General features: G+C 39.6%; 2 protein-coding genes across 5 annotated transcripts; one reads left to right on the forward strand and one right to left on the reverse strand.

The window, feature by feature from the left end:
- Positions 1–955: 955 nt before the first annotated feature.
- On the forward strand, positions 956–77155 carry adss2 (adenylosuccinate synthase 2). The gene is made up of 13 exons (XM_060831294.1): positions 956–1270; positions 32815–32917; positions 35528–35596; positions 45706–45756; positions 47099–47165; positions 50208–50315; positions 60673–60754; positions 63252–63378; positions 66835–66989; positions 67813–67937; positions 68111–68208; positions 71576–71725; positions 74676–77155. Exons 1-13 carry the CDS (start codon positions 1043–1045, stop codon positions 74726–74728), a joined length of 1416 nt encoding a protein of 471 aa, XP_060687277.1. The 5' UTR covers positions 956–1042; the 3' UTR covers positions 74729–77155.
- Positions 77156–132273: 55118 nt separating this feature from the next.
- Positions 132274–137133, reverse strand: zbtb18 (zinc finger and BTB domain containing 18). 4 transcript variants are annotated; one of them, XM_060830816.1, is made up of 3 exons: positions 137050–137133; positions 136094–136182; positions 132274–135280 (listed from the first exon to the last, which is right to left on the reverse strand). In XM_060830816.1, exons 2-3 carry the CDS (start codon positions 136119–136121, stop codon positions 133692–133694), a joined length of 1617 nt encoding a protein of 538 aa, XP_060686799.1. In that variant the 5' UTR covers positions 136122–136182; positions 137050–137133; the 3' UTR covers positions 132274–133691. The 4 variants fall into 4 exon arrangements, with proteins under 4 accessions (XP_060686799.1, XP_060686800.1, XP_060686802.1 ...); XM_060830817.1 differs by lacking the exon at positions 136094–136182; XM_060830819.1 differs by lacking the exons at positions 136094–136182; positions 137050–137133 and adding an exon at positions 136787–136838.
- Positions 137134–144179: the final 7046 nt, after the last annotated feature.

Raw genomic sequence — 144179 nt, forward strand, 5'->3', positions numbered from 1 at the left:
CTGAAAATGTGTTGCTGGAAAAGCGCAGCAGGTCAGGCAGCATCCAAGAAACAGGAGATTCGACGTTTCGGGCATAAGCCCTTCTTCATTCCTGAAGAAGAGCTTATGCCCGAAACGTCGAATTTCCTGTTCCTTGGATGCTGCCTGACCTGCTGCGCTTTTCCAGCAACACGTTTTCAGCTCTGATCTCCAGCATCTGCAGACCTCACTTTCTCTTCAAATAACTTACATCTGAGTACTAATATCCGTTGTTCTTCTGCTGACTCACAAACATTGGACTCACAGTTTCCTGACATGAAAATTCTCACCCTTGTTTTGAAATTTTCCACGGTCTTTCTCTTATCTGTAACCTTCTCCAGCCTTACAGTCATCTGGTATCTCTGATTGCAGGAGTTGAAGAGGCAGCTGACTACCACCTTCTCAAAGGCAATTCAAAAGGAGGAACAAATGCTGACTTTGCTAGCAATGCTCACATCCCATGAACAAACTGGGGGAAAAAAAATAATCTTCTTCAAATGAGTGTCAGATCTCATTCCATTAAGTCCCTGTGAAGGAGGGTGGAATTTCAAGGGTGCTAAACGGACGAGAGTTATGTTTCAGGGAAGAGCAGCAGAACATTGAACAGGAAAATAAGCAGTTATACCACTTTTTCTATGTGCAAGCAGAGTGGGAGCCAGACTGGGACAACATAAAGTAAAAAGGAACAGTTGTTGAAAATGTAAACTTGTGTGGATATAGGGAGGTGTGAATGGATTGCAATAACCAAGCTGACGAGGGAAAAGGCAGATAACATTTTGGTTTTTTTCGCGCACAGTAAGATCCCACAGGCGAATTCCTTATCTCTGCAAACAGGCTGTTCTGTGGTGATGGAAGACACGGTTCAGAGACGGCGGCATCCTTCAGTGAGAGGGAGTGGGGGGGGGGGAAGAAGGAGGGCGGGAAAGGCGGACGGACAGAGAGAGAGAGGGAGGGGCGGAGGAGCCAGGCCGCCTCCCACTGACAGTGACTCGGACACCGGGAGGGACGGTAACCGGAGGAGACCATGACAGAGAACGGAGCCGGCGGAGGAGGGGGCCTGGGTCAGGGCCACGGCCACAACGGGGAGCTGAGCTGCGGCCCGGAGCCGGGCGAGAGGCCGAGGCCCCGGCTCAAGAAGCCCGAGCTGGGCAACAGAGTGACGGTGGTGCTGGGCGCGCAGTGGGGGGACGAAGGCAAGGGCAAAGTGGTGGATCTGTTGGCGCAGGACGCCGACATCGTGTGCCGCTGCCAGGTGAGAGGGGGGGGTGTGGATGGAGCGGAGACTCCCGGGGTTTCCCCATCTCTAACCCGCGGGCTGGGCCCAGGCCCGGGGCCTGTGTGTTGCCAGAGGAGACAGTCAGCAAACTCCCTCTCTCTGTCCTTGCTCACTCCTCCTTTTCTTCCCTTTCTCTCGTTCTCTTTTTCTCCCCGTTCCCTCTCACTTTCTCTTTCTCTCTCCCTCTCCCCTCTCCTCTCCTTTTTTCCCTCTCCCTCCTTCTCTCTCTCTCTCCCCTTCCCCCTTTTCTGTCCTCCCTTACTCTTTTTCTCCCTCCCTTCCTTTCTCTTTTTTCTCTCTCTCTCTCTCTCTCTCTTTCCCCCTTTTCTGTCCTCCCTCCCTCCGGTTTATCTCTGTATTTTGGCGGATTCTGTCCTGACTGCGATGTTTATACCTCGACACCCAGCACGCTGCTTCCTCTCTTTAATTGTCTCCGAGCTTTTGGCAAAGAGGAAACCACAGAGACCTTTATTGTTTGTATTTTAACTGAGGGAATTCTTGCTTTATTGTATTGTTTGGATTAAATTATAAGTGGATAAAGATGTTTATTCGAACCTCGCCCTTGATTCACTAGTTTCTAATGCCCTTGGCGGGAGAAGTATATCTGAGTCAGCCGCGTGTTCCTGTCTCACTGTGAGTGTGACAGAGGAATGGGACTAGTTCCTCTCACCTTTAACCCTCTGGCCTCATTTCTAAATTTCCAACACACCAAACGTACAGTAATTAAAGTATTTGATAATGAAACCACCAACAGTCACAACTTTCCATTTTAAAATTAAAGGCCATTCACTACAGAGGATACAGATGTGCAAATAATTTGACGTTTGATCACTGTTTCTTAAGATAAGCATTAAAGTGGCCAAGGACATATCCCCCTCAGTTGGAAAATAAGATTGCTTTGCCTATTTTGAAACTATACTGAGACAAAGTTTGCCATTTTTAAAAATAAAACTCAAAATTGGAAGGGTATTGTATTCAATGATATTTTAATGACACACTTAAAGAATAACTTGTACACTAAACTTTGTCTTCCTGAATATAATGCAGTGAGGCATTGTAATATTTCATTAGGAACAAGCAACATGGAAACATCACATTGTCACTAATGTTTTCTGTTAAAAGTTGCAGAATTTTCTTTGAGGATTGTGTCTGACCCATCAAAGACGAAAGTGAGGACTGCAGATGCTGGAGATTAGATTCGAGAGTGTGGTGCTGGAAAAGCACAGCAGGTCAGGCAGCATCTGAGGAGCAGAAAAATTGATGTTTTGGGCAAAAGCACTTCATTTTCCTGCTCCTCGGATGCTGCCTGACCTGTGCTTTTCCAGCACCACACTCTCGACTGACTCATTAAATTCTGTCCTTCTAAAGCACTTGCATCCAGCCTGCACTAGAATAGCAAAACTTGCACTTGTGTAGTCTTTTTTTATGCATATTCCAATACAGTGCTTAAAAGTGTCCAATTTGTAATATGAAATATTAAGTGCATATCAAATAAAAGAAAACCCAATATACTGTTCATTGTAGAGAAGTGAACCCTTGTGTCTCGGCAAAAGTTTGACGTTCCACCAGTGTCAGCAAAATTACATTATTTAGCCATTCATCTTCATCTTTGAATTTAATTATCAAATTCTTTTGTAGAACAATGTGCACCATTGTAATTAATAAAATTTTGAAGTGCTTTCAAATACTTGGCAGGGACGTGATTAGATGCTGCATAAATGAAAGGCTTTCTTGCATGTGACTTCTTATTCGTTTGTGGGTACAGCATTTATTGTCTCTCCCTAATTGACTTTGATATGGTGGTATTGAACTCTTGAGTCCTTGTAGTGTATGTATACACGTGATGCTTTTCCGGAATTTAGAAATGTGTGATGTTAAAATATTTGTAGTATCCTTATATCACCCTTGAAAGGATGAATTAGTTCTTTGGTATTAAAGCTTACTTATGAACTGTTGTTGTGGAACTCTAGATCTTCCATTATCAGAAGTAACAATGCTGTGATAAAGCAGTTGCTGGTGGGTCAATTCTGTGTCCATAAATATTTCTGGCTTTGTTGCAACAGTTTATAGCATCTTTTCTGTTAATGCACACCACCTTGACTTCATTTGGCGAGCCTGCTGAACACGATGAAATGTGTTGCTATGTTAATTTATAATTAGTTTTTGATGCCTGTTTGAATGGATCAAGGACTGAACTTCATTGACTGTTGCTTTGGAATGACTCTGTCGACAGTAAGCAAATTATGCTTCCAAAAAAGGTGCTAATTTTCTTGACTGGGTTGATGTAGTAACTATAGAGAGCTCAACATTAAATGATGTATTATGTTCTGTTCCTTTGAGATATGTCAAATTACAGAACATGCAAACCAAACACACAGACTAATTTGGTAATGTAACTTTAATAGAGAGTTTGTGAAAGAAGTAGGAACATAAGCAGATATTACTTCTCTTTCCCCACAACAGTTAGGCAAAACTGTCAACAAAACAAGTGACTCTTGTGAAGTTTAAATTCCCTCATGGTCACTTAGCAACCCTAGAACAGTAACTAATACTGTTTTCTTCTGTATGCTTTCTGCTGCAAAATAAAGCCACATCCAACCTCCTCCAAACTTTGCCCTTATGGACAACATAATTAAAACTGGAGTAGTGGTACACTGCATCAGTCCTCACCTACTCAGAAATGGTAATTGAAAGCAAGGCTGACAATCTTCTGTCTTTACAAGGTAACCTTCATCATGCAATGTTCTTTGGCTCGGAGAACAGATGGCAGACCAAGTCACTTGTCAGTACATTCTGACTTATGATGCTACATTTATATTACTAGAACTGCTACATGAAGCAGTTTTGTAATGGTCATAGCTGCTGTGCTGCAGAAACCACCCAGTTACATTGCTCAGACTCAATTCATTGGCAACAACATCTGCACATTTGTTTAAAGTGTGCAAATGGGAATTTATTGCTTCTTTTACCTGTTGGGTATAGTTGGTGATTGTGGACAAGATATGAACAAAGTAATTTTACATCATGCTTAAATGCATTGCTATTTTAGAACCTAATATTTCAAATTGTATTGGACTTGTGTTGTAGCTCACTGTGATCGTTCTGATACAGAATTGGTCACCCTCCCATTCACCTATAACCCCTCAGTGCCCTGAGAATTCTGGAATGTATGGATTTGGTGTCTGTTTATACACAATAGGGTGTCTGAGTTAAATATTATATATTTTTGGTTACATTTTTTTCTACTTATAAATTCCACATTGCATTTTACAGAAATTAGAATGTCTAAAACTGAATATCTGATTATTTCATGCACATAATGCTTTATTTAAACAACTTTCTCAGTCTGCCCTGCCACCTTAAGTGATTGTATAGCATTGAGCTGATCAGACATACACCATGGAATTATGTAGGTAAGGTCATGTCTCACTAATGTAACAAATATTTTTGAAGAGCATAATAACTCGGTGGACAGATACGTCTATGGATGTTGTTCCTCTGAACTTTCAGAAGATAATTAATAAAATTCCACTTGAGATTATGAACAAAGAAAATGACCTATGGAATTAGAAATAGTGGGTATGGGTTGATGATTGTTTGTCTAATTGATGAAGTCAGATTAAAGTAAAGTACTCAGATTGATTTACCGAAACCATGGTGTTCCCAAGGATCTGGACTGGGCCTCTGCTTGTCACCATGTGCACGTACCATGACATTGATGAGGGAATAGAAAGTTCTACGTCAAAGTTTGCAATGTCACTCTGATGGACCAGTCAGTTGTGAAGATGGGAACTGGAAGTTACTACAGTTATACACAGATTAGATGAGTGGAAAGAAATTCCAGATGGAGTTCAGTGGAGTATAGTATGAAGTAATGAACTGTAAATCTAAAAAAGGCAAATCGAAACATTTTCTTACTGGTGAGAGACTGCAGTCTGTGGAAAATGTGAGGGGATCCTGGTTGTCCAGGAACTTGAGTCATGAGAAGCTTGTGGTTCAGATACAAAAAGTAAACCAAGATCGACGAAGTAAGGATGCCAAGACAAAGGATTCAAAGATAGATAAATAGAGAAAGTTGAGGAGCACTTCACCTATAGTACAGATGTCTAGCCTGCTCCACCCTATAATCTTTGGCTTTATTACATAGATGTTCAAAGCGAGAACCTACTCTCATACATAATACCGAGTTAAATTGCCCAAATTTTGTTCTGTTCTCTGTTGCTTTGCCCATATTGTCTAATATGTCTTGAATATCACTGATTGCCTCACAGTAACTGCTGTTCTGTTGACAGGGAGACCAAGTATTCTAACTTTACATTTAATTATCATTTAAGGGTTTATGCATTGAAGTGGTGAAAAACACACTGGGGGGGAGGAGATGAAGTATTAATTTGGGAGTGAGGGGGGTGGAGGGAAAATATGCTTTCTATTTTTGTCTCACCTTTTTCACAACTACAGGTCATTCTAAGATGGTATGTAGCCAAGAAGGTACTTTTTGAATATAGTCATAGTTGTAAGAAACAGGGCAGCTAATTTACGCTCAGCAAGTTCCCAAAAAGAGCTATGTGGTAATGACCAGGTAATCAGTTTTGTGATGTTGCTTGAGGGCTGAATAAATACTGGCTAAGACTTTTCCTGTTCTTCTTAAAATCACACCATGGATTCATTTTTGCATTTACCAAAGAGGAGCATCTTGGTTAACATGTCCAAAAATGCAACATTTCCAGTGGTGGTTCAGTGATGGCTGCAGAGATTAACAATGGCTACAATTGTTTATCCTCTATGGTACAAGACCTTGGAGTGCAGGTTCATAGTGCCTTGAAAGTAGAGTCACTGGTAGATAGGATAATGAAGGCTTTCCTTTATTGGTCAGAGCATTGAGTATCGCAGTTGGGAGATCATGTTGTGGTTGTACAGAGCGTTGGTTTTCTGTGCAGTTCTGGTCTCCTTCCTATCGGAAGGATGTTGTGAAACTTGAAAGGGTTCAGAAAAGATTTACAAGGATATTGCCAGGATTGGAGGATTTGAGTTATATGGAGAGGCTGAATAGGCTGGAGCTGTTTTCCCTGGAGCGTCGGAGGCTGCAGGGTGACATCATAGAGGTTTACAAAATCATGAGGGGCATGGATAGGGTAAGTAGACAAGGTCTTTCCCTGGGGTGGGGGAGTCCAGAACTAGAGGGCATAGGTTTAGGCAGAGAGGGGAAAGTTATAAAAGAGACCTAAGGGACAACCTTTTCACACACAGGTTGGTACACGTGTGGAATGAGCTGCTAGAAGAAGTGGTGGAGGCTGCTACAATTGCAGCATTTAGAAGGCATCTGGATAGATGTAGGAATAGGAAGGATTTAGAGGGATATGAGCCAAGTGTTGGCAAATGAGACTAAATTAGCTTAGGATATCTGGTTGGCATGGACGAGTTGGACTGTAGCATCTGTTTCCGTGCTGTACATCTCTAAGTTGTAAATCCTATGTGCTCGTGAGGTATTCTTGATATGCATGCACCTGAATAGAAATAAGATACTGCTCTGCAGAGAGAAATCTGGGAACAGCTGGGATTTATTCCCTTTTTTAAAGCACTTGTTCTCTGCTTGTGTCCTCCTCGATAGGGAGATAGTAACAATCAGGAACCATGTGATGGAGAGGATTGTCAATGTCACAAAAAAAACTACATTCACATGTGAATTGTTAATCATTGCATATCTCTTTACTTCCCTGAGGAGTTATAGGAATGCTGATCAGCTAAGAGTGCAAATTCTTTAAGTTTGGTTTGAGGTTCTTCTATCTTGTTTTCATATTTTGAAAACATTTCAGTGTTTGATAATGAATATTTCCCTAACAATGACTGACATTTAGTCAAAGAGAAGACTAACCAGTTAAACTTATCCCTTCTATATCTTGTTTTGTTGACTTTTTTTTAACATATGCTCATAGTTGAAACAATTCTTGCTTTCAAATTGAAACATTTAAGATCATGGCCTTTTCCTCTTACCTTTTTACCACTCCAACAAAATTATGTTGGCTACTTTGTTTGCCTTGATGTAGATCATTAAACCAATGACTGCTCTCTACAACCAGGGTGAGCAGCAAAACTAGGGAAGAGAACGGTGTAGTGGTAATGTCACTGGCCTAGTAATCCAGAACCCCAAGTTAATGTTCTGAGAACATGAAATTGAATGCCACCATGGCAAATGGTGAAATGTGTATTCAATTTCTTTTTTTGAAAAAACATCTGATATAAAAAGTTAGTCTTTTGGCCATCATATAGCCATTGTCTTAAAAATACATCTGGTTCACTCAAGTCCTTCCTGGTCAAGCCATCATGTTTCCAGATACATCGCATTACCCCTCTGGGCAATTAGGGATGGGTAATAAAGCCTGGCATAGCTAGCAACTTCCATATCCCATGATCAACCTTTTTTAAAAAAAAGGTTTAGTTCTGGAACATGTAAACAAAAGTTATGATTTTCTTGGGATTCTTGATTAAACTGAACTTGGACAAACTCTAAAGTGATATCACTGGACTATTTATTTAGTCTTATTGCCAAGCTTTTCTCTAGTAACTGCTGGTATTCAGTGTGTCACTTTATGGCTTGACCTTCAGTGTGATCCACAAGTGAGCTGCTATTTCCTGCACTATTTTTGGTAACAGTGAAGTTTCCATATCTGATTGGCTGCACAGAACCTGAGGCATTTGCTAAGTGACACCCAAAGGTTGAATGTTAATTTGCAAACTAAAATATTAATTGCTATGCACAGCGAAGGATCCATTTGCCAAGATATTGTTAAATAATGGGCAAAGTCTGTTTGATAAACTATAAATCTATCTTTTTAATGTTAATTTATATTAAAATAATGTTAATTATAAATAATTCTACTTACATTAACACTTGAAACACCATGGCATAAAAGGCTATGGCCACGTGCTGGAAAATGGGATTAAAGTAGATATGCAGTTGATGATAAGTGTTGACATGTGAGCCAAATGATGTCTTTGTGCTGTAAGATTCTGTGACTGTATAATTCTTGAGACTTGCTGTTTGTCATATCTATATCTTGTTATATTTACAAATACTTAAGTGATGCTGGTTATGCAGCATAGTATTTTATCAATGCTTACTGTTGTAGCCTGTATCATCTTGTAAAAACAGCACTTGCATAATGTTTTTTCATTTTTTCATCAACCTGTTCAGATATGTTATACACACCTCTGGAACAAATTGGTCTTGAATCTGGCCCTCAACCATAAACACAATATATTACTTTTTTTGCTCATCAATGTGTTGTATTCTCCTCAGTGTAACTTTAATCCAGGCCTCTGGCTCAGAGGTAACAACACTAGCACCACAAGAACTATAACATTAATTTCTTTCTTTATTAACCTGTTTTTCTAATCAAGCTGTTCAAGACATTTAGAGATGGAGCAGGTAGAACTTGAATCTGGACCCCTCAGTCATGAGGGAAGGACAGTACCACTGTGTCACAAGCGGGTCCAAATACAATGTATTATCGGTGATCCAGTGGTTTAAACCACCTGTCTTTGCTTGCCATGTTCTTTCTATGAGAATAAATGCAAGTATTCCCAAAGATTAATTGGGAGTAAGACCATAGAGTATTCACTGATATGTATTATTGCTGTGAGCAATATTTTAAGAAGTCAGCAAATTATTGTAGAACGCAAACCTAACTTCCAGCATTGCTGAATAAGCACGTGACTGCAGGTCCCAGTTATTGGAAAAGTGTTTATTTTCTTTTCGAATCCCTACAGAGTGGAAAAAGGTCTTTTGGCCCAACAAGTCCACACTGATTCTCTGAAGAGTAATCCACCCAGACTCATTCCTACCCTATATTATTCCTGACTAATGCACCTGGCCTACACATCTCTGAACACTGTGGCCAATTCACTTAACCTGCACATCTTTGGATTGTGGCAGGAAACCCACACAGACATTGGGAGAATGCGCAAATTCCACACAGACAGTCACCCGAGGCTGGAATCGTACTTGGGTCCCTGACACTGTGTGGGGCAGCAATGATAACCACTGAGCCACTGTGCCACCCTTGTGTATGGTGTGAAAGGCTGTAAAAACACTTGCCATTAGCTTCGTTATCAGTTCAATTCAAAGCAAGCTTTTCTGTTCGGTTCAGAAAACACCAGAGTTGAATTCAGAAGCAAGTGTTAGACCATATGATTTGGAGCCATATTAGGCCATTTGCCCCACTGAGTGTTCTCTGCCATTCAATCATGGCTGATGTGTTTCTCAAATCCTCTCTCCTGCCTTCTGTAACAGAGACAGACATAGACGTCATATGGGAATCCACAAGGCGATTGGAGGAATAAAAAATTTGCAAGTAGAAAAGGTAAAGGTTTAGAGAACAAACAAGGGGACGCCACATTATTAATGGAGAAAAGTTTAAACCTAAAGATGATAGAAAAATAATAACATGCTTTCATTAAACAAGACGGGCCATTCCAAAGCTATTTGCTGTAAGTTAAATGGCAAACTGATTGTAGTCGTATAACTGCTAAAAGAATGCTCAGAAAAATGTGCTTCAGAAAACAAGATGGTATTTAATCTGTGATTATAATATAAAGAGAATAGTTTTCCTTAGAATCCACTAAGAAGGGTGAGATGACTTTGAAGGGTCAAGGGAATGCTTTCTTAGTAATTGCTACATAGAGTCAGACCACTATAAATTCTGAATATTTGTATTGCAATGGAGAGATATTTCCTTATTCTTCTGATCAAAGAGGAAAGCCAATAGAGATATTGAGACACACTTGAATAGGTCAGTCACTGATACTGGCTGATCATATTTTTTTGTCTTTCAGGCAGAATAATGCAAAAGAAAATGTGAACTGGAGATAAAAAAAAAGGTTACAAACCAGTCCCTTATAGCAAGTTGGATTAGAGAGTGTCTTAGTAAATGAAGAATTTCTAATTGGACTAGGGAAACAAATCCTGACAGAAGGAAATTATTTTATCTTGGGAAATGACTTAGCTGGTTCAAAAATATTAGAAAACCAGTGGAGGTAAAATTAATTGGATTGTTGACTGTCGTGACTTGTGCCCACAGAAGACAGGATGAGTCGTCTAAGGAAAATATTTGAAAATCCACTTATCCAAACCGAGTTTTGAAAATGGACCAGGTATATCTAACCCACAAAATGGAGAACAAATACAAGCCAACCAGTTACCAGCCCATCAGACTTCTAAAAAAAACTGGTGTGCTGTACTTTGTGATCAACATTTGTGAATTAAATGAGCCTTTGTAGTCTGTTTTGACATAAACGATGATCCAAGTGTGAAAAATATTTCAACTAAAAATCAGACTTGTCTCTGAATGGCTTGAAAATTTTTCCATTGCATTTGTTGGAAGCTTGGTTAATTATAGATTTTAAGAAATAAAAATACAATATATACAAGACCTTTCATGTCTATCTAAGTTTATAAAAAATACAGGTCACAGAGTATGTTTAGTGAATACAAATGTCAGCCTAACTAATACTGAATTTTCTCATTACTAGCCCAAAGGTTGAACCTTCAAGTCTGACTTCACATTTTGAGCATATAACTTGGGTGAATGCTTCAGGGCAGAATCAAGAGAATATGATGTCAGTATTTCAGATGACCATTGAAGATCAAAGAGGAACAGTATGTTCTGGCCAGCATTTCCCTCTCAATCTAAACCGATAAAAATCAGAATAACTCCTCATTCACCCTGTTGCTGTTATTTGGAGTCTTGCTGTGTGCAAAATGGCTGCTGCAAATTTCACTTTCTTTCAAAATAACTTGCTGTATGTGAAAAAGTTTTAAATATCATGACATCTTAAGATATTACATAAATGCAAATCTCTTCTTGCATTACTGTGACGTGATCTAGTTAGTACTTCACTGGTTGACAGCCTCCATTTCTAACATGCAGTGAGGCACAACTAACTGAGGTGCTACCATGCAATAGACTGGAGTGCTATCTTTACCTGAAGGCATGGAGTTTGGGTCCAGTTCAGGATCACAACACACAAGTCTGTACTGACCATACAGGTCACTAATGAAACAAAGTTGAACCTTACCAATCCAAGCACGCAATTCAGTGCTAAATTAATCTCCTGTAAAAGGTCTGATGGAGGCTGGTGTGAAAAATAGAAATGTCAAGTTGATCATGTGGCATGGAGTTCTGATCTAAGGTTATGGTTAAACCTGGTGTAACAGTGAAAAGAGCTTTACTCTGCTTCTGACTGTAAGTTTGGTGTACGCTAGACATCTCAATTTTTAAACCTTTTTCCTTCAATATACAGAGATATATTGCAATAGATCTATAGCTGGAATTACATTCCCAGAAGTGGTATCTGTTTTTAAAGTGATATGGTTTCGCAATATAAATCATGCAGCTGAGTGGGGGTGGGTGGATTTGGAAAGGTATGTAAAACATTCTTGAATACTGGCGTTGCCCACCCTGTGAGGTAGAGATACTTAAAGCAAGCAATGGTCCAAAACAACAGCTCGTCTGGGGAGTAAAATTGAATAAGTCTATGGAAATATTTATCAAATCCACACTTTTGGTGACAGAGCTAAGTTTGGTTTGGCGAAGGACCATGTTATTCTTTATAATTTTAATTTAATTAATTCTATGCTGTTTTTTCAACGTAAACAGGGTTTGTGAGGCCATTTTAATTTTTCCAATTGATTTGTACTTATGCTGAACAAGTGTTCAGGTGGAACATTACCCATATGATAAATTGTTGATACCATTGATGTTTCTATAAGTTGAATTATCATCCATCTTTTAAAGATGTTCACAAGCCAATCGTTCTATACATGCTGCACATTCTCTTGCATTCATTTTTACAGTTTGGCTAATTTTGTTTTGAAGAACAGTGTTTATTCTCATTATTAAACATTCTGCATTGAATCTTAAAATATCAGGTGTGAAATATTTTTCAGTTGTATGAAGGTGAACTTGTTCACTGTTATCCTGAATTGTACTTAAAATTGAAATGGGAATCTTGGGAGAAGGAATAATTGAACAGGGTCAAGAAGTTTACTTCCTCTGGTGATTAGGTAGGAAAATGGGGGGTGGGGAACCTTAAGTTGTAGGAAATCCCAGAATCTAGTTTAACTTAAGTTTTACTAATTTTTCTTGAGGGGTCGAGCCTGTTATTTGGTAACTCTAAACCACCCCCACCCAGAAAATAATTCACTCAGTTGCTCACCATTTAAATCATGAAGAGCTGAATGGTGACTGAGGTCGAGTATCTCGCTCTATCACAGGCCTCAACATTGGCCACCTTGGTTGGCAGAAGCTGTCAGCCAACTGGAGACCAGCAATGTCCAGAAACTAAATTCTGCCATTTGAAACATACCCCTCAGGCAATCAAGCAACAAGTATGTAAGTTTTTCTTTCCCTCCTTAGGTAGGGCAGGGTTGAAGGTGAGAACTGGAGTGGCTTTCCGAGGCCACCTCCTTTCTTGCCATCTGTGCCTCCTATTTCCCCCAGATTGGAGCAACTGGTGGCCGTCTTGCAACTTGGCAAGCAGTTTGCTATGATTTCAGTTAGAAAGCTAGCCTCAAAACAGAAAATGCTGGAGATATCCAACAGGTCTAGTGGTATCTATGGAGAGAGAAACAGAGTTCATGATTCTAGTTTAATATGATTTCTTCAGCACGGAAAAGGACTGGAAATGCTGTTCACGTAGGAGGAGGAGTGAATGGAACAGATTGTGCATCCTCACCGATTTAAAAAAAATACAAAGTGCTAATAGTAGTAAAGGAATGATTGAGATTGTAAAATAGGCGTAAATGATAGGTGTAAAGAAATAATGTGTCAGCTATCTTGTGAGCAAAACGAATGACCCATAAATAAGTGCTGGGAAGGGGTTTAATCAAAATAAAGAATAGAAGTCATGTTGAAACCAGAGTTGAACCCTTGAGGTCCTTAAGTGATAATTAATGGTCTCTTAATTGTCAGTGAATCAATAAAGCCTCCATCAACATGTCTTTTCAGCAATTAATTGGAGAGATGGTGAGATGGGATGAGGTAATCTCCAACTCACCAATTATCTCGTCATCACCCCCAAAGATGGGAAGCTATCACATAGTGAGTGTTGACTATGATGGCTGTCTTAGAGCAAGCGAAGATGGAGCTGCGTGTTAGTGAGCCTGAAGTATGTTTGCATAGAATGAACCTACACCTGTTCCAGGATGCTGCTTGTCGTCTTGCTTTATATGACGAGTGACACATTTTTAGCCCAAACTGCATACACATACTTACTGCTTGTCTTCTGGGAGATCTGTTTTGCAGTTAGCATCCCCACTAAATTTACAAGCCAGTGACAATCTTTCAGTTTTGCATGAATATATGAATTGTGCTAAGTGACTGGAGGAGCCATTGAGACTTAATCAAGCAGAACTTGCTCTTGATTCTTTTGGTCAACCACTTTTTATTTTAGCAGAATGTTACTGTTGTTGGTGAGGTCTCTACTGAAGTTACAACACTAGTTTGAGACAATGAGGAAATTCCCAGTGCTCCTCTTTTAAATGTATATTCTGATCCAATTTGGGTAAGTTTAAGATTTAAGCTTTAATTTTTACTTCTTACAACATCAATCTGGATAAAGGGAACTGGAAGAGATATTTATTAACACACCTTTCACCTGAGGCGATAGCACCAATACTAATTGCCAATTTTCAGTTGTTTGCGATTTGACTACCTCCATGTCAAAGAAATGACCAGGTCCTTTAAACTGTTGGCCTGTGGTGGTTTTGATCTGAAAATCATGCAAGTGCCAAAAAGTTGCCAAGCTTTGATATAACTAATCAAAACTTTAGTTAGGCCATGTTTGGAATATTGCCACACTACCAGAAGGAAATGGATGCTTTGAAGAAGGTGCAAAGAAGATTTATCAAGATGTTGCCTGGTCTGGAATGTTTTAGTTATGAGAGGGAGGTTGGATAAACTCTGATTGCTTTCACTGGAAAGACAGAGGCTGAGGGGTGATCTACAAAATTGTGGGGCATGGATAGAATGGGTAGTCGGAGGCTTTTTCCCGGGTTGGAAATGTTAATTGGAAATGTTAACTACAAATGAGCACAGGATCAAGGTGAGAGGGAGAAAGTTTAGGAGAGAAGTGAGGACAAAAACTTTCTCTTGAGTGTGGTAGGTGCCTGGAATGCATTGCCAGTGGAGGTGGTGGAATTAGGCATGTTAGCAACATTTAAGGTGTAGCTTGATAGACGTGAATGTGAGGCGAACAGAGTGATAGATGCTGAGCATGAGCACGGTGGCTCAGTGGTTAGCACTGCTGCCTCACAGCACCAGGGACCTGGGTTCAATTCCCGCTTTGGGCAACTGCCTGTGTGGAGTTTGCACATTCTCCCCGTGTCTGTTTGGGTTTCCTCCGGGTGCTCCAGTTTCCTCCCACAGTCCAAAGATGTGCAGGTTAGGTAAATTGGCCATGCTAAATTGCCCATAGTGTTAGGTGGATTAATCAGAGATAAATATAGGAGGGTTGGTTTCTATTCAGAGGGTCGGTGTGAACTTGTTGGGCCGAAGGGCCTGTTTCCACATTGTAGGTAATCTAATCTAATAGGCAGCGGGTCAAATTGAGGATTAGGGATTGGCACAATCTTGGTTTGAAGGCTGTTCCTATGCAGTATTGTACAATAAGATTATGCCTTATCAAAGTATTATTAAATGATGCAAGGAATGAGTCATTATTCAAAGTTGAAGATACTTCATTTATGTATTTGAAAGTCAAAGATCTTAAATTTATCACAGCTGAAGAAGACATTAGTGATCACTTCTTTAAATTCTGACTGATCTACTGTAGAGCTGGATCAAGACTGACCTCTGTGAGGAATACAGTCTTTCAAAGATTGTGTCAAATGGCCCAGTTTTTGAAGAGACTGCAACGTATCTAAAACTTAAATGACTTGTCATGTTGGGGACAGTTTAATCTGCCTGTGAAAGTTACTGTATTGCTTTAAAAAAGAAAGGAACAATTTGCTTCTAAATTGATGGTTTATAGGTTATGCTCTAAATGCAATCTGCCTGTTCTGTGCTAAATCCACCAAACCCTGTGATGTCAAGTTAAGTTGTTGACTCGAGGCACATTGCGTCCATTCATTATATACAAGGATAGACTTCAGTTTTCAATTGCCACAACCCTGCATGCAAATGTTGCCTTTTTCAGTGAACACAAGGTGAAAAACTACTAACTTGTCAAACTTGGATCCACGTCAGTCTAGGCTAAATTGTTAGTTGCTGCTGGTTCTTGCTTCCTGGCCCCCTTTTTAAGGATCATGCCCTTAATCACACAAAAAAAATGTAAAACTCAAGGTGATTGAGAGAAAGTTGAAATAACATAAGAAAAAACTTTTTTACGAGTGAATGATAAAGATGTGAATTGCCCTGGTTATAGTACGGTTGAAATGGCTTCAGAAGTAGCTTTCGAATGGAAATTAGCTAAAAACTTCGAAAACATTTTGCTTGAATACAGGCAAGAGTAAGGGGAAGTGGAACTGGCTGAATTGCTCTTTTAAAGAGCTGTCATTGAATCAGTGGCACTAGGCCTCTTTCAGTGCAGTACTGTTTCATGTTGTGGAATTGGAGTCACCCTCCACCTACTTAAACAAGTCGTGCTGCACTTTCGTGTTGGGTTTGTAGCAATTTGAAACAAGAGCTCAATTGGTGCCAATCTGCTGGTATTCTAAATGTAGTATGAGATGGATCAGTAAAGAACTGGGACTGTGGAGGCCACGTTTCACCTGTTACTGATGCTCTTATGAGTGCGTAATACAGGTTAAATTGAGCTGGGTTCTGATATAAAAGACATATAGAAATCTCAAGTTATCAGACTAAATTATGATTTTATGTTTCTTAAAGTGTATCTCCATTTGAAACGAGCTGAACCTATTAACATCTCATACATGATTTTGCATGAGTAAAGATATCTCAAAGTGGTTCCACCCGTAATAAATGCCCAATGCTCTTCACAAAGGAGCTGCTTTTAGGATTTATTTACAAGAGGATGGTTTTAATTTCCTTTGCAATACATTCTATTATTAATAAATGCAATAAGAACAATCTTGTACAGCAGTTCGGATTGTTCTCTCTTCCCAGCCAAAACATTTTGAGATGTGATTTGAATTCATCCAATCCAACTTGGCTTCTCCCTGCAACCAAATAATGTTGTTGCCATTGGTGAGATTGCTGCTGTGCAGTGACAGGGACTGAATTTCTTTCATTAGCTGAAAAGGGTATGCACGTTTTTACTATTCCATGCTGCATGGAAATGAGTTAATCTCAATCAACAGCAACTTCATCTGTACTAAGTGTAAATGACAGGCTTTACAGAATATGTATCATAGAACTTTCTCTTCTCTCCATACCACAAACCCAAAAGAGCTTTATTGTTGAACGCTACTGACATTTATTTTTCATCAGGCCATGTTTTACAAGTGTGTGTTTTGTTTTATTCTAAAAATAGTTTGCCTTGTCTCTTTGCATTATACTCCTGATCTAATTAAAAATCACTTTGATGTCTTTTTGCAGTTATGACCAGCATGCATTGTTCTTGCTTTGCTATCACTGCAGCAATGACACTGATATCCTCAAACACCTCTGTTTGTAGTATGTCTTCAAGAATGATTTCTCTTTCCACTCCTGATCTATTTCCCCATGAACTATTCAACAATTTAACCTGGGTGACTTCTTCTAGCTCATCTACTTATTGCTTTTTAGTGACAATGTCTGCAGTCTTGCAATCTACCACATGTGCACTGACCATCATCCAGCACTATTTCTCTCCTCCTACCCCCACCATCCCAGTATCGTTAGGTAACAGGACCTGCTCAGCATTCAGTACTCGATGAGCTACCATTTCTTTTAAGTTGTACATTGGATGATGGAAGCCATTGTCTTTGCCTTCTGTCATAAATTTCATTTGCTTGTTATTGATTCCATCCCCTTACCATTCTATCTCTAGTGAAATCCGATTGTTGCCATCTCCAAGAGTTTCATTCAACTTTTAAACCCAAGGTTTGATAATATGCCTGTAGTTGTAACATCACCTTACATCTCCTTCAGCCATCTGAAGCTGAACCACTCCATCCATACCTTTGTCACCTTCCACTTTTAATCCAGAGCTTTTTCGGCCTGTCTACAATTCTCTGAAAACTTCGGCTTATCCGAAATATTGCTGTCTGAGTTTATCCTGTGCCAAGTCCTACTTGCTCAACATCTCTTTCCTTGCTATTTATTGTCTGTCTCTGATGACCTTGTCATTAAATCCTTCTTGTAATCCTGCTCCTCCCTATCTCAGTAACCTAATCCAACTATACATTCCTCCATCCCTTTGACGCTAACCATGAATGCAAAATACCTTCTTTCACCTCACCATAAGCTGCCATGCCTTGAATGCTGTGGAATTCCTTCTGCAACATTATTTGTTTCTCAATCTCTGAAAGCATGTGATCACCCCATACTTAATGTGTCGTCCTTCAGTTGAATTTTGTTTTGGGAACCATATTGGGAGCTTTTGTTTAACAGTACGTGCTGGAAAATTCATCTTGCACATTCATTGGTTGCTCAATTACCCAGTAATTTGAACAAACGGATCTTGGACTTCTATCAAATTTTAGCGACATAAAAGATGCATTCTGATTTCAGTTTGTTTTGGCAAGGGAGCAATTGTCAAATTGAATTAATAGTTTACATATTTTAAATCCTCTTTGCAAAGCACAGGGGCGGTATTGTTTTCATTTCTTTTTGCAGTCATCCAGTGGGTGTGCTGTCTTGGAGCTGGATTGACATTGACCAAACACACAGTTTTAAGCATCGGATTTGACAGTCTGGTGTTTGGTCTGTGCTGTTCTTGACACGTCTTTGGGTAAGGGTTCAAGAAATTAGATGGTACAGTAATAGGTTTCCCTAAAGTCCAGGATTTCCGCTCAGTGAAAATTTTAGTTGCTCGAGTAAGCAACAAATAATTGGTTCGCAGTTGTCACTTCTGGGGAAAAAAAAACCTGAGGTGCATTTGAAAATATGAACCATCCTAAGAATAGATTAATTCCCTGATTTAATAAAAGATGCTACAGGACTGCAAGTTATTGTAATTTCAGGTGTCTACCAAGTGGGCTAATTGAACAAGCTGTTCATTGAAGGTGTAACTCATCAGTAAGCTGACTGAAGGTGCTTCTCCGTGGCTGAATATCAGTCTTTATTTGGACTTTAGTGTATGCAACAGAAAAATAGAGAAATAAACATTTGAAGGAGGATTGTGGCTCGACAGGAGCTCTTTGTCAAGGGTTTCCATTCAGCTGTGTTTGTTTAGTTGGTTTGCTGCTTCAAATGTCCTGAATATTTGTGGATTAGCAAACAGGATCTGATTTACTGCTATGACAGTTTGTGTTATTTTAGGCATCATTTATATCCCAATACTTCTGCGTGTATAATGTGATGCTTCCTATGACTTCCAAGAGTAAATGCCATTACCCTTATCTGTCTATTTTCTCTCTTTAAATACCCACCACCATCACCATTCCACTCTCTCCACACCCCCCAACCCCTTCGTATATTTAGCCAGAGAAATGCTCAATTGAAAGTCATCAAAGGCATACAAAAGCAAAATACTGTGGACGCATGAAACCTGTAAAGCAGAAGATGTCTGAAATATTCAAGTCTGAGATAGAAACGGTTACTGTATCATGTTTGTGACTTTATATCAGAGCTGGCGACATTAGCAATATAGTCTGTTTTGAGTAATAAGTTAGGGTAGGATGGGAAGAAGAACAAATGTAGATACGCAATATGGTGGACAACTGGAAATATTCAACTAAGAATTCCTGGTGCAAGACTAGATAGAGTGGTTAGAGGGATAGTACAGATGCGAAAGATGTGTAGAGGTGATGTTAATAGCAATGGCTGCCATCTGAAAGCAAAGAAAAAGGAAACAAAATAGGGCAGAGGTAATGATCTAAAATTCATGAATTCACTTATTGAGTCCAGAAGACTATAAAGTGCTAGTTGAAAGACAAGGTGCTGCTGCTTGGGTTTGCATTGAGCTTCATTAGAACATGAAGGCGTACCAGAACAAAAAGGTCAGAGTGGGAGGCAGTTGGGGAATTAAACTGAAAGATGACTGGAAGCTCAGGTTTAAGAACTGTCCAGAGGTGTTCTCCAAAGCAATCACCCAGTTTGCATTTGGTCATCTGAACATAAAGTAGTTCACACCCTGAGCACAATATATTCAAGTTGAAGAAGTGATATTTAACTTGAAGTTTTGAGACCTGCTACAGAGTGTAGAGAGGAGGTAAATGGGCTTGTGCTGCATCTTGTACTTGAGGAAAGGTGCCATGGGAAAAGAGGGTGATCTAACTAAGAAATGGAACAGGGTATCTGGTTGAATGATCCCATTGAAAAGCTGACAAGGAAGGGAAAGGTGTGTTTGGTGGTAGCAGCATGTGAAAATGGAGGAAGATGAATTGTTGAATATGGAGGCTGGTGGGTTGGACTGAAGGGTCTGTTTCCATGCTATACATCTCTATGACTCTATAAGAGGAACCCAATGATGGTTCGGGGAAATGGAGAGAGCAAAAGAGGGTGAAATGGAACATGTGGCTGAGGGCCTTGTCAATCCTGGTGGGGGAAATTCTCATGAAAAGCTCTTGAATGGAAAGTTGTGTCATCAGACAGATGTAATAGAGTCTGAGAAACTGGGAGAATGGAATAATGTCCTTAGTGGAAAGATGCTGCAGGGCATTACCACTGAAGTAGTACTTTTGAGCAGCAAGTTGTTATATGGAGTGCACTCCTTGAAATGGTGATGCAAGTACTTGAAGGAAAATTAATATAGGCCAATGGGAAAAGAGAACTAATTGGATAACTCTGAAAGATCAAATGCCCTCCTATGCTGTCATCTACTTCATCTTCTGTACTTAAGGAAAATTGGTGCTATCTTTATATCTTCTGCTTTACTGTCTCTCTTCAAATGATTTGATTTGCCTTAAACACAGCAGTCTTTAGGAGAGTGGATGACAGGAGAAAGCATAAAAATAGCCTTAATCTCTGAGAACTTTGACTTAATAAGGAAGTGCAAGCTCTGAATTTGCTTCTCTTTCTGCCCATGTAAGCTATTCGTGCTGTTTCTGCTGTTGCTCAATGCACTTTTGTGTCTATTCATACATTTGGCATCTACTTTGAATCAGATATTAGCCATTGTGCTTGTGCATTCTTTCCAAGTTACTATCGTCACAAGCTGAGCTTCTATTGAAACTGATGTAATTTTTGGTCTGGGTAGAGATGTTTGGAGTTTCCCCTCCCTTTATTTCCTTCTGTGTTCCATTTGACACCCAAACAGTTCAGATGGTCAAAATAGTTTGTACACTTCATACAACAACATGGCTATCATGCCCTGGGTTGCTCTCAAAAACAGCTACAACGGAAGAGGTTAGGGCAATTGCATAGTGACAGACACGACGAGCCAGCAAAACTGATTGTTACAATGTGGCCTGATTATATTCCAATCTTATGAAGTTCTGTTGTGTGATACATTAAACTTGTGGCATCATAACATTGTTTTGTTTCTCTTTAAAGATTAGAATTGTTAAATAGTTCAACGGTCATGGGATTGTATATGTATTTGCTGATCCTTTAAATACCTGCAGTTCATCAGACAAGATGGTGCCACAAGTCTTTAATAACCTTTTAGAACAGAAGCACAAAACATGTTTATTGCCAAACTGCAGTAACATGACTGCTTTGTTCTTAACATCAAACAGCTACTGTGGACTAGTATCTCAAGTTGTCCATGCCATTGCATAATCCTTAATTTTTCCCTTCCCCATTTTTTTGTTTGACTTATTCTGTACAAAGATCACAGAAATGTTTCTACAAAAGAACTAATTAGATTAAATTTGGGCTGCACAAATTGCAGAAGCAAATGGTTCCACATATGAGAGGCTTCCTTTATGAAGATAAATTGAAAATGTTGGGACTGTCCACCTTGGACAGAAGACTGAGAAGAGATCTCTGAATTTTTCAAAATCATATGTAGGCTTGACAAAATTGACAGGGTGAAGCTGTTTGTAAAAGAAACAGTAATGAGAAGGCATAGATTTAAGGTGAGGTAATCGTGATGAGAGGAAAAAATGTTTTCACACAGTTGTTAGGGTATGGTGTCACTTGGTTAGCTCAGTTGGCTTGATAGTTGTTTTGCAATGTATAGTGATACCAATAGCATAGGTTCAATTTCTGCACTTGCTGAGGTTGCCATGGAGGATTCTACTTCTCTCAGTCTCCCCTTGCCTGAGGCACAGTGAGCCTCAGTTTAAACTACTACCAGTTGTATCTCTGAGAAAGCAGCCCTGTGATCTTCTGGGGCTATGGTGACCTTGTCAGAGTATGACTGGAAATTTGGTGGAGCCAGCTTTAATTGTGACGTTCAAGAGAGCTTTGGATGGTTACTTCGATAGTAACAATGAGCAGGGATATGGAGAAAATACAGGAAATTGGTACTAATAGAGCTCGCAAGATAATGGGTTGGTACAGATATGATTGGCTGAATGGCCTCCTGAACTGTAATAATTCTGAGATTCTGGGTCTAACTTAAGGCTTAGTAATGAGACCACTTATGGCGTACTGTGACCAGTTTTGGTTCCCTGAGTTAAAGAAAGATCATTTCATTGGAGGCAGATCAGAGAAGGTGCACTAGGATTACCCCTGGTATGGAGGGATTCTCTTATGAACAAAGGCTAAATAGATTGGACTCTACTCACTGGTGTTTAGAAAAATGTTCAATGACACCTGATTCTTCAGAGCCTTCACAGGATAGATGCTGAGAGTATGTTTCTCTTCATGGGAGAGTCTAGGACCAGAGAACATCATCTCAAAATAAAGGGGTGCTAATTTAAACTTGAGATGAGGAGGAATTTCTTTTGTGGATTGAGTTTTTGGAACTCATTGCCACAGAAAGCAGTAGAGATAGAGTCCTTGTGTATATTTAAGGATGTTAGATTTTTGATCAGCACAGCAAGTCAGACAGCATCTGAGGAGCAGGAGAATTGATGCTTCAGGCATAAACACTCCATCAGGAATGAGGCTTGTGGGTCAGGGCTGAAGAGATAAATGGGAAGGGGTGGAATTTAGGGAAAGGTAGCTGAGAAAGCCAGAGGTGGATGAAGGTGAGGGAGAAGGTGACAGGTTGGGGGTGGGGTGATGGACAGGTCCGGAGGGCGGTGCTGAGTTGGAGGCTTGTGACTGGTATAATGTGGGGGGTGGGGAAATGAGGAAGCTGTTCAAATCCACATTTATCCCATGTGGTTGCAGGATCCCAAGGCGGAATAGAAGGTGTTCTTCCTTCAGGCGTCGGTTGGTAACAGGCTTGGTGGTGGAGGAGGCCCAAGACCTGCATGTCCTTGATGGAGTGGAAGGGGGGAGTTTAAGTGTTCAGCCACTGGGCGGTGTATCCCAGAGATGTTCTCTAAAATGATCCACAAGAAGGCATCCTGTCTCCACGATGTAGAGGAGACCACACTGGGTGCAACAGATGCAGTAGATGACATTGGTAGAGGTACAGGTAAATTTCTCATGGATGTGGAAGGATCCCTGGACAGTGGAGAGGGGAGTGGTTTTGCATTTCCTGCAGTGTCAGGGAAAGGTGCCAGGAGTGGGGTGTGGGCTGGGGAGGGGGTGTGGACCTGACCAGGGAGTCACGGAGGGAATGGTCTTTTCGGGGTGAGGAGGGAAATATATCTCTGGTAGTGCTCCTCCCTCTGACTTATCACCTTTTCCCTCACCTTCATCCACCTATTGCTTCTCAGCTACCTTTCCCCAAACCCCACCCCGTCCCATTTATCTCAGCCCCGACCCACAAACCTCATTCCTATGAAGGGCTTATGCCTGAAACATCGATTCTCCTGCTCCTCAGATGTTGCCTGACCTGCTGTGCTTTTCCAGCGCACACCCTTGACTCTGATTTCCAGCATCAGCAGTCCTCACTTTCTCCTTAGATTCTTGATCAGTAGGGGAATCGAGGGGAAAATGCAGGGAAATGGATTTGAGGGATGTTGGATTAGCCCTGATCCCATTGAATGGCAGAATGAGCTTGAGGGGCTGAATAACCTGCTCTTTTTTTTATGGTCTTAACATGTGTATAGAAAGAGACAAAGATGCACTGATACGTTTTAAATGTGTATCAGTTGTGCGTTTTCCTCTAAGGTTAATATTGGCAAAGTAACAAAAATGGAGCGATGTCCATACATATCTAAACTTAGTAACAACTTAAGAGGATCCTTAGCTTGTGTAAGATTAGATGTCTGTGACAAATAGTTTAAAAGACTTGCTATTGCTAAAATTGACTTTGACAGCCTCACAATTTAGTGTTTAATGGCTTCAACACCACGCTATGCTTTGGTTTCAAGATATTTCTGCAAACTGTCATTAAATATGATTGTTCCCTTAAAATCTCTAGCCTCTGTAAAAGAGAAACTGTAGCAATGACAGAATGCCTCACTTTATATATAATGTGATTGCATTGTTATCTTTATGTCCATGACTTCAAGTTAACTGAATGTAGAATTAACGTGTATTAACGAGTTAATACACCATTAACCAAATTATTCAAAAACCTGTTAACCTTCAACAAAATAAAGTAGTTATCTGCCAAAGGGTGAAAGAATGTGTTCTTTCCATTAGTACTTCTGCACATGCATAATCCAAAATATCCTAGATATCTCGTTTACTATTAAAGCACATTGGTAATGTTTAAGGTGCATTTTCCAAGGTTTGAATCTTTGTACCACCAGCCAAGCCTCAGTCATTTTGATACATAACTATGTATTTCATTTTAAAAGCTTGTGAATATATTTACAATATTTTAATAACTGATCAACATATGCCTTGATGTATTGCTGCTCATCTTTTGTTGACTTTGATATGAGCAATACTGTTGAGTATTTGTTCTCTGGTCCAAAAATGATGGTTAAACCACTCCATGTGTATGTTTTCTACGTGAATGAGTCTTGTATTCTATATATTACATTCGGCATGTAAAATATTAATGCATTAATATGCTTGCATTTTTCTGCCAGGAATATTAGTGGCTATTTATTTTCTGCCAGGATATTAATAGCCACTATTAATCTTAACAACCTGCTTAAATTATAAGTTTCAGTTTTCAAAGTGGTGGCAGTGCACTTGAGACAGACTAGATCTTCTAACTGAAGGAATCTAGCTGAGAAAATCTGATACAAAAGCAAAATACTGATGACACTAGAATTTTGAAACAATCAGCGTGCACATGAACACAGGATATGCAGTGCTTAATCTTTTCCCTCTCCCTTTTCCCAATCCAAGGCCCTATGCACTTCTTCCAGGTGAAAGAGGGATTTACTTTCACTTGTTTGCACTTGCAATATTTGACGCTTCTGATGTAGTCTCCATGTTGAGGAGACCAAATGCGGATGGAAGGCCACTTTTTGAAACCTTTCTATCGTGCTTCCAAATGTCCAGCTACTGTCAATTTAGTTCTCCGTCTCCCTCCCACTTTAACTGTTCTGTCCTTGGTCTCCTGCAGTGTTCCAGTGAAGCTCAATGCAGACTTGACAAACTGCACCTTCTTTTTCATCTTGACACTTTTTAAACTTCTGAAATCAATAAAATTGAAAGGTGGTATTAAGTTCAACAGTTTTAAGGCATAATGTCTTGCCCATATTTTATTTCATGTCTTTTGCTAGATGTTTTCTTCCCCCTCCCCTTGTTGCATTCCTACCACCTTTTTGCGTTTGGACCACAGCTTTCCTGCTATTTGCAGTTTCTCTGGAAGTATCATGTTTCTTCATTTGTCCAATACCGCTTTCTTTGGCTGTGCACAATTAAACTTTTTGCCATTTAAACTCTCCTGCCTATTAGCTATCACAAATCTTCCTCCTCTTGCTTTTCTATCACCAACTTCCATCTCTTCTCCTTTCAATTACCTTTCACAGGTTATTCATTTACTCACAGCATATTACATTTCTAACCTCTCTGTTTTCGTGAAACCTAAAACACTAATGTTGATCTTTTCTACACAGATGCTGCCCTTACCTGCTGAGTATTTTAACATTTGATTTCTTACAATTGTTGAAATCTAAGCTTTTGCAGGAACACATTTAAGTTTTGTATTAGTTATCCTTGATACTTAAGAATGAATTACTTTCATTCTGAATATTTTTAACTGCCACTTGGCATACCAACGTTGGAACTCTGAAACAGAAAGTGATGAAGAAACTCGGCAGGTCTGGCAGCATCATTGGAGAATAAAAGTTGATGTTTTGAGTCCAGTGAGTTTCTCCAACACTTTGTTTCAGATTTCTGGCATCCATAGTTCTTTATACATTTTTAAACTCAGTTCTGCAACTTTTGTGTCTCTCAACCTTTCCAGTCTTCCTCCATTTTAAGACCCACCTTTTTCACCAAGCTTTTGCATAAACTCATAATATCTCTCCTCATTTGACTTGGTGACCATTTTTTCCATATGCATCTTGGGGCGTTTTCTATGTTGCTATAATCTTAACCCTATGCACAAATGCAAGTTGTTGGTACAAAACACTTTGGAAAATAAACAGATAGAAATTTCAATCAAATAAATGTCATCAATGGTAAGTTTATTTTGTTAGTAGATTTCAAGTCAGTTGGAGAGATTGAAATTTAAGGTGCACGCACCCTTTTCAGGAATGTTTATTGACTTGCTCAGTCTTACCCCTCTAATTCCATATTTTGGAATGAGAATCATGCTAATTTGCTTCAGGTGTGCTGCCCTTCGAGCATATATTCCCATGTTTGTGACTTCTCATCCCTCATCATTTACAAGTGAAGATAATCTAAAACATTTGTGCCCCAGCTTTTTGTGATTATCTCTATTTGACATAATTAAGGTGCTTTACAACAATCAATAAGAAAACTGCTCCTCTCAGGAAGATTTTGCGGTTCCAATGTTGTCATTGGACATCCTTACTGTATTGACACCAAGCTGTCGCAATACAAACCTGGTTTGAGCTGCTGTGCTTACTGTTGAGAAATGTATCAGCCATGATCAAATGGCAGAGCAGGCTGCATATGGTCTTATGGTTGTACCTTATGCCTCTAGTGTTTTTAAAAATCTATTCACACCACACACACTGCACTGCCAGCAGCCAGTTTTCTTAGAAGACATAAATAATCAGTCTTTCTGGCATATTGATTGGACGATGATTACATTTCCTCCTTCCAGCCTAGGACCTAAAATAGCATGGGTTTAATCTCTTAACCAACTATACCCCTCTGCACTTTGCAGTTCAAGTGGACATAATGCAGATATTTCACATAATGACCATTTGAGCTTTATGCAATTCTGGTCACATCTCTTCATCCTTTGACTCTAGGCAGCAAATGATTTCCCAGGGCACTGTGAATTCAAATTGGTAACTAGCTAGGATGAATCGGTAATGATGCCTCCACTGCCTTCACACCACACCACACCCCTTCATCTACAAAATCTCCCATTTCTTTCTGATCCTATCTTGGTTGGTTGAGAAACTTAGGCCATTTTTTGTCACCTCTTGCTGACAGCTTGTCTGATGTCATGAGCTGATACTTGAGCCTAATCAGTGCGTGCAAGAGTTAGTTTTGTGATACCAGAGCTGTCCACAAATGATGAAAACAATTGTTGTAATATTTGAAGTCCCATTCCCATATGATCAAGTGCAGTTGGTCTTGATTCATATGATCCACAATCGACAGATTTGTCTTTTTAATGGAGTGTTATTATTACATGCTCTGAAATATCCTTCATCCAAGTAGAGAAAGGGAAATTGGCATTTATAATATTGTGATTGCTGGCAGCATACAGGGCCATTAGATGCCAGTTCATACACTGACCTTGTCTGGACAAAAAGTGTTGAGCGGTGGATTTGTTGCTTATCTGTATTGCACATTACTGAACGAGTGTTAATCTGTAGTTGACTTATTCTTATCTGTATCACCACGGTGCTGGAGTAGTCCCTGTTTTTCAGTGCCAGATAATTCTGACTCGGAGCACGACTTTGTAAAATGTTCAGTGGTGTTGTGACTAGCCTTATCCAGTATATTGGGGAGGTCAGGGGGAGGAGAGAGGGCGAGAACCTCAGCAGCCAATGCTGTGTGCAATACATTTCATGCTCTGAATTCATCACCTCAAATTGATCCTAGCACTGCTAACAGACTGTAAATGTCAGCATTGCCTCCAGTTTAAAATAGTTATAGTTCAAAATGTTCTCTCGCTGTTAGAAGTAGTTTTGAAGGACACTCTGTATGATTGTACTGATGGATATTTTCCACTAGTCCAATGCAAATGAAGAGAATCCACTTTTCACTTTTACTGAAGTACTGGGGAGATAAGATAATATACACTACATTGTATACATTACACACCAGTATTTCTTTCTTTCATGGAATGTGGGCATTAATGGCAAGGCCAGCATTTATTTTCCATCCCTAATTGAACTGAAAGGCAAGTTAAGTTAAGTGTTGCATGAAGCCAAATCTGTTAAGAATGCTGGATTTAGTATGTAATGAACCAAATGTGATCTTTAATTCTATTTTATTAATTGAAATATTATTTCAATTTAAATTCCATCTCGTGCAGTGGCAGGATTTGAGCCCAAATCCCCAGGGCATGAACCTGGTGGATTACTAGTCCACTGACAATGCCAGCGCTCCACCATCTGCCTAGATGGTTCAGTAATGTTCTGGTGACTCTAAAAGTAACTAATAACACAACATACTGATTTTTAAAAACTTTAAACTCAACTGCTGAAATTAGAATTTGGTGTTCAACCAGGTTTTGTCCCCTTTATTCTGCAATTTTACTAAATGCTATTTAGTACTGAGGGTACTAACTCATTAACTTTTCAAGTCAATGAGTTACTGGAGCTGAAACATTAACACTGCTTTCTCTGCACAGATGCTGCTAGACCTGCTGGGTTTCACCAGCAATTTTTGTTTTCATTTCAGATTTTCAGCGTACACAGTTTTTAATATCTGGATCAGTGGTGCTGGAAGAGCACAGCAGTTCAGGCAGCATTCAATGAGCAGCGAACTCGCTGCTCGTTGGATGCTGCCTGAACTGCTGTGCTCTTCCAGCACCACTGATCCAGAATCTGGTTTCCAGCTTCTGCAGTCATTGTTTTTACACAGTTTTTAATATGATGTTTAGAACTGAAGGTGAATCTACAGTTGCTGAATTGCTTCCTGTGTGAGCTGAAACATTAATGTTTGCAGACTTTGTTGACTGTGGCTATGTAGTGAGCCCAAGACTTATCCAGCAGACCCTCACCTATGTGTCCATTTTCACAGAGATTCAGTGGCAGGAACCCCATATATTTACTTAATCCTCGGGAATACCCTCGAGTCACTTCAGAATGCTGAGATTATTTGTGGTGGTGTTTTTCACCAAGTCCCTTTCACCTGTTTTCCCCCACCATATGTTCTGTGACTTTAATTAGTTCTGGTCCAACAGCATCTCCGTTTCAAAGTTGTCAGCCTTGTTTTTAAATTCCCCCTAAGGCCTCACCCTTTCCCTACAACTTACAGCCTTAGGGTTCACTAGATATTTTTAATCAGTCGGGCCAGACATGTCAGACACACCTCTCGAACAGACGGGACTTAAACATGGGCCTTCCGGCTCAAAGGTAGCGACCAGAGGTCACTGTACACTTACAATCATGACATCATGTACCTTGTATATTTTAATTAATCTACCTGTCTAGCTCTTGAACTCTGAATAACCTTCTTTAAGTATCTGTAACCCTTTCTGTTTTAAGATACTGCTTAAAGCTAGCGTCTTTAAGAGACTTTTGGTCATCTGCCTGAATGTCTTTAAAGTGTGGTGCCAAGTTTTATTTTGCAGTGCTGTTAAGACTGACCTTGGGACATTATACAAAGTAGAGATGTTAAATCAATGCATATTGTTTTGAATCATGTAACTGAGCTGTATGTTCTCTATGGGTGACCTACATCTTTCACTTACCAATTGGAGGTCTGAGTGAGTTTGAGTTCATATCTGAAACAACTCCATAAAGGCCAGTATCCTGTCACCAAACCCCCCTTTACGTACATGTGGAGAGTCCTTGACACTGATCCCGCTTCCTCAGACGTAGCTCTGAATGAACAGAACCTCTGACACTGTAGTTTATGTGTCAGCCAGGGCTCTCTGATTGGACCAGATCAACAACTCCAATCACTACATCCTTACCCCTCTGAGTCCAAGACATAGACCATTGTTTATTTTGTAGTCCTCCTGGAGCATTTTAGCACAATGTCCTGTTCCTTCAACTCCGACTCTGATACAGGTGGATGCACAGGAGCTCGCATCTTGTGCCTGGAGTATCTCGAAAGAAATTCATTCTCCTCTTCAGGTGGCAGAGATGACACTATCTGCAGTGTCCTCCTCCGATTCAGTGTTCCCTTCTATGGTTGACAGAGGGAGAACCCACTAGTTCCAGAACAGTTGGAAAGGCAGTCAAGGAGCCAGGCATGTTGTGCTCCCACACTCTTTGCAGCTTTCGTATGGTCCATGTGCTTGTTCAGGACTGTCGCACCTAGCCCAACTTCATATATAACTGGACCTGACCTTGTGTCAACCATGCCTCTCATCCATGCAGGACTGTTCCTGTGGTACCTACACCAAACTTTGTTACGTGAAGTAAACTCTCTCTCTTGCTCAGTGGAGTCTTGTGTCTGGAGTTGGTGCACCTGGTGCCATTTCACCACAACACTATGACAAATTATATCTGTAAGGGTGTTGGTGGAATTTCCTGACTCCAAATATGACAAAAACTTTCCTTCTCTGTCTGCTTGTATATACACTCTGCATTAGCCAAAGTCCTGAACGCACATGCTATTTTGCATTCCTCTCCCCGGGCCACCGATGAGCTAAAATTTCTGTGATGTTGTACGGGGAGGCATCGCGTGTTAATACCAGATGCTGCTTGGGATCATAAGACCACCAACACCTTAGCTGTTTCTTCACTTCCCTGAAAGCTATGGCATGGCTATGCAACTATTTTCGAAGCTGACCTTTTAAGAGTTGATGCAGAGGTGTCAGGATGGAGTCCAGGTTATTCATGAACTTTCCGTAATAATTCACCGGCCCAAGAAAAGACCTAAGCTCTGTTACAGATGTGGGAGCTGAGACACTTTGATTGCTCTCACTTTATCTTTCAATTGGTATAATCAAGTCTTGCCATTTCTTTAGCTCAAGTAGGTCATTTGGGGTGCCTGGAACACATTTTTCCCTTCTAAGGTTTAAGCCTGCCTGGGAGAAATGTTGAAGGACTATGTCCAAGTTCTTTAAGTGCTCCGTATTGGTGTTCCCTATTATTAGCACATTATTTTGATAAATAGCGAATTGGGGTAGACCTTGTAAAATGTTCTCCATCGTTCACTGGAGAATTGCACAGGCTGACAATACCTCAAATGATGCTCTTGTATATTGGTAACCCTTATGGCTATTAATTAGAGAATGCTTCTGGACATCCTCATGTAACTACAATTGCAAAATGCTCAGTTGATGTGTAGCTTTGTGAAAGACAGCCCCCCTGCCAGCTTTGCGTGTAAATCCTCTATGTGAGGGATTGGGTATTTATCCAACTGCTAAAAGCAGTTTACTGTTTGTTTAAAATCCCCACAAAGGCATACCAACCCTTCAGGCTTCACAAAAATTGGTAAGATCAATGCGACCAGTACTGCCGATCCTGTAAACTATTCTGGTTTGATGATTCTTTCGCTTTCCAGTCTTCTGATTTCTGCCTCTATCTTTGCATGTAAGGTGAAAGCAGAGGGCAGGACTTGGAGAATTTTATAATTTCTCCCTGGTCAGCATGCATTGTGGCCTTGGCTCCTTTGATAGTCCCTAGAACTTCCAGAGAAACCCCTATGTAGTTAGTTCGGACTTCACTTGTGCAGCCATTTTCTAATCACACATCCTATGTGAATCTTTCTCAACCAATTTTGTCCCAACAAGCGTAGGCCCGAGCCTTTTACTATAGTCAGAGGTAATTGAACCAGCTACTTCTCAGAAGAGACCATAATTGAAATTGTACTCTTATGCCAGGGAACCTTTACAGAGTAAGTTCTCAGTCTAGCCGAGGTCTTGTGCAAACTTAAGCATTGACTGAAATTTGTTAAGACTAGTTCAGTGATCATTGAAATGGCACACTAGTATTGAGCTGCATTCGAAATGGATGACCGTTTAACTTAGTCATTTATTTTGATTGGTTCAGATTTGGATTTTGCTAAGCAATTTAACTGTTTCAAAACCGATGCAACTGGGATTTCCAGGGTGTGCACTCTCCTGGAAATTGGCCTATGAGTTCTCTTACTCCGTTCAGGTCTCGTGGCACTCTGTTGCTGTTTTGAGTCCGTATACTGGCAGCAACTACAATGGCTTGTTGAAGTGCTGTTCTCAAAGCTCATTTGGGACGTCCATTTCCATTTATCGTATTTTTCGATGATAAACCAGTTTTAGTGCCTGTTTGAAATCTAGTTGGGGTTCAGCTATTAGGTGTTTTTGCATGGTTGCATCATTAATCCCTCATACCAAACAGTGTCTCAGCATCTCATTAAGGGTTAAACCAATGTCACATGGCTCTGCCAGTTATGTTAACCAAGTCAAAAATCCCAATTATGGATTCCTGGGTTCTGATATTTTGGAGTAAAAACACCAGTGTCTCAGAATTCGAGGAGGCCTGGAATAGTAATGTTCCTTAACTAAATGCATCAACTCTTGAAAGGTTTTAGTATCTGGTGCCTCAGGGAAAGTTAGGCTCCTAATAATGGAAAATGCTCCGGGTCCACAAGCTGTCAGGGGAATTACTCATTGCTTTTCATCTGCCCCAATGTCATTTTCCTGGGGAGAGAAAAAACATTCTTTCCATTAACTAGACCTCGTCTTCGACAGCAAGGTCGAACAAGTCAATACTGCATGATGCCAGAAATGACTAACCCAACTCAAAGGCCACTGCAAGTGAATTTCTTCAAGCGTATGCTTTTCTCTCATCGCTACTGAAATCACTGCACAGAGGCTGGTATCCTGTCATCAAGTCACCCTTCATTTATATCTGAAAAGTCCTTGACACTGATGCAGCTTCATCAGAGTGAACAAAACCTCTGACACTCCAGTTTATTTTATTCAGTACACTTCTGTTAATGTCTGTCAGCCAGGGCTCCCTAATTGGGGCTGTTAATCTGGTCCCATTAGGGAACATGTATTCTTTGAGGTCCACCTGGCTGACCTTGTTCCAATCACTCCTATCCTGTGGTTGCGCAGAATAGAATTTCATTACCTCAAATAAATATCTCACATCGTAGCAGTCTGCTAGGCTGCTCTATTTCATGAAGGAAACTTTGTGATTCAAGAAGAGAATTGAGACGTTAAATTTTTGAACTGTGCCTCTTTTATCCAGAAAAACACATGCATTTGAACAAATAGACATGTTCCATTAAATCTTTTTCTGTCACACATAGGGAGGAAACAATGCTGGCCACACTGTCGTCGTCGATTCAGTTGAATATGACTTTCACCTTTTACCCAGTGGAATCATCAACCCCAATGTGATTGCCTTCATTGGTAAGTTGTCAGATGTACTTTGTCAAGACAATAAATGTAAACTGCTTAATTACTCTGGATCAGTTAATAAGCGCCTGTTAGCTTCGAGGCACGATTGAACAATTGGGTGTGCAAATACTAGTGTCAAATATAGATCACACTTTGTTGTTGTGACCTGCTGCAGAACTGCTCTGTCACTAAAAGCCTCAGTTCTGTTGGTTACATTTTCCACTGCTTTTATAATGTTAACTCATTGGTTCTTTGGTCAGCAGTTGAAACTCCTCACCCTTCCATTCCCTGATATGTATTGCTGTGTTGCTTCATAACTATCTACCAGAAATCTAGTTGAGTCACACTTCCTCCCCCCCCCCACCTTAGTGTAAAACACCAGTATAATGTACTTAAATTGCGAGTGTACTCCATGAATGCAAAATCATGGTGTAGTATGAGGGAATGTTAACGCTGTATAACTAATTGCCTGAAATGAAGGTGGAAAATGTTTGTAGAACTGAGGCAGTCAGGGGACATTGGGCATGGACATTGCAAAGCTGCAATATAGAATGTGGAGCTATACAGACCTACCTAAAATTACCAATGTATTCTCCATTGGACACTGGGTTGGAATGGAGTCAGCAAAACTGGCAGCAGTTTAAGATCTACAAATGAGAAAGAAAAGGTCTTCAACATTTCCGACCAGAACAGGATATATCAGAACAATTAATTAGAGTTGTTTGTTTTTCCAGAGACTCCTTACAGGCACAATGAACTAAATGGCTACCTCCTGCCCTATAGAATTCTGTAAAGCCCACATGATTTATTCCTAACTTGTTTAAAAAAATGATATTGTTAAAACTATAGAAGTTAATATTTCAGAAAATCAGATTATATGGCTGCTTATTTCAACTCAAATAAATATCTGCAGACAGATCCTTTGACCAGCATTTTCTAAGTTTTTTGTAAACAAACTTCTGTGATACCACTGGGTTTAAGTATACACTGTAGGATTAGTGGCATTTGGGCCAATCTACATATGTCACACTCAATAATTGATCATTGAAAATTGTTTCCGACATACTGTGTCTGCAATGACAAATGTCCAGCCGATAATGCTTTGCTCACCATAAACTCTCCATAGATTGGAAGGATAAAGCGTTTAATTGTACCATAAATGGTTTTAATAACAATTAATTGATTGCTATGCTAACCAACAGAATTTGTTTTCCTTAAATCCAAGTGAAAATGCATACTGTCCTTCATGTTAAAGGACTGTGTATTGAAGCTGTACATATAGTCTATAATCTATATTGTGTATGTTGATAGTCTCATTAAGCTGATAGTGCGTTAGCTACATGTGTTTGAGTTCAGTGAACTGTCTTGTGCTACTGCAAGATAGCAATTCCTTTGTTAAAGATCTTCAGTCAATATTTTATTGCAAAGAAAGGCTGTTTATGTATTTAGTGTGGTTCCTAATTTCAGGCGAGAGAGAGATTTTTAACCAACATATTAAGACATATCACAACATACCTTTAGAGCAAGTGGTAGTTGAAGTTAGGTCTCCTGGCCAAGAGGTAGTGCACCACAAAAGCCTAACAAAAAAGGTCTTTGTTTGTGAATGATCTAGAACCACCAACATTTGGTTACCAGCGGAATGTGCTAACCAATTCGGTCAGAGACCGAAACATTACATGTGATATATGTTGGAGGTAAATAATTACTTGATTGATTATGTGATCAACTACTTGATTATGACAATGTAATTTGACGCATGGCCATCTGTATCTTAGTACTTTTTAAATCAATTTAGAATTCTAATGGCAATGGTGCTTGGACTGCAGTTTTAACATCTGAAGTGAAGGCTGTAGAGCAAAATAATGGAAATGGGAAAATAACTCGTTGCTTGTCAATGGATTGTTGTGATGGCTAGGCCAGCATTTATTGCTCACCCCTCATTGTCCTGGAGAAAGTAATAGTGAGCTGCCTTCTTGAACCACTGCAGTTCTTGGAGTGTAGGGATATCCCTGGTGCTGTTAGTTCCAGGATTTTGACCCAGTGAATGTGAAGACAGTGAACAGCATAGTTCCTTACTGCAGTTTGTGTATGTTTGTATTTTATTACTGCATTTTTCCACTATTTAAAGGCCAACACCAGAAAAATAGGTTAAACAAGCCACTATTAATTTGAGCTTGGTAGTGAAGAACCATTTGAGTTTCATTATTACTGCTACCTGAAAATTCAAGTTTAAGTTCCAAGTTCTTCTTTAATTTACAATAAATGGAACAATTCCACTGATGATAGGCAAATAGAATCAAAATATTGGGAGAGCAATTGTATCAAATTTCATTGTCAACCATGGGCTGCTTCTAGAAAACCCAATTAAGAAATCTGACTAGTGGGTTATTCTAAGAAATTATGGTGACTTGCTGTCTATGATAAATATTTTCTGCTTCTCCAGAATTAATAAAGCTCACCCTCAATTGCCATTCGAATTGAACATAGGTTTCTACATTCAGCAGCATTATTCACACCACATTTTTCGTTCCTTTTCATTTTGTCCATATCTTTTGTCACATACCTTTTCATTTTTCAGATGGTTGTTGTTTTCTTTATTAGCTAACTATTTGTATTCTGTAGGTAATGGAGTGGTCATTCATCTACCGGGTCTCTTTGAAGAAGCTGCAAAAAATGAGAAGAAGGGAAATGGTTAGTATAGTAGGTTTCAGACTGATCTGGGAGTTGAAGTATATTGGTACTGCTGGTTATGAGATAACAGCAGCATGGTTACTGTCAGTTCAGTGTTTGCAAAAGCTGTTCATCTCTTAAACAGTACTATTCCATATTTTTGCAGGAAAGTCGTCTTTTGAAATTTGAGATTGTTTGCTATTTTTCTTTTTCTGTCAATTTGCTTTGACTGTGTAACATATCAATGTTCTCTGACATTTTGTTCACATTATGGCTGTTTATTACATTAATCATGACCCTGTAACCTTTCTTTTCCTATATCCCTTATAAAACTCTTATTTCCTGAGTAAGTGCAATGTCAGACTCCCTTTCGGTTACCCAGTTGATTGATTTTGGCTTTCTAGTGTCATGATTTCGATAATCTCAAAGCTTGTCGTGCAAAATAATTAATTATGGACTTTTTTTTTCATTTTGAATCAAATTTTGTTTGACTGGTCTTGAGTCATTAATATACAGACTGAAGACTTATTATGATGGGGAAAACTCATTTCATGTTCACAAAAAGAGGATAATTTGCACTTGTAATCCAGATAGTTTCACAATAACTAGACTTAAGATAGATGTTGTTTTTCCATGCCAGAAATCAGTGAGAACGACAGTGGAATATGATGTCTGGGGGGAAAGCTGACCCATTGAAGACCAGTTCAAGTGTTTGTAATCAGTTTGAAGTCAGACTGAAGTGGTGGTTTAATTTCATGTAAAAAATGAAGTAGATTGTTTAAAATGTTGACATGTTGAATAAAGCACCATGGAAAATTTAATGTTTCCCATGACTGAACCGTTAAAGGTACAATTTGTAGGAAGATTTTAAATGAGCCAACTTAACACCTTATCTGTGAAAAGAATGGCTGTGGCATAAAATAATTCTTGTGTTTTTGTGCCTCTAATACAGATGAAATTTAAATTGAGAATGTTATTTATGCTCCGTATCATGAGTTTTGTTGATTGAATGCCACGTCCAAAAGGCCTATTGTTTTCAAATATTATTTTTATTGATTCCAAGAATGCTGGTTTCATAAGTAATCTTCAATACACAATGTACAATATTAAGAGGCAATTGTTAATTCTGGGCATGTTGTTCCATGTACGGTCAGTATGAAGGCCTGTGTTTCATAAATTGGGAATCGTGTTCCAGCTATGAAGGAGACTAGGGATTGGGGTGAAAGACCTAACAAAAAAAATCTCCGTATTCCAAGTTCCCTCTCTAGAATGAAGAGACATTCTCCTTGTCAATTCCCTTCACTATTTTAAACACCCTAAAACAGATGGCCTCTTCACCACTTTACTTCAAGGCAAATTACCCTGTTTATCATTGTACCTTTGTCCCTGTATCCAAGGTATTGTTGAATTGGATCATTGTTAGAATCCTATAAACACACAATAGGAACCAAAGTAGGCCATTTGCTGTTCAAGCCAGCTTTGTTATTCAATAAAATGAGGGCTGATCAGTTTGTATTACAATCCCATCTCCACCATAATCTTTAATTTCCTTACCTGACCAGAATAAAGAATATGCAGCTGACTTGAATTGTCGTATATCTTGCTGCTGACATCCTGGAAAAATCTAGACATAAAGTTGAAACCTGATTAGGTTGTTCCTCAAATAGTAGTCAGAATAAGTAAATAAAACTTGTTAATTTTTTTGCTATTGCTTTAATTGTAATAGTCCTTTTAGGGTAACTCTGGAAACTGGGTTGTCATATTCATGATGGTAAGGGTATACTGATGTCCTTTTGTTTATTAATAATATTCCTATAAAATCCACTAACAGCTTACTAAGAAATAGATGGTGACATCTTGAAAAATGTCCATATTACAGCTGGATGTCGTTAAAGGCATAAAAGTGGTTAAATCCCCAGCACCTAATTGGGTATACCCTAGAACTCTGTCAGAATCTAGGGAAGTCATTGCTGGGCCCCTTGCTGAGATACTTGTATTATCGATAGTCTCAGATGAGGTGCGGGAAGACTGGAGGTTGGCTAACGTGGTGCCACTATTTAAGAAGGGCGGTAAGAACAAGCCAGGGAACTAAACACCGGTGAGCCTGACATCCGTGGTGGGCAAGTAGTTGGACAGAATCCTGAGGGACAGGATGTATGTGTATTTGAAAGGCAAGGACTGATTAGGAATAGTCAACATGGCTTTGTGCATGGGAAATCATGTCTCACAAACTTGATTGAGTTTTTTTGAGGAAGTAACAAAGAGGATTGATGAGGGTAGAGCGGTAAACATGATTGATATGGACTTCAGTAAGGTGTTCAACAATGCTCCCCGTGGGAGACCGATTAGCAAGGTTAGATCTCGTGGAAAATAGGGAGAACTATCCATTTGGATACACCACTGGCTTGAAGGAAGATGACAGAGGATGGTGGTGGAGGGTTGTTTTTCATTTATATAAATGATTTGGATGTGAACATAACAGGTATAGTTAGTAAGTTTGCTGATGACACCAAAATTGGAGGTGTAGTGGACAGCGAAGTAGGTTAGCTGAAAATGTGTTGCTGGTTAAAGCACAGCAGGTCAGGCAGCATCTCAGGGATAGGGAATTCGACGTTTCGAGCATAAGCCCTTCATCAGGAATCTCAGATTACATCAGAATCATGATCAGATAGGCCAATGGGCTGAGAAGTGGCAGATGGGGTTTAGTTTAGATAAATGTGAGGTGCTGCATTTTGGGAAAGCAAATCTTAGCAGGACTTGTACACTGAATGTTAAGGTCCTAGGAAGTGTCGCTGAACAAAGAGACCTTGGAGTGCAGGTTCATAGTTCCTTGAAAGTCGAATCTCAAGTAGATACGATAGTGAAGAAGGCGTTTGGTATGCTTTCCTTTATTGGTCAGAGTACTGAGTACAGGAGTTGGGAGGTCATGTTGCAGCTGTACAAGACATTGTTTAGGCCACTTTTGGAATATTGTGTGCAATTCTGGTCACCTTCCTATTGGAAGGATGTTGTGAAACTTGAATGGGTTCAGAAAAGATTTACAGTGATGTTGACAGGGTTGGAGGATTTGAGCTATGGGGAAGAGTTTGAATAAGCTGCGTATATTTTCCCTGGAGTGTCAGAGGCTGAGGGGGTGACCTTATAGTGGTTATTAAATCATGAGGGGCATTGATAGGAGAAATAGACAAAGTATTTTCCCTGGGATGGGTGAGTCCAGAACGAGAGGGCATAGGTTTCGGGTGAGAGGGTGTCGTTCCGTTTACCCCTTAGTCGAAGCAAAATGCTCAAAGACACCGTATAGTTTTACCACTTCCATCTTTATTCTGGGCTCTGGAGGAAGAGAGAACGATCTCAGATGTGTACAAAGACATGAGTTCTCTGTCTTCTCTGGAATAGCAGTTTCTTGCTGAATTATACAGTCATTTTACAGGGAGGAGCATCCATATAAGGCAATATGCATATTGATTGGGTGACCATTACAATCAGCAAGTGTCAATAGCAACAATTAAGCCATCTGCTGTTACACAGTGAAGGTTTTTAACCTTAATTGGTTTCACATAATGAATACTTTTTAACCTTGTTACGCTAACATTACATACTGAATGTTTCAATATTGTTAAATGGCTCTACATAATGAATGCTTTTCCACCTTGTTAACCCATTACTCTTGCCTCCAGTACTCATTGTTTTTATCTGATCTGAATCATGCTCGGCTGAACTTCTTGTTTCACAAAACTCAGTACTTTACTCTTTCCCTACCTGTTTATACCCAATACACATTCTGAAGGGGCAAGATATGAAAGAGACCTAAGGGACAACCTTTTCACGCAGAGGGTAGTAAGTGTATGGAACGAGCTGCCAGAGCAAGTGGTGGAGGCTAGTACAGTTGTAACATTTAAGAGGCATTTGGATGGGTATATAAATAGGAAGGGTTTGGAGGGATATGGCAGATGCTGGCAGATGGGATGGGATTGGGTTGGGATATCTGGCCGGCATGGACAAGTTGGACGAAAAGGTCTGTTTCTGCGCTGGACAACTCTGTGACTAAGAAAGTGGTTCAAAAATAAAGTCTCAGTATCTAGATGTTGATTATATGTTGAGGTCTTCCTATGACCTGACAATGTATAATACATTGTACAGAATTGAACCACATGTTTATGAAATCTTGTCCTTAAAGTACCTCTGTCAGTGCTTGCCTTTCACCACTTCCGCCATGTCTTGACACAGGAAATTCATATGCTACTTATAATATCTGTATGATATTGAGGCAATACCACAATTTGATGAACGACTGTTCGTCCTGCAGCTGCAGGTCTATGAGAATGTCTCTGTTTCCTCATCAGGGCTCTATATTTAATAGCACTATGGAAGTTCTTCAGCTTCAATTTCAGTGTGAACTGTCTGTGCCAAATTATTTAACCCTGGATCTGCTTCTTGAGCCTCAATTAATGAAGAAATTGTAATAGTTCTTTTGCATTGTCCTCGATCCTCATCCCCAAATAGATTTTTGATTACCCTGACATTGGTGTGCGATATTACTATCACTACTGATGGTGGACTTTGTTTAGCCATTTCTTTAGTCACTGCACACAATGGAAAAATACTCAACCTATTCTTGAACTGTTCAAATGACGTGAAAAAAATGGAACTTTTCTTGATTATATACGAAGCTATAATTTTCACTCCAGCCAGATCATTCCCCAGTAGTAAATCCACACAATCCATGGGTATTACCTTAACTGCACCAACTACCTCTGGTTCGGATAATAAGTTACACTGTCTAATTGGATTTTGTATTATACAATACAAAAGATATAGTCTCTATCTGTTCTGTTTACTGACACTTCAACTTTTATTGAACTTTATGGAGGGAAAACCAAATTATTCTCCAAGAAGAGAGTTTGAATGTCACTTGCATCTCTTCGTACAGAGAGGGATAGATAAATAGTCATACAGATGTACAGCACGGAAACAGACCTTTCAGTCCAACTCATCCATACCGACCGGATATCAAAATCCACCTGCCAGCACCCGTTTCATATCCCTCCAAACCCTTCCTATTCATATACCCATCCTGATGCCTTTTAAATGTTGCAATTATACTAGTCTCCACCACTTCCTCTGGCAGCTCATTCCATACACGCACATGCATGAAAAAGTTGCCCCTTACGTCTCTTCTATATTTTTCCCCTCTCACCCTAAGCCTGTGCCTTCTAGTTGTGGACTCCCCACCCCAGGGAAAAGACCTTGTCTATTTACCCTATCCATGCCCCTCATGATTTTATAAACCTCTATAAGGTTACCCCTCCCTCAGCCTCCGACACGCCAGGGAAACAGTCCTCGCCTACTCAATCTCTCCCTATAGCTCAAATCCTCCAACCCTGGCAACGTTCTTGTAAATCTTTTCTGAACCCTTTCAAATTTCACACCATCCTTCCGATAGGAAGGAGACCATTGCATACAATATTCCAACAATGGCCTAACCAATGTCCTGTACAGCCGCAACATGACCTCCCAACTCCTTTACTCAATACTCTGGCCAATAAAGGAAAGCATACCAAACACCACCTTCACTATCCTATCTACCTGCCACTCTACTTTCAAGGAACTGTGAACCTGCACTCCAAGGTCTCTCTGTTCAGCAACATTCCCTAGGATCTTGCCATTACATTTTTAAGTCCTGCTAAGATTTGTTTTTCCAAAATTCTAAATTAAACTTCATCTGCCACTCCTCAGCCCATTTGCTCATCTGATCAAGATCCTGATGTAACCAGAGGTAACCTTCTTTGCTGTCCACTACAGCTTCAATTTTGGTGTCATCTACAAACTTACTAACTGTATCTGTTAAGCTCACGTCCAAATCATTAATATAAATGACGAAAAGTAGTGGACCCATCACTGATCCTTGTGGCACTGCATTGGTCACAGGCCTCCAATTTGAAAAACAACCCTCCACCACCACCCTCTGTCTTCTACCTTTGAGCCAGTTTTGTATCTAAATGGCTATTTCTCCATGCATTCCATGAGATCTAACCTTGCTAACCAGTCTCCCATGGGGAACTTTGTCGAATGCCTTACTGAAGTCCATATAGATCACATGTACCGCTCTGCCTTCATCAATTCTCTGTTATGTCTTCAAAAAACTCAATCAAGTTTGTGAGACGTGATCTTCCACGCACAAAGCCATATTGACTATCCCCAATCAGTCCTTGTCTTTCCAGATACATGTACATCCTGTCCCTCAAGATTCCTTCCAACAATCTGTCCATCACCGATGTCAGGCTCACTGTTGTATAGTTCCCTGGCTTGTCCTTACCACTTTTCTTAAATAGTGGCACCACATTAGCCAACCTCCAGTCTTCCCGCACTTCACCTGTGACTATCGATGATCTAAATATCTGAGCAAGGGGCCTCGCTATCACTTCCCTAGCTTCCCATCAAGTTCTAAGGTACACCTGATCAGGTCCTGAGGATTTATCTTTGAGAGTTTCTGCCTCTGCCACCTTTTGTAGGCAGAGAGCTCCAGATTCCCACCACGACCTGTGAGAAAAGGTTTTCCTCACATCTCCCCTAAACATTCTGCCCTTTACCTTAAATATATGCCACCTAGTCATTGATCTTCACATCAAAGAGAAAGGTTTCTTCCAATCTGCCCTGCATGATGTGCATAAGAACATTTTTTTTTCTGTTTGGATCAATGCATTTCATATCTTATCTACACAATGTACCTCTTCTGCACCCTCAGCAGTGTTTATCTCCAATGATGTACTTGTAGGTACAGCTACAATTTGATCTGTGGCATTTTCTCTGTGTTCTCTTTTCTGATTAATTCTTAAATATGCCAATAAGTCCCATAGGTTTCCCCCTCAAATTCAAGCATTCTGATAGTGTGATACCAAATTTGTTATAGTGGAAACATTTCAATTGTTGATTTTCACCTCCAGTCTACTTTTTCTTCTGACCCGTGGAGGAATTCTTGGGGCATTCCTAGCGATCTATTCTTTATCCCTTCCTTTCACCTTCCTGTTTTTGATCCCTTTCACATTTTTTAAGGTGATACAGAAATCATTTAGTTTTCTGGATCAGCTCGTAACTATGGACCATTATTGCTGACTGTCCAGCATTTGCAACCCTTTGGTCCTCAACATGAGTTCTTATAGAAGGTAGTGAGTCTTTAAAATCTTCAGAGAATAATCTCCTTAAGGACTTCACACATGGTTTCAGCTTGCAAAGCTCATATCCATCTACCAAAATTATTTGGTTTCACTCTTTCAAATTCAATATTGGTTTGCTTGAGCTGTTCCTTAAATTCCAGAACTTTAGCCTGTAAGCCTCAGGAACTAAAATAAAGCAAAGACCTGTGAATGCTGGTGATCTAAAGCAAAAACAGAAATTGCTGGAGAAACTCAGCAGGTCTGGCAGCATTTGTAGGAAGAAAATAGAGTTAACGTTTCAACTTTAATCTGCGGAGTTTCTTCAGCAATTTTTGTTTTTACCTCAGGAAATAATTCCTATGCAACCTATATAGCTTTTTTATAATGCTATAATCCCTAAAAACGACCTCTGACAATGAAATGTAAATTTCCTGTGCTTTCTGTTAATGCACTCTGCATGGCAAAGTCCAGGCTCCATTTGTCAAATTCACTTGTCTCGCTGTTTTCTCAATGGGCATACAGAATGCCTCCCCATCCTCTTCCTCACATTTTGACAGGACTTGTACAAATTCAAAGATTTTGTTTCTGGATTTTAGATTATGATTTGGATTCACTACATCTGCTGTCTTTATGTCCACATAAGACATTTTACCAAGAGTAATTTGTATGTTCTCTCTCATCTTTCCTTTGTTTTGGAATTCTAATTCTAGTTTTCTCATTTCCATTTCCTGTCTTTTTTAATTCTCTCTCTTTCTTTGAATGTCAAAAATGAAGCAAATTACAATCTCCAGCTTCTTCTTTGGTTCTTTATGATCAAGCTGGTCAGTTAGCTGAGCTGGCTGGACGGCTGGTTTGTGATGCAGTGTGGTGCCAACAGCATCAATTCAGCACCGGCTGAGATATATTGAAGGACTTTCCTTCTCAACCTCTCCCCTCACCTGAAACATGGTAACCTTAGGTTAAACCACCACCAGTTGTCTCTCTCCAATGAAGAGCAGCCCTATGAGCTGGTAGACTATGGCAATTTTACTTTACTGCTTCGACCATAACTAAATATCATCTGATCCTGGTGATTCGCTACCTAGAGTTACCTGATCTGTCTTGTATTCCTCCTAAACCAAAATGCTGTATTAGAACTTCAATTATATCTGCTCTTTTAGCTTTATCAGGCAAAGTCACTGCCAACTTACATGCCAATTCAAGTAACCTGCTTTTTGGAAATCCACTTAATATTGTTGAGGACAATTCTGCAGGAAATCCTTTGCAACTTTCAATGGTATTTCTTAACTGATACCACAGGCAAAATGATGCTGCATGAGCCCCAATTTCTTGTTACAACTCACTTTGAAAAGCCCTGATTGTCAAGCTGTACTACTCCCAGAGTTATTAAACAAAGCATGCAAAGTCCCAGTTTCCCTGTCTGTTGGAATCTAGTTCACAGAAAATACTAACTAGGTTTCTATACTCTTTATTAGAAATAAGTTTATTCTATTCACGAGTAAACAGCTAGGAACTGTCAACATATAGCTCAACTTGTTAAAACTCTAAACACCACCACCACCACCCCCCCCCCCCATCTATTGATGTACAGACAGATATAATGCAAACAAAAAAACATTGGTTTCTTAGTGGATTGAAACTAAAACCAGGGAGTCAAAACTCAATACACTAACTCACAAAGTTTGTTGGGGCGATCCTTTTGCTTGCCAGAGTTGTGTTCTTCAGCTTCCTTTCTTAGGATTCTTTTCACTTTGTGTAGGAGGCATTTGGTGATTGTTGGTTAAAGGCAATAGATTACAGCACATAACGAGAAAGAATATAGCTTTCTTCAGGTTTCATGTTTTGTTTTACAGCCAAGAGCAATAAGACACCTGCAATTCCAACAATCTGAAGGTTTCTCACTTTTGTTCACACCACAAGCTGATCAGCTGGCCCAGGAACCAATCAGTGTTGTTATCAGGCTGTTATTGAACAACAATAACTGATCACAATTTGCACAAACCAAACAGCTACTTGTAACTGCCTAATGCTACCTGCGAACAGTTTCCCCCACTGCTTGGATAAAGCAGTGTAAGTATCATGTGTGGAGCTTCAGTAAATATTTCTTAGTGCAGCAATTCTTCCACAGACTTTTGGTTTTAAACAGTCCTTTTTTCCATAAATAAAAATGCAGAAAATAAAACGATATGTTCTTGGCTATCCAACGCATCAGACATTTCAATAGAGCTTTCTGATCAGTTCCATAACATTGCTGTTTCTTCCTCATCTTGTATTTATTTCACCTTTCAACTGTTTATCTAAAATGTTCAGCTGATGCACCTCATTAAAGACTCACTGTGGATAAGTTAGTAACCAGGGCATATAAATATAAGATGATGTGAATGGAGGAAGAGGATAAGAACTCTATGTTCATTAACAGTACTGGAGGCAGAACCCTTACATTTTAAAACGGGAAATGGATAAAGATGTGAAAACTAAAGATTTAAGGGGGAATGGGGCTAAGTGGTTGCTCTTTAAAGGCATAGACAAGTGGACTGAATGGGCCTCTTTTGCTGTGGAATTCTATCAAAACCAGAACACCTCTTGAGTTTAAGTCTGAAATTGGCTGAGTTAATCTTGGTTTGGTCAGCAAGTCAAAGACTAACCCAGTCTAGCATGTGAATATTCTACTGCAGTGCTGAGGGAGTGCAGGGTATTCTAAAGTGCTGACTTCAAATTTTGTTCCTTTTAAAAGCTAGCTATTACCTGGGTGTTGAGATGACTTTCAAAGCAAGGAGTCTGTGTTTTTAAAAACATTTCATTGTCATGGTGTTTGGGGCTTCAGCAAACCAGGATTGTCACCAGGTTTTGATTCATAGTCACTGTTTCCAAAAGGAATTTACCATGTGCAGCACTTTTGGGTGTTGTGCCACATGAATAAACATCTTCCTCCTTTGTCATTTTTATGAAGTATAACAACTTTTTGTTTATCTTCAGGCCTTCAAGATTGGGAGAGTAGACTAATCATTTCAGATAGAGCCCACATTGGTAAGTTGAATTATTACTATTAAAATGCTCTCTGATGATAACTGAACTCCTCTTGCTTTTTACGTAGGCTGCATTACCTTGCTGCTCCTTTCATGAAATGCTGTGCTGTTGTCACAGATTATGATCATATGCAGTACTTTCTGCGCCCAGTGAAAACATTTAATTCCCAACCATGATGGTAGACTTTGTTGTCTCTATTCACTATTTTGATCTATTGGTTTTTATTTCCTTGAAAAAAAACCCACTGCTTATTACCCCACTTGATGTGTTTGTATCACCTCCAGTAAAAGATTGTTCTTGGGTGCTATATAACAGCACCTGCATTTGAGCCTTCATAAAATACCTTTGCTCTTATATTAGAAATTTGGCAGTAATAACAAAATACTGGAAATCAAAACATACTGGAAATATTAATTCAGGAAGTCTGGCAACATGTATGGAGAGAAAAGAAAAGGTTGACATTTCGACTCTATGAACTTTGATCCGAACAGGAGGCAGAGTATTCAGCAGACATATTGAGAAAGCAAAGTCATAGTTGTCCACTGGAAAGTAAGATGTTATTTACTTTTTGTCAGCTGTATTATTACAGGATTTTCATGCCATTACATATTAGATACATATCACAATCTGGTTAATGCGTTATACACTTAATTTGACATAGTGATTGCATAAAGTCTGCCAATAGCCTGGGTTGTTGTCATTCAGGATCTGACATGCTTTTATCAAAGTTAGTACCTCACCCAAAAAAATACCTTGCAGAGATTGGACAGGATTGTTTTGACAGAAATGCAAAAGATGATAATAAAAATGGTTGAGAATCCCAGCAGGTCTGGCAGCATCGAACACCAGACTTGTGCTATAGTGGATTTGAAGCATTAACAGTATTTCTCTCTGCACAAATGCTGCAGTTTCTCCAGCACTTTTTAATTTTACTTTATTTTCAAGTACCTGCAGTGTTCTGCTTTTATGCAACAGACAGTATTGGTTGAAATGAATTACTGTATATGATTCTAAATGCCAAATGAAGAGCCACAAACACATTGTTCTTTGAGACCTCAAACACACATCATGCAACGGATATGCTGACGATTTTGGTGGGAAGTTAACTATAAGTAATTCTATCTCTTTGAACATCTGATAGGTGTGTGTAGTGATTATGCTGAAAGGGTGTTTGCAAGTGAAGATTGTAACCTCCGAGATCACTGTATTTGGGCACAGTACGGATATTAACATGTTGAATTAGATTGTCGATAACAGTAAAGGCAAGAAGACTTGGAACAATTTGTGCATTATTGTCCATCAGTTAACAAGTGCATCAAGTCTTTATCTGTTTGTTTTTAAGTGTTTGATTTCCACCAAGCTGCTGATGGTGCTCAGGAGCAGCAGAGGCAACAACAAGCAGGAAAAACGTAAGGATTTATATGTTTCCATGGAAATGTTTTTAGCATCTCTAAAGTAAAATTTGACAAATCATAGCTTTCATAATAAATAGTATCTTTCACCACTAAAATAAGCCATTCGGTCTTTTCTTGCTGAAGCTGTCTTTTGCAATAGCATTACTTGTGTATTAGGGTTAAACCTAGTGATTAGTGACCTGACCTTTTTTTCACTTTTTTCAAATAATGATTCTACCTTTTCTCAATTGACATGATTAAGCTATGTTGATTAAGGAATGACTCCCCTGAATTTAGGAATGCATTAACAATCATGGTGTTGTGAACCTTAGAAGACAGAAGGAGACTATTTTGACCATCTTCTGACACAGCAAACAAAAACAGTCATCAAATTCTCACCCTATCCAACACCATGCCCACTCACCTCACAGGTTGGGAGCCTGCTATTTAGGTTTCTTAAAATTATAAAGGAAGAATAGGGGCAAGGGCTATTTTCTAAATGGGGGGAAAAATTCAGAAATCTGAAGTGCAAAAAAAACTTGGGAGTCCAACTCCGAATTCTCTTAAGGTAAACTTGTAGGTTGAGTGAGTAGTTAGGAACGCAAATACTGTTGGCATTTATTTCGAGAGGATGAGAATATAAAAGCAGGGATGCACATCTGAGCCTTGATAAGGCTCTGGTCAGACCACATTTAGAGTAATGTTAGCAATTTTGGGTTACATACCTCAGGACACAAATATTGGCCCTAGAGCGGGTCCAAAGGAGGTTCATGAGAATTATCCCAATAATAAAAGGGATTTGGGGATATATGAGGAGCATTTGGGGATTCTGGGTCTATATTTGATGGAGTTCAGAAGGATATAGGGGATCTAATTGAAACTATAGAATATTGACTGTCTGGACAGAGAGGACATTGGGAAGATTGAAGAGTAGGGACTTAGCAGGAGAGACTAGGACCTGAGGGCATAGCCTTAGAATAAAGGGAACACCCTTCAGAACAGAGATGAGGAGAAAAGTCTTCTGCCAGCGAGTGGTAGGTCAATGGAATTCGTTGCCACTGAAGGCAGATGAATAGATCCTTGATTGTAAAGGGGATCAAGGATTACAGGGAGAATGAGGTTGAAAAACTTACCAGCCATGATTAAATGATGGAGCAGAGTTGATGGGTCGAATGGCCTAATTTCTGCTCCTATGTCTTATGGTCTTAGATTAGATTACTTACAGTGTGGAAACAGGCCCTTCGGCCCAACAAGTCCACACCGACCCGCCGAAGCGCCACCCACCCATACCCCTACATATACCCCTTACTAACACTACGGGCAATTTAGCATGGCCAATTCACCTGACCCACACATCTTTGTGACTGCGGGAGGAAACCGGAGCACCCGGAGGAAACCCACGCAGACACGGGGAGAACGTGCAAACTCCACACAGTCAGTCGCCTGAGGCAGGAATTGAACCCAGGTCCCTGGCGCTGTGAGGCAGCAGCGCTAACCACTGTGCCACCGTGCCGCCCACCAACTGTGCCACCGTGCCGCCCACTGTTAAATTAGTATTTAAGCACTTCAGGTGCCACATAGATATAGTCAGCTACATTTATTTTTAATACATTAAAGAACCTCCTATGGTATTGGTAATTCACATTATATGATGTGCCATGCAATCATGATATACCATTTAGTTGTTATTATATAACTGTGTTCCTGTGTAATCCCAAGGTCCGTGTTGAGTAAGCATGGTCTCTGGTAACTGGGAATTTAATTGTCTTTGGTCAGGAATTTAGATTAGAAAATACGTGAAAATTTCAAATTCCAAGTCTGAGACTGCTTTTTAGGGTTAAATAAAAATAGTCTTACATTAAAAGATTATGCGTAATGGAGGTGGAGGCTAATTAGAGCAGCAGACACGCTGTGGTATTGCATAGTAAGTTGAGGTCATATTTAGTCTTGGATATTAGAGGTCAGGGAACAATTAGCCTGGATGTAAACTAATTTCCATTTTAAAGTTCCATCTTGTTATCTTTGTGTAACTCAGAAAATAAACAAACAAAGTTGAGAAGAAATTCATGCAAAACCTTTTGCACCTTTTATGTTAAGTCATGCTGACCATTTTAAACAAAATACTAAACTAGAACCTTTGAAATCTGTGTACTTCTAAATTGTCACTTTCAGTGACAATTCGTTGTTTGTTTCTGATTCTACAGATGCATATGGACATGTACACGGATGCAGGTGCTAGTGTTGGACTGGGGTGGACAAAAGTCAGATGTCACGTGATGCTAGATTATAGTCCAACAGATAGTCACCTAATAAAGGAGCAGCTTTCTGAAAGCTTGAGATTTCAAGTAAACCTGTTGGACTATAACCTGGTGTCATGTGACTTCTGGCTTTGTAGGCATTTGAAATAGAGCCATACATTTGTTGTTTTGGAACTCCAATACTGAAGGGATTTATTTGTAATGAGCTCAATTTCTTTTGTATTTAGCTAAATTGAGATTCTGTTTCCAGGTTGGCCTGACAATAATGTTCATGGCGTTAAGCTAGAAACTATTCTTGGCTCTTGTGCCTTTCCTTAAACTATTTTTTTCCTTATCAATCTATTCAGAGAGGTTATTACACACCTCAGGAACACATAGGACTTGAATCCAGGCCTCCTGATCCTGGAGTTTGGACACTATCACTATGCCACAAGAGAGTCCCAGCTCCTTTCTTTAAAATTCAGACAATTTTAATAAGGACCATTATTTATTGTTTCATTCAAATTACAATATAAGATGCCGTTATGTTTTCCACGGTGTTTAAAATCATGATTTTTTTCTACATATTAACACCACACCATGGCCGATTTGATTTTTGACTAGCACTTGTCCATTATTACTTTTTTAATGTCTTAATTTCAATGCATGTTTAAGTGGTAAATGGGTTTACATACAGAAACCATTTTGTTCCCAGTGATCATCTACTTAATTAGAGATATTGATTAAACACACATTATTGATTGCTTAATCAAACAAAATACACGTTTTAAATTTATTCATCTGTTATTTATTTTTGTAGTTTGGGCACCACAAAGAAGGGGATCGGACCGGTTTATTCTTCAAAAGCATCTCGAAGTGGGCTTAGGATATGTGATCTTCTGACTGATTTTGATTCCTTTTCAGAAAGGTATTTGAATGCACTCATGTTCCGTGTTCTTGTTCACCCAACCAGCTAGGTGTCTGTCTGGTTCATCCATTTTTAAGCTGCTGATTACTGGTTGAACTTTTCTTCTGCTGGGCCAGTCTGGTTATTTCAGTTACTCACGCTCACAAATGACAGCTTCCACTTCTCATTCATTATTACTGGTATTTCTTGTGTGCTGAGGTCTGATATTTTTAGATTAGATTAGACTTACAGTGTGGAAACAGGCCCTTCGGCCCAACAAGTCCACACCGACCCGCCGAAGCGCAACCCACCCATACCCCTACATTTACCCCTTACCTAACACTATGGGCAATTTAGCTTGGCCAATTCACCTGACCCGCACATCTTTGTGACTGTGGGAGGAAACCGGAGCACCCGGAGGAAACCCACGCAGACACGGGGAGAACGTGCAAACTCCACACAGTCAGTCGCCTGAGTCGGGAATTGAACCCGGGTCTACAGGCGCTGTGAGGCAGCAGTGCTAACCACTGTGCCACCGTGCCGCCCACAATTCTGCAGACTATTTCAGCAGGTAACTCCTAAGTAGTAACCAAGGATTTAAAACATCTAATAGTTGAGAAAAAAAACCTTGTACGTTCTGATTTTGCTGTTGTTATTTTACAAACTTATGCACTGATACGTTAAAGTGCATATGCTTCTACCGTGTGAATAAAGGGCTGTTGTGGTATCATGGTACTGGCCCTACGTCAAGGCAGTAAGCCTGGGTTCAAAACCCTTCTGTTCCAGGGATGTATAATAATATCCCAGAACAGATTGATTAGAAACTAATATACCATGTGAATATAACCACTGAGATCACATTATCAATGCAGTGTCTATTACTCATTTCTTCATTTACTAATCAGAAATGCAATAAGACTGCATATTGTTTTGTGGCTGATGGTTAACTCAGCGGGCTGCATTGCTGTAGAAGTTGCCAGTGAGGAAAGCAAGTAAACCTTTTTGTGAAGATAAAAGCCCATTAGATTAGAGTTAAAATCGGTTGGGTTGAAAATGGACTGAATTCGGGAGAAGTTGATGACTAACATGTTGGAGGGAATGGCTAATGTAATTTGTCCAGCGATTTCTTTTTTACAATTTTGTTTTCAAGGTGACTATTGTAAGCGAGCCTGATGGCATCAACCACAACATATTCTCAAAATTGACTGAGTAGTAAGGAGATGGCAGATTTCGATGTGAATTTTATACACACAAACACTAAATTTGAACCATATACAAGGAACCTATAAGAAAGCGATGAAGGCATTTAAATGATTACTGATCACGAAGCATAATGTTGGCCCTGTTGACAAATAAGCTAACGTATATATTCATTAAGCAGTTTGCTTATTGATCAAAACAAATCCGTGTATAGTTGTATCATTTTGATAAGGGCATTCTCAGAAATTCAGAGAAGACTGAAGGTACATTTAGTTCACAGGTATAAACAAGCATTCCTAAAACTGATTATGTTTTCACATGAAGGAGTCTTAAGATGTTTAAACCTTTGTGATTTGTGAAAAATGTATAGTCTTTCAAAGACTGTTTTATGATAATCTGCCACTTTTCATTTACCTAACATTGGGCCTGCATGATGGCTCAGTGGTAACCATGCTGCCTCACAGCACCAGGATCCCAGGTTCGATTCTAGCCTCGGGCAACTGTCTGTGTGGAGTTTGCACATTCTCCCCGTGTCTGTGTGGGTTTCCTCCTGGTGCTCCGGTTTTCTCCCACAGTCCAAAGATGTGCCGGTCAGGTGAATTGGCTATGCTAAATTGCCCATAGTGTTAGGTGCATTAGTGAGAAGGGAAATGGGTTACTCTTTGGAGGGTCAGCGTGGACTGTTTGAACTGAAGGGTCTGTTTCCACACTGTAGGGAATCTAATCTAATCTAACATTGTAAAGTCCTGAGCAATAGATAAATTCTTGCTCAGTAGGCTAAGGAAGAGTTATGGAGAAAAGGCAGGAAAGTGCACTGTGAGGAGTGTCAGAGCAACCATAATACTCTTGAATGATGGAGCAGGGTAGAGGGACCAAATGGCCTATTCCTGATCCTACTACTTATGGTCTTATTTATTTTGTGAGAGCTCCCTCTATTGGGCATTAATCACTTTATCTGTGTGTGTGGATGACTGCTGCCTTCAAGGTGTTCTCTTGCTCCTTGCTCTTTAAATGTGTTTTCTGCCAGTTTAAGTGTTTTGGTCATTGAACAGTATAAATTGATCACAAAGGTGCCCAGGAATCAAGCTTCAGTTTTCCTGTGACTGAATCTTGGGTTTTTTTTTGGTATTTGGATAATGAATGTCCTTGAATTAGATGTTTGGTTTCTGGTGAAATGAATCTTTAAACAGGACTCAATCATGTAATGTAGTGAAATGTATTTTGAAGTGTTGCCCATTCCACTCCACATATATGCAGCCATATCTGAAACTGCAATATGACTGAAACATCAAATCGTGAACCAGATTATTCATCTCAGTAGAGCAGTAATATCAGCATTATGTTGTTGCCCCATTTATATGCATAACCTTCAAAAATCCATGAATGTGAGATCCTGTGAGACATTTTCATGTGACAAGATGCGACACTAGCATATACATTTCATTTGTTCTCGCCATTCCCTGCCACATACGTACACAAGTACATTTTAAAAAATACAGATATTGTTTTTCTATTTGACAGATTAAATGATTAAACAGTTGTTGTTACTTAAATTAATATATTGAACTATTTGGAAATATCAGATGTCAAAGATAGCCATTTAAATTTCACCTAGAAATGAATCCCTGTGATACAATTGTGACATTCGTTTAAAAAGGATATCACAGTTTTTAATTATTTTAGTCTACATTACCCTTCTAATCATAGCCAGATCATCTCCAGTGATGTTTGTTTTCACACTCTTGCAACGCAACCTCCAAGTGCCACCTGGAACCAACCTCCCTTTCCTTGCTTAAGTGACATATTTTTATTTTAGAATCTCTACAGTGTGGAAGCAGGCCCTTCAGCCCAACAAATCCACACAAACCCTCTGAAGAGTAACCCACCCAGATCCATTCCCCCATCCTATATTTACCTCTGACTAATGCACTGAACCTACACATCCCTGAACACTATGGACAATTTAGCCAATTCACCTAACCTGCACGTCTTTTGGACTGTGGGAGGAAACTGGAGCACCCGGAGTTTGCACTGGGAGAATGTGCAAACTCCGCACACAGGCTGGAATTGTACCCGGGTCCCTGGCGCTGTGAGGCATTAGTGCTAACCACTGAGTCACCATGCCACCCATCCTAGCAGAGCAGTGATATCGGCCATTTGTAACATTATGGCTTAAATCTTGTTCATCCATCCTTACCCATGTTGCTGTAAATTGCAGTGTATACATTAGCTCAGCAAGCATTCTGCAGGTTGCTCACACTTTATAAGATCATAAGACCATAAGACATAGGAATGGAAGTAAGGCCATTCGGCCCATCGTGTCCACTCTGCCATTCAATCATGGTTGATGGGCATTTCAACTCCACTTACCCGCATTCTCCCCGTAGCCCTTAATTCCTTGAGACAACAAGAATCTATCAATCTCTGCCTTAATCTTTGTCCTTTTTAAAATACCAGGTGTAACATTAAAAATGAAGTTACTGTGCAGTGAACTGGATAGACCCCACATAATAAAAATTGAGGAGGAGGTGGCAAATGTTTAGAATGGACCTTGCTCCATTACCATGCTCCTCCACTGATGATGCAGAAAAGCTGAAATAAAAAAAACAGAAAACACTGATATTCATTCAGCCAGGTGGGGCTGGAAGTACAGTGAACATATTTTCTGATGGAAGATCATTGACTTGAAATCTTAATCTTGCCTTCCACTTTTCAGAAAATACTGTTTCGAATGTTTACTGCTCTTTGTAATCAGTGACATTTGCAAAGTGATTATGCATGATTATCCTCATTTACTTAACACTAATTTTTAAATGTTTTTAATTGCAAATGAGATGGAATATAAAAGTAGGGGTGTTTTGCAGTTGTATCGGGCATTGGTGAGACCACATCTGGAGTATTATGCACAGTTTTGGTCTCCTTATTTGAGAAATGACATAAATGTATCAGGTGTAGTTCAAAGGAAGTTTGCTTGACTGATACTTGAGATGTGGACACAGTAATCTGAGCAAAGGTTAGATAGAGCTTGTGTTCATTGAAGTTTAGAAGTATTAACAGGCAATCTCATTGGCATGCACAAGATTCTGACAGGGTGGATGCTGATAAGGATGCTATCCTTGTGGGAGAGACTAGAGCTAGGAGGCACGGTTTAAAAATAACAGGTATCTCATTTAATTTGGAGATGAGCTTGTTTTTGAGGGGTATGAGTCTACAGAATTTTCTTCCCCAGAATGTGATGAAAGCAGGGCCGTTGAATGTTTTTAAGGTAAATTTAGATTTTTAGCAAGGGAGTCACATGGTATTGGGGTTCAGCGGCAATATGAAACTGAGGCCACAATCAGATCAGTCATAATTTTATTGAATGGTAAGGAGCTAGTTGGTCAACTGCTGTTCCTAATTCATGTGTGTGTGTGTGTGTGTGTGATCTTCCATCCATTTAAGGTCCAGTTCTGAACAAATTACTGAAGTAGAAACCAACTTTGAATTCTGTGTCAGAACATTGAATTCTGTCCTTTTCCTCTTTCAGCAGTTTGCTGTTTACGTTCATGTGTGTAAATGCAAACTGAGGAGGCTGAAGCATTCACAGCAATCTGCAGCTAAAAGTGCCGAGTGGATCATCCATCTCTAGCATCACGGATGCTAGTGTGCAGCTATTTCAATTTGCACAGTGTGTTATCATTTGGAGGTGCTGGTTACTGCAATGACTCTGGGCCCTGACAACATTCCTGCAGTAATACTCGGGACTGTGCTGCAGAACTTAACATGCTCCAAGCCAAACTGTTCCAGTACAGCCATAACACTCTGATCTACCTAACAATGTGATAAATTGCCCAGATATGTCCAGTACATAAAAGGCCAAGTACCACCCCATCAGTCTACTCCTGATCATCAGTAAAATGATGGAAGGTGTCATCAACAATGATATCAAGCAGCTCTTAGCAATAACCTGTTCAACACCATTCACATCTCCTCACATATGAAAACAGTCCATGTTCAAATGCAGCAAGATCTGGACAATATCCAGGTTTGGGCTGAACACTGACAAGGAACACTCAGACCACACAAATGTCAGGCAATGACTATCCCCAGTAAAAGAGAATCTAACCATCACCCTGTGACATTTGATGGTTTCATCATCCTGGAATCCTTCACTGTCAACATCCTGGGGTTACCATTGACTAGAAACTGCACTGGGTTCACCATAAAAGAACTGTGATTATAAGAGCTGATCAGAGGCTAGGAATTGTTCTGTGATTAATTCACCTTCTGACTCCCCAAAGCTTGTTCACCCTCTGTATACCACATGTCAGAAGTGTTATGGGGTACTCTCTACTTGTCTGAATAGGTGCAACTCCAACAACACTCAAACTGGACACCATCCAGGATAAAACTGTCCTGTTAATTGGCACAATATCCACAAACATGCACTCCCTTCACTACTGATGGTCAGTAGCAGCAGCTTATATCATGCACTGCAGCAATTCATTAAGGCTCTTTGATAATCTCTTCCACACTCTCAACCTGTTCCATTTAGAAGGATAAGAACAGGAGATACATGGGAGTGCCCCTGCCTGCAAGTTCCTCTCAAAGCCACTCAGTCTTGGAAATGTGTCGCAGTTCCTTCAGTGTCACTGGGTTAAAATCCTGGAACTCACTTCCTAATGCACTGTGGGTCTACCTACAGCAAATGGACTGCAACAATTCAAGAAGACTGCTCCTCAAAGGCAACTAGGGATAGATAATAAATGATAGCCAAGGCAGTGATGCCAACATCCCATGAATTTTTAAAAAATAAATCTGAAATATATAATGGAGCTTATAAAATATCTCCACAGAAACTGCAGTTGCCTGTAGTGTCTCAGATCCACTGTTTTCTGATAGGGAACGGCACCAATTTAATTGGTCCTGTCAACCGACAGTTTCAATAAACACAGAATTCCTCAGTAATGATTTTTGGTTTCCTTTTCTGTCCTAACAATGTCATTTGCAAAGTAGCCAGCAAAATCTGCAGTTTGATGACTGCCATTGGTTTGGTATGCAGCCAGCATTTTAAAATATGATGTATCCTGGCAATTTTATACTTAATTAACTGTTTTCTGGTGTAGGCCCAATTTTTATTTTCCTAGTCAGCTTTTATTCCTCACCTCTATAAAAGACAGTGACAGAATCTGGGATCTGATCCCATTGGTGGCTGGCACACTGCCATCCATCCATGTGCTCACTCTTAACCCGAGGTTCTACAGGTTCTCAATGGACTATTCCAATTCGAATGCCATGCAATTGAGTAGCAGTTGGAAATGAGGAATGTTGCTGAAGCAGACAGTATTCCCAACATTGCTAAATAGCAACAACCTAAGTAATGTTAATGGTAAAATAAAAAATCTAGAAAAGATGACAATGAAAATTAGATGGTCATTGTATTGTAGTAGGACAGACAGAGGAGATTAGTGAGATACTAATAGTGATTGAGTTGATAATCATTCGCATGATCTGAATAATTCAAAAGGAAAACTGGCCAGATCTTGCCAATTCTGGTCACCATGACAAGGGAGACATTCAAAGAAGTGGCAAAAAGCTTTTGACTATCGTCTGAATTTTGAGCAAATATTTAAAATACTTCAGCAATGTTAGAGATGTGCAACGTAGTAAATGTTCTGGAAAAGATAAATCTGTAAAATTACTTTAAACTAAATAACAGGAAAGTGTGACACTGGTTCAAACTAATCCAAGCTGAAGTTAGGGCCACTGTCCAGAAGATCTCCACATAAAGAGTGATCAATGAGTCAATATGTATACTTATAGAATAGCAGAAAGATTGCCCTGACATCACTTTGGAAGAAAATAGATGCCGTGACAAGGGAGGACCATGTAGAGTGTCTCTCAATGTTGAGCTACATTGGGCTAATAATGTCTTTATTTAGTTACTTTGGCATAGGCCAGTGATCAAACCGGGTACTTCCCTTGTCCGTTTAGCCTTTTTCACAACCTAAAGTGCATTTAATGACTGGGACAGCAGGTCAACAATAGCTGTCCTTTCTTAACTTTTGTATTTTCTTGCTTCATGGTACTGTTGGTACTAGTCACCATTGCCTGTGTGAAAGGTCTTGATTTCTGCCAGACACCACTGCCTAAGCTGTTGCTAACATGTATGCTTCAGAGCTTTACAGAGTCTATGGGGAATACTGCTTGCAGCTATCTCTGATATTTCGCTAACTCAGCATTTACCCTTATTACTTTGTCACTATCTTGTCAGCTGTTCCGTGGTTGGAGATGTGCAGAATCTCTGGTTAAGTGAGCTTACTTGCTCCGAGTGGTCACAGGTTTTTCTTTTTACCCTATTTGTCCAGACAAATAGCATTTGTTATAATTGTGACTGTATAGTGCTTGAAGTTGCTAGTTTATTAATTTCAGCATAGCATTTATTTGATGTGTTACTGCTAAATATCTGATATCAGAAGGTGTAAATTGGAATTTGAAGTACTCATTTGCAAAATTATACAAATTGCATTTTTCTGCATGTGTGGAAATCCACTGTTTACACTATTTAGTTGACTTCTCATTTCACAGTTTGTTGAGAGTTATTTTATTAGCTAGTCAGCTGATGTGTTGTTTGTTTTTTTTTCCCTAATTCTCAGGGAAATGAACCATGAAGCGAGTGTAAAGGCTGAATCAGAAATTTGTGTAATGCACAGGAAAATTGCAGGAAAATTAGTGGTGTTTTGTTTTTTAATATTTGGTATTGTTTCTTAAAATGGAATTTCTAAAACTGGCCTCAAGTCAGTGCTTTTGACAAGTAAAGCACCATTCATAAGATGATCTTGATCAGAAAGGCCAGTGGGCTGAGGAGTGGCAGATGGAGTTTGATGTAGATAAATATGGGGTACTGCATTTTGGAAAGGCAAATCAGGGCAGGACTAATACACTTAATGGTAAGGTCCTGGGAGTGTTGCTGAACAAAGAGACCTTGGACTGCAAGTTCATAGTACCTTAAAGGTAGAGTGGCAGGTAGGTAGGGTAGTGAAGAAGGCGTTTGGTACACTTTCCTTTATTGATCAGAATATTGAGTATAAGCGCTGGGCAGTCATGGGTTGTAAAGGACATTGGTTCAGGCGCGTTTGGATTATTGTGTGCAATTCTGGTCTCTGTCCTATCTGAAGGATGTTGTGAAACTTGAAAGGGGTCAGAAAAAATTGACAAGGATTTTGCCAGGGTTGGAACATTTAAGCAATAGGAGAGAGGCTGAATAGCTGGGGCGGTTTTCCCTGGAGTGTCAGTGACTGAGGGTGACCTTACAGACGTTTATGAAGGAGAAGGTAATACAGACAAGGGCTTTTACCTGGGGTTGGGAAGTCCAGAACTAGAGGCGTAGGTTTAAGCTGAGAGGGAAAAGATATAAAAGGGACCCAAGGGGCAACTTTGTCACGTAGAGGGTGGTGCTTGTATGGAATGAGCTGCCGGAGGAGGTGGTGGAGGCTGGTACAATTAGAGCATTTAAAAGGCATCTGGTTCGCTATACGAATAGGAAGGGTTTAGAGGGATATGGGCCAACTGCTGGCCAATGGGACTAGATTAATTTAGAATATCAGTTCAACTTGGACTGAAGAGTCTGTTTCTGCGCTGTACATCTTTATGGCTCTGGGCCCATTACTGTTTATCTATATCAATTATGCGAATGTGCAAGGCATGATTAGTAAGTTTGCGATATCATTTTCAGTGAGGGATGTTCTCAGAAACTGCAGCAGGACTTCGATCAGCTGGGGAAATGGGCGAAGAAATGGCAAATGGAGTTTGACATAGATAAGTGTGAGGTCTTAGATTTTGGAAAGTCAAATCAAGGTAGAAGTTTCATGGTGAATGGTAGGGCCTTAAGAAGTGTAGTGGAACAGAGGGACCTTGGAGTTCAAGTTCACAGTTCTCTGAAAGTGGAATCATGGGCAGTGAAGAAGGCTTTTGGCACACTGGCCTTCATCATGCAGTGCATTGAGTAGAAGTTGTGAAGTTATGTTGCACTTGTGCAGCACGTTGGTGAGGCCACATTTGTGTTCAGTTTTGGTCTCCTTGCTGTTGGAAGGATATTATTAAATGGGAAGACTGCAGAAGGAATTTGCAAGGATGTTGCCAAGACTCAATGGTCTGAGTTATAGGGAGAGGTTGGACAAACTAAGACTTTCTCCTTCAGAGCATAGGAGACTGTGGGGGGCCCCCTATAGAAGTGTGTAATATCACAAGGGGGATGGATAGAGAGAATGCACTCAATCTTTTTCCTAGGGTTGGGGAATAGAGGGCTAGAGGGCATTAGTTTCCTGAAGAAGAGCTTATGTTCGAAATGTCAATTCCTCTCCTCAGATGCTACCTGACCAGCTGTGCTTTTTCAGCATCGCACTGTTGGCATTATTATAAGGTTTGAGTAGAAAGAATAAAAGGGGAACCTGAGGGACAACGTTTTTACACAGAGGGTGATATGTACTGTATATGGAATGAGCTGCTAGCAGAAGTGTTGAGACGGGTACATTAACAACATTTAAAAGGCATTTGGACAAATATATGGATAGGAAAGGGTTAGAAGGATATGGGCCAAGTGCAGGCAAATGGGATTGGCTTGGATGGACATTTTGGACGGCATGGACCAGTTTGGGCCAAAGGGCCTGTAGGACTCTGAATTTTATTTTCAATGATTTCAGTATAAAATGAAAGTTTCCTGTTGCTTATTGGCTTTGTTGTCATAGAGCAGTCCATTCTTTTGAATTGCCTCTATCAGTTTAAACAATTGTCCACAAATTCAGAGGGCCTCCACATCACACTCTGAAGAATCTTGCCACCTCTTTCATTGCATGACAGAGTCATTGAGAACATGCAGCACATGAACAAGCCATTTAGCCCAACCAATTCTTAAAAGTGTTTGTACTCCACCCATGTCCATCTCCTTTTGGTTCTCACCAGCATGTGTTTCGGCTCACTTGACCAGTGCAGATTAACTGTATCAAAAAAATGTACATTTCTCCAGAATGAATGTGATTCTCATGGAACTTGGTCCTTTTCACAGTTAATTCCTACATCAATTGAAAGTAAGAATGATCTTAAGTTCTCCTCTTGCAAATTTGCTTCCATGATGTTTCATGCAGTTCATTAATTGAGTTTTGTCACCTTTTGATTTCAAAAATGTACTTATTTTCCTCAGGTTTAAAGTCTTGGCAAATCAGCACATGTCAATGTATCCAAATCTGGAAGTTGATGTGGAAGGGGAGCTGCAAAAGCTTCAGGTAAGCTGATCAGAACTTGGCTTCATTGTACACTGTTCTTATAGTTACACCAGTTGCAATGGCTAATTATTGATCATAATCTAAGAAGATTTTTAGAACAAAATGAAAGAGACCAAATAGTTATCTTGACCTGGTCTAAAAGTTCAGCATAGCTGAAGAATAATTATAAAGATGCCCAGTTGTCTTCCTCAATCCATGTCCAAAACTTTCTGAGCAGATCTTCATCCACAAGGTTGTTGGGTTGAGCGTGTGATGCATGTCTCAGTTAATGAATGGCAGCTGTGTATGGCCAAGTGGCATGTAAACAGACTCTCTCTCTACTTAAACAATGCACTTGTGTCGAGTTGCTGAAGATACTGGGAAACTAACAAATTGGATTGAAGTTAGATCTACTCGAGCTGGTTTTCCCTAGTTGCAGGGAGATGCAAAATTAAAATTTTTCAGAAGATGGCTTAGGTTTAACGTGCCTTTCAAATGTAAAGTCAGGAATTCTGTAAACAAAACAATGGGGTTCAAATTAGAGGAGATAAGCAGATTATCTTCTAAACTGACATTTAAATTATTGTCGATGCAGTTCCATAGTATTTGATGTTTGCCATAACTGAATAAAGCAAGGGGATTAACGGAAAGAAAACTGTCACTCAGCTATTCACACTTTTACCCCACCAATTTTCATTCCTGTCTTCGAGAATGACAGTTCCAGGTTTTGTATTCAAATTGATAGAATCGAGTTTTTGTTGAAGTCTGAATTGAATGTTTTATTTCTGAAATGTCTTGCTTGAAGACGATTTCAAAGTCACTTCTGATTTCACTGAGATTTTGGGCTGGCAGGAAAGCTTTATTTTCTGATGAGGTGTGCATTCAGAGGCTGGAAAATGTGGGATAGGAGAAAAAAACCATTGATCCCACAGAGTCTAAGCTTCCACAGGCTAGGTACAGCAAGCTCAGGAAGTCTAGTAGCATCTGTGGAGAGAGAAACAGGTTTAATATTTTGAATCCAATATGACTCTTCCTCAAAACAGTACTAAAATGGACTGGCTATTGACCTGATATGTGGTTTCAATTGTTCCTTATCTGTTGCACCCAAAGTCAGACCTCATCTGACAAAAACCTAAACTTAGGACAGTAAAAATCTTAATGAATAAATGTAACATCTGATATTAGATTTCAGGCGCGATTAAAGGCTCACCCTGCTGACATAGACGAACAGGAAGGTTTCTGTATTTTAGTTTCAAATAGATTGATTCCAGTTTGAGGTGAAGAAATCAAGCTTCATGCTTGTTGAACTGAGCATACAGCAATTAACTTGAGTATATTAAATAATTGGTGTTGCTGCTCCTAACACACAGGAACATAGGTTTAGGAACACTACACCATTTGAACATTTGAGTCTCCCCCCCCCATTCATTAAGGTTGTGGTCTCTTTACACTGTGCATCCCATAATCTTTGGTACCCTTGGCTATCAAAAATTCCTCTCACTCGGCCTTAAATTTAAAGACTCAGGACCCAATATCTTCTGGAGAAGAGAATTTCGTTCTCTTCATTAGCTTCTGAGGGGAAACAAAACTCTTCATCTCTGCCTTAACCTGGAGACCTCTTATTTTTAAACTGTGCACTAGTGGTTGTTTTCCCACACAAGTGGAAATACACTCTCAGTCCCATCAAGATCTTCTGTTCGAGTAAGATGATCTCTGATTCTTCTCTGATCTCTGATTCTCCTCTGATCTCTGTGCTATTTGTGAGTGGTCCACAGTCTATTTCCAGAATAGGAGTGCAGTTGTGTGCATGTCTTGCTGCAGACTGGAAAACAGCTTCCAGTCCTTCAAAGCTCCTACTATGTTCTCTCCACTTCACAGCTTTTTTAAATATTTCAAATAATTCAGACCCAGTTCCTAGAGTGACAGATGTGACCTAGTGCAGGTCGTTCTGCTATAAGACAACCATTACATTCTTCTGTGACCTCCTGCTATAGAAAATTGTGTTGTACAAGATCATAATAGAAAATCGTGAGACCTGTTCAGTAGAAAGGTCGCATGAATGAAACTGTGTCCACGATTCATCAATTGCTTTATAGCCAATTCATGTTAATGTAACTTAGACCAAAATGACCTGTAGTATAATATTTCTGGGTCCATAGGAGTGGACAGTGGTGGGAAAAGGTGATAGTACTTGAAATGGAGTGAGGATGTGCAGCAAGTGGGAGTTTGAAAACAGGAGGAAGGAAAAGTAAATAGCATCAGAGCAGGAACGCTAACTGGAAGGAAGGGCTGAGATGCACGAATTATTCAGCAGGTCCCAGACAGGTGATACTGCGCACTAGAGTTACTTTTGAGAAGAATGAGTTGCTCCAAGTTGAGTATAACAATTAGGTTTAGAATTATAACCTTTGTTCTTTCTGTCTGTGATCTCAATAATTCACAAAGAACTGAGTAAGAGTACTGAATAGCAGTACTAGTTCGTTTCTCAGCATTCACTGGAAATTGATGTTATCTTCAGGGATACGTGGAGAGAATCAAACCTATGGTAAGAGATGGTGTTTACTTCATGTATGAAGCTTTACATGGTCCAGAAAAGAAGATCCTAGTTGAAGGAGCCAATGCAGCATTGTTGGATATCGATTTTGGTAAGATACCGTCAAATACCTGTAAAATATACGAGGTGGGTAAAAGTGTTACACAACTGCAAGTACTGCTTTTTGGTATGGGATTTCATTTCCAAGCTATGCTGCTGTGTGACGCATCCCTACACCATTACTGAAATAACACCAATACCTCCAACTGTCTGTCTTTCCTTTGCCCTCAGAAGGAGATAAATTCCACTGCAGTGATATCACAAGGCAGAGTATTGCAGAAAAGCTTGTTTAAAAAGTTTGTGAAAAGACCAAGATGTGGGTGTAGTAATGCACAAGTATGTTTAGTAGGTTTTAGACCATTGCATTATGATCTTTGGGTAATTTTGTTACATACTTCATGATTTATTCTCTCCTCTTCATGCTTATCTTCTGATTATTGCTATCCTCTTAAAATGACACTGGTTCCCAGGTATTGTAACAACAAGTCGGCCGGTGTATTCTGAATCCAGCCTGGTACCTCCAGAACTGTACTTCAATTGTAGAGTCATACAGGATGGAAACAGACTCTTCGGTCCAATCAGTCTGTGCTCACCATAATCCCAAACTAATTTAGTTCCCTCCTATCAGCACTTGGCCCACATCCTTCCAAACATTTCTCATTTATGTAGTTATCTAAATGTTTTTAAAAGTTGTGACTGTATCTGCATCCTCTACTTCCTCTGGAAGTTCATTCCACACGTGAACCACTCTGTTTTAAAAAAAATTGCCTCTCATGTCTTTATTAAATCTTTCTCCCCTCTGGTCTTGAAATAACCTACTCTAGGGAAAGGTCACCTGCCATTCAGCTTATCTGTACCCCTCATTATTTTATATACATCTATAAAGTTGCCTGTCAACCTTCTATGCTCCAGTGAACAAAGTCTGAGCCTCTCTTTATAACCTAACCTCTCCATTCCTGGCAACATCCTAATAAATCTCTTCTGAACCCTCTCCAGCTTAATAGCATCCTTCCTGTAACAGGGCAGCTAGGACTGGACACAGTACTCCAGAAGAGCCTCACAATGTCCTGTACATTCTCAACATAACGTCCCAACTCCTCTATTCAAAAGTCTGAGCAATAAAGGCAAGCATACTAAATGCCGCCTTATCCAATTTATCTACAAAGTTAAAAATCGCACAACACCAGGTGATAGTCCAACAGGTTTTATTCGAAGTGCCGCTCCTTCCTCAGGTGGTTGTGGTCACTCGGTCACATCCACCTGATGAAGGACCAGAACTCCGAAAGCTAGTGCTTCCAAATAAACCTGTTGGACTATAACCTGGTGTTGTGTGATTTTCAACTTTGTACAACCCAGTTCAACACCAGCATCTCCAATTCACAAGTTATCTACATGTGATGCAAACTTCAAAGAATTATGTTCCTGAACCCCAAGATCTCTATTCTACAAACTGCCCAAGGCCCTACTTTTAATTATAGAAGTCTTTGTTTTTTCCAAAATGTAATAGCACACGTTTATCCAAATTAAACTCTGTCTGCCACTCTTCAGCCAATTGATCAAGATCTCTTTGTAATCTTAGACAATTTTCCTCACTTTCCACCATATCAGCAAACTAATTGACTATGCTTTCTATGTTATTGTCTAAATAATTTCCAGAAATGATGAGCAAAAGTGGACCTAGTGGTGGTCCCTGTGGAACACTGCTGGTCACAGGTCTCCAGTCCAAAAAACAATCCTCCACCATCACTCTATCTCCTATTGTTAAGCCAATTTTGTATCCAATTGGCAAGCTTACCCTGAAATCCATGTGATCTATCTTTACTAATTAATCTACTATGTGGAACCTTGTCAAAGGCTTTACTAAAGTCAAGTAAACAATGTCTACCACTCATCAATCTTCTTGGTTACTTCCTCACGTGAAACCATGATTTGCCTCACATGAAACCATGCTGACTATCTCTAATCATTTGTTGCCTCTCCAAATGCACATAAATGCTATCTTTCAGAATCCCTTCCATCAACTTACCCACCACTGAATCACAGGTCTTTGGTTTCTAGGCTTCTCCTTTCATCCTTTCTTAAACAAAGGCACAACATTAGCCACTCTCCAGTCATCTGGTACCTTTCCCAAAGTTATAGATGATGCAAACATTTCTACAAGGTGCTCCACAATTTCCTCCCTAGCCTCCCACGAAATCCTGGGACAGAGTAGAACAGGTCCTGGAGATTGATCCAAGTTGCTAAATCCTCTCGCACTTCCTCTTCTGTGATGTGGGCGGTTTTCAAAACATCAGCAGTTATTTCCCCAATTTCTCGAGCCTCCATTTCTTTCTCCAGTTACCTCAATTCAGTTTAGGATTGCATTTAAACTGTTGCTCCTGTAGCTAACAGTCAATGAAACTTGTTATTCCATATACATGCTTTGCACTAACCATAACCTTTCTTGGTATGGGTCCTTTGTACTAAAATTATGCTTGGTACCTGTGTATTTTGACTTTTAATTGGTAGACAGTCATCTAACCACTGGGCAGAATAGCAGCAGGAATGCATAGGCAGCAATATATTCACAAACTTTACCCTCCAGATCCAAGAGAAGCTGATGAAGGATTCCTCTGACTATGGGTTGCAAAGGTTCCTGGGTGAAGCAGGTTTTGGGCAAAGTCAAATCATTTGAGTTGAGATAATCGCATACAAAGAAACTGCCTTTAACTTGGGGGTGATGGAATTGCTGATTCGCAGGAAGAAAAATACAGCACAGGGATAAGGCTAAAGAATGATTGGTGGAGGTTGAGCTTGTAGAGTTTGATTCTGGTATTGCGTTCCTCAAGTGAAAATGATTCCATCCGTTAGGACTAACATCTTTCTACTTCAGAGCATAGGTGACCCACAAAAAAAAATGCTGAAGGTACCTTCCAGATTGGGGTAACAGTGGTGTCGTGGTAATGTTACTGAACCTGGTAATTCAGGGGCTAGTTCCAATCACAGTATGGCAGCTATTGAGATCAAAATTCCATTAATTGTGAAATCTGGAATTGAAAGCTAAATTCCATTAAGGATAGCCATAAAAATCAACAATTATTGTAAAAAAAACATGTTTGCTTGACCAAAGTCCTTGGGAAGGAAATCTGTCTTTGCCTGATCGGGCCTACTTGTGATTGACTCTGAACTGCTGTCAGAGCTGGCCGCAAGCCCCACAGTTGAAGGGGAATTAGGAATGGGAAACAAATGGTCGCCAATATCTCAACTGTATGAAAGATATAGTTATCCAGTCGATGGATTGTGGAAAATAGAGCTGTAATTATCAAATTATCGTTTACTGGAAAATACTTGTGTTTGTATAGTGTCTTTCACATCTTCAGGCTGTCTGAGAGCTTTTCACAGCCTGTGAATTATATTGAGGTGTGAAGAAAGTACATATCCTCATTTATATTTAGCAGTCATATCCATGCTTGTATGCATTCCTGAATTGAATACTGTATACAGCAATGTTCTTTCTGTTCTTTCAAAGGTACTTATCCTTTTGTGACTTCATCAAATTGCACAGTGGGTGGTGTGTGCACAGGTCTGGGAATCCCTCCTCAGAATGTTGGAGAAGTATACGGAGTGGTGAAAGCCTATACAACAAGGGTTGGAATTGGTGCATTTCCGACAGAACAAGATAACGTAAGCCTTTAAGTCATTTGGGGGACTCTAACTCACTTCTCCCCAAAACTTTCCTGTAATTTTATTATCTCCCTATTCAGATTCCTTTGAGTTGACAGTCACACAGCTTACTCTTATGACTTTGGCATATTTATGCAAACCATAAGATATTTGACAGCTGGCAATTAACTCCTTATGCTTTATCTCCCCACTCTTGAATTTTGTTCACCTTCTCCTCTCACTGAGGAATGTTTAGAAAGTGGGTGGTGATTCTGTAGTACCCCAGCCAAATTCCCACTCTTGGAGCATTCTTGTGAGGATCTGGGACTGGCTGAGTGTGCTCTGGTCTTTGCCTAACATCTACCATAACAAGTGGCATTTATGTTTTTATGCGTTGATAGTACAGGAGAACAGACTTAATTTCTGAAATTTGAGGGTGGTGGGTTGTTCACAAAAATGGGATCTCCTTAAATTCAGGCAGTACTAGCAAATTTAGTCCCAGATGCGCACACAGTAGACTTTTAAATATTGCTATCATAAGTGATGTCTTCATTACTAAGGCAAGCTGTCCACAACTCAATTTCCCCTCTTTATGGTGATTCTGCTGGAAAGCAAGCATGTTGTGAGACTTCATTTCATATTTTGTATCCTCCATAATCTAATAAAATATCAGATTTAGCTTTGTGTTTTCTATTTAGTTTGCTCGATTGAAGAACTTTGTTGGGGTCAATGAGAAATAGCTGAGAGAGTCAGAATTGCATTTCGTTGCTGCTAGCTCAAACATTCATTGTGCCTCACTGATATCTGCTCTGGGATTGTGAAATATTCTATCATAATTTTATAGGATATTGGTGAATTGCTACAGTCTCGAGGATCAGAAATAGGGGTCACCACAGGTCGACGGAGGAGGTGTGGCTGGCTGGATCTTGTCTTGCTCAAGTATGCTCACATGATCAATGGATTTACTGCGTAAGTAATTTCAAGGATTTATTTCCTCCTTCGGAAACAGAAACTTTTGTGAGCAATTTAAGATTGAAATAAATATTATTTTGAGTTGAGATGCAGCTGGTTATGAATGGTTTTGGATGTGAGGAGTGTTTGATAAGATTTTAATATTGCTTTCTGATTCATTCCTCGTGTAGTTTAGCACTAACCAAATTGGACATCCTGGACGTATTCGCAGAGATTAAAGTCGGAGTTGCCTACAAGGTTGATGAGAAAGTAATACCTCATTTTCCAGGTAAGTATTTTAATTCAGGGAATTTGGGTTCTGCTGGCTGAGTTATTGCTGTTAAGGTGGATGTGAGCTCCCTTCCTGAACCGTTGTTGCTCGTTTAGTGTAGGTAGCCCCACAATACTGCGAGGATGAGAGTTCTAGGATTTGACTAGCAACACTGAGGGAATGGTGATGTATTTCCAAGTCTAGATGGTGAGCAATTGGAGTGGCACTTGTAGCGGGTGGTGTTCCTAACTGGTTCCCCTACTGTTCCAGATGGAAGTGGTCATAGGTTTTGGATGGTGCTATCTGGGGAGTATTGATGTTTGGGTGTTGTGCGAATGAAGTGGGCTACTTTGTTCTCAATGTTATCAAGCTTCTTGAGTGTAATTGGAGCTGCATTCATCAGAGCAAGTGGAGAGTATTCTGTCACACTTCTGACTTGTGCCTTTTTGATGGTCATGAGCTTTGGGGAGTTAGGAGGCGAGCTACTTGCTGCAGGATTCCCAACTTCGTCCTGCTCTTGTAACCATTGTATTTATGTGGTTACTCTAGTTCACTTTCTGATCAGTGATAACCCAAAGATGTTGATAGTGAGATATCAGCGATGGTAATGCCATTGAATGACTCGGTATGATGGTTAGATTCGTTCTTGTTGACTGAGTATTGTTGCCTGGTAGTTAAATGGCAGCTAATACTCATATCCTATATCAGCCCAAGTCTGGATATTGTCCTGGTCTTGCTCAAGTTTGCAATGGACTACTTCAGTATCTGAGAAATAGCAAATGATGCCGAACATTGTGTAAGTCCTGTCTGTGCCGTGGAATTTATGTTAATGCAGCTTCACTGCTTATAGCAGTTTGGAGCAATACTACTTTTAAGTTTTGTACAAAAATGTGCATGTGTATATCAACAGAATTTCAGTTACCAGCACTCTTGCCACATACCCAGGATTCAAAGAATAATATGATATGTTCCCAATGTTTCAGGAATCTAATGTCCTTCCCATCCACACCAATTCTGCGGTCACATGTTGACTTGATCAATACTTCTATTACTATGCTTATTAGTACATAGCATTGGGACTTGTCATGAGATTAAGCTGTTGAGATGCTGCTGCTTAATTTTCTTCTGACTCCCAAAATCTGTTTTAAGGAGTTCATTCCTCTTCCTACCTATTACATTGGTACCAACGTCAACCATGATCTTTGATTATTCACCCTCCCCCAGAAAGATTTCTTGCAGCTGCTCCAGGATATCCTTGACCCTGTTACTTTGGAGGCAGCACTATCCTGGAGTCATATTTACTGCTGCAGAAACACTTGTCTCACCCCTTGACTATGGATCACTGTGGCTCTTCTACTTTTCTTCCTCAACTCATGTATAGATGAGTCACCCATCATGTCATAGTATAATGCAGCATGGTAACAGATTCTTCGGTCCAACTGGTCTGTGCTGACTGGACATCCCAATCTGACCTAATCCCATTTGTCAGCATTTGGCCCATATCTCTCTAAACCCTTCCTATTCATATACCAACCAGGCACCTTTTAAATATTGTAATTGTAACCACCTCCACCACTACTTGTGGCAGTTTGTTCCATACACCCTCTCGCCACTGTAACAAAGTTGCCCTTCAGGTCCTTTCTAAACTTACCCCTCTCAGTTTCAACCTATGCCCTCTAGTTTTGGACTCCCCTGCCCTCAGGGGTATAAGACCACATCTGTTCATCCTATCCATGCTTCTCATTATTTTATAAACCTCTATAAAGTGTCATAGATTTGACTGTGGCTGTACTCCTTGGAGGGACAATTGACCTCACCAGTATCCAAAATGGAAAGTCAATGAACGAGCAAGATGCAGATTCCTGCATTGCATGCCTAGTTTTCTTGGATTGACTGGTGGGTCATTCATTGACCCCCTGCCTGTAAGTTCCAAGCCTGTGGTGTGACATCATCTCTAAGCACACTATCCATGAGATTCTCTGTCTTATAGATGCTCAACAGCGACTTGCGTTGCACTCGAGTTGTGAAATCTGGAGCTCAGATTCCTATAGCTGATGACACTGCACATAAACATGTTCATCTAAGACACATTGTGCATCCACAAAAACTTTTCACGTTCTGCAGAATGTGCATTTTTCTTAGCCAAGCTGACTTGCCACCATAACATTAAAATTACTTATTACAATTCGAACGAATAGAATATTCTTCCAGTTACTTGCCAATAATCAGCTTCTTCACCTATACCAAATTAGGAGTCAATTGCTGGAAAGTAAAAAGGGTTGAAAAACAAAGGAGCACCCCTTACCCCTTTCACCAAACTAACTTTTCAAGCTTCCACTTTAACCTCTGTGTACGTAAACCAGCTCCTTGTGAAGGCCACAACAGCACAGAAGGAGTCCTCCTTTTGAGCTTTATTTAGACAGAAACAGATTCAAACTTCTGGAAGCCTGTTTAAACCACTCCCCTCAGACACCCTTTATAGCCTTGTTTTAAGGCCGGAATAAAAAATAACTAACCAACAATTACTCTAAGAAGTTTCTAAATTGAAGAAAATAAATAGACTTCAGATCAAAATTTACTGTTAAAATACTTTCTCACCAGTTGCTGGAGTAGACCAGCATTTGGTGGGCATTTGGCCCATTGTTTCTGTGCCAGATCTTTTATCGAACGATACAATTAATCCCACTTTTCTCTTTTACTTTAGCTCTGCAAATATTTTATGTCTTCCCAAGTATTTATCCACTTTCCATTTGCAAGTTACTATTAAATCTACTTCCACTATCCTTTTAGGCAGTGATCACACTCAAGTACAGATTTTAGACTAGAATTGCACTGAGTGAGACGTGCAATATGTGGTCTTCACCTCCAATAAGGCTGTTGAGAGTGTGGAGCTGGGAAAGCACAGCAGGTCAGACGTTGATAAATAACCATGGTTTGGTCATGTAATTAGGGTGATGCAGTAGAGATTTGCTCATTATTTGCTAGCGAGGAAAACATTAAAACAATGGTGTCTAGAGAGGTCAAAGATGTGGATAAGGTTTTCAGCAGATCGGCTGAGGCATAAACGCGCTTTGGAATCTGCTGCATTAGTGTAATTTGCAATTGGTGTTTGGTTGTTGATACCTGAGCTCCAGCATGTCATCTGCAGGACATTCTGAGTAATAGCAAGATTCTTCACAAAGAACGCTGGCACATGAAGCATTTTGACCAAACTGCACTGTATTTGGTCTCAAGATGACTGTTATTTTCAGTATCACCAAGATCCTAGTGTGCAAGTTGGAATAGACCATAAATTACTGGAATGTTAAGAACTTTTTTTTAATCATAATAACTTCTAAGTTTGTTTTGACTTAATTAAAATGGTTGTGTGTCCATTGTTTCCCAGCTAACCAAGAGGTCTTGAACAAGGTGGAAGTTCAATATGTGTCTCTACCTGGCTGGAACACCAACACAGCACAATCAAGAACATTTGAAGATTTGCCCACAAATGCACAGAACTATGTCCGGTTCGTTGAAGGACATCTTGGTGTGCCAGGTAAGTATTAGTCACCAAGTGTCATATCTCAAGTTACTGAAAAATGCAAGGTAGCCAGAAGTTTCTTCCAAGAATTTTAATTTGAGGCCTTTTCTTTGAATCACACTGTTTGAGTGTGCTATGGCGTAACTCGTGCTCATCACACCTGAGGTGGGTCTTGAACCTGGACTGTTCTGGTTGATTTAATACCTGGATGCATGAGATGTATTTTAAGATGTTTTTTAATCAGTCTGTTCAGGCATGTTATGACACACCTCTGGACCATGTAGGCCTTGAACCCAGGTCGTCTGGCCTACAGATAGGAACACACTGCACGACAAGAGCCCTGAGATTATCCTTCATAGTAATAGCTTTCATCCATTATACTGAACTGTCTTGAGTTTATAAGACCATAAGACATAGGAGCAGAAATTAGGCCATTCAACCGATTCAGTCTGTTCCACCATTCAGTCATGGCTGATAAGTTTCTCAACCCCATCCTCCTGCTTTCTCTCAATATCCCTTGATCCCCTCAATACTCCAGACCTATCTATTTCAGTCTTAAATATACTCAATGACCTGGCCTCCACAGCCTTCTGTGGCAATAAACTTCACGGATTCACGGTTGAAGATGTTTCTCCTTATCTCCATTCTAAAGGGTCATCCATTTACTCTAGGACTGTGCCCTCAGATTCTAGTCTCTCCTAAAAATGGAAGCATCTTCCCGACATCATCTCTGTCCAGGCCATTCCGTATTCTGTATGTTTAAATTAGATTCCCCCTCATTCTTCTAAACATCATCGAGTATAGACCCAGCATCCTCAAATGTTCCTCATATGTTAAGCTTTTCATTCCTGGGACCATTCCAGTGAACCTCCTCTGAATACACTCCAAGACCTGAGAAATGGAGCCCAAAATTGCACGCAATACTCCAATGTGGTCTGACCAGAGCCTCAGTGGTACATCCCTGCTTTTACATTCAAGTCCTCTCGAAATAAATGCCATCATTGCACTTGTCTTCCTAACTACTGACTCAACCTGTAGGTTTCCCTTGAGAGAATTATGGACTAGAACTTCTAAGTCACTTTGCACTTCACACTTCTGAATTTTCTCACCATTTAGAATATAGTCTATGCCTCTCTTCTTCCTACCGAAGTGCATGATATCACACTTTTCCATGTTGTACTCCATCTGCCACTTCTTTGCCCACTCTCCTCACCTGTCCATATCCTTCTACAGCCTCCCTGCCTCCTTAAAGCTACCTGTTCCTCTACCTATCTTTGTATCATCTGCAAACTTAGCCAGAATGCCCTTAGTTCCTTCATCTAGATCATTAGTATACAAAGTGAAAAGTTATTGTCCCAACACTGCCATCCTGAGACAAACCTTTTTATTCCCACTCTCTCCTTTCTGCCAGATAGCCAAACTTCTATCCATGCTAGCACCTTTGTCTCTAACATTGGACTGAAATGTGGGGAGGGAACTACTCCAATCTCCCATCATGATTCCAGCAGAAGACTGGTAAAATGCTACCAGTTGGGTTGGGCCAGTCTGCATGAGCTTCCTCTGTGCCTTAAAGCTCTTCACCGTGAAAATGACAATAGGAAAAAGAACCTAAGTGGGGACTGTCTGTTCCTGAATCTGGAAGGGACTTAATGTAGAACTGATGTCTGCTATGCTGAGTGGAAGTATAGTGGGTTTGCTGAGAGGTTAGATCACTCTGTCCTATGTCTTCCTGCAGACTCTACACTAGTATGTGCTGTTTGGCGCTCTCTAATGCAATCCCAACCAGATGTCAATCATAAAGATATTGGAGTATTTTTTTTAAAACTTCTTTGATTGTCAAGTAAAGCCAGTATGGTTGCTGACATTTTGTGTATCCATTTCTCTTCCATCTTCATGCCAAAAACCAAACAAAGATTGTCTGTGATTCCATAACAGTTCAGCTTTTACTGATGTATTTGCACAGCAACAGAACTTGGGTTAGAAAATGTTTAATTATGGTGGTCACCTTTCACCCCATACAAATCCTGTTGCATATGTGTTAGAGTGACTATTGCAGAATAGTCAGCATCGAGAGGAGAGGGTCCTGACACTCTTGTGACATATATTAATACTGTAACTGACATACTTCAGTGGTCTGTGGCAAAACCAACATTTATTCTAGGCATGGGGTCACTTCTAGGCAACTCTTATTCTTTCCCTTTTATTATTGGGTCATTACATATGTTGGAAGATTGGCTTTCTTAAATTTTGTCAATATTACGTCATTAGTCCCTCTTCCTTTCCTTGTCCTTGTACAAACTTTGAATATTTTAAGCTTTCATCTTATTTTTGTTCCAATCCTTCAGAATGTTTAAATATATTATTTTCACTGAACTGTCACTGAAGTTTCTACTTCCCTTGATCGCATCAATCTATCCCCATTGTTAAATTGTTGTCCCCTCTGTCAGCTTCAGACCTGACATTACTAGATGTGCTTTTTAAATGTTCGCATACGTCCTGGCCATGTCAGCCTTGGCTCTGATATAACATTCACACTTCTTAGGGTCAGTAGGTTGTGAGTTTGAGACTCTCCTTCCAGATCTTGAGTGTTTAATCAAGATGAGCAGTTTAGTGAAGTGTGCAGGACATACATCAAAAAAATGTCATCTTTCAGCTAATTCTACTACCCTTAAATGGTCATCACAACTATCTGGTAATTTTCAAAGAGCTATTTTCCCTGAATCAACACTGTAAATGATCTGGTCCATAGTAGCTATTCATGGAATCTTGTCATATGCAAATTGGTTATGACATTTCCTATTGCATGCACTTTTGCAACGAGTTTTATTGATCGTAAAGACATGAGTTTTTGAAAGATGCTGTTCCACTGACATTTTTTCAACTTATTTTCCCTTCAGATTCATTTATGTTAAAATGTGTTATTTGAGGAGAGCTAATGAGATCTCTTATCTTCTTGTGTTTGCAGTTAAATGGATTGGGATTGGCAAGTCAAGAGAATCAATGATTCAGCTATTTTAGAATTGGTGTTGCCAAGAAGAGCCCCAGAGTTAACTTCAGCAAGTTGATCTTGGCAAATGTTGCATCTTCAAATACCAAAATTAGTATTCTTTTCATCTGACAGAAATGTAGGGATGCACAAGCTCTGTGTTTGGATGGGGGAAGAATGTGGGAGTTCATTAAAAAAAAAATGACTTGTTGAAATTCTGTTCAACGTTCAGAAAATGTACATTCTTCATTTTATTCAGGGATGGTTTAGTAAGCTGCTGTTAATAAGTATTAAGATTTCATTGCTCTGACACCGTTGAGCTTCAGTATAACCTACTGACACTTCTTTGATTTTTAGATGTATATTGGGTTTTTTAAGATCTAGCCAAAATTGCTGATTTTTTAAAAAAAAATTGATAACATAGGTGAATAAAACAAAATGAAAGATTATTCCTTATACTCTGGAAGAATGTGGTTCTGGTTTCTCACTGTGGGGCGGACTGACTTTCCTTTCCTTTGTGCTATAGCTGCTCTATTGACGGGGCAAGAGCTTTGACCTTTTGCAGTGGGTAATGGTGCAAATATTTTGTTACGTGTAATACAAATTGCAATAATTTTAGCATTACAGGCAGCCCATGCAATTGTATATTGGAACATCAATACATGTGAGCAGAAGATTGATCATTTGTTTGTCAGATTCTTGCTGATGGTCATATTCTAGTAGTTATTAAAAATGAAATTTATTCCATCAAACATTTTCTCCACAAAGGTAACTGAGCCTCCCCCTCACCACTGTATAGTACTAACCAGGGAGGATTTACATAATAGATATTCAATTGAGGTTATCTGTGTCATCCATAGGAGGTTCAATTGAATTTTGTTTATTATGTTGCTGACACCAGCAGCTATGACAGATTCTGTCAACAGTGTGAAGAATGATTTTCTGTAAAGGGATTAATAGATGCAGCATAAACTGTTTTAACAGTTGATTACCTGGAACAGTACTACTGTTACTTAAAATTTTAACAACAACAATGTATCAGAAGTTTCAAGATTTTAAAAAGGGTTGAAGTGGTGGAGCTATTTCTAAAGATACAAGAGAGATGTACCTGTGGATTTCACCTCAAATGATGGTCTGCCTACTACGTCCTATACAGTAATCACTCAGCAACTTTCATCCCCTATTGGTTGGAGTCTTTCTGATGTCTAAGTCCTGTTATGTGGTGATGAGAAACTCTATACGCTGACATAGTGACCAATTTCTGAGCTGTAAATCTTGGTGTTTTTAAACTCATATGGGAAAGTGAAGTAAAAGGAGAGTGGAAACGTGATTTGAAATTCAATGCAGAGTTTAACCAAGAGCTAGAGAAAAGAAATAGTTGACAATTCAATATTGTTGCCTCACTTAAAATTTTATTATTAATCATTTCTGAAATATGATCCCTTTTTGCATGGACAAATCCCTCGTAAATGTTGAATATTTGAATGCTTCAGGAGAGTCCCAAATTAATGTGGGCCTTTTTTTTCCCTACAGTCTATAAATGATTTGCTTTCCAGCCTTGTGCTGTTGTCCATTTTGGGTCATTAACTCTTTTTGCTCAGAGTTTACTGTTGACCTACAACAGCTTAGAATTGTTACAATTGATAGAATTTTACAACCATTGTATCCGTGCCAGCTTTTTGAAGGAGTTGGCCACTTAGTCTAATTCCCCATAGCTTTTTATATTTTTATTGAATATTTTCTGGTCCTTTTTAAAAATTATTTGTTCAAAATCAAGTAGAATATTTCATGTCTTAATAGGCTTATTTTGTATAGTTTTAAAAATTACATAAAATTTTAACCTCTCCAAGCACTGGCTGTCACACAGGAGAACATTTCAGTACTTGTTCATAACATTGGGCTAAGTACATATCGCTACTCTTCTAGCATTGAACAAACTGGTATCCTTCAAGGTGGAAGTACTGGACCTTCAAGTAATGGTTCATTGGCTTCTTCCAGCCTGTGGATCATTTTCAATTCAGTTCAACTTCATCCAGTGAAACCCAGCACTTGTCAGTGTACTTCCTTGAAGATAATTGGGAGACTTCTAATTTGATTTGTCATATTTACACCAGAGATGAATGCAAATTTGCACAGTTTATTTGCTACTTTAACTATTCTCTAAAGATTCTGTTTTCCTATGTTTCTGCCTACAGAATTTTTCTTTAAAAGAATGTCGGTCACTTTGTACTGTAAATTCATAATGTGGCTGGTGTGCAAGATATTTTCTTGGGGTTGGAGAGGGCACAATTACAGAGAGGATTCATGTATATTGTGCATGGATGATTAATTTGTATGTGTACAGGCTGTAAGTGTTTTACTTTGTAAATTATGCAACTCTTGACTTTTTAAACACATAACTATTGAAACTCCAGGTGGGCTGGTAAACTTATCCTCAGAAAATAAATTCTGCAATGACCCTCTTTGTCTCTGATTATTTTTACTAGTGGTCCTTGAATTTGAGGATGTATATTGTACTGTATAAAGAGATTCAAATATTAAAATTCCTCTTACAACTTTGCAGTCACTTCATGGAAATGACTTGATGCTTGTTGAGTTTAACTACAGTAAATCTGATCACTTCAGATTAGGTTTGTGACTGAAGTCTGATGAAGGATCTCATGCTGAAAAATTCATCTCAAACTTTTTGCTTTCTGATGTAACAGCTGTTGATGCTGGAAATCCGAATTAAAAAAGAGAAAATGCTGGGATTACTCAAGATAGGTGGCGTCTGTGGAGAGAGATGGATAAGAGAAAACAGAGTTAATGCTTCAGGTCTGTGGCCTTTCATCAGAATTGGGGCAGGTTAGAAATATCATAGGTTTTAAGTAAGTGTAGATGGAGTGGAGGGTCTGTTGCATAATATTTTGAGCTTTCAGCAGCTCTTCTGCCAGAGTTATAGCACTGGTAAGTTGGCGTCCCATAGAAATTTACTCTGTATGAGAAAAAGGGCATTTAAATGTACCATGGCATTGTCAACAAACACATTGACTTGGATCCCATTTACCAACCCCTGAGGAAAAAGAACCGGAAATGATGTCACCATAGGAAATGACATCACCAACCCAAGGAAACTCAAACATATAAATCGAAAGCACCGGTGCTTCATTCGGAGGTTCACTGAAGATGTTACCTAGTATGGTGACGAAACATCTGAAAACAAACCTTCCAACTCAGCGAGCAAACCTACATCCAAAACATACTATCCCATTTATAAATTATCCAAGCAATGCTTTACAATGTAATATTCGTCAGAGTATAAAGTACAGGAGTTGGGAGGTCATGTTGTGGTTATACAAGACATTGGTTAGGCCACTGTTGGAATATTGCATGCACTTCTGGTCTCCTTCCTATCAGAAAGATGTGAAACTTGAAAAGGTTCAGAAAAGATTTACAAGGATGTTGCCAGGGTTGGAGGATTTGAGCTATAGGGAGAGGCTGAACAGGCTGGGGCTATTTTCCCTGGAGCGTTGGAGGATGAAGGGTGACCTTATAGAGGTTTACAAAATTATGAGGGGCTTGGATAGGATAAATAGACAAAGTCTTTTCCCTAGGGTTGGGGAGTCCAGAACCAGAGGCCATAGGTTTAGGGTGAAAGGGGAAAGATATAAAAGAGACCTAAGGGGCAGCTTTTTCCATGCAGAGGGTGGTGCGTGTATGGAATGAGCTGCCAGAGGTTTAGTGAAGGCTGGTACAATTGCAACATTTAAAAGGCATTTGGATGGGTATATGAATAGGAAGGGTTTGGAGGGATATGGGCCAGGTGCTGGCAGGTGGGACTAGATTGGATTGGGATATCTGGTCGGCATGAACAGGTTGGACCGAAGGGTCAGTTTCTGTGCTGTACATCTGTGACTCTATTCACTACAAATGCATCTATAGTCAGAAACCAACTTGCTAGAAATGTGGAAGGTCTGCCTCCAATTGTCTTTTAAATGCTATGGACATTCCTGCCTGTTACTATCTCGTCTTTAAGTTTTTTTTTAAAAAGTCCAGATATATCAAAGTTGATGCCTATCTGGCTCTACACTAAAGCAGGAAACTAAAAATTGTTGCTTTGCTTTGGGGATTATACTCAAAGCAGCAAGTCAAATTTGAGCAATTCACTTTGAAAAGGAACTCCAAACAACTGAGTATTACTTAGATTGCTCTTCTGGGTTTCTTCAAAGAATTAATTAAAGAGGGTCAAGAGTTTGGTTAAATGTATTAAATGGGAAAATGAATTTTTAGAAAAAATGTAGAATTATTGAAGCATTCTGCTGCTTCTAATCACTTTTCAAAGTTATATTTTCAGCTTTTAAAAGAAAAATCGCATGTTCTGTATCTCCAAAAATATTTTGTCCTGCTGATGTTGAATAGAAGTTGAGATAATGTCAGTGCCCTTCTGTCTTTGGTACCAAATCACAGGCTTGGGTGAAGGCTACAATTCAAAATGCTGCCAACACGGCCATATCAGCACAACAGACTCGAGAGAGCCAACATTAACTGTTGGCTGCTCCACTAGTTTCCTGTCCTTTTCTGAGTAACCAGTGAGAACGATTGAGGACTATTGCCAATGGTGGAAAGTGACAAGTTTAGTGGTTGGATAGATCAACTTAGGTTTTAAAGTATAGTGGTGATAGGTAGATTTGGGAACTTTGTAATCTTGGAAAAGAAATGAGTGAGGTTAAAAAAAAGAACTCTTTCTTGTGACAGTGCTCCATAGGGGGCTGCACGTCCTGCTGATTGATAACAGTAACATTAGCTGGTGTGCAAAAACCCCATAGTCTTAGCTGTTTTCTCACGCTGATCAAAGAGCTGCATTGGTGGGGACGATTTATGAATGAAAGGTATCAACACGAATGTTTTAAACATTTGCAGGTCAAGGAAAGCAATAATTCTAGTAACGTTGAATCATCCAATGTAGGCTTGTGCATATGGCATTCACTGCCTTGCAATCAGTTTGCAGCAGCTGTATCAGTTTGTTACTGTATCAGTTTGTTTCAGTCACAATGATGACCAGTGGCGTAGGGACTTTGCGTCTGTGGATCTGCAGAACAAAATATAATCTGGGAAGAATAACACATTTTAAATGTTCTTTGTTTTGATACACGTGATTGTTTTAATTTATTATCAGTATATTTAATGGAATTGTATAATTGCTTTTTGTATGTTTTTCTACCAACAGTCAATTCTTTAACATGATAGTTGTGTTCTTGTGCAGTCCAGTGTTATAGGAAAATTGCACTTTAGAAACTGCTTTCAAAGTGTTGGCGCTGTAATTGCGTTGCAGTCGACACATTTTAAAAGTTTGAGCTTTCGAAATAGCATCCCCAGTTCGCCAATTGCGTTACAGCGAATTCGAGTTGACAAAATGCACGTTTTAACAGAGCGAACTGTATTGTGCAGCGTCTGGAAAAAGGTTGGTGTCTGTTTAAAGCTTCAGCCATTTTCCTCCTCCCAGAGCAGCAATAGTTGAATTTCTGAATAATTTTGCAAAGTAATTTGAGAGTTTCAATTGCTGTTGATACCACTTAAAGTAACTTTTATTCTATGATTCAAACTTTTCAAATTTACAAAAGGGGATTTTTGATGCTGGAAGTGATGGTTTAAATCCAGTGCATAGTTGCTACTCTCCCGCTCAATGTTTCCAGATGCGGTGTCTCCAAGAAAAATTCAAACTCCTAATCCAAATGGTGTCTGCACTATTAGGCATCTAGAGAAACCCAGAAGAGCAATCTAATGATTAAAGTAACAAATTACTGAATTGCTTGAAGTTCCCTCTCAGTGAATTGCTCAAATTTGATTTGCTGTTTTGAGTTGAGTATAATCCCCAAAGCGAAGCCACAACTTTTAGTTTTCTATTTTAAGCTCCCCCTCCCCTTCAATGATCGTCAACTCCAAATTCTATCGCGCTTGTAATAATTTTTTCTCTTCCCAACTGCTAATCTACCTTTCCCATGCTATCTTTCAGAGCTCTGTTTTCTGAGAAGTATCAATGACACCATCAATACTGTCAACATAAATCTGGTGTGACGTCAGACAGGAGAGATCACGGCGGTTAAGGACTTGCTCCACACATTTCATGCAATCAGTAGCTGCACTCTTATAGAATACACAAACGCTACACATCACACTGTAATCACAAAAGACAAGATAATCCCAAGAAGCAATTGGTCACCTGAATCAAATGGTGCATAAAATTGTAGCTGACTCTTGTATCAGAATTTGCTGCGGGGTCCTAAGCAACCCACCTGACCATACATGGTGGATGACTACAGTCGAGAAAACCAGAAACTTGGACCTGTAAGTTTGCAAGGTGTAATAAGCAAGCAATAATAATTTCCCTCTACCTCTGACAGTTTCCAATTTCCTCAAACCCTTGCCATCTTTGTTCCATGATTGTCACCCCATAGTCCTGTTACCGCCAATCCAGGCTGTTGAAAGGTGATTGTCTCTGTTTCTGATCAATGGGGGATGGAGAGCCTGTGGTGGTGCTGCAGCATAAAATGTAAAGACCAAAATTCATCCAAGGATTTGTGAGCTATTCCAGGAGAATCAAGAGTTGTACAGCATGGAAACAGATTCTTTGGTCCAACCTGTCCATGCTGACTTGATATCCGAAGTGAATCTAGTCTTGTTTTCTAGCATTTGTCCCATATCCCTCTAAACCCTTCCTAATCATGTACCTATCCAGATGCTTTTTAAATGCTATAATTGTATCAGCCTCCCCATTTTCTCTGGCAGCTCATTCCATGCATGCTCCAAGCTCTGTGAAAAAGTTGCCCCATAAGTCTGTTTTAAGTCTTTTCCCTCTCACTTTAAACCTATGCCCTCTATTTTTGGAGTCCCCCATGCCAGGGAAAAGACTTTGCCTATTTACCCTACTCATGTCCCCTCATGATTTTGTAAACCTTTATAAGATCACCCCTCAGCTTCCGACGCTCCAGGGAAAAATAATCCCAACTATTCGGTCTCTCCCACACTGGCAACATCCTTGTAAGTCTTCTGATTAAGGATAGTCAACATGGCTTTGTGTGTGGGAAATCGTGTCTCACTAACTTGATTGACTTTTTTGAAGTAGTAACAAAGAGGATTTTAACATCCTTCCTTTAGTAGTGAGACCAGGATTGCATGCAGTATACCAAAAATGGTCTAACCAATGTTCTATACAGCTGTAACATGACCTTCCAACTCCTATACTTAATGCGCTGACCAATAGAGGAAAGCATACCAAATGCTGCCTTCACTAACCAGTCTACCTGTGACTTTACTTTCAAGGAGTTATGAACCTGCACTCCAAGGTCTCTTTGTTCAGCAACACCCCCAGGATTTTACCATTAAGTGTATAAGTCCAACCCTGATTTGCCTTTCCAAATGGTGGTGCCTCACATCAGAATTAACTCCATCTGCTACTGCTTGAACCATTGGCCATCTGATCAAGATGCTGTTGTACTCTTAACCTTCCTACACCTGTCCACTACCCCTCCAATTTTGGCGTCATCAACAAAGTTATGAACCATGCCTCCTATGTTAACATCCAAGTTTATTTATATAATTCGTGAAATGCAACGGAACCAGCAGAAATCTTTGTGGCACCCTGCTGGTCGCAGGCCTCCAGTTTGAAAAGCAACCATCCACCACCACTCTCTGACTTCTCCCTTTGAGCTAGTTTTGTATCCAAATGGTTAGTTTTCTCTGTATCCCATGAGATCTAACCTTGCTAACCGATCTACAATGAGGGGTCTTTGTAGAATGCCTTACAAAAGTCCATATTGATTATGTCCACTGCTCTGCCCTCATCAGTCGTCTTTGTTGCTACTTCAGTCCTATCCTAATCAGTCCTTGCCTTTTCAAATACATGTAAATTTTGTCCCTCAGGATTCCCTCTAACCACTGCCCACACCGCTGTCAGACTCAGCAGTCTATAGTTCTGACTTTTCCCTTACCAACTTTCTTAGATAATGGCACCACGTTAGTCAATCTCTAATCTTGCAGCACATAACTTGTGGCTATCAATGATACACATATCTCATTAAGGGGCCCAGCAATCATTTCCCTGGGGTACGTCTGATCATTTATCAACCTTTATGCATTTTTAGCACCACCTTCTCTGTAATATGAGCATTTTTCAAGATATCGCTATTTATTTCCCCAAGTTCTCTAACTTCCATATCCTTCTCCACAGTAAACACCAGTGAAAAGTACTCGTTTAATCTCTCCCCTATCTCCTGCAGTTCCACACGTAGACAGCCTTGCTGATCTTTAAGGAGCCCTATTCTCTCCCTTGTTACTTTTTTGTACTTAATGTATTTGTAGAATCTCTTTGGATTTTTCTTAACCTTATTTTTCTTTAGCTATCTCATATCACCTTCTGTGCCCTCCCAAAGTCCCCTTTGAGTATACTCCTATTGCCTTTATATTCTTCCAGGGATTCACTCAATCTCTGATGTCTGTCCCTGACATGTGCTTCCTCCTTATTCTTGACCAAAACCTCAATTTCTCTCGTCATCCAACATTTCCCAACATTCCAGCTTTGCCTTTCACCCTACCAGGAACATACTCCACTTGGACTCTCATGATCTCATTTTTGATGGCTTCCTATTTTCTAGGTGTCCCTTTATCTGTGACAACCCCCCCTCCCCCACACACCCCATATGAAGAACTAAAAATCTTAAAAGCATTGTTGATATCATTCAAGTGCTAGTGCCAAAATGTATTTTCACAAATGTTCAAGGTTGCTAGAAAATTAATAGGGAAATCCCTGGCAATTACAGACCAGTCAGTCTTACGACTGTGGTCAGCAATGTTTTGGAAAGAACTGAGAGATAGGATTTATGACTATTTGGCTAAGCATTGCGTGATTAAAGGCAGTCGGCATGGCTTTCTGAGAGGCAGGTCATGCCTCTCAAATCTTATTGAGTTCTTTGAGGAAGTGACAAGAGAGGTCGAACAGTGGATGTGGTGTATGTGGACTTCAGCAAGGCATTTGATAAGTTTCCGCATGGTAGGCTCATTCATAAAGTCAGGAATTCAGGATACAGGGAGATTTGGCTATCTGGATTCAGAATTGGTTGGCTGGCAGAAGGCAGAGAGTGGTTATAGATGGAGGTCAGTGCTGAGTGGGGTCCCGCAGGCTCTGTTCTTGGGCCTCTTCTCTTCGTAGTTTTTATAAATTACTTGAATGAGGAGGTTGATGGGTGGGTTAGTAAATTTGCAGATGACTCAAATGTTGGTGGTGCTGTCGATAGTATCGAGGGCTATTGCAGGCTGCAGCGTGATATGGACAGGATGCAGAGCTGAGCTGAGAAATAGCAGTTGGAGTTCAACCTGGAAAAATTCGAAGCGATGCATTTTGGAAGGTCGAACTTGAATGCTGAATATAGGATTAAAGATGGAATTCTTGGCAGTGCGGAGGAACAGAGGGATCTGAGTGTGCAAGTATATTGATCCCTCCAAGTTGCTACCCAAGTGGATAGGGTTGTTAAGAAAGCATACGATGTTTTGGCTTTCATTAATAGGGGGATCGAGTTTAAGAGCCGCGAAGTTTTGCTACAGCCCTACAAGTCCCTGCTGAGACCACACTCGGAATATTGTGTCCAATTCTGGTCGCCCTACTATAGGAAAAATACAAAGGTTTTGGGGAAGGTGCAAAAGGTTTACAAAGATGCTGCCTGGACTGGAGGGCTTGCCATATGAAGAAAGGTTGAATAAGCTCAGACTTTTCTCTCTGGAGAGAAGGAGGAAGAAAGGAGACCTGATCGAGGTATACAAGATAATGAGAGGAATAGATAGAGTAAATAGCCAGAGACTTTTCCCCAGGGCAGGATTGACTGATACGAGGGGTCACAGTTGTAAGATATTAGGAGAAAGATATAGAGGAGACATCAGAGTTGGGTGCTTTACGCAGAGAGTTGTGAATGCATGGAATGCATTGCCAGCTGTGCTGGTGGAAGCAGAGTCATTAGGGACATTTAAGCAACTGCTGGACATGCACATGGATAGCAGTGAATTGAGGGGTGCATAGGTTAAGTTATTATATTTTATATTAGGATTAAACCTCGGCACAACATCGTGGGCTAAGGGCCTGTTCTGTGCTGTACTTTTCTATGTTCTGTATTCTAATGTGGTTAAAATCTTCTACACTTATTTGCAAATATTATATGACAATTTAAGAAACTATAAATTGGATCAATTTACTCATTTTTTCAAAAAATGGTCAAGAGTACCTCCAAGCAGACATAGAATAGAGTCATAGAATCCTTAGAGTGTGGAAACAGGCCCTTCAGCCCAACAAGTTCACACCGACCCTCCGAAGAGTAACCCATCCAGACCCATTCCCCCTACCCTATTATTCAACATGTACCGCTGTTTAATGCACCTAACCTGCACATCCCTGAACACTATAGGTGAATTGGCTATGCTAAATTGCCCAATCTGCACATCTTTTTTGGATTGTGAGGTGAAACCGGAGCACCCAGAGGAAAACCACATAGATGTGGAGAGAACATGCAAACACAACACACAGTTGCCCGAGGCTGGAATCAAAGCCGGGTCCCTGGTGCGGAGAGGTAGCAGTGCTAACCACTGAGCCACCGTGCCGCCCTCACATCTTGTATCATGAAGCCTGTTGCATTTACTGATGCTGAATGAAAATCTTAGTTTAGGTACCCTGCCATTTAAAAAATAAAATCAGGATTCTCAATCCGGAATGCACTGCACAATTCATACCTTCCCTTCCTGAGTAAATAGATGTCTCGTTGACTATCAAAGATAAACTGTCAGCCAGAAACTAGATGATACTGCATCACCTTCAATATTGAAAGTTGCATTGTGTGAATTTGACACTTAGTTCTTCATGTTGGGCCATGATTTTCAAATGTGATATGTAGGATTTCCAAGAATAGCCCAAAAATAACTGCCCAAAAGATAACTGTTTTCAATGCAATCATTAAAAAAATGCATACACCAGAAATGGTGAGCTAAATTGTAAAACAGAATTTTCTAAATCTTAGTTGATAAGCTATTGTATTGTCTTTGCATAGCTGATGACCAGGAGAAATTTTGCATATTTTAAGAACTTGAGCGAGTCAACATGTTAGAGTGTCCTTTGTTCTGATAAGTAAAACATGAAAGTTTAATTTTAACTGAAGAAATTTAATGTGATCCTTGAATGTACTGAACTAACCTCAAGGTGATAATGTGGCCAAGTAGCCCAATTCCTTTAAATCATTTTACTTCAATTTTTTTTTTACTTTGACGACATTTACAAAACTGCAGTTTCTCACATTATCATTAAGTAAAAATCTGCTGTTGTCAGTTGGGGTCATTTCTCACTGTATATTAAACTTTTGCTATGAATTTACATTACAACAGGAATTTAGTGTGCTGTTATTTAACATATGTCCATACAAACTGGATCAATACAAAACTGTTAGTATAGACTGAGGGGATCCACTTTAAAAATATGGGAGCTCCCATTTAAGACATGAGGAGAAATGTTTGCCTTAGATGGTTGTGTTTCTGGAACTCTCTTCCCCAGAGAACAGTGAGCATTGAGTCATTGAATATTTTCAACGCAGAGGAAGATAGATTTTGACTAACAAGGAAGTCTAAGCTTATTGTAGGTTGGCAGGAACATGGAGTTGAAACTGCAGTCAGATGAGTCATGATCTTATTGAATAGCACAGCAGGTTTGAGGTGCCAAATGGCCTTCTCCTGCTCCTAGTTTGTATGTTCATGTGTTACACAAATGTGTAGAAAAATAGAGCAGATGGAACAAAACTAAGAAATTATTGTCTATTTTATTGAAATGTTGGTGACTGCCTTTTCCATTTGATTCCATAATTGACAAAATGGATAGCTGAGTAAATTGGACATCACTATTTGTCATAATTGGGGGCAGAGGTCATTAAAAGGTTTAACATTCAATTGATCATGTAACACGCTTTCTCTCAGACTAACACTTGGTGTCCTCTCCATAACACTTCAATATTCTGGTGTAAATTTGCTCACTGTGCTGGAAGGTTCATTTTCTGACGTTTTGTCACCACACTAGGTAGCATCATCAGTGAGCCTCTAGTGAAACACTGGTATTATGTCTCACTTTCTATTTGTGTTTTGGTCTCCTTGAGTTGGTTATGTCATTTTCAGTGTTGGTGATGTCATTTCCTGTTTTTTTTCTCAGAGGATGGGGTCTAAGTCGATATGTTTGTTGATAGACTTCTGGCTGGAATGTCATGCTCCTCTGAATTCTCGTGCATGTCTCTATTTGGCTTGTCCTAGGATGGATGTGTTGTCCCAGTCAAAATAGTGTCCTTACTCATCTGTATGTAAAGACACTAGTGGGTCATGTATTTTTGTGGCTAATTGATGTTCATGTATCCCGCTGGCTAGTTTTCTGCTTGTTGCCCAATGTAGTGCAAGGTATTTTGTAAATGTTGTTTGTTTAGCTTGTTGTCTGTATAAGGCCTTTCAAGTTCATTAGCTGCTGTTTTAGTGTGTTGGTGCATTTGTGGAATACCATGATGCCAAGAGGTCTGAGTTGTTTCCGAGATGTCTTTGATATAGGAGAGAGTGGCTAGGGTTTCTGGATGCATTTTGTCTGCTTGTTTAGGTTTATTGCTGAGAAATGTGTGGACTGTGTTCATTGGATACCCGTTATTTTTAAATACACTGTATAGGTGATTTTCCTCTGCGCTTCATAGTTCCTCTGTGCTGCAGTGTATGGTGGCTCGTTGAAATAATGTTCTATTGCAGCTTCATTTGTGGGTATTGTGATGATTGCTTCTGTAGTTGAGTATTTCGTCCGTATGTGTTGTTTTCCTGTAGACGCCGGTTTGAAGGCCCCCATTGACTGTTCACTCTACTATGACATCAAGGAATGGCAACTTGTTGTTGTTTACCTCATCTTTTGTGAATTTTATGCCAGTGGGAATATTATTGATGGTCTTGAAGGTTTCCTCTACTTTGTTTTGTTTAATGATGACAAAGGTGCCATCCACATAGCATACCCAACGTTTGGGTTGGGTAGTTGCCAGAGCTGTTTCTTTGAGTCTCTGCATTACTGCCTCTGCTAAGAACCCTGATATTGGAGATCCCATGGGTGTTCTGTTGGTTTGTCTGTAGGTTTTGTTATTGAAAGTAAAGTGGATGGTAAGGCATAGGTCCACTAGCTTGACGATGTTGTCCTTGCAGATTAAGTTGTTGGTGTCTGGTGTATGTGTCTTTGCTTCTTCTAATAGTGTAGTCAGTGCTTCATTGGCCAGGTTGATGTTGATGGGTGTGAACAAGGCTGTTACGTCAAAGGAGTTTCATCCTCTTCTACATTGGTGTCTTTGGTGTTCAGGAATTCTTGGGTGGAGTGGATGGAGTGGCATGAGTCTTCTACTAAGTGTTTTAGACTTTGCTGTTGTATCTTGTCTAATCAGTACATTGGTGTTCCAGGTAGCGAGACAATGGGTCTTGGGAGGGGGTTGGACGGGGGGGTGCTTTCCTGATTTGTGAATTTTGGGTAATCCGTAGAATTGTGGTGTGTTGGATCCATCTGCTTTCATTTTTTGTTTGAAAGTCGATCTTATTTATTTCTCCAGATTTCTGAAGTCTTTTTGAGTAGGGCTGTGATTTGGTTCTCCAGTTGTGGGGTCAGGTCTATCGCCTCCTGTTGGTAAGTGTCAGTATCTGCAAGCAATGTGTTCACTTTCTCAATGTAGTCTGTTCAGTTTAAAATGAGTGCCAAGTGTCCTTTGTCTGCAGATAGGATAACAATGTATTTTTTTTTAGTCTTTCTAATGCTTTCCTTTCTTGTGGAATGAGTGTGTTTCCTTCCTTTTTCCTACTTAGTGTTGGTGTGACTGTCTGTCTGATAGTTTGCTGGGTTTCTTCTGTGAGTTTCCTGTCTTTCAGTGTTGTTTCTAATGCTGCTAAGAAACCTTTCTTGTCCACATCCCAGAAGTTGTAATTTAATCCTCTTACTAAGACGGCTTTTTCAGTGTCTATTAAGGGTCAGTCAGATAAATTATTTTATCCATGTTTCTGTGTTGTTATTTTGTGTATTTGTCTAGTCTTTTCTGCAGGTCTACTTTTTTTGTTTTCTGTGTTTGTTGCTGTCTAATGTCTATGGCTCATTGTACTGTGTCTGTCCATTCATGGTCTGTCACGTTAATGAGTATTGTGTCGAGAAATTTCCCGGTTGTAATTACGGAGTCTGTTGTGGACATGGTTAGTTATTTCTCTCAGCATTCTGTGGCCGTTTTGCTCTGCTATTCTTTTGGCTAGTGGGGTGCTGAGGGAAGATTTGTATTTAAGACATCACCAAACCAATGAAACCTAAACATGTAAATAGAAAGTGGGACATATCCCCAGCACTTCACTGGAGGCTCACTGATCTTATGGTGACAAAATGTCTGAAAACAAACCTTCCAGCTCAGTGAGCAAACTTAGAACCAGAACCTCAACCTGAGCTACAAATCTTCTCAAAACTCACTAACTTCAATATTATTTGGGTTTACCAGACAAGATTAACCTACAATTTAATCGGTAAAAACGGGGTAAAAGCATGACCCTGCAGATGCTGGAAACCAGATTCTGGATTAGAGATGCTGGAAGAGCACAGCAGTTCAGGCATTATTCGAGGAGCAATAAAATCGATGTTTCGGGCAAAAGCCCTTCATCAGGAATACAGCTTTTTTTCTGGATTAGAGGTGCTGGAAGAGCACAGCTGTTCAGGCAGCATCCGAGGAACAGTAAAATCGACGTTTCGGGCAGAGCTCTTCATCAGGAATACAATTTAATTGGATTGCTGTTTTGGTGGTATTTCAGTTCAGAATCTGGACAGAGAAGACTTCTCATCTGCAAGCTTAAAAGTTACAATACCTACCCTTTCACCACTTCCCTACTCACTGTTCACTGCCCCAAACATTTTTTCCAAGTGAAACTGCAACCTATGTATTTCTTTCAATGTATTTCTGTATTCACTATCATAATGTGGTCTCTGCACTGAGGAGACAAACACAGGCTAAGTGAGCATTTTGAAGGACACCTCGATTCAATCTGTCCCAAGCTTCCAGCAGCTTGTCATTTCAATTCTCCACCTTGCTCTCATGCTGACCTTTTGTCCAGTGTTCTAGAGAAACTCCCTGCAAGTTCAAGGAGCAACACATTGTCTTTCTATTTGCATTCTACAGCTTTCAGTACTCAACACTGAGTTCAACAAATGTGTATTGTGGGTGGCATGTTAGCTCAGTAGTTAGCACTGTTGCCTCACAGTGCCATGAACCCAGATTCCATTGCAGTCTTGGGTGACAGTCTGTGTGGAGTTTGCACATTCCTCCAGGTTTCCTGTCACAGTCCAAAGATGTGTAGGTTAGATGGATTGGCCATGCGAAATTGCCCATCATGTTCAGGGAGGTGCAGCCTAGCTGGGTTAGCCTGATGAAATACAGGATTAATAGTATAGAGTGGAGGGAGGTGAGTCTGGATGATATGCTCTTTAAAGAGTTGGCGTGGACTTGGGCTGAATAGCCTGCTTTCATGCTAGGGATTCTACATTGATAACTCCTGCCTCTACCTTCAATATTTTTTTGTTCTGCTGGGTTGCTCTCTGTCTGTTTTTTTTTAAAATCCCTTCATGCTGTATTCAGGTGGTTTATATAAAGAACAATCACTTCTCATTTGGATATGACCTTTGCTTCTTTCATTATAGACATTACCACTAATTTTGGCCATTGCAACATTAAATATTACTGTTATTTAATCTCAACTGGCTCTACCCTATTGTACCCTCTCCTTTTGTCTTCCATTTACCTCACGATTTGTGTTGGCTTAAAAATCCTTACATTTCTGCATCTCTTCAGTTCTGATGAAAGGTCATCAAACATTAAGCCTGTTTTCTTACAGATGTTGCCTGACTTGCTGAGCTTTCGGTTGCTCATTTGTGAACAGTTCACCTTCTGGTTTGTTTTCAAATAGAACCAGTGCTTTGCTTTGTTCCAGCATTGTTACTGTGCTTATCATGAAATTAATTTTTTAACTTTTTTTTATGGAAAGTAATCCAGTTGAAATTTGTTATGCCACACAATGACAAAGAGTTCGATAGGCACCATGCCTGAATTATAATGTCAACATTTCTCAAAGAGGATAATGTCTTTTTTTGATTCTGTTGTGGGATGTGATCACTGTTGGTAGGGTCAGCATATCTTACTCATTCCAAATCGCCCCTGAGATGCTGGTGTTGAGTTGCCTTCTCAAACAACTGCCATCCATCTGGTACACCCATACTGTAGTCTTTGTCCTTGTTGTCAACTCAAGCTTATTACTGTAGTACATGATGAAGTTCTTATTTGAAAAATAACACAGATACCACAAGGTAAATGATTTCCTCTTAGCATATTGGTTGGCATTGAGATAATTTGAAAACTTCTTTGTACATTGTTTGGAACCGTGGCTTGCTGTTTGTTCTTTGAAGTATCTTTTCAAAGTCAAAGTCAAAGCTACAAGGGTCAACTGCAACTGAACGTCAGAACTTGGTGGTTTAGTCCTTGAAAACAAAATGGAATAAATTTTAACAAAAATAAACCAAAATTCTTTCAAAACAATTAAGTAATCACAACGAATCATTGTAGAACAGTTATTAATTTGTTAAAGGTCCCAACTGTATTCGTATTTGAGCTGACTTGCTGTTTGCTACTATTTGCAGTACACTCCAGATGGATTCACAGTAATCCTCATGAATTGATTTACTTCGTTCACTGAACAATCTGTTTTAAATTGGTGCAATCCCAACTGGTGTTTAATTTTAATTCACTCTTTCACAAATCTAATTTAGGGAAATTCTGATCATTTTTAAGCACAGTACAGCTTTGAAAACTTTGAGTTCTTCCTACTGTTTATAAATAATTGAATATTTAATCATGCTAGCTAATTTCAATATTACAGAGACCAACTACTGAATTGCATTGACACTTAATTCAAACTTGCTTGATTCAAATTCAATCTTGTCAGCACTGAACACAGGTTTTGCTAATGTTTACATTACCTATTTCAAGTCATTGGAGAATCAACTTTTTATTCTTGTATAAAGAACTTACCCTGAAATATCAAAAGCTTTAATTCTTGCTGCAAAAGGTCCAATGGAAATCCAACTAAACTGTCCTGGGGAAAGAGTACTGACATTAGTTGAGAAGTCTTGGCTGAACCTGTAAGCCACAAAGCCTCACCCATTTCTTGCAAGGCTTGTCAAATCAAAAGAGAATGGACTGGGGCTGATACTGCAAATGCTGAGAGTCTTTACCATCCCTCCTCCAAAGGACGCTGACATAAAACAGGAGGCTGGTATGCCATGTCAGATGAGGCTCACTAGCTTCCTCAAAGATGTGAATGAGGTCCAACAAGAATAATTGTTGGCAGCGAATCTAACCAAAACATGTCTGATAGTAACTATTACCTCAACATTAACACTGTGGAAATCGTTTTTACATTACATTTTCACAGTGCTGAGAGGACATGAAGGATGGTGGTTTCCATGGGGGAATGATAGATTATACAGCACGGAAACAGACACTTTGATCCAACTTGTCCACACCAACCAAGTATCCAAACTCAAACCAGTCCCACTTGCTTGCATTTGGTCGATATTTCTCTAAACCTTTCCTATTTGTGTACCTGTCCACATGCGATTTACATTGAATGCAAAAGCAAAACAGAATTAATCATTTGAGTCTGTATGTTTTCTTAGAAAGAGTTACATTGGAGTCCATTTTCATTGTTTTGTCTCTCTCCAGAAATGCTGCCACAAATTGCTGGGTTTCTCCAAAACTTTCTGTTTGTATTTTAGAACTCTAAAATTCACAGCACTTGATTTCAATTACTAAGGATGAAGACTCTGACAGTGTGGGGCAGGTGGGTATCTGAGGTGCACCCTTAATGGTACAGGTGCTTCTTATATTCCTGTGAATACTCCAGGAGAGATCAGAAGGAGTAGTGCTGCTGGATACTAGTAGGCAAAATGCTGGTGTAATTGTTGTGAATGCACCAGCATCTATTTCACCTCCACTTCTTCATTTTATATCTTCCTTATTAGATTCCTTTGCTTTCTGATTGATTTACCACAGGCTACTAGTCACATTTTCGAAAATCCACAAAGATCCAAAGACAATATCTAATGGACCAACAAGTTTGTGGAAATAATTCTTCCCATTTAAAACAAAATGTAAATAATTGAAAATTAGTTGCAATAATTGTAAGCATTTGAAACTATTCATTTTGAAAGCTTAACTACATTGGAAGCCTGAAGCAGGACAAACCTTGGGTACACTTGGATTGTCAATTCCATGGATTTGTGACCCTTTGAGAGAAGTAATTTCTCCCCATCACTGATTTAAATCTGCTACCCCATTATTCGAAAACAATGACCTCTCATTCAGGATTGCCTCAAAGGGAGTGCTAATGGTAACAGAAGAAAGATATAGGTGCAAAATAGGTGTTAACAGTAAGTGTGAAAAGTAGAAATTAAATCAGCTTTGATGAGAGCAAACAGGACATGAGGAAGGGATATGCAATCAAAATAGAGGAAGTTATTCATGCCTAAAGTTGTTGAACTCAATGTTGAGTCCTGAAGGTTATAAAATGCTAAAATGGAAAATGGGGTACTATTCCTCCACCTTCTATTGAGTTTTGCTGAAATACTGCAGCAGGACTAAGGGCGAAATGTGAGTATAAAGCAAAATGTGTATGGAAATAGCAAGCAATTGGAAGATCAAGATCATTTTTACTAACAGTAGAAATGCTTTGCAAAGTGGTCACTGAGTCTGTGATTGGTTCCACCAATATAGAGGAGAGCCCATTGTAAGCAACAATTGCAAATAGACTAAATTGAACAAAATACAATTCAAACACTGCTTCATCTGGAGTGTATGGGGCACTGGACAGCAAAATGGATGTAAATGAGCAAGTATTGCATTTTCTGATATGGCATTGAAAAAAATGCAGTGAGGTGGGGGTGCAGGACAGCAGCACTATTGCATAAATTTTAGATTCCATTGCTTTCCTGAATTCGTTGAATTGGTGTAATGATTCCATTAGTGCTGTATAATAGACAGTTTGTATCATGGGTAAGTTTGAAACTTACTTTCCATGTTCTTAACTTTCATAATTTTACTGAATTCAAAAGCAGGTCTCAGGAAAGTTACTATTATAGATAATGCGATTCCATATTCAGCCATTTAAATTAATTGAAAATTGTTAAATGTTCTGATCCTTTTTTATTGCCAGGTTGCTATGTTCTACTGGTGTTTATTTTTTAGATAATCAGACATCACATTGCAATAACAATTTTGAGTAATTAGGAGACATTGCAATTGCACATTCTTAAATGGACAATTCTGTAGTTTCTCAGGACTATATATACAAGTATTGGTTATCTTATCTATTCTCCCACGAATAAGGAATGTGGACACACCTTATCTGACCTGGATACAAGACCAAAACATATCACTTATGCTCGCTCACACTGTCAAGATTTGAGAATAAGAAACACAAGGTTATAGATTCTTCCACTTTCTAAACAACAACACTTTTATTGCATTATATGCAGTTAAGACAATCCAAGCATCAAAATATATAATGTTGAGCAGAGGTTCACATTTGTTACTATGTACCTTTATAATAGCTATATAAATAATTCAGTGAAAAATGACATATTGTATCATTATATCATCTATGGATTTATTGCATATCAGTACATTTATTTGTTTAGTTGAATTCCATTAAGGGAAGAAAAAAAACTAAGGAATTAGCTAAGATAAATTGTATTATCATGTGTAGCTATAACTTGAGTGGTTTTGTGAATCACAGTCCAGTGATGGTGTATGTTTTTATTGCTTTCAGTAGTGGTTTCCCACAAGAGCCAGCATCATACTTTCTCTTGGAGGCCATGTGTTGTATTGGTTGCTTTCCCAATTTGTGTCTGAAAGATTTACCATTTGCAAGCTTGATTTCTCCAATACTTTATCAGCTCTCAAACTTCATGCAACATAATCTTCGACACGTTTGTTGCCTCACAACTCGAATCCTGATCCCACTGTGAACAAGTGAAGAAAATTGTTTCAGAGCAGAATGGGATAAGATGGAACAATTGGCTGAGGAGGAGCAGATGGAGTTTAATTTTGATAAATGTGTGGTGTTGCATTTTGGTCAGGAAAATGAGGGGAGGAGTAATACAATCAATGGTAAGGTCCCGGGTGTGTTGCTGAACAGAGAGACCTAGGGATGCAGGTACTTAATTCCTTGAAAGTGGAGTTGCAGTAGACTGGGTGGTGAAGAAGGCATTTGGCATACTTGCCCTCATTAGTCAGTGCATTGAGTATAGGAGTTGGGACATCATATTGCAGCTGTATAGTTCATTGGTGAGGTATTTTTAGAATATTTTGGTCAATTCTACTCTCCCTGCTTCGGGAAAGATGTTGCTAAACTTGTAAGGGTTCTGAAAAGATTTACAAGGATGTTGCCAGGATTGGACAGTTTGAGCTACAGGGATCGGCAGAATAGGCTGCGGCTTTTGTCCCTGGAGCTTTGGAGGCTGAGAGGTGACTTTATAAATGTTTATAAAAACATGAGGGGCATGGATTAGGTGAATAGCCAGAGTCTTTTTCCGGAGTAGGGAGTCCAAGATTAGAGGGCATAAGTTTAAGGTGAGAGGGGAAAGATTTAAAAGGGACCCAAGAAGCAGCGTTTTTACATGAGGGTGGTCTGTGTATGGAATGAGCTGCCAGAGGAAGTTGTAGAGATGAGAGTAATTACGATTTTGTAAGTAATCTGGATGGGTACATAAATAGGAAGGGTTTAATAGGATATGGGCCAAATGCTGGCAAATGGGAGTAGATTAGTTTCGGATATCTGGTTGGCATGAATGTATTGGACTGAACGGTCTGTTTCTGTGGCATATAACTTCATGATTTCTCTATCATCCACATTGTGAGCACTTTCTGTGCAAATCTCTTCACCTGCACTTTATTCTCGTCCCACCTTACTCCATCCAACCCAATCAATTTCTCCTCCCATTTCTTCACCACCCTGTATTGACCTTGAAATTAATCTATGCTATTCAGTTCACTCCTTGTGCTAGTGAGATCCACATTCTAACCACTCTCTGGATAATGATGTCACTCCTGAAATACCTCTTGGATTTAGTAGTCACTTGCTTATGTTTAGAGATACTGGGTCTGGTCTTGTCTGCAACTGGGAACACTTTCCCTATGTCTACCCTATCAAATACTTTCATAACCTTAAAGATCTCTATCAGGTCATCCTCTAGCTGTTTTTGTAGTAAGAACAGGTTCAATTCCTGTATGATTCTAATAAACTTTTGTTTTACTTTCCCTAGTGATACTTTGTCTTTTTAATGAGTGATGTGCTAGACTGTTTGCATTATTCCACGTGTGCTTGAACAAAGGTCCTGTGTAGGTTTAACATGACTTATCTACCTCTTAAAATTATATTTTTGAGTCATAGAGATGTACAGCACAGATACAGGCCCTTCAGTCCAACTTGTCCATGCTGACTAGATGTCCTAAATTAATCTAGTCCCACTTGCCAGCACTTGGCCCATATCCCTCTGAACACTTCCTATTCATATATCCTCCAGATGCCTTTTAAATGTTGTAATTGTACTAGCCTCCACCAGTTCCTCTGGCAGCTCGTTCCATACATGCACCACCCTCTGTATGAAAAAATTGTCCCTTTGCTCCGTTTTATATCTTTCTCCTCTCACATTAAACGTAAGCCCTCTAGTTCTGGACTCCCCCATCCTGGGAAAAAACCTTGTCTATTTACCCTATCCATGCCCCTCATGATTTTATAAACCTCTATAACGTTAGTCTCTGACACTGCAGGCCTATTCAGCCTCTCCCAATAGCTCAAATCCTCCAACTCTGGAAACATCGTTGTAAATCTTTTCTGAAGCTTTTCAAGTTTCAGATAGCAGGGAGGCCAGAACTACACACAATATTCTGAAAGTGACCTCATCAATGACCTGTACAGCCGCAACATGACCTCCCAACTCCTATACTCAATGATCTTCTTTCAACATTATATCTCCTTTTAACATTATATCTTTCTGAATGAACCCCAGCGTTTTGCTGACTTTATGAATGGCCTTACTCGCCCACATTGCTACTTTTAGCATTCAGCCTCTCTTTATGGAGTCAAGATGCATGTGAATATTACATGATGAAGGGCTTATGCTCGAAACGTCGAATTCTCTATTCCTGAGATGCTGCCTGACCTGCTGTGCTTTAACCAGCAACACATTTGCAGCTGTGATCTCCAGCATCTGCAGACCTCATTTTTTACTGTGAATATTACAGTCAATCATGTCACTAAAACGTACTTCTCCAGCAGGAAAGTATCTGTTCAAATGATTTATTCGTACTTTCTTTAAGCGGGAGAACACTTTGAACAAATGTAGTCCATAGATTATTTCCTTTGCTTTTTTTAAAAACAAAATCATTTTTTCCTCATACAGTAAATACTCAGTCACTTTTCAAATATATGCAAACAATCGCTTCCATAGTGCCATGGAAATAAATGAATTGCAACCAAAATTCCCTGCTGTAGTAGATTGGTTGCTGTAGTGATACAGCCCATTCATTGCCAGCTCTGATTTGGAGTCATTAATAACTCGCGTCCACAGTGAGCAAAAATGCATTTGTCTAATTTCCCTCAATGTCCTTGAATCCTTCGAAGCAACACCACGCATAGGCGACAAATCCATTCGCACTTTCTGCCTCTACTTACTTGCATTAACTTCCTGTTAAAATTCACCGTCAGAAATTTTGAGCCCCAGATGTTTCTTATTCCCCCTGTGAGGCGAGAAGGAAAATGTGTCATGTACATTAGCCTGAATGTGATCAAAAGCTTCCTATAGTTAGAGACTTTGAAGCTGTTTGCTTGTCTACCAGCCAGGAAATAAACTCCGAGTGGGAAAAATCTAGAGGTGGTGAGAAAACAGAACACTTGTTGATATGCACATATAAGTTATGAAGCTGAAGAAAGTAACGTGGCCTGCAGACTGTATGTTGCAGAACCTTAGTTTAATATGTAGTACAGTAATCTTAAGCAAACTGCTCCCCACTCACTATAGGAGAGTATAAATTAATGTTATAAAGGAAGCCTTCATAGCCTTTTTATCTCATTGAATCTGTCACATTCTTGTGTGTGACATGAAATTTATTGCACGGTTATCATAAAATGACAGGTATTTGTCGCACTCAAAAATCACAGAGAGAATTTGATGCTGAATGCAAATTGAGTGCTGCAGCTCCGGGCACCCTGCAGCCCTTGTGAACTTGTTCCCCTTGTCTCACACAGTGCAACCAAATGCTGCATCATTCTTGGAATCTGTAAATATTCAGAATTCTTAATTTTTTCTCTAAAATCACAGAACATTTTTCATTTCCACTTTATTTCCAGGTAACTAAGTCTTAAAATATGACTTGAATAGTCAGCAAACTAACCCCAAAATTGCCCACAATTTAATGACTTGGTAAGTCCTGCCTGCCAACAAGATCTCTTATTTAACCCAGCAAGGAAATTTACCAGAAGAGCAATTCATCTTCAAGAAGAGTAATGTATAAAATATAGGTGATGAGATAGGAGACACCCATGGTCAATACTGGCTACTGCAGTAAGTCATCAGATTGATCTATATTACTCCTTCAAGCGTTTGGTTACAAACAACCATTTGTGGAGTAAAGTGCCTTTGTACCTAATGGACACGTTGTTTACAGAATAGTGTGCTCAACTTTCAAATTCATTTAACTTGTCGTTGAAGTCCTGAAGAAAGGTCACTGGACTTGAAACATTAACTCCACTTTATGTCCACAGATGGTGCCAGACCCCCCGAGTTTCTCTACCAATTTCTGTTTTTATTCCAGATTTCCAGCATCCCGCAGTCTATTATTTCTTTATAACTTGCTTTTGGTGTTTGGCTCTGGCAACTTCCTCCAGCGAAAATATGGCGATAAAATTACGATCAGGGTCTCAGCCTCTAGCTGCGCAAAAAAGCTGTGAATATTGGGAAGTTCTCCTGTGAGTTCCTCAATGAGGAGTTTTTTTTGTCTCTATTCTTCCTTTATTGAGTAACAAGACTGCTTCAACTGTCACTGCTTCTTTTGTTGTGTTGGGATAGATATTCGATGCTGTGGTTATTTGATCCACAACCGTCAAGAACCTTCTTCCTTGTTAAAAGTTTAAAGAACGAGAGTTAATATGTTGACATTCATCTGGCAGCAATTTTAACTGAGGAAGCTATTTATTTTGATCAATTAATAGAAGTACCAAGAGAGCAGGGGTGGGAGGAGATTGTGCTATGTCTACCAATATCACTGGCAATAATTCTTAATGTTGCACACTTATCAAGGTTTCTTCAGTGTATCTCAAACCAACTGTCTTAATAATCTAGATGGACAATGTTAACAGGTGCAGAGGGAGTTGCCTTGAGAGTCCTCAACATTTATTCTGAACACCATGAAGTATCATGACCTCAGTCAAACATGGTATGGAAACTTCCCTTGGCTGATGACTCTGCTCCTCCATGTTGAACAACACTTGAAGGAAGTACTGAGGATAGTAAAGGTGCAGAATGTATCCCAGGTGGGGGATTTCAGTGTCTACCACCAAGTCTGGTTTGGGAGCAGCACCACTGATTGAGCTGGTCAAGTCTTAAAAGACATTGCTGCTAGACTAGGGCTACAGTAAGTGGTGAAGAAACTAACAGGATAGAAAAACATACTTGGCCTCACCTTCCCTCCATCATAAAGTCAGAAGTCAGGGATCCTCACTGATGATTGCACAATTTCTGGTAGCATTTATGACTCCTCAGACACTGAAGCAGTTTCATGTCCAAATGCATCAAGACTAAGACAATATCCAGGCTTGGGCTGATGAGTGGTAGATAGTATTCACACTATATAAATGGCAGGCAATAACCATTTCTAGTAAGAGACAATCTAACCTTTGCACCTTGACATTCAATGGTATTACCATCAATGAATTCCCCCACCATCAACATCCTGGCGGTTACCATTTACCAGAAACCTAACTGGACTCGCCATATAAAAACAGAGGCTACAAGAGCAGCTCAGACTGTAGGAATCCTGCAGTACGTAATTCACCCCTGTGTAACTCCCCAAAGCCTGCCAATACCTATAACACACTAGTCAGGAGTGTGATGGAATACTCCCCACTTACCTGGAGGAGTGCAGCTCCAATGACACTCAAAGCTTAACAACATCCAGGACAAAGGAACCTGCTTGATTCCGTCACTCCACCATTGGCACTCAGTAGTAGCAGTGTGTATTATCTACAAGATACACTGCCAAAATTCATCAAAGATCCTGACACCGCACCTTCCAAATCCACAACCATGTCCATCTAGAAAGATAATGACAGCAATTATATGGGAACATTGCCATCTGCAAGTTCCTCTCTAATCTACTCACCATCCTGATGAAGAAAATTGCCATGTTCTTTTAGTGTTGCTGGGTCATTATCCTGGAATTCCCTCATATGGCATTATGGATCTACCTACAGCACAAGGATTGCAGCAGTTTAAGAAGGCAGTTCACCATCTTCTCAAGGTGAACTAGAGAGGGACAATAAATGCTTATTGAACCAGTGGTACTCATGTTCCACAAGTGAGTTAAGTCACACATCATCAGATGGACTAATATTGCTATTCCTTTATCATCAAAAACCTGGAACTCCCTAACTTACAAAATCGTGTGGTTTATATATTTTTTTCATTATCAGGATAATTAATTTTGAAGCTGTAATATCTCTAGTATATTTACCTAGTCAACAGATTATGATTTAAATTCAATAATTTCAGAACAAGAGACAGATGAAGAAGAACGGCAGATGTAAGTTGTGTTAAATTGAAAATGGTATTGTCCACTTTGCCCATTTAAGGTTTCCACCCACATGTACCAGCAGAGGAAATCCAGGAAATGAATATGGGAGTTCATGATTTAACATGGCTAGCATGTCTAGAATCTAAATACATGAATTTTACTGTTTCTACCTATGAACTACACAAGGTTCCAACACATTCCAAATTGCCCTGCCTCACTCCCTTACTCTCATAGGACAGTAGGTTTGGGAGGTAGATGTAAGAAGGCACTGAATTTTGAGGTTATCTATCTACTTTAGGAAGAAGAATGCAAGGAAATGTACTTTAAATAGTATAAACAATTTCATAGTTGAAAGTAGAGGGATAAGTCAATGTAGCTATAAAGAAAATCAAAAGAACTGGCAATGCTAAACCTAATATAAATCGTGTAGGTTTGCTCACTGAGCAGGAAGGTTCATTTTCAGACGTTTCATCACCATACTAGGTAACATCATCAGTGAGCCTCTGGATGAAGTACTGGTGGTGTAGCTCATTTTCTATTTGTGTTTGGGTTTCCTTGGGTTGGTGATGTCATTTCCTACGGTGATCATTTTCTCATGGGTTCAGGTTGGAATGCCATGCTTCTAGGAATTCTCGTGCATGTCTCTGTTTGGCTTGTCCTACGATGGATGCATTGTCCCAAGCGGTGTCCTTCTTCATCCATATGTAAGGATACTAGTGAGAATGGATCATGTCTTTTTGTTCATGTATCCTGCTGGCTAGTTTTCTGCCTGTTTGTCCTATGTAGTATTTGTTACAGTTCTTGCAAGGTATCTTGTAAATGCCATTAGTTTTGCTTGTTGTCAGTATAGGGGCTTTCAAGTTTATTAGCTGCTATTTTGCTGACTACACTATTAGAAGAACCAGAGACACATACACCAAACACCACCAACCATCTGCAAGGACAATATTGTCAAGCTAGTGGACCAATGCCTTACCACCCACTCACCTTCAACAACAAAACCTACAGACAAACCAACAGAACAATCATGGGATCTCCGATATCAGGGTTCCTAGCAGAGGCAGAAATGCAGAGACTCGAATAAACAGCTCTGCCAACTATCCAACCCAAACTTTGGGTATGCTACGTGGATGACTCCTTTGTCAACACTAAATGAAACAAATCAGAGGAAACCTTCAAGACCATCAATAATACCCTTATTGTCATAAAATTCATTAAAGAAGAGGGAAGCAACAATAAACTGCCATTCCTGGATGTCGCAGTAGAGCAACAGCCAATGGAACTTCAAACCTGCGTCTACAGGAAAACAATACATACAGAGCAAATATTGAACTACAGAAGTAATCATCCCAACATCCACAAACGAAGCTGCATTAGAACATTATTTCAATGCGCCACCTCATACTGCAGCACAGAGGAACTATGAAGGGCAGAGGAAAATTGCATATACAGTATATTCAAAAAGAACGGGTACCCAATGAAGCCAGTCTGCCAATTTCTCAGCAACAAACCCAAACAAGCAGACAAAACATGTCCAGAAGCCCTAGCCACGCTCCTCTACATGAAATACATCTCAGAAATGACTGCCAGACTACTCAAACTCCTTGGCATCATGGTAGCCCACAAACCCACCAACACACTAAAACAGCAACTAATGAACCTGAAAGACCCTATGCAAACTACAAGCAAAACTAATGTCATTTACAAGATACCTTGCAAGAACTGTAACAAACACTAGCCAGCAGGATACATGAACATCAACTAGCCACAAAAAGACATGAGCTGAAAATGTGTTGCTGGAAAAGTGCAGCATATCAGGCAGCATCCAAGGAGCAGGAGAATCAACGTTTCAGGCATGAGCCCTTCTTCAGGAAAGCTGATCTCCAGCATCTGCAGTCCTCACTTTCTCCTACAAAAAGACATGACCTACTCTCACTAGCATCTTTACGTATGGATGAGGAAGGACACCACTTTGACTGGGACAACGCATCCATTGTAGGACAAGTCAAACAGAGACACGCACGAGAATTCCTAGAAGCGTGGAATTCCAAACCGAACTCTATCAATAAACACTTTGACTTGGATCCCATTTACCACCCCCTGAGAAAAAGATCAGAAAATGACATCACCATAGGAAATGATGTCACCACAGGAAATGACATCACCAAACACAAGGAAACCCAAACATATAAATAGAAAGTGGGCTACACCACCAGTGCTTCATCCGGAGGCTCACTGAAGATGTCCAAAAATTAACCTTCGAGCTCAGCGAGTAAACCTACATCCAGATCCTCATCCTGAGCTACAAATCTTCTCAAAACCCACTAATATAAATCATTACTTCGTTAATATTTTGTACTCTACCCTAACGAGAATGTCAACAGCATGACATGATACTAAAGAGATTCATTAAACTAATACCAGGAATAATTTTGATGAGAAACTGAAGCCGCATTCATTAAAATAATGATCAAGGGGATCTGCTCGGAATATTCAAAATCTTGAGGACCTTTGATAAAGTAAATTGGGGAGAAACTATTTCTGCCGATTCTTATCTATCATAGCTGTAAAGCTTTTAATGAAGATTTTTCATTGGGCTAACTGAGAAAAAGGATCACCTTTATGTTATATACCAAACAAAAAACCACCTTTATAGATGAAAGTGGACAAAAATAACTTTAACGATTTATATTTAAATGGACCATAAAAATAAAGAAAAATGAGCTTCCAGTAATTAGAATTACTTCAATTTAACACCATTGACAAAATAACCAAGTGACAGGTTGGGAATTTTTATTTTAAAATTGTCATAATTGGGAGTTGAGATTCCCTACTAGAACTTAGTGAAAACAAAATCCATTGCAGTTTTTAAATGGGAAGTGAATTCAATATTATAAAAAATGTAAAAAGCGTGGGGCAAGGGCTGAGTTTTGGAACTAAAAGGGTGGTCCTAATAGTCAGATAACTTCAGTAAGATGGACTGATATCTGAAGATCAAGGTGTAATTGCATCAACTCTTTTAATTCTGATGAAAATCAACGTAATTTGTAATAGGGCTTCTCCTGCTGCTTTTGTCACAACTTTGTACTGTTCTGATCACCAAAGAACCAATTTTCACTGATACCAAAATGGGAGACAAATTTATCTGCCTGTTGTCAAGATTAAAAATCACACAACACTAAGTTATAGTCCAGCGGGTTTATTTGGAATTAGTAGCTTTCAGAGCACTGGTCCTTCATCAGGTAACTATCTGAAAGCTAGTACTTACACATAAACCTATTGGACTATAACCTGGTGTTGTGTGATTTTTAATTTTGTCCACCCCAGTCCGACACCAGCTTCCCCACATCATGTCATCGACAGGTGGAATTAATTTCTCATTTCAGTGTTGCTTTTCATCCAGTGTTGTTTCAGTGAGCTTCGATGTAACTTAGCAGTTAGGGTACTGATCTGTGGTTAATAAATTCCAAAAAGAAGAAGAAAAATCAGCTGACAGAAACAAATGCAACATGCAAGTGCAGAGGCCATCTTTATACTGGGAGCACTAACATTTCTGGCATCATGCATGATTTTTCACTCCCTAATTCTGTTCATGGTGCTGATCTTGGAAGATCGTTGAGATACAGCAGCTTCAACATCTGAACAGAGGAGTAAAAATATCTGATCTCAATGTCAGAATAATGGAGTTAATCTGAATTTCCATCAATTTTTGATGACTATCTGAGAACCATGCTTTTTGAGTTAGGTTTTAAGTTGGACAATCGAGTATCTGATAATAGCACGATTTCTTAACCAAATTATTCTTATATACTTTACTTTTGCCTGCATGATCTTATCTATACTAAACCATTGATGTACTTTGGACATTGTTTTTATTGGGTTAGCTGCTTGAATGGAAAATTGCAATGTGTACACTTGAGTTGATCTGTTTTATGCAAGCAAAGCTGGAGAATGTAGTAAATTGACAAGTAATTTGAAGGTCAAATTAAGCTAAGAATTTGCTGTTTGACATCATTCCAGTCAGCTATGTCTAGAAGAGAAATTTTGTACTCAGTATTCCTTTCCAAGGCCAACAAAAGATCACTTGCATACAAACCCGTGGTGAGATATGCCAACTATTGCTTTGTTGTGTGCTTCAACTGAGTAGGAGAGTCAATTCATTCTAGATCAGGGAAAGCAATATCTCTACCTTGTACATAATTATCTGGGTGATGCCTTACTGAATAGAAAGTAAGGTTTTTTATGATCATGGTGGGCTTTGAATTGCTAACCATGTTGTTAGTAAGAGAATGGCATATCTTGAGATCAATGATTGAACTCTAACAATGATATGTAACAGATAGATAAACGTGGATTTAGTGACAGATGGACGAGAAACTGTTCCCAAGAGGCCTTCCATTTCCTTAAGGATGACTCCAAAGGACTTCAAAGGCACTTGATACCAAATGGTGCTGGCAGAAGGTTGGCAATCCAGAGTTTTTAACATTGATCAACTTCAGGACAGTTAGTGCCACATTTGTGTTGAAAGAGATCGTAGCCAGGGATGAATGCTGGCTCACTCAAATCCTGACTGTTGCAGGTTCATAAATGGATCAAGGATTGCATTATAGAGATAAATAACCTCATACTAGTTAGTGTCAGCTAAACCATATGTCTGATGCATTGCTTTTTAAAAGCTGTAATACATTATACAAGGAGATAAAATTAATTTATGATTTGGAATAAATATTGCTGGAAATGTTAAGTTTTATTTTTGTTTCTATTTCTGGAAATAGAATATTAATTTTTTTAAAATGTGGCTTCTTAGATTTATTTTTATAATTGTTGCTCTTTAAAGTAGGTTTGATATTATAGTATTTTATGCAGAATTGACCATATCCTTCAATTTTATCCAGTGTACAATCTCTATTTTAAAAACTTCGTAACCCATTGTTGATTCAGATTATTACTGATTAAAAATGTCCAACACTGAAAAATAATTGTTTTAATTATATAATAGACAAGGGAAGTTTTCTGAAGCTCTTTCAGTTGGTTAATGAACATTTCACATTGCTGATTGAACCAAACTAGTGAAACATTTGAAGAGAATCTGGTTAACTGCTTCTATTCCCAGCAGCTGTTGCATCATTTGCCAACAAATCAATGCAGCTCCACATGACATCAGCCGCTAGTCAACATGGACTAAACCGTTGCAGATTCATTGTCTGCTATGGTAATGTTCTTTAATGACCTTTTCCCATCATATTGGTCATTTACCTTCATTTCTACTACAGATCCCTCTTCCTAATACACTCCTGTCAAGAAAGTGGAACTCATCATAGTCGGTGTCATTGCCATTTTGACCAGATTCTGGTCCTATCTAATTTGACTGCCCTTAAGCAAGTAATGCATGGCTGCACTATACAGTAACATAAATTAAGAAAAAGGTCACAACTTCAGTGAAGTTGCCATGTATGCATGAGATGTAAGCTCATTACCTTGGCTGATGATTCCAGTACATCTTACTGAGTATTGCCTTATATAACCCTATTGCCTTTTGGTTGCAGTAACAGCTAGTTAAATTAATTGTCTCTCAAAGCAGCCACGAAGAATTAGCCGTTTATCTCATCTCTTTTGAAAACTGCCTGGGGTTTGTTTTGACCTAAGGGTGAACACAGGCTATCAGACAATCTATGACAAAAGGACAACCCTTTTCCAATATCTTGTTTCAGAATACAATTTTGATCCTATTTGCTGATCACCATAATTTGAACTTGACTGGATGTGATATCTACAAGTGCCAATTAGGTACACTTTTCATGGAACAGTATATATAGTCTCCATTTACCAGTCTGAACTGAAGTCAGGCAGTAGACTGATTGGCACATGGCAGCACAATGCAAGATGACTCAAGGTCCTGGGCAAAGGTGCATGGGTTCTGGGTTATGGGGCTGGAGGACAGTATAGGAAGAGGAATTCCTTGCACCCCCAAGGGAAAAGAGTCCCTCCCACCCTTCCTCCTGCAGTGGTTGGTACCACCTCAAGGAGAAAATGAGGTCTGCAGATGCTGGAGATCAGAGCTGAAAATGTGTTGCTGGAAAAGCGCCGCAGGTCAGGCAGCATCCAAGGAACAGGAAATTTGACATTTCGGGCATAAGCCCTTCTTCAGAAATCTCAAGCCCATATTCCATTTTACATCCAGTTCACTGGAGTCCCCTAACATGGTGCCTTTTTACTATTGACTCCTATAAGTAATCCAATAAATTAGAGTAGCACTGTGCTTACTCTTCTTAGGTGAAACCCCAAGAGAACTTGCAGAATAAATGTTACTCAAGTCTCCCAGAAAGTTTCCCAATGTGTATCAGAGATCTGCTTGACAGCTGCAGCCACAGGTGAATAAAAAATGGTGAGTATTCCTTTAAACAGAACTTGATATCCACATCAATGCCATGTTTACTTCCAAACAATTGACCACTTTTAGGAAAGTGTGTTAGGATAAGAACAGTCAGAAACCAACTTAATGAATGTTAGTGGAATACCTAAGTGGGAATTAGTAACTTAATGAACCTCTACCTAGTTTTGCTAGGGCAAGATTCATGTTATCAACCACAATGGCACCTTGCACCAAAAATGGCCTGAAAAGGGCTTCAGCTCAAAATTTCATCTTGGTCACTTTGGAGGCTCTTAATATGTCTCTGCCAATGTTGCCTCTCATCTGTCTTTCCCATGGGAAATACTTGGTCCTGGTTCATTCCACTCCTGAGTTAGCAGGCAAGATTTGGGATCAAGGAAATGAGTGCCTTATCCAAACAGCTAATCTGATTTTCTTTTAGTGATAACAATATTTTGATCTTAACTAAAGTCTGTGCATCATTTTGATGATCAATGTATGCATGTATTTTAAAAGTACAGAGGAAATGTATTTGGAATGATAATGATACATTTATTTCCAAATCATCTTCTCCCTGACAATAATGTCAACTTGACCAGCATTAAAACCCTGAAGGGATCCATTGTTGGAGTGTACAGAGAGCCATTGAAAAGTCTAATAATATCACAAGTAACTTTTCTCTTTTTTTCAACCTTTTGAATTTGAATACCTTGCTTTATCTCACATGTACACACACCATTGGTTAGTATGGTGGGACATCAATAGAACTTGACTTCGTAATATTCAAGTTGGGAGTAAAACGACCAACTCAGTTTAATTTTGTTTTAAATTTCCACTAGAGTTTACAAGAAGCAAAATTGTGCTGTGTTTCTGAATTTTGGCATTTGTCTTTCTTAACCTGGCACACAATGAAAAACGGGTAAAAAATGAGGTCTGCAGATGCTGGAGATCACAGTTGAAAATGTGTTGCTGGTTAAAGCACAGCAGGTGAGGCAGCATCCAAGGAATAGGAAATTCGACGTTTCGGGCATAAGCCCTTCATCAGGCTTATGCCCGAAACGTCGAATTTCCTATTCCTTGGATGCTGCCTAACCTGCTGTACTTTAACCAGCAACACATTTTCAACACAATGAAAAACAGCAGCATTTAGCTGAAGAGAGAAGAGAATGGGGTTGGTGTGTGGTGCTGGGTCTGGGTGGGGTGCTTTTGGAAGGGTCAGTAAAGTGCAGACTTGATGGACCAAATGGCCTCTTTATGAACAGTAGCTATTCTGTGTTTTCTCATAGAAACAATGTTACAATGTATTGCATCCAACCCTCCTGCTTATTACGCAGAAGTATTAGGCGATAAATACTTCAACATTTATAATACATTAAATTTTTCCCATTCAACAGTTTAATGTTTGCTGATAATTACGAGGCTTCTATCTAAGGGATATAATCTTTCTGTATCTATATGTGGATGATCTCTTCTCTAATTAAAAAAATATGATGGTTGCATGTTGCTGAGTCACAGATCAGATTTAAGGGAGATGAACAATAACTAAAAACAACTTGTATTTACATAGATCCTTTAAAATTTTCCCAAAGTTGGTCAGAAGACTGCTTTCAAACAAAATTTGACATAGGAACCATATAAACTACAGATGTTCATCGCACTGATTCCAGGCACAGCAGGATGATCATGTGAGGGATAATTGAGGAGGTTGGGTCTTAGAAGAATGAAAGGTAATCTTTTGAAACATCAGAAATTCTTAAAAGAATAAATAGAGTAGTTGTAGAAAAAAAAGTTTCTCCTGGCTGTGAGGTCTGAGGGGACACAATCTCAAGATAAGGGACAAGCTATTTAGGACTGAGATGAGGAAGTTCTTCATTCAGTGGTTGGTGAATCTTTGGAATTCCCTACTCTAAAGGCAGTGGAAGTTCAGTCATTGAGCATATTAAAGGGAGAAAAAGGTAGATCTATTAAAGATACCAAGGGATGTGGGGGTAGTGTAAGATTATGGTGTTGGGGTAGGAGATCCTTATGTAGTTGAATGGTAGACCAAAGTGAAGGGACAGTGTGGCCTTCTCCTGCTCCTATTCCCTATGCTTCTATGTAAAGAGCTTTCAGAAAGATGACTAAAATGTGTATCAAAGAGGTAAAGTTTTAAGAAGCAGCTTACAGGAAGAACAACAAGTCCAGAGATGTACAGGTTTGAGGGGAATGAAATTCCAGAGCTTAAAGTGTCAGTATCTAAAAGCACACCCACCAAGTAATTAAAATGAGGACTGTACAAGAGGCCAGAATTTTAAAAGTCCCATATTTTAGATACTGTAAGGCAAAAGGAAGATTGCAGTAGTAGGAAGAAGCAGGCTGGATCCATGTAATTCATGGTCTCATGGAAATGAATGTTAAAATCGAGGTGTTATTTAAGCAGGAGTTAATGTCGATCAGAAGGTGTTATATAAGAGTCTGAAAGGATTAACACTGAGGAGTGCCACATGCATTACCCACAATGATGATGCTATGTAGACTTGTAGGTGAAGTCAAACGACTGAGACCCAGAGACTTCGGAGAATTGTAAAAGAATCTCAAACCTGGTAAGAACCACACTGCAATAGGAAAGTTGATACAAAATGTGAATTGGCTGCATTGTGAGAGAGCAATCTTGATTCAGTTCCATGGTAAAATTGGAGCCTTCATGAGTAGAGTTTAAAAATCCCTTGTTTTATTTTAAATTCACTGTGGGATGTGGGCGTCATGGCTGGTATTTATTGCCCGTCCCTAGTTGCTCTTGAGAAGGTGGTGGTGAGCTGCCTTCTTGAATCTCTCAGTCCAAAATATTAGGAAGAATCATAGAGATGTACAGCATGGAAACAGACCCTTCGGTCCAACCCATCCATGCCGACCAGAACATAGAACATAGAACATAGAAGGATACAGCGCAGTACAGGCCCTTCGGCCCTCGATGTTGCGCCGACCGAATCCTACCTAACCTATACTAGCCCAATAACTTCCAAATGCCTATCCAATGCCCGCTTAAATGACCATAAAGAAGGAGAGTTCACCACTGATATGGGCAGGGCATTCCATGAACTCACAACCCGCTGTGTGAAGAATCTACCCCTAACATCTGTCCTATACCTACCACCCCTTAATTTAAAGCTATGTCCCCTAGTAACACCTGACTCCATTAGCGGTAAAAGCAGATATCCCGACCTAATCTAGTCCCACCTGCCATCGCCCGCTCATATCCCTCCAAATTCCTCTTTAATGTTGCAATTGTACCGGCCTCCAACACTTCCTCTGGCAGCTCATTCCATACATGTACCACCCTCTATGTGAAAACATTGCCCTGTAGATCTCTTTCATATCTTTCTCCTCTCACCCTAAACCTATGCCCTCTAGTTCTGGACGCCCCCACCCCAGGGAAAAGCCTTTGTCTATTTATCCTATCCATGCCCCTCATAATTTTGTAAACCATTATAAGGTCACCCCTCAGCCTTCGACGCTCCAGAGAAAACAGCCCCAGCCTGTTCAGTCTCTCCCTATAGCTCAAATCATCCAACCCGGGCAACATCCTTGTAAATCTTTTCTGAACTTCTGAAAGAAGTTTCACAACATCTTTCCGATAGGAAGGAGACCAGAATTGCACGCAATATTCCAACAGTGGCCTAACCAATGTCCTGTACAGCTGCAACATGACCTCCCAACTCCTGTACTCAATACTCTGACCAATAAAGGAAAGCATACCAAACGCCTTCTTCACTATTCTATCTACCTGCGACTCCACTTTCAAGGACCTTTGAACCTGTGCTCCAAGGTCTCTTTGTTCAGCAACACTCCCTAGGACCTTACCATTAAGTGTATAAGTCCTGCTAAGATCTGCTTTCCCAAAATGCAGCATATTGCTGGGAAGACTTCATTTTAGAGTTGAACCAATTGGAATACAAAATTGTACATCTTGGAGGAAACAATTTCTGAGATAGAGTTTCCAAATTGGATACTGATTAAGAAGCTAAATAAGTAAGTACACTTCTTGACATAATTGGGAGTATAGATGTTGATGTTATACACCATCAAGGGAGAAAAGAAGCAATAGATACTTCTGAAGAGGCAGAAAGCAATCATTTAAATGGAGAATGACTGCCAAAAGCTGCAGCACAGAAGGATTTGTGGGTTATAGAATAGAGTCCCTACGGTGTGGAAGCAGGCCATTCAGCCCTTCGAGTCCACACTGCCCCTCCGAGGAGCATCTCACCCAGACCCACCTCTTATCCTTGTAACCCTGCATTTTCCATGGCTATCCACCTAGCCTTGAAGAGTGTGATGTTGGAAAAGTACAGTAGATCAGATAGCATCTGAAGAGCAGGAGAATAGACGTTTCGAGCATAAGCTCTTCATCAGGAATGAGGGGGTGGCTCAAGGGGGCTGGGAGATAAATGGATGGGGTTGAGGATTGGGGGAAGGTAGATGGGAATGTGATAGGTAGACAAAGTAGGGGATGAAGGTGATCAGTCAGGGAGGAGGGTGGAGCGGATAGGTGGGAAGGAAGATGGACAGGTAGGACAGGTCAAGAATGTCGTGATGAGTTGGAAGGTTGAATCTGGATAAGGTGGGGGAAAGGGGAAATGAGGAAACTGGTGAAATCCATGTTCATCCCATGTGGTTTGAGGGTCCCAAGGCGGAAGATGAGGCATTCTTCCTTCAAGCGTCAGTGGGAAGGGTTTGGCAGTGGAGGAAGCTCAGGACCTGCATGTCCTTGGTGGAGTGAGAGGGAGTGTTAAAGTGAGCTGAACACTTTAACACCCCCCTCCCACTCTGCCAAGGACAAGCAGGTCCTGAGCCTCCTCCACTGCCAAACCCTTACCACTCGATGTTTGGAGGAAAAACGCCTCATCTTCTGCCTAGGATGCTCCAACCACACAGGAGTTTCCTCATTTCCCCTCCCCCACCTTATCCCAGATCCAACCTTCCAACTCAGCACTGCTCTCTTGACCTGTTCTTACTGTCTATCTTCCTTATAGCATTAATGATATGATGAAGGCATTAAAAGTAAGATCAGCTAATTTGCTGTTGACAAAAAGCTGGGTGGCAGGATGAAATGTGAGGAGGATGTTATCAGAATATGGGTGACAGGCTAGGTGAGTGGACAGATGCATGGCAGATACAGTTTAATGTGGATAAATGTGTGGTTATCCACTTTGGTGGCAAGAACAGGAAGGCAGGTTACTATCTAAATGGAGCCAAGTTAGGTAAAGGGGAGGTACAATGAGATCTAAGTGTTCTTGTACATCAATCAATGAAAGCAACCAGCAGGCAGCAGTGAAGAAAACTAATGGCATGCTGGCCTTCATAAGAAGAGGAATTGAGTATAGGAGCAAAGAGGTCCTTCTGCAGCTGTACAGGGCCCTGGTGAGACCGCACTTGGAGTATTGTGTGCAGTTTTTGTCTCCAAATTTGAGGAAGGACATTCTGGCTATTGAGGGAGTGCAGCATAGGTTCAGGAGGCGAATTTCTGGAATGATGGGACTACCACATGTTGAAAGATTGGAGTGACTGGGCTTGTATACACTGGATGAGAGGGGATCTGATTGAGATGTATACGATTATTAAAGGATTGGACACTCTGGAGGCAGGAAGTATGTTTCTGCTGATGGGTCCAAACCAGAGGTCGCAGTTTAAAAAATTCAGAACAGAATTGAGGAGAAAATTCTTCACCCAAAGAATCATGGATATATGGAATGCTCTGCCCCAGAAGATAGTGGAGGCCAAGTCTCTGGATACTTTCAAGAAAGAGATGGATAGAATTCTTAAAGATGGTGGAAAGAAGAGTTATGGGGATAAGGCAGGAACAAAATACTGATTGTGGATGATCATCCATGATCACAATGAAAGGTGGTGCTAGCTTGAAGGGCCTACTCCTGCACCTGTTGTCTATTGTCTGCAGTGCTCACCTTCCTCCAAATCCACCTAGCCTGCACATCCCTGAACAATTTAACATGGCCAATCCACCTAACTTGTGCATCTTTGGACTGTAGGAGGAAATTGGAGCACTCGGAGGAAACCAATGCAGACACAGACAGAATGTGCAAACTCCACACAGACTGTCACTTGAGGGTGGAATTGAACCCAGGTCCTTGATACTGTGAGGCAGCAGTGCTAACCACTGAGCCACCATGCCACCCCATACAGCATAGAAATAAGCCCTCCGGCCCACCATGTCTATGTCGACGAAAACCACCAAACTACACTAATCCCATTTACCCACACTAGGTCCATTGCCTACTATGCCCTGACAATTAAAGTGCTCATCCATATGCTTCTTAAATGAATCCTAGGGAAATAAATAATCATACAGCATGAATCACAAAAAAACTAGCGTCTAGGTTCAGTGGATAATGAGGAAAGCAAATATAATGTAGACCTTCATTTCAAAGGGAATGGGGTATAAAAATAAGGAGATTTTGTTAAAACTATAAAAGGCACTGGTCAAACTACCGTCCTTTATGTATGTATTGGCATTGGAGGCTGTCCAGAGAAAGTTCACTGAGTTGATCTTGGATCTGGAAGACTTTTCATATAAAGAGAGGGTGAGTGCATTGGGTATATACTCATTGGAGTTGAGGAGAATGAGAGAAACACATTATTGAAAAGTAAGATGTTTAAGGAGCTTGATCGGGTACATGTGAAGAGTTTGTTTCCCCGGTAGGAAAATCTACGATAAGAGGACATAATATCAGAGGAAGGGGTCATCTATTTAAGACAGGGATGAGGAGGAATTGTTTTTTTTCTCAGAGGGTAGTTAATCTGTAGAGTTCTATTCCACAGAGGGTTGTCAAGGCGAAGTAGATAAATATATTCAGGGCTGAGATAGACAGATTTTTAGTCATTAAGGGAATTAAGGATTATTGGGGAATGGTGGGAAAGTGAAGTTTAAGATTATGAAATATCAGTCATGATTCCATTGAATGAGCTGAATGGCCTCCTACCGCTCCTACATCTGATGGTTTTATGGTCTCAGCCTTCCCAATAGCTAGCACAGTCTGCTTCATTAGAGATACAGCTGAAGTCATGACTGGTCACTGGTGGATAGTCTTTAGATTGATATTACATATTTTATAATCATACAGTTGCTCAACAATATAGGTGTTATATATTAGCTGAGTGAAAACTTTTAAACATTTGTCTATTAATCTGCTTTCGTTCATATCTGTAAACAATGGTAGGTATTTATTCCATTAAAAGTTCAGATTTAAATGTTTATTCAGTAGTCTCCATCACAACTGATAATAGTAACAGTTAGATTGGCGAAGTAATGAGGAAGGATTGTTTTAATGATAACGCTGGCAGATTGGTGAACAAAAGCAGTGGGTAAAATTTATTCCAGCTTCAACTTGAGTATTTCATCATTTTATGATAATACCTGTCTCAAAGTCAATTTAAAATGATTTATATTGCATTCATTACGTGTAGCTAGTCTATCTTTTCCAGAATTGTGCAGACCTCCATATTTATTTAAGACATTGACAGAAGAACAACCAGTGAGATATGATTTTTACGTGACTTGTTGAAATAATTTGGGATCTGTGGTGGAAGCAAACTAAATAGTAATCTTGAAAAGAAAATTGGATATATATTTGAAAAGAAAAACTTGCAGGACAGAGGGCGAGAAATAGGGAGAGTTAGAAAAATTGGATAATACTTTCATCGTGTTGGCATATAGATGATGATCAGAATGTCCTCGTTCTGCATATATGATTTAAATAATCCCAATCTGATGTTAGAAATACATTCTTTACAAAGATTGAACAAGGACTTACAAAGACCATGAAATGGTCTTCTCGATAGAATAGCAAACATTCTGGGACCAGTCAAAGATGCTGCTATGGGACAGTTTTTAATCCCTATGGAGGAAATGAGCTAGGACTCCCTCATCAGTACAATATTTATCTTTGTCATCATATTGTACAGGGAAATGTGAATTTTCACCATTTGGTGGAGCAAGAGGCCACAAGTCTAATCATTTCAATGACATTTTTCTGGCCCTTGCTAGCTTTCTGATATATTGTACCAGGTTTAGTTTAATGACAAATGCCTCGCTTTAGTTCAAGAATCGAATTGAAGTCAAATTGAGTTGTCAGTAAAATCAGTAAAAATGCTGTTGATGATAATATTTCACAGGACAGAAAAGTTAGAGGAGTAGAAATTAAAAGAGAGAATACACAGCAGACATCACAAACTACAGATCTAGCTTAAATAAACATGTCAGAGATGATCGTGAAAGTTCCAAAACTTTAATCCCCTTAAAGGTGGGTTTGTGCATTGTGTGTGTTTATAGATTAGCTATGAGAAAAGCTAATGTAGTTGTCATAAGAATTTTCATTCCGAACCATTTTTCCCTTAACTGCTGACCAACCTGTGAGGCACTTCTAGAATGTTCTAGTCTTATCTTTTCTCCCTTAATTATTATGTACAGTGTCTTCTCATATTGTTTTCTACCCTTATGACTTTGATTGATGAAGACAACTGAAAAACGATATGCATTTTTATGGGTTGGGCATCAGAACTTCAGTGCACTGTCTGCTGAGAATTATTGTGTATCATGATATCACCACTGGCCAATAATGCGACACAGTAATCCAGCTACAGTGAACTCTGAATTTTTACAATGCAGCCACTGGTACAACCATTGTACAAATGTCACTGAATTATATACAGGTATTGATTGGTTGGTTGTTGAAAATGATAGGTATTTCTTTTTGTAAAATACATGATGCATCTCTCATGCATTTATTCATATAGCTTCTACTTCTCAGTATTTTTATGTTTTTGACAGTATTATTACTTGACAGTCAGACCCCTGACTGAAACAAGGCTTGATAAACTTTTTTTTTGGTTTTAAGGAAGTGGTCTTTCACTGAAACATTAGCATGCAATACTGCAGACTCAGTTTTAACAATAAAGCTGAAGTTTATCACGCAAAATAAATAAAGCTAAAATAGAATAAACCAAACTCTTTACATGTTGCACCACTTTAAACACCTGTAAAATACAATCTAATTAATCCCAAAAGTAGTACTTTACTGTACTCATGCCAGAAAGATTTCTGTTTTGATATCCAAAAGGGTTAACATAATAATGGCATTAATTCCCCATTTTGACAATCTGATAGCCTCTTCCGGGATCCTTCATATAACTGAGTTTACACATTCTCAGCTTCAAATAACTCCTTCAGGGTTATAATCAAACATTTCTGGTCTGGAACTTTCGAAATAAACTGCTTATACTGAAGTAAGCTATTTATTAAAGGTTTCTAAATCATCTCCTTTTGTCAAGAGCAGCTGTTTTACACAGTTGGCTTCAGCCAAGACTTCTGAAAAACTGTTAAACTAAACCCAAAGGCCTTATTTTTCAAGCTATGGGTGTTTCCCCTAACCAAAAAGAAAAAACAACACTATCTGATCTTCCAAACTGAAAACCTAATACACAACTGTTTACTTTGGCCATTCTGAAAAACTTCCCAATACAAATAAATTCCTATTAGTCTCCTAAACTATCCATCTCAGACTGTTTTAAAATGAAATCATTATGGCCACAACCACAGAAATACCTACAAATTAATAATTAATTTTTTTCAGTACAGAGACAACCCCATATGTCACTAGTTCAAAATTCAAAAATCCAAAAGAAATTGGATTGAAATATATATAAATCACACCTCTTACATCACAGCTGTGCTTCAAGCAGTTGATTGGCTGACAAGAGCTGGGCAGGTGGTGTCAGCCCTACCAAATTGTGTTGGGTATTTGATCTTCAGTAGAAACATTTCTTTAATTTCCTCATTCCACTCATTGCCTTTTGTCATTGCTTTTCATCTCTGTTCTTGTACCCTCCAAAGCTCCCTCAAAGATTTGCTGAAATAAACTGATACACTGTTGTGATTTACTGTGCTGGATTTCTACATTTATTATGTTTCTGGTTACATTAACATGGACTATCATTGCAGACATGCAACTCGCTTAGTCAGAGTCAGAGTTGTACAGCACGGAAACATAACCTTCAGTCCAACTCGTCCATGCCGACCAGATAACATTTTCATTCTTGTCCAACACTTTCTGGAGCTGAATCATGTCATTGAGTTCAACTAGCATCACTTGCCTTTGTAACACAAATTATCACGTGGAGAGAGATTGGAGTGGTGCAGTGACCCTGATAATTGTGTTGAATAGAGGTGGAACATTTTTGTGCTCTTTCAGCATTCATTTAAGTAGGTTAGACATTGAACCTTAATGCTTTACTGTTAACCTCACACTTAAAGCTACACTCAGATTGGGAGTAAGAATATTGACACTTGCTGCACAAATAATCCACACGGTTTCACTGAGATTTGCCATCAAGTTTTAATTATGTGCCTCAGATTGGTGTTTAAGTTAAAGGATATTTTATAGGGGTGCCTGTCTGCCAATGTAGAGTAATTTATCATAGAATTACTACAGTATTAAAGCAGGCCATTCAGCCAATCGAGTCAACACTGACCTCCGAACAGCATCCCATCAGACACACCCTAGCCCTGTAACCCTGCATTTCCCAAGACTAATCCACCTAGCCTGCACATCCCTGGACACTATGGGCAATTTAGCATGGCCAATCCACCTAACCTGCACATCTTTGGACTGTGGAAGGAAACCAGAGCATCTGGAAGATATCCACACAGACATGGGGAGAATGTGCAGGCTGCAAGCAGAATGGAATCGAATCTGGGTCCCTGGCACTTTGAGACAGCAGTGCTAACCATTGAACCACTGTGCAGACATGCACTCTGGGAATAATAGATATTAATTCTGAGAGTAACAGGCATTTTAACAGTGAGGAGGAGGCTGTTTGACCCATCATGCCTCTGATGGTTCTTCAAATAAGTGGTTATGTGGAGTCCAACATTCCTGCTTTATTATCTGCAAATTTCTCATCATTAATTATCTGTTCAAATCCTTTTTATAATTACTTATGGAATCAACTTCAACCACACCTTCAGATAGAATGTTCCAGATAACTAGTGGTGTCCTGTGCTTGAGAAAACTTTCATTGATTTGGCAGTCTTTATTTTGTGTGAATTTAGGTCCTAAGGGACATCAACATTCATAAAACATCTTTCACACAAGGAGATGAGCAATGGTACCTTGCAGGAGTGTTATGAAGCAAAATTAAACATTGAGCTAAATGTTACAATATTAGGGAAGAAGTCTAAAAGATTAATTTAAAGGGATGGTAGGTGTTAAATTACAGAGGGAAATGGAGAGACAGAGAACTTAGGTGAGATATTCCAGAACTCAGATGTTAGTTTGCTGAAGACATCCTCACCAATGGAAAGGCAAATAAAGCTGGGATGGTCAAAAAGCTGGAATTAGAGGAACAGAGAGGCTTGTGGGTTTTGAGCTTACATACAGAGGGAATAATGAATTTGTGAAGGGAATTGGGATTTTATCCCAAAGGGTTAGATCAATAATACATGGGAATTGAAGTACCAGAGTTCCATTTTGATGAGTCAAACCAAAATGCATCATTTGTTAGTATAGTTGTTTTTTGTAGTTTGTAAGCTCGGGGGTTTATGGATAAACAGGATTTGAGTGAGTAAGGTCATAGGCAGGAGGGTTTTAGATGATCTCAAGTTTACGAATAGTAGAATGTGGGACATTTGTGAGATGAGAGTATCCAGGCTAGGCAGTAGAGGGCAGCCAAGAGTCAACCATTTGCTAAGGATTGGAAGTGGCACACAGACTCACAAGGCAAGGATGGGAGAGTTCATTTCCTGGCCATGAGTGAGCTAGATTGTTTTTTGTAACAATAGTGGTTATATAGTTGCTACTAGGCTGTTTCACTGTACTAGGTCATTATTTGTTCCATATTTTATTGAATTCACCATCTTCTATGTCCCTGTCCCCAGATCATTACCTTGGAGTTCTGGATTACTAATCCAGTGATGTTACCACTACACCTCCACCTAATAATAAAATCTCAAGGTAATAAAGGCAACAAGGAAGATTGCAGCAATATACGGAGTCCAGTGATGGTAAAGGGTTGAAAATCGATAGTCTTAATGATGAATATTTGGCCAGATGCTCAATTCCAGGTCAAATATGACAGAGTTATCATAACTTTGTTCATAAACTTTGCATCCTGTTAGCTTGATGTAGTTGGTAATATGGTTACTTCAGGATCAACAGGTTGTGAGAGTCAAATGCCAATGCAGCAATGATGTGTTGTGTGGTTTAAGGTGCTTTCCTGCAGTCAAGATATGAAACAATAGTTCCCTGTACATCTTTGGGTTATGCTACACATTAATGTTACCATTCAAATGGAAAGGAGTTTCACTCAAGATATTGACTTACATTAATCTTCTTCTCAATGAACATGATCAATAACTGATACATAAGACCATAAGACATAAGAGTGGAAGTAAGGCCATTCGGCCCATCGAGTCCACTCCGCCATTCAATCACGGCTGATGAGCATTTCAACTCCACTTACCAGCGTTCTCCCCGTAGCCCTTAATTCCTCGAGACATCAAAAATCTATCAATCTCTGCCTTGAAGACATTTAGCGTCCCGGCCTCCACTGCACTCTGCAGCAATGAATTCCACAGGCCCACCACTCTCTGGCTGAAGAAATGTCTCCGCATTTCTGTTCTGAATTGACCCCCTCTAATTTTAAGGCTGTGTCCACGGGTCCTAGTCTCCTCACCTAACGGAAAAAATTTCCTAGCGTCCACCCTTTCCATACCATGTATTATCTTGTAAGTTTCTATTAAGTCTCCCCTTAATCTTCTAAGCTCCAATGAATACAATCCCAGGATCCTCAGCCGTTCCTCATATGTTAGACCAACCATTCCAGGGATCATCTGTGTGAATTTCCGATGGACATGTTCCAGTGCCAGTATGTCCTTCCTGAGGTGTGGGGACCAAAACTGGACACAGTACTCCAAATGGGGCCTAACCAGAGCTTTATAAACTCTCAGAAGCACAACGGTGCTTTTATATTCCAACCCTCTTGAGATAAGTGACAACATTGCATTCGCTTTCTTAATCATGGACTCAACCTGCATGTTTACCTTTAGAGAATCCTCGACTAGCACTCCCAGATCCCTTTGTACTTTGGCTTTACGAATTTTCTCACTGTTTAGAAAGTAGTCTATGCTTTTATTCTTTTTGCCAAAGTGCAAGACTTCGCATTTACTCACGTTGAATTCCATCAGCCATTTCCTGGACCACTCTCCCAAACTGTCTAGATCCTTCTGCAGCCTCCCCACTTCCTCAGTACTACCTGCCTGTCCACCTAACTTCGTATCATCGGCAAACTTCGCTAGAATGCCCCCAGTCCCTTCATCCAGATCATTAATATATAATGTGAACAGCTGTGGCCCCAACACTGAACCCTGTGGGACACCGCTTGTCAGCGGCTGCCATTCCGAAAAAGAACCTCTTATCCCAACTCTCTGCCTTCTGTCAGACAGCCAATCCTCAATCCACCCCAGTAGCTCACCTCGAACACCATGGGCCCTCATCTTGCTCAGCAGCCTCCCGTGTGGCACCTTATCAAAGGCCTTTTGGAAGTCTAGATAGACCACATCCACTGGCTTTCCCTGGTCTAACCTACTTGTCACCTCTTCAAAGAATTCCAACAGGTTTGTCAGGCATGACCTCCCCTTACTAAATCCATGTTGACTTGTTCTAATCAGACTCTGGACATTGGACAGCCACCTTCCTGGATTCTGCTTTGTAGCTGTTATGTTACAGTCACCATAATTCAACATTATTCATTGAACGATAAACATTTTGAGATATTTCTGAGGAGCATGATAACAGATTATGCAAGAACACGTCTTAAAGGTCCACTGAACCAAAAAGATGTCTCGAGACATATCCAGGATGTTTCCTCATATGGGGAATTCTAGAACAAGCTGTCATAGTTTTAGGATAGGGGGTAGGAGATTTAAAACAGAGATGAGGAGAAATTAATTCTCTCAAAGGGTTGTGAATCTGTGGAATTCAGTGTGACGGATGCTGGGACACTGAGTAAATTTAAGGAGGATGTGGACGGATTTTTAATTAGCAATGGTTTGAAGGGTAATGAAGAATGGGCAGGAAAGTGGAAGGTGAGACCAAGATCAGCCATAATTGTATTGAATAACGGAGCACACTCGAGCGGCTGAATTGCCTACTCCTGCTCCTAGTTCTTCTGTCCTTGCGTAAAATGACACATCTTCCTAATAAATTTTACAGTGGGTAATTGTTACCCGTTGGACTTTCTCCAAGCACTGTTAAGCCAACGCTCATACAGATTAGAATTTTCCACAAGCAATGCCATATGAATTGCAATTTGTGACCATAAGACCACAAGATGTGAGAGTGCAATTGGGTCATTCAGCCCATCAGATTCTCTAGACCATTTAATTAACTCATGAATGGCAACAAATAACCCTCAACTCCACTTTCCTGCCTTTTCCTCATAATCCTTGATTCCCTTTCTGATTAAAAACCTGAGAAGTTTCACTTGGCTGATCCTGGAAATGAAGGGATTTTTTTCTTATGAGAAAAGGATGAATAGGTTGGGTCTGTACTTTTGAATTTTAACAGAATGATTCTTAGGAGACTTATCAAAGTAGATGTGGGAATATCTAGGACCAGAGGGCATGATTTCGGACTTTTAAAACAGCGATGAGGAGGAACTTTTTCTCTCAGAGAGTGATATATCTGTGGAATTCTTCACCATGAGAGCTGTCAAGGCTGGGCCTTTAGTGTATTCAAGGCTAAAACAGACAGGTTTCTAGGCAGTAAAGCAATCGAAGGTTATGGGGAAAAGGCAGGACAATGATTTGAGAGTCATTCATGAACATCCATGAGCTCATTCATGGGATGTGGACAATGCTGGCGAGGTAATACGTTCCAGAATAATTAGACACATAGGATTATTTCTAAAAGCTGTGTCCAGTCTCTGCACATAGGCAAGGCATATGACTATTGCAAAATGGGGCAATTGTTGTGAGTTATGTTGATAATATTGACTTGCAACAGTACCTTTGTGCCATTAACAGTTGCATTTTGTCAATGTAATAAAGTAAACTTTTCTTTTAAATTATTGCTACCTACTGTGGAAATCCAGCACAATGATGAGTTAAAGAAAATAAACATCAACTTTTACAAAGACATGAAAAATAATCTTGATTTCACTTGTAAACATAAAAAGCTGACAACCTAATCTTGCCTGTCAATCTGTATGTAGGAGACTCATCTCAACAGAAACACTGCTGATTTTTATGCCATCTTTTATACTTCTGAAGTCTTTACATTCATGATTTAAACCAAGTATTGTCTCTAGGTGGCAGCACAGCACACATTATAGAAAACAGATGATATGAATAGGTTTCTCATCGTATTGAATATTCATGTGGGCTGTGGAAGAGAGAGTTGTGGAACTATTAGAATATACATGAGAATGTGCATTCTAAATAGATTTTCTAAAAATCCATTCACATAACTGTATTTTTTGAAACAATAGTGCTGTTTGACTATACTCTTGCCTTAGTGTCAAAAGGTTGGGAATTTGAGCCCCATTCAAAACACTTGAGCATATAATTTGGGTTTCCTCTGCAGAACAATAATGAGGGAGTGCTGCACAGTAGGAGGTGCTGTTTTCAAGGTAAACCAAAATTAGCCAAAATCCTGTCTGTCTCCGATTGATGGTAAAGGTCTCATGGAGTTCTGTCAAAGAAACATTTGAGAGTTCTTCTGAGTGTCCTGGTCAATATTTATTCCTCAGCTAACATCACATAAACCAGATTGTCTGGTCTTTATCATTTCGTTGCATGTGGAATCTTGGTGTGAAAACTGGTAATTGTTTTTCCCAGACTACAACAGAGACTACACTTTGAAAGTGTTTCATTGACTGTGAAGCAACTTGGCATGTTCTAACATCATAAAAAATACTATAGAAATGTGAATTATTTCTTACAAAGATTTGGAAAAAAGACCCAAATGACCTGCTAACGTCATCCAAAATAATAGTACGAAGCCCAGTGCCTGTGGATTTCTGTCCCTGCAGGAGTTGGATCCTGGGAAACCTGGGGAGGGCAACAATGAGCAAAAAAAAGTTTACTTTTTTTATTTTAGAAAATCCAAAATATATTGTTTAAATAACCAGTGCTTTGCATTCAAATTATGTTTATATCAAAATATTTTCATACAATAAAATGTTTCCATTGGACAGAATTAACTAGATTGATGAGAATGGAAATGTTCAGAAAAATACACTTGCTCATGGCAGGGTTAAAAGATTGGATTAGTTCCAGTACATATAGAGTATTTTTTTGAACAAAGAAGGTCCCTCAGGCCTTTCTCTGGATGATGCCAATCATCCGTGTTGGTATGTTCACTAGATCTGTCTCTATCTAGGATAATGTTCACCCATTGCTATACCTTCTGCATGGACAAGAAATATTTGAATTCCATTTGTCATGGGAAACGTGAAGCTGGCTTTATTATTCCTGGGGCAACACACAAAGCCTATTAACCACAAAACTAGTGGGATTCGGGTTGAACACTGAGAATAAATGAGAAACTGACTGAAGAATAGAAAATGAGTACTCATTAGAGGTGTTATGTCAGCACAGGGAAGTCGAATAGGTGTCTCATTAAAGACACAGTTGTTTCATAAGTTATAGGAATGGCATGGTTGAGAAAGCCAGTGCAATCTGGCTGAAATGGGAGAGGCAACTCAAGAATTACAGGGCAAATTAGATCAAAATGTCAGCAGGCAAAACAAATATAGATTAAATCTAAGCCAAAAAGATGTAAAATGAAGCACAAAAGAAGGACAAATATCTTGTGCATGATGTTGAAGCTGAAAGGGGTCTAGAATTGGGATTAGATTTGACATTAAGCATATCCAACTAACCTGTAATGATTGAAACCAGCTGGATTTTATTGACTATGTGATCCCTAATTGGGGCTGTTAACCTGGGCCTATCAGGGAGCCCTCACTGGCAGGTATAAACAGGAGATTCAGAGTGAATCTTGGTTCTGCAATCACGTGAAAGCTGCCACTTCACAAATGGGGCAGGAGCAAATCAAACTTGGCCCCTCAGAACAGCCAGACACGTGGGAGTTCTCCCCCCTCCATCAAGTGTCGAAGAAGTCTGAGTCTGAGGTGGATGCAACTTTGACAGCATTGTCACTTGAAGACAAGGAGGAAACTCGCCTAAAATGCCCTGGGTGCAAGCAATGGGTTACATTCCGGTACATGCCACCCATGTCTGAGTGAGAGTTTGAGCCACCAAGCTTGGGGCAAAAATGTCTCAGGAGAAGCTACAGGAGAAAGAACAGACCTACATCTCAGGACTTGGGAGGGGGAGGAATGTATTGACTGAAATGGGGGCCAGATAGATTTCATTGACTATCAGATTCCTGATTGGGGCTGTTAACCTGGGTCAGTCAGGGAGTCCTGGCTGACAGATATAAACAGGAGATTGAGATCGAGGGATTGGCTTTGGGTTAGCTGATCAGAGCCCATGTACTGTGAATGTGTAAATAAAAGGTGACTTGGTGATGGAATGCTGGCCTCTGTGTAGTTATTTCAAATAGAATTTTGGGTAGAGTGTTGGAGCCTCTCTTTAGAACCTTTTCAAAGACTAATTGGATGCTACAATTTTGAGGATTTCTCATTTATAATTATCTTGTGACCCCACTCTGAAAGGCCACCATGAGATGTGACATGACAACTTACAATCTAAAAGTTATCTTTTTATCACTCTTATCATCCCCTTGAATTGCATAAAACATGGTGACATAGCAAAGCAATTGATCAATTTACATTCACAAATACAGCATTTGTACCACTGAAAAGAGGATTATCAATTTTAAAATAAAGCTTGTTGAACAATTCTCTTCAATTGTATAATTCAACTTCTGTTACATTCTGTAATAGGAAATTGATAAAACGTGCCTCAGTGCGATGGTGAACTGAGCAAGCATCCAGATATAAATGCACAACATGGAAGTATACACAAGATGAAACTAGAATTCTGCAGTGCTTGGGGAGAAATAAAAGCAGAATAGCAACATAAAGGTGAATCAGTATCGTATCTTGCCTTGTGATTCTTTCTTCTCTCTGAAGTGCAGAGTGACAGCATAATTTGTAGAAAAGCATCCATTATGGCCAACAGGATTTTTGATTTTTTTAACTCATCTTAACTATCTACCTTCTTACAATATCTTTCTTTCTGAGAACTACACTTGTACATTTATAAATATGCTACATCTTTCATTCTTAAACTTAAGCTCATCCAAATGTCTGCAATACAAGCAAAGGCATTGGCACAAGGTGAATTGCTTTTGCAGAGGGGAGGCACAGACAAGACACGCTGAATAGTGTCCTTTTATATTATTCTGTGTAATACCATTCTATGGTTCTATGATATTCTAACTTGCATCAAATCCTACTCACCTATGTACTTGATGCCTAAATTGGCTAAATGCATCAGTTTTAAAATACTCATTATTGATTTTCAAACCTGCAGCTTTGGCATTCCTACAATTACAACCACTTTCCCTCCTACAACTCCTCATAATCTCTGTTCTCATTAAATTATTGCTGATTTTTGAGTTCTCACTCTATCTTTAAGATACTCTTTAAAACTATTGGCCATTTGTCCCGATATCTCCATATCAAACATTTGACATTGAGCAACATAATGTGCCAGTGAATTGCCTTGGAATATTTATTTATGTTAAAAATGATCTATAAGTGCAAGTTGCTCTTAGAATTGACTGCAAAAGATTCCAGTAGAACAGATTTAAATAGTAGTGCTATTTTTTTCTCATGAAGCAGTGAAGCTGCATATGACAGAGTATCACAATTATTGCACTAGGCCATATAAACACTGCACAGCTGGCAAAATAGCAGATCTAACATAGGAACACAGTTAGAAAGAGCTTCTTGCAGGGAGAAAACTTAATTTTGAGATTAAAGTTCCAGATCTCTATATGAAATATATACATGTCTGTGCGCCCACAGCTACACAATGCAACATATTTTCCCTGTCATTTTTGATAATTCCTCATGTCCCTGCTACATGCCAATTGAATGCAGTTGAACGGGACACGTCTGGAGGTTTCCAGGCTGGCATCGTAATACCGATTCACTGTTGGTTCATAGGACCAGGTGAAGCTTCTAATATTTTAAATCTTCTCCTAGTGAGGAACAGATCACGTATTTTAGTGCTGCTACTTACATTCCAGACAGAGAATAGATAATGTACAACAATGTCTCTGGGAACAATTAATGTCTGGAATCCATAAATTTTAACAAAAAAATGCTCACCTATCTGGTTTTGAGCATTTTCTGTGACTTTCCTCATCCAGATTATAAAAAAGCAATGACTAGGTTTGTTAATTATTTACTGAAAACTACTTACCTACTCCTCTTGAAGATAATTCTTAATAATGCTTGCATTGGTTAGCATAGAGTGGGTGACTATTCAGCTCTAGTGAGATTCACAGTCCATACCTGATCTTACCTTCATTTAAAAGTCACGCAACATTTCCACTAAAGTCTCTGGAATAAGGGTGACACTGAACCTTCCCAAACCTGGATAGGCTGCATTCAAATGTAATTTTCAGAAGTCAGTCTGGGACCTTCTATTTCGAAGAGGTCCATTTACAGATTATGTTTTTAACCAAACAGGAAAACTTCCATTCTTAAATGAGAGAATTACTTAATTACTGAATTATTAGTAAATACTCTAACAGGTTAGAAGTCATGACATATTGACATCGCTGCTTCAATAGCAGAGTCTTAGTTTTTGTGGTGCTCTTGCCTTTAGGAAAAAGGTGCTGATTCAATCCAGCAACCTACAGAATCATGGGCAAATCATCTCACCCGAGCATGTAAGGTTAAAAACATAACGTATCAATTACTTTTTTTACACATATACATTCAATATTATTGGTTTTACATATAGTTTAGGTTTAAGTCCTAATTTTATCAGGTGGGAATCACACTTTAGCGCTGTACCAATTATATGACCTCTTCACTGTTGTGCATTATCACAAAGCTTCCGTAGTTAACATCTGGTGAGTGAATTTGAAATAAAATCTCCTTTTGGAAGTATTCCAGTGTGGTCGATCACATCATAAACAGATATCTACAAAGAGTCACTTTGTTTTTCTCAGAATTATAAAATAGTTACAGTACAGAGGGAAGCCATTAGACCCATTGTGACCATGCTTGTTCTTTGTAAGAATTCTTTTTACAGCTTTACATTTTAGGAACATAGTTTGGACTTCTTCCCTACCCCAGTCTCTATTTATAGCATACTTTATTGCCCACACATCCTCTTCCAGCTGGATAAGCAGGCTGATCTAGGCTTCGGACATCAACCCAAGCAACCACACTGTGATTGGCTGGCAGAAGGTGAAAGTCAAGCACAACAAACCAAAAGATGTCAGAGATCCATCTGGCAGACTGCCTGGGAGAATAAAAAAAAACATGTTCAAGAAATGGAGTCAAATGAGATTGAGTGACTGGCAGTTTGGGCAGAGTGTTTATAGTTTACACTTGAATAAATCTGACAAATTATTCCCCATTCCTACAGAGGGTTTAGTCTCAATATGAAACCAACTGTTTGAAGCTGCCATTTTTAGCATGGTGTGGCTACGATGGGTATATATTTATGTGCAAGGATAAACACTTCTACACACAAAGGATAGTTGAACTTTAGAATTCAATTATAGATTAATTATTTCATTTAAAATTTAGATTGATTGTTTTTTGTTAAAAAAGGTACGAAAGGACATTGGACAAGGATGCTATCTGGAGATAGGTTGTATAGTAGCCACGTTCAGCAGAACAGGCTTAAGGGGCTAAAAGGGGCAAGCCTGCCTTTCCATTGGACAGACATGATGCTAATCAAGAACCAGTTGGGGATGTAGTGAAGAGGGCTTGCATGAAGCTATTGAGTGGTGGATCCAGTCTGTTTCTTGTGGCTATGGCAATCTCACCCTCAGCAATGGCTCCAGCATTGATGAATTGGGTCTGTTCTTTTTCTCTGGTGTTTCAGCGGTGGAATGAATGCACCCTCAGTCCTAGGGAATTAATTTAGTTGCTCCTTTGGTCCTCAGTCGTCGAGAGTTGGAACAGTCTCCTGGCTATGGTGGTGGCTGGAGTATCGGCAGCAATGAGGTAGCTTTGGCTGAAGTTGCTTTCTGTCTCTGGTCCAGAGCAGTAGGAGAGGCATCAGTGCGCTTCCTCCTTGCTGCTGCAGCCTCAGGGGCAGATTTGGCAGCTGCAGAGTGAGGAGGTATGCTGTAACCACTTAAGAAATCAAGAAGCCATGGATGGAACAAAAATTGAAATTTGTCTTAACTTTGTGTGAATTATTTCTTTTTATACTTTATGTAATTAAAATGGCATCAGATTATGGCAACTTCACATTTTACTGTATTTTCATAAATGCCCTGCAGTCCTCACTTTCTCCCTGTATTTTCATAAATACAAGTAACAATGAATTTAAATGAAATGAATATTTCTCTGTACCTGAATGTTTCTTCCTTTACAACAGTAACCACAATTCGGAAGTAACACATTGGCTCTAAAGTATTTCAGAACATCCTGAATTCATCAAACAACCTATATAAGTGCAAGTGATTAATTTCCCCATTAGTTGTAACAAGTTTCTCAGCACCACTGATCACTATTCAAGAATTAGGGAAATGCTTTATTTCTAAAATGGAGTGCACATCGTTTGTTTTAATGTAACTTTACAAAATAATGACTGCTTTAATGTCATGCTTTAATGAATGAAATGCAACTCAATAATGTAGAAAATTAAAGAATTATGTTATTTGTAGCAAAGCTTGCATTTAAAACCAGTTTTAATTTTAGGGCAAGAGTCTTCAAATTGGTTAGCAAACAAGGATAATTCACTCAGTTGTATTGAAAGATGAATTAATGTTTGACAAGATCTTTATTGGAAAGGAACTCACAATATTCCACAAGAATACATAAAACATTGGCTACTAAAAAGGTAAGGTGAAAACACTGCATTGTTGCAATAAAATGCTTATGTATAAATATTTATCAGAAAGAATCACAAGACAAAATGCTATGGATTTCTGCAGTTAGGTGACCCTTAGAGCTGTTGTCGAAAGGTGATGGAAAACAGTTTTGCATAGAAGAATATTTAAATCAACCATTCTAACACTGGGATGCATTTAAAAATTACTGTAGCTGCATCCTTAGCAGACTGGAGCCATTATGACTTCACTTTCCTTTCGGAGAAATCCTGACATTAAATGTTAATTCCTCTATTTATCCTCCATAATAGCACAGAAAGTTTTCTGCTACTTCTACATGAACTGTACAGCCTGCCACATTAAACCAATTCCACTATCCTGAAGAGGAGGGAAAGAAACATCCACCTCTAAGAATGCTCCCAAACCAAATTCACATCTTAGCTGTTTCTTTAACCCAGTTAGAGGCAGTCTTTAAAAAAAAATTGTCATGTATTTAATTTTAATTTTTCTTTCCCATAGCGCATCTACAGAGGTTTCATCTTTTCATCTTCTCTGCTTGTTGCAATGCCTTATTTTTCATTTCTTGACCAATTTGCATCAATGCCAAGGTTTCACTGAAGTCCAACTTGTAAAATACCAAACTGCTGACATTTACTGAATGGGGAGTTACCTTTAAAACGCCTTACAAGGAGGAGGGTATTTATTGCTCATATAGAACTCTGTATGAATTTCTGCTCCCACTCAAATTGATGAATAAGAAATTAATGCACTTCTCTCTCACCCAAAGAAAAACCTAGCTTAAAAATATTCATAATGACAAAGTTCACAATTTTCTTCGCAGTGCCCTCCCATGAGAGGTACTTGGGGACAGTTCTACAGTGATTGTAACACCGGAAAGAAGATCCACCCCAAACTTTAAAATACACTTCCCAGCAACTCAAAGATGCACTGGCCTGGATACTTTTGCTTTCATTTCCCAAATTAGTATATATAAAAATCTATTTAATGTTATTGTCTATTAAGAAAGTACAAAGGTCTTTGCAGAATAACGCACCATCGATAATGTTTATGGACTATGATTTGGGATTGCAATTCAGAGTAATGTACAGCATTTATATAAAGCTATGCACAGTTTTGATTGTTCCAAATCATAAGCGTCCAGTAGAAAGATCAGGGTAGGAAAATGAAAATAAAATGTAACTTTTATTTTCTAATTCCTGTCATAATTTCTTCAGCAAAAGTGCATTAATATAATATCAGGTGTAAATATAACCATAACGATATTGAAAAGTTTTTATTCAAGTGCCAAACTACAATGCAGTGGCTATTGAATCTTGTAATGAATTTAAAAAATGGTAATAGTAAGGAATGAGAATTTTCAAAGCTTACCATAAAAAATTATTCCTAATATTTAGGACACTTCTGGCGGTTAAAAGATTTTGGGATTGTCTTTATAATAATTTAGTGAAGTCATGTATTATTTATTTTCGAAAGGTTTTGGTTTACTTCTCAATGCAACAGGATGTGACATTACTCCAAATTACATCTTGATTCTGCTTGAAAAATAATGTTTTCCAACAGCTTATTTTTTGTTGCAGGTCTCTTAATGTACTAGGTAAGGAAAGCAGAAGATTTGTTGTTGAAAGCAGCGAAAAAAAAAGTCAGTGATATGCGTCATGTGAACTCTATTCACCATTTTAAAAAAAACACTAAGGGAAAGAGGAAAAGTTTGCATTGAAACTGCAGATACAAATTCAAACTGGTCAAGTGCAGAGCTCTGACATGTTGTGCCCACTACCCTTCGGCACAGCCAAATGTTTAACCAGCTGCCCTTTTGGCCTGCTTTTTTTTCCCTTTTCCCAACAAAGGACAGATACAAATTACTGACCTAAATTTACAGAGGAGGGAAAGAAAATGCGCCATGGTTTCAGGGCAAAATGCATGAATAGAACAGATGTTTAAACAGTCTTACTTTGAATATAAAGCATCCTGATTGTTTTGAATAATCCAAAATGATAAAAACGCTTGTTTTTAAATATGTCCACTTCATCATCCTTTTGCTAAATCAAAAAACTAATGCATCCCTCAACAAGAACCACTACTAGCAATCTGGTAGGTGAATACTCAATTATTTTGTTTACTCGTCCCCATTCGCTTGGACTTGGGGGGCCAGAGGCAATGGACAATCAAAAGCCAATCCAGGATTCTTCTGGCAAAATTATAAACTAAAGGTGGTGGTGCACCTCCCTCTGGCCTAGGATAATATAATCCCTGCAGTATTTCAGCAAGTGAGAACTGTTCACAAACAGCTTTTGTTATATACCAATTAACCCTTTCTGTACTTCTCTGCCTTTGTAGCTTCAAAAAAATTCTGTTCTCATAACAGAAGATTTAATAATGTAATATCTAATCAATCTCATATAATAGAAGTATCTGACAAAAATGATACTATTCATACCAAGTTAATTTGAGGAAAAAATGAAATTTAAAAAAGGATTACACTGGATGCAATTTTGCTCGTTAAAACCAACTTGTGTAACACAATTGATGTGAGGTATAATTTAACCTGAATGAATGTTAAATCTTTTAGAGATTTTGAATTGTGTTTCAAATTTCAACAAGTTGTGTTTTAGCAAATTGAAGAGTTCAATGACGGTGCCCTTGCAAAAATAAAGTGGAAGAAAGCTTAATTTGTTCAAGGACTTTGGAAGTTAAAATCATCACAAGTTCAAATGTTCTGAAATGATTCTACAATGTACCAAGAAGGTATAAATTCAGCAGAAAGAAAGACACTAACAGCATTTTCAATTTACATAATTTATTGCAGTTAGCACACAATTTAAAAATTCCACCAACGGCACATCAAGGTACAAAACTAAACAGCATTATAATTTACTCCCCTCCCAGTTCTGAAAATTAAACAGACTATGATTGTCAAGGCTAACGTCAGTCTAAATCCAGGTAAAAAAGGTAAAATGCAGGGGGAGAATTGAGGGAAAAATGACAAAAATAAATCAAGTATAAGGTCATCTGTAAGAAAAAGGAATTGAGAGTCAGACTCACAAATACAACAAAGAAAACTAACATAGGAAACCAAGGAAGCTGATCATTTTAAAGACACTGATTGTCTTATCTAAACATTTCTTTTTTTAAAATCTACAGTTCAACATACTTTAGTCAGACATTTAAACTCTTCAAGTAACTAGCATAATTACAGAATCTTAGAGGCCATTTCACAGCTTTAAAACAATGTCAAGAGCCAAAAGGAAAACTCATTTGACCCATTTTTTCAAAAAAAAATTCAGCAATACACAATCTAGTTTTCCATTAATAATCATATTGCCTTTATGCACAAAAATAAGCTATGTTTACAGTAGTTAAGGCGGTCAAGTAAAAAATAAAACATAAAACCCACAAAAAAGGGGGGAAAACGGCCACGTTTCGGTGCTACTCCCATAGACCTTATTGTGAGTGCAAGACAGGAAAACAAACACTGTGCAAAACACTTGCCATATGTGTTGTTCATTAAAACCACACACATACCAAGCAGTAACTTCAGCTGCTTGGTTACACAATATAATGAACCCCTTCTTCAAAGGTGGGTTCATGATTCCTTTCCCCTAAAACTTCATGGCCAAGTAACCAAATGATTTCAATTAACCATTAACAATTCTGTTCACATAAAAGCAGGGAACTTCACATGGAATTTGTGCTGTACCACTTTCTGTAATATATAAGAGAACACAGGCAATTGGGAAAGATGCTTCACACGTTGAAACTGCATAGCAGTGCACTTTTTAAAAAAAAAATTAAATTGCTGCGGAACACCAGTGACATTTTTCAGTGTTATCGCATTTAGAAAAGAAAATGCATTCCAGGAAAATAATATTCCTATCACCAATTAAATAAAATCTTAAGTTACACACTTTGCCAAGTTCATAGAATTGCAAAAGGAGAACCCCAAAATGTCTGATAAAACTCATGCATGTTCTATAGCCTCAATATTTACTTTCAGAAGACCCGACTTAGAGCATAAGGGCAATTTATCAGGTCTGTTAAATCCATTCAATGCAGTAGGATGTACAGTAATATAATTCACATTTCAAACATACAGTTTTAATTTGCCTGAAAATCCCATACATTTTGAATCTAAATTACATCAAGTTTCTGGTTAAAATTAAACAGAGTAAAGAACCATTCATCTGCAAATGCATATTCCTAGGCATATGGAAAAGAATTCATTGTTACCTTGTTTACAGCATTGTACAAAAATGTTTTAAATATCCAGAAATTGTGCAACATTAAAATATTAACACGTATCAATGAAAACCTTAATGTATTAGTGGTTCATTGTTAAAATTTTCAACAATGAAACTTCACAAACTATACAGCAGCATCCTTTGCAGTGCACCCAACAACTGCAGGAGTGCATTTGAAAAGAAAATTAGAGTATTTATTAAATAAGTGTTGAGTTTAATAGTTAATTCTTATTTACCTTATGTTGCAATATGATTCACAATCTCACTTTTGTAGATTGTGTTGTAACAAATAGTAGTTACGGCTATTATTATATGGAGAGAATTCAGTACCCAAAAGGCTGTAGAAGATGTTACCAGAAACTTGATTTTTCAGACTGCTCGACAGGTAGACTTTATTTCCAGATTTCTTGCGAGCTCTCTTCTATGGTCCAGTCACGCATCGTAGGCAAGTTAAGTGATTCTGTTTTAACAGAGAGTGTGTTTATCAGCTCACAGTGAAATTTTCTAATGTGTCTGTACAGGTCACCCGACTGTGTGAACCTGCGCTCACACCACTTGCATGCATGAGGCTTTTCCCGGGTGTGAACAACCGCGTGACGGCTCAGGTTGTGCGAATACTGGAAACTCTTCCCACATTGAGTGCAAGTGTATGGCTTTTCACCTGAATGAGTTCGCTCGTGTCGTTTTAAAGTGTACATGCACGAGAAAGTCTTCCCACACAGTGAGCAGGTGGGAACGTTTACATCAGTGGCAGGCTTGCTGCGGAGGCCATCCTGCTCTCGAAAGTGCGTGCTCAGATGGATCTGCAGAATGTGCGGGCTAGGAAAGACTTTGTTGCAAAGGGGACACATGAAGATTTGACCGGCTGAGCCAAGTATATTAGAACAGTAAGGGAGTAAGCTGCTGTCCATGCCTGCATCCATCTGGGCTCCATCATTCTCTGGGGTTACCATCTCATCATCGCTGGCTCGATCCTCTCGGTCCATCTCACTTGACACAGAAGCTTCTCTTCTGGCGGACACATGGAGTGAATCATAACAAAGTCTGTTCATAGTGCCTGCACTGTCTTTCACTGTGCTACTTTGTTCCATATCAAAATCATTAGTGCTGCTGCCTTCCTCATCAGAGAACACTTCTTTTTCTACTTTAACCTGCACCATGTTATTTCTGGAACCGTCCCCATGTGGAGAGACATAAGGGTGGCTGACATTTTCTCCCCCTGACAGTCCGGACTTGACAGACAAATCCAGCACACAGTCAACATCTGCTGAATCCTTAATGGAGTTGGCAGACCTTTGGGACAAAGGGCCTGTTGAGCTGCAGGGACTGGACACTGTTTTTCCAGCTGTTACTGCATGTGCCTCAACCTCAACGCCAGGCTGAGTGATGCCTGCTGAGTCAGAGGGCAATCTCATCCACATGTTCCCAGATTCAATAACTATGTCCCTTTTGCTCAACACAGCACTTGATTTTTCCTCTTCAGTTTCATCTTCCTCGCTTGCCAGTTCCCCCACTATGTGTGCACTGCTCACCGAAGAGATTTCCCCTTTATCAGAACAGCTTGAAGCATCTTCTTCTTTCTTGGTACTGTCCGCTTCTGTAGTTGATTTTTCTTTCAGCTTTTTTTTGCAGACTTTCACTATGTCATACATGTGAAGGTAACTCGCAGCTGCAAGTACGTCCTCAATAGGCAAATCTTTGAACTGGAGTTTCCCTTCATACATGAATTCAAGGAGGAGAGCGAAAGCTGGGGCTGTAACAATGTCGCTGTTCAGATGAACAATGTCCCTTTTGTCCAGCTGGTCCTTGTAAAAGAGGTGGAAGTACATACTGCACGAAGCAAGCACAGCACGATGGGCTCGAAACTGGGCATCTCCAACCAAGACAGTGCAATCACAAAGGAAACCTTGATGCCTTTGCTCACTCAGACACTGGAGCAAATGTCTACTGTGGTCTGGAAACTCCATACTGTCTTCATAACCTGTAGCAGACAAAGTTTGTTAACATTCATAGAAATAGATAAAAACAGAAATAGCAAAACCCTAAAACATCCTGCATGCTACAGATAAAAGTTAAAACAATATTTTAACAAGAAATGATTTTGTTGTCGCTCTATTAGCGCGTATAAGAGGGTGAAAAAAAAGCACGAAAACTGCCACAAGATTCAAACTCAATCACATTAAGTGCCCTGTGTCCCCATCTCTAATCCTTAAAATGGCTAAAAATAAAGATTACATGATAGTCAGTAAGGTACTGTTGATCAAATTAGATGCCTAAAAGGACAGAGACAGGACGAAAACGAAGCTTATAAACATCTGATACAGATGACTATGGCCATATGGCAGCTGCTGCCCAGATAAAGAGATTAAAGAATGGAGTGCGATTACAGCTGTCTGGGCAATTCCACGCGTCGCAATCTGCGAATCCTAAATTAGTCACTATAACCACAACTCTAAGAAAAAAATTAGCTTGCACTCAGAACAATGATCTGTCAACTCTGAATTAAATAAGCCCAAATACTACCATACAAAATTCCTAGCAGGGTTTGCAAAAAAAAGGGGTAAAATCCACCCCCCCTACCTGCAACAGGAATAAAAACAGACCAACTTCTCGTGACCAGTCCCTCTAAAAGAAACCTTCAATGGTGCGCTAAATCTTTGTGACTCCGGTCTGTCAAGTTTAAAAAAGCAGACTGAAGAGGAATGATACCGGCACACGGAGCAAGATCACACAAAAAAACCCAGCAATGCCAGACTGTCAGCTGCTCTGACATCACTTCAAATGGAAATGCTACCTCCAGCTGTGCTGCTTTTTAATGCCATATGTTACTCGTGTCGTGTTTGCTGCTGCTGCCACCAATCTCACGTTCGAATACATTATCTGCTACAAAAAAAGGGAAAAAAAAATCACCCTTCCAAATAAAGTACCAGACAGTGTCTCCCCCAACCACCCAGCCCTCAGCCCCTTCCTACTAGCCCTTCCCTTTATTTTATTTGTGTTTCCAAAAATATTCACTTCACTTGAAATGACACGAACTGCGGCCGCAGTGTGTATGTATGTGAGAGAGAAAAAAAACGCTACAGGGCGACCTGTTAAATGTTGCTGCAGCAGGAACAGCAGCAGAGATCCTCAATGCATGGTGACGGCAGTCAAACCACAACACACACACACACACACAGAGATAGTGGGTGGAAGAGAGAAAAAAATATAAAGTCACAACAGGCTGCAGCGACTACCACTGCCGCCGCCTCTGGTCCGATGGAACGATCTGGGCTGGCGTTCCACCGCCAGCGCGTGAATGGTTACCAGCAACAACGCGGCGCAACAACTCGGGAAAGGTGGGGGGGGGGGGGAGAAGAGTAACATTTTTGAAACATTGTAACTCCGCGCCGCTTCTGGCAACATTGTGTCTCCCCTCCCCTTCCTCTAAACCGGAGTTGCTTAAAACGAGGAAATCCAGGAGGATCTGATTCTCTGAGATACTCACAGGAAGCAACAATATATTTTTAAAAAATATATAAGGAGTACGGGGGGCACTTTTCTGCCTGCGGGAACAGCCAGTACAAAGTAGGAGGAGATGGTGGGAGGGATTGCTGAGGGGGGGGGGGGGGGGTGTGAGTTGGAAGGAGCCAATGACTTTCAGGACTTCATGAGAGAGATCGACATATACATACATAGATAGACAGGGCGCTGAGGACAAGTGTGCCCAGATGTTAGAGAGCTGTTGCTATTCCGTGCTTCTTTGCCTACCTTGACAGAGGAAGTGTGGGTGACATCATGTCTTCATTGAAGTCTTAGGCCGACCGCAAAAAAGCGCCGGGAACCGGACCGGCCACCTCCCGAAACCCCCGCCCCCATTTCACCCCCCCTCCTCCTCCTCCTCCCCCCCACCCCAAGAAAGTCCAGGATCCGGCCAGCCAATCGGCTCGGAAAGTGGGCGGGGTTTCCGCTTGCAGCCCAGGGTTTGCTCCGGAGTAACCGTGAGCCAGCAGAAGGGGGAATTTGCGCGTCTTCGGACGTTGGCAAGGATGGGGGTGGTGGTGGCGGCGGCGGGGGGAAGGGGTTGGAATGAATCTCGGGAGTTGTAGTCTTTCGTGGCTTCGGGCGGAGTGTATGAAGTTCTGATCACCTTCGCCAGCCCGATTAACAAGAGTTGCAAAAGCTGTGAGGAGGGCAGGTTATATGAAAGCGGAAGCATAATTGAAAAAAAATCTTTTTAGTACTGAAAGGTCAAAACTTAAATAAGTTTGTGTATAATCATGTGCAAAACTATGAGTAAACCTGCAGAGGTAAGATTTGAGAATGTTAAAAAATAAAGGAAAAGGAGAACATAATACAAAACTTAGGATTAAATATTTACAGATCTAAGTCGGTAAATCCATTACTAGAAACTTGCAGTTTATGTACCCTGTCTTTCGAAAAATTACATTTCTCCAAAGATTTCTCTAAATTTTCAACCCTGTCGACAGCATATACTCTGGAAAGCTAAACCTGTCCGGTTTTAACGTGCCTGCGATTGTGTTAGAATTTGTTCTAAGATTAATGTTACTGGTGTTCAGGGGGCACAATTAAGTCTTGGTGACACCAGTTGCCTTCTCCTTAAATAACAGCTTGTGCGTTTGCATCATTTCTGTGGCTACGATATATTGGCGAAGTTAAGGCAACTAAATTCAATTTCCTGGCTGCAGATTTAACCATGGCCGCTGTCAACGACGTTCAGGATTGACAACAAATAGCACAGTTCAAGCAGCGGGCCTAATAACCAGCTTTTGTGTTCCCCTCTCAGAATAGTAAACTATTGGATGAGTCCAACTGAGAATTAACAAGATTCCCCCAACTGAGGCGAATCTGTCGTAGGACAGACAGACCTCAATCTTTAACTTGTGACCCACAGTCAATTTTTAGACTGCTTGTGTTCCAGTCCAACCTGCATTTGCTATTTGCTTTAATAATTAAGAGTTAATTTCAGGGCAATGAAAATTTTCAATGGCATTTATTTATGCAACATGAGCTTGGCATGCAAGAGTCTATTTTTTTCTGTTCTCATCTGATGATACTAATTGAAGCTTTCCATCCTCCAAGCTGGTTAACACAAATTTCATATCATGTTATCACATTTCAATTTTTAGATGAAGGAGTGGGGGGCTTTGGGGAAGCAACTGATCAATGAAATTAGCAAGCTATCTGTCATTTTCATTTGAATATGTATGCATGTTGAAAATGAATAAATCATCACAATCTGCACTAAATTCAAAATTTGGAAATATCCAATTCCACTACGGTGGAGAAATATGTGAAAATTGTGGGAGACTAACATTCTAGGAAATTTGGGGCTTCTATAACAGAAATACATGTCTTCCTTTTGAGATTGCAGATAAAGGACAATAACGATCCTTTAAAAACATCAGAATTAGGAACCACAAACCTAAACAGACATGTTTATTTAATGCAAAGTACTAACAATATGAAGTCAAACCTTACCAAAGTTGTATAAGAATTGATGGGGGGAGAAAGACTGTACTATGCCAATACTGCCAGCTGTAATACTTCTGTGCCAGCTGTTCATGCTGTGCCAACTACACTGACACTGTCAATTGTGCCAAAGGTACTAGCTGTGCATCAGTGCCATTGATGCCAGCTGTGCCATTTGTGCCAACTGTGCTGTCTTTCCATCTGTGCCAAACTTATCTGTGCACAAAATCCCTGGTCTTAGTGATCAGCAGTTGCTTACGTGTCTGTGGTCTACAGATACAAAATAAACCTAAGTTTATTTGTTTCTTGAGGCAACAGAGTTATTTTCACAAGTCAAACACTGTGGAGGACATTTTGTGGAAAGTTTTTATGCAGGACATTAGTTAGATTAAGAAAGTTCAGATAGTGAAAAACCTCAAAACAAAAACAAAAGCCCATGCTGTTCAGGGAAGTCGTGCCAATATTTCTGAATAAGTGTGTTATGATGACTTGAACTATACTTATATGATTATAACACTCTCCTAAATAATTTCTGAGGCCTAAATGTAAGCATTTTAAAATTGTTAACAAGTTTCAATTTGTTTTTATTTAAATCCCGGAAGAACAGCTGTACAATTTAAATGATCAAATGACAAGAATGGTCTAATTGGACAAAACCAACATATAAGACAATGTTCAGAATTTAATTTATATCATTCCGTGAACCCCCCCCCCCCCACCTCTATTACATTGTCATACCCATAAACCCTAATCAGTGAAGTCATAGTTCCATTCTCCTCCCACCACAAGGCTTTTGCCTATCATACAACAATTCACATTCTTTGCTTCAGATTCAAAACCTGACCTAACCGGCTGCCATTCTCAGCTGCTGGTGCCAGGATGCAATGCTGTGCCCTTTTACTTTCCTGCAAGAGAAATCAGGGGAATGTTATTGCAAAATGGAGCCAGCCCAATTTTCATAGCACAAAACAAAAAGAATAAAGGCTTAATTTATTGGCCCAGAATATTTTATAAAACCATTTTGTTTGAGATTATAAGTCAAGGATACCCATACTTCCTGGTAGCATTTCTTTGGTTTATTTTGTTGTGGAGGGACTTATAAGGCAAATGAGCAACGTGAATCTCACCGCTGGAAATTAATAAAGGCAACTGAGTGGATAGAGGCCAAATATATGGTCATATTGATTTTTATTTAAAAGAGATGCTAATCAAAACAGCAATCTGTATTCATAGAATTACTAGAATGCAAAAAGAGGCCATTCAGTCCATCAGGTCTGCACTAACCTCCAAAGAGCAAACCCAGACCTAGTCCCTCAACCTATCCCATAACCCTAACCTTAGCATGGCTAATTCACCTAGCCTGCACATCCATGGACACTATGCACAGTTTAGCATGGCCAACCCAGCTAACCTGCACATCTTTGAACTGTGGGAGGAAACCAGAGCACCCAGCAAAAACCTACGCAGACATGAGAATGTGCAAACTCCACACAAATAGTCACTCAAGGCTGGAATCAAACCCAGGCCCCTGGCAATGTAAGGCAGCTGAGCTAACTACTGAGCAACTGTGCCAGCCATTACTCAATGATTTCTTTAAAAATAATCATTCTAGGTACCGATAAGACTGTAGGCTAACAGGTAGGAGTAACAGGATCCCTCTCCTGAGTGACAATGCGAATCAATTGAATTTTCACAATAGCTATCCTAATAATCTTTCCTGATATCAGGACATTACCAGTTTTTAATTCACTTTTATAATTTGCTGTGGTAATAAAGGAATTCACACAATCTTTATGTTGCAAGCCCAATAGTACAAGCATGAGATTACCCTAACCTCTATGGGCTTGTAAATTTGGGGTAGGCTAGGTATTTACAAAGTGATGAAGGGGAATAGTGGAAATAAGAGGTTGAAAGGCCAAAACCTGAAAATGATCCTAGAAAATAGAACTTATCCCTTCTAAATTTCCATAAATGATTCCAATCATGTATTGTGCAAAACAAAAAGATAAGGAATGATTATTCTATGGAACTTATGCTTCTAGTCTGGTTCATTGAAAAGATAAACCACATTCAGGCCATAAGTCTGATAAAAGGCAGAACTACTTCAATAAAAAAGTCCCCCCACTTCCTCCATGAAACTCAGAATAATATTCCAACTACATAATCTTGCATTTTAATTTGCTAATACTGCTTTTTATTTTCATGGTAATATTGCTGAACCAGTATCAAATTGAAGACACATTTTGTGCTGTGCATTTTGCTTTGTTGGAGTTATTTTAAAAATCTCAGACTGATTTCCATTAGCACTTTTACATTATTGTAGGTATGTGAGTGAGGAAAATCAATCTCCTATCCTGATACCTTGGAAACAACAATTACAGGATGGTGTTAGTACTTCTCTGCACCAAGTTTCTTGCATTAGGAGTATTTCGAACTATTTCAGCTTTATCCTTGAGAGTTATTTGAGCTTTGAACTACAGAACAATGTAGCTGACTTTGGAGTGGGCGGAAGAAGAACTCATGGTTTGATAGATAAATGATTTTAAAAAGTCTTAAAGTGGTAAATCAGAACTGAGGTATATTTAATTTAAAAGACCAGTAATCAGCTGAAATCATGTGTGTTAAAGGTAAATCTTAACGCTGAGGAAAAAATGTATTGGAATTTTGCTTGAATATCCCAATATGAAAGCAATAAGCAAGTTGCTCTAATTCTTTAGCTGCATAAGACATATAGAAATAGTAAATAATTGTTCTAATATGCTTTTTCATAATTCAACAACTATGTTTTCTAATGATATATGCTTGAAAGCAACACATTTCAAAGAATATTTGGACAAAAATAAACCTTCCAATTCTTTGCAGAAACTTTTATGTTTCCGAGGATGTTCAAAACATTCTTCCTGTTTTTAAAGTGAAGCTGGTTTATGATTGTTATTGATAATATTGCCCTGCTGCAGCGACACAGTATGAAGCAGAACTAGCATGTTTGTTCTCTTTTCTTCCAAAGATTGACTTTTTTAATGGATCAGTGCCCAGAACAGAAACAGATGGCAGACATATTGTCTATATACCTACTGGAATGAAGAGCAGAGAAACAAAAAAATGTTTGATTAACTACATGAAGTATCTTCACAACTCTCCACTTAAAACGATAAAAAGTACAGAAGAGTGAGCTGGAAAATAATTAAGACATTTGCTTTAAGATCATAATGCGACTAAAGTTGGAAGGTTGACCTGGCCCTAATGTAGAGTTTTGTGAAGTGACTGTTGGGACCCTAAGTGGGATTGTGGGATGAAATATTAAGGCTGTGAGCTCCACAAAACCAATGGCAGTGAGCTCTTTCCTCTCCAGTCTCACAGGCCTTCTCTTCTCCACCCACTTCCCTTTCACAGTTGCTTCTGAGGAATCACAACAATTTTCAAGCCTCAGAATGGGATTGCAGTGAGAAACATTTTGGGAAACACTGCTTTAAAGGTATACATTCCAACCTGAGATTGTTATTGGAACTGGTTAAGGTGGAAGTACTACACTTGAAAAAAAAATTCTTTGTATTATAAGAGTAGGGAAGTCTTACTGCAACTGTACAGTATATGAGGTTGGGACTCTATTGCAACTGTACTATATCTGGAGTGTTGTCAGCAGATTTGGTCTCCAAATTTAATGAAAATATATCATGTATTGGAGGCAATCCAGCAAAGGTTCACTTGGATGATCCCTGATATGTATAGATTATCTGATGAGCAAAGGCTAAATAGGTTGGGACTCTACTCACTGGAGTTTAGAAGAATGAGAGATGATCTCATTGAAACATACAGGATTCTTAAGGGGTTTGCCAGATAAATGCAGAGAGGATGTTTCCCTCTTGGGAGAATCTAGGACCAGAGGATAAAGTCTCCAGATAAAGAAGCACAGTTTAAGACTTGAGATGAAAAGGATTTTTTTCTCTCAGTTGTGAGTTGGAACTCTTTGCCATAGAGAGCTGAGGAGGCAGTATCCTTGTATATACTTACAGCTAAGGTAGAATCTTGATCAGTAGGGGAATTGAGGGTTACGGAGAAAAAGCAGGAAAGTGGATGTGAGGAATGTCGGATCAGCCATGATCCTATTGAATGACAGAGCAGGCTCAAGGAGCCGGGTAGCTTACTCCTATTCCTATTTCTTATGGTTTAATGGCATGGGGACTAATGATTTGAACCTTACCCATGGAATTCTACTTGACTCAGTGAATAATAGTGGAGCTATTTACCAATGTCTATTATGCTAATGATTTTGGACTTCAAACAGAAGAAAGCTAAATAAATTGACCAGCAAAAGAATTATCAGAGATGAGAAAAGATTATTTAGTCCATTGAAGCTCATATCTCCACTATCCTAAAGATCCATGACATCCAAGTGTATTTTATAATCATAATTTATTGGTCGGCGGTACGATGGCACAGTGGTTAGCACTGCTGCCTCACAGCTCCAGAGACCCGGGTTCAATTCCCGCCTCAGGTGACTGCCTGTGTGGAGTTTGCACATTCTCCCCGTGTCTGTGTGGGTTTCCTCCGCGTGCTCCGGTTTCCTCCCACAGTCCAAAGATGTGCAGGTTAGGTGAATTGGCCATGCTAAATTGCCCGTTGTGTTAGGTGTAGGGGAATGGGTCTGGGTGGGTGCGCTTCGGCGGGTCGGTGTGGACTTGTTGGACAATAGGGAGAAAGTTGCTCACCATGTTGTGAAAATGGAAAAAAATCAAACTTGATGTTAAGGGAAAAAAAACATACACCTTAAAGAGGGAAATCGGTGAGTTCAGAACCTCACTAATTAGCAGCAACTGTCTTAATTCAATACATTTGCATCTTATTATTAGCCTTGCTTAATCTATTTCAATGCAGTTCCCAATTTTCCTCACCTTCCTTATGAAACGAGGGTGCCAATCCCAATACGAAAGTCATAGGGAAGCATGTTGCTTCTCCGGATCTTCACCCACCTTTGTCTTTACTACATCCATGCATGCTCCATGGACACCGGCCTCTTCCATCCTTCGTGGGCATCAGCAAACCACCAACCTCACCACATCAGCATGTTTGCTAACAGACCAAATTACACATCACTTTGACTTTCAAAATTTCATCTTGGAGCTCAGGAACACTTATGACTTGCTTGCTTCTACCAGGTCATTTTGTGTGTGAGCATACACATGCATCAACGTGGGATACAGCTTTTCCCTCTTGGCTTAATTTCTTACCACATGCTCACTTTGCGTTTACTTGGAGGCTGTGAGTCTCTATGGCTGGTATTCTTTTTCATTGCATAGACTTTTCACTGTTATGCTAAATGCTGTCAGCCATCTGGGCTGCATTGTCTTTTTTAGTGAAAGGCTCTTTGGTGCTAGGTTAGAGGTTGTCAACCTCTGTGGCCTGCATTG

This window comes from Hemiscyllium ocellatum, chromosome 10 (genome assembly GCF_020745735.1).
Source record: "Hemiscyllium ocellatum isolate sHemOce1 chromosome 10, sHemOce1.pat.X.cur, whole genome shotgun sequence".
Taxonomy (NCBI): domain Eukaryota; kingdom Metazoa; phylum Chordata; class Chondrichthyes; order Orectolobiformes; family Hemiscylliidae; genus Hemiscyllium; species Hemiscyllium ocellatum.

Coding starts and splice junctions, on each gene's coding strand:
- adss2 (XM_060831294.1), top strand. CDS start 1,043: ATGACAGAGAACGGAGCCGGCGGAGGAGGGGGCCTGGGTCAGGGCCAC. Junction 32,918..35,527: donor CAATGTGATTGCCTTCATTG/GTAAGTTGTCAG, acceptor TGTATTCTGTAG/GTAATGGAGTGGTCATTCAT. Junction 71,726..74,675: donor AGGACATCTTGGTGTGCCAG/GTAAGTATTAGT, acceptor TTGTGTTTGCAG/TTAAATGGATTGGGATTGGC.
- zbtb18 (XM_060830816.1), bottom strand. CDS start 136,121: ATGGCATTAAAAAGCAGCACAGCTGGAG. Junction 135,281..136,093: donor AAAAAGCAGCACAGCTGGAG/GTAGCATTTCCA, acceptor TGTCTGCTACAG/GTTATGAAGACAGTATGGAG.